This window comes from Aquarana catesbeiana, linkage group LG11 (assembly GCF_042186555.1).
Source record: "Aquarana catesbeiana isolate 2022-GZ linkage group LG11, ASM4218655v1, whole genome shotgun sequence".
Classification (NCBI taxonomy): domain Eukaryota; kingdom Metazoa; phylum Chordata; class Amphibia; order Anura; family Ranidae; genus Aquarana; species Aquarana catesbeiana.
Window position 1 is genome coordinate 251,222,061 of NC_133334.1, and position 116,849 is coordinate 251,338,909.

At 42.4% G+C, this 116,849-nt stretch overlaps 1 protein-coding gene and 1 pseudogene across 2 annotated transcripts; both read left to right on the forward strand.

The window, feature by feature from the left end:
• Window positions 1-9,990: 9,990 nt before the first annotated feature.
• On the forward strand, window positions 9,991-103,678 carry CDH5 (cadherin 5). 2 transcript variants are annotated; one of them, XM_073605565.1, is made up of 12 exons: window positions 9,991-10,237; window positions 68,400-68,603; window positions 71,660-71,942; window positions 75,500-75,619; window positions 81,474-81,641; window positions 83,994-84,181; window positions 85,872-86,125; window positions 88,273-88,397; window positions 89,467-89,591; window positions 91,628-91,736; window positions 94,089-94,337; window positions 96,698-103,678. In XM_073605565.1, the coding sequence occupies exons 2-12, from the start codon at window positions 68,418-68,420 to the stop codon at window positions 97,186-97,188; spliced, it is 2,298 nt and encodes a 765-aa protein (XP_073461666.1). In that variant the 5' UTR covers window positions 9,991-10,237; window positions 68,400-68,417; the 3' UTR covers window positions 97,189-103,678. The 2 variants fall into 2 exon arrangements, with proteins under 2 accessions (XP_073461666.1, XP_073461665.1); XM_073605564.1 differs by having other exon boundaries at window positions 9,996-10,237; window positions 96,695-103,678.
• Window positions 103,679-108,459: 4,781 nt separating this feature from the next.
• Window positions 108,460-111,417, forward strand: LOC141112608 (protransforming growth factor alpha-like; annotated as a pseudogene).
• Window positions 111,418-116,849: the final 5,432 nt, after the last annotated feature.

Below are 116,849 nucleotides of genomic sequence, written 5' to 3' on the forward strand. Positions count from 1 at the left end.
ATGGGAAAGGCTAGTTCGCTATAATCAGCTGGTGCACTCTCAGTGTTCTAATGAGAAAAGCCGCAGGGTCTGTATCCCTTTCAAAGTTATTAATCCTTGGGGAGTAGCTCACTAAAAATTAAATTTCTATTGCAGGTGGTGCCTAAAATCTGTCTTGTATGTTAGTGCAAATTTCTGGGAAAATTAGTGAGCCAATCACACAAACCAGAAATGACATCTTTGGAGGCATTTTGTATACCAACTGTTTACTTCTTTATGTTAGTAGAACGGAAAGTGACCTTTTGGAGTTTAAATTATGGCATATATTTAAAAAAAAAGGAACATTTTAATTCAGTTATGGATTCCTTAGAAACATCATTATGTTTATTTTACATACAGGTAATATGTCAAATCCCAGATAGATTAAACTTGTTCGTACAAAGAGGCAATTGCCCACAGGACTTTAATGAGGCATAAACAAAGGTATAAAATATATAAACAATTTTATTACAATAAACAAATATTCCAAACATTTAAAATCATTATGTCATGCATATTTACCAATATATATATGGGCTTCCTCCAGTTGGGTCTGGATCAGCATTTAGCCTGGAGCAAACTCAAGGACCAAATATCAGCCTTTGCTATCCTTTTCCAATGATCATTGGCCTTTCATTCCTTGATGAAAGTCTTTATGCTAAGGGTCTTTCCTATAGTTCCCGCTAGATGCTCCTCAGTGATGCCGTGGGATCTCAACCTGGTTATATTGGCCCTTCAGGAGTCACTCTCTGAACCCACACTATATTACCAAAAGTATTGGGACGTCTGCCTTTACACGCACATAACCTTTAATTGCATCCCAGTCTTAGTCCGTAGGGTTCAATATTAAGTTTGTCCACCCTTTGCGGCTATAACAGCTTCAACTCTTCTGGGAAGTCTGTCCACAAGGTTTAGGAGTGTGTCTATGGGAATGTTTCACCATTCTTCCAGAAGTCAGGCACTGATGTGGAAGAGAAGGCCTGGCACGCAGTCTCTGCTCTAATTCATCCCAAAGGTGTTCTATCGGGTTGAGGTCAGGACTGTCGGGTTGTGCATGCCAGTCAAGTTCCTCCAGCCCAAACTCACTCATCCTTGTCTTTATGGACCTTGTTTGTGCACTGGTGTGCAGTCATGTTGGAACAGGAAGGGGCCATCCCCAAACTGTTCCCACAAAGTTGGAAGCATGAAATTGTCCAAAATGTCTTGATATGCTGACACCTTAAGAGTTTCCTTCACTGGAACTAAGAGGCCAAGCCCAATCCCTGAAAAATAACCCCACACCATAATCTCCCTTCCACCAAATTATTTGGACCAGTGCACAAAGCAAGGTGTTTTAGTGTTTTCACAGGCATAAAGCTGTTCTAAGGCCTCCTTTTTCTTTAGGTGTTCTCTTTGTTCTACCTTATCCAGGACACTGTCTTCCTGCCCTTTTGTCCGGCTCCTTATGTGCCAAGGGGGTGCGCTCCACTGTTTGAATGTAGTCTGTACTGTGCAGTTGTACCAAGTTTACAAAGTCTAGCTGTAGGGCCATTTAAAAGATGAGAAAAGTGCCAACTATAGCAGTATATGAATACTGAAGGAAAATTTCGAGACTTTCATCAAATTGCTCATATCTCCTGTAGGTAATTCAAAGTAGATGCAAGCCTAATTATTCAAATCCAAAAACTTTAATCTGTTGTCCATCATTTCAAATTTCATTTTTATTGTTTTCAAATTGACAGCTTTCTTTAAAATAACACCTGGTGAGCCTGCCATGAAGGCCCTTGTTCAGGAACTTTTGTTAGAGGGTGACAACCCTCCCCCAGCTGTGCTCCTATGTGCTCACTCTATTCCTTGGGTTTTAGAGACTATATTTGGCTTTTTTAACACACAATATGCAGGCATAATCTCTTGTTGTCACCATCAGGAAACCTGTCCTGAGAAATACCATGCAGCCATCGCTAGTGGGCAAGAAAATAGGAAATTATTGCAAAGGGGCTGCAGGAGATCAATAGTCCAGGTAATGTTGAGGCGCTAGATCCATATTTTCATAGGTTTTTAAAACACGGACAAAGTCATTACCTGAGCCTAATAGCTTGGGTTAGACAGCTCACCAAAGAACAGGGATCCCATAGGAGAGGGGGTTCAAATGCATGCCAATTTTGCTGTGAAAACTGTCACTGATTGTTCTCACTAATATCACTAATCCCCTGCCTGCAGACCAGTCAGCATATGAGCACTTTCAAGTCCATATAATATTCTTCTGTTCCTTCTAGCCCTGATGAATGGGGGATTTTGTCTCCCCCCCAGAGCGTGTTGGATTTACTTTGTTTTTCTTGACGTCACAGTTAAAGATTTTATACTTTTAAGATTTTCATTTTTTGACCTACTACCGCAGGGAATCAGTAGTACTGAGATGCACCAAAGGATGAACAAAAGTGAAAAGTATTTTATTTAAAAAGGCAATTGTTCATGATTTATATTGCTCTAGTAAGTTAGATGTAATTTACGTTTGCTTTAAATGTGACATTTTCATATTAGGCTGAAGTGTACCTGTTCTCAAAAAGTAATGATGCAGTGATATTACTAAAACTGAAGTGAACATGGCTTTGGTGAAGCTGGCTCACCGCCAGTCAATGGTTTTATACAATTTTCCGAGCACTATAAAACACTGATGCGTTGACTACAAAATGCATTTTAAGGATAATGAATGAAGAATTTGGATAGAGAGCCGCATGGGGCACAGTCTGGAGGATTTCTGAGGCTATAATCAATTACTTTCAGATTTAAATTCTCCGGTCACCCTGCTGTAATTCAATGTACAAAGCCAACACAGAGACAATGACTTCACTGATCTGGGTCACATCCTATGGTGAGGGTAGTCAGTGGGATAGAGACATATAAGTGATTAAGATGTATCTAGGACAACATGTACTAAAAAAGGCCAAGGCAGAAACTTACAAGCAATAACTCCAGACAGCACCAGACACAGGTTTTGTGATACCACTACTAACAGCCAATCAGGAGTTAAGATACTTCTGAACAACTAGTCAAGCCATTCTCAACCAGGGTTCTGTGGAACTCTGGGGTTCCTCCAGACGTTGCTAGGGGTTCCTTGAGCTGTGGGTGATTGTCATCAAAGGGTTCCTGCATAGCTGCATGTCCATGTGACTTGGCAGAGCCAGTGGGATGACACCAGTGGGCTATCACTAAGGATGACATTGTGACCACCACTATAATGGGTCATACAGTACTTCCCATTGACCACCAATGCAAGGGACAGCATTGCTACTGTTCCTTGTTGCATTGATTTTCGCAGGGGTTCCCATTGGTTTAAAACGAAATTAGTTTCGTTTTTGTTAAAATGAATTTCATTCAAAGCATTTGTTAACCAAAAAAAGAAAATTAAAGATCCTGTTCCCTTAAAGTATGTTATACAGCACAGTGATTGTGCTGTGTCATTTGGACCCCTGTATCACCTGAAATACCTGGCTGATCCTGTCTAGCTATGAGCTCCCCTCTTCAAACAGATCACGATAATCATGGCTGCTGAGCCCCTGACACCGTGGTCTGGTTGCGTGATTCCGTAAGCCGCAGCCTGCTATCTGTCTCCTGTGTCCTTCTCCCCCCTCCTCCCCCCCCCCCTCTGTCTGTCTCTGCTCTACCAGTGCCCCCCCCCCCCCCCCCCCGCTCCTTCTGCTCTCATTTCAGATATTACATGCTGCCATCCTCTCTGCAGCATTATACTAATTGTCCCTGTGACTGTGTAATGTAAAAAAACTGCAGGATTGTCCCGCCGTTCAGCTGATTGTCGGCGGCTCAGAGCTCTGTATCTCCGCTCTCCTCCTCTCTCCCCCTCCTCCCCAGCTGACATCAGAGGGAGGGCTCATCCCCCCACAGTTAGAAACGCCTGCTAGGGAACATATTTAACGCCTTGATCGCCCCCTAGTGTTAACCCCCTCCCTGCTAGTGTCATTTATACAGTAACCAGTGCATTTTTATAGCACTGATAGCTGTATAAATGTCACTGGTGCCAAAAGTTTTCCGATCTGTCCGCCGCAATCTCGCAGTCCCACTAAAAATCGCTGATCACCACCATTACTAGTAAAAAATAAATAAATAAATAATAATGCCATAAATCTATCTCCTATTTTGTAGACACCATAACTTTTGTGCAAACCAATAAATATACGCTTATTGCGGTTTTTTTTAATCAAAAATATTACATATTGGGCCAAACTGATGAAGAAATTAGTTTTTTCACATTTTTTTGGGATATTTATTATAGCAAAAAGTAAAAAATGTTGTTTTTTCAAAATTGTCTGTCTTTTTTTGTTTATAGAGCAAAAAATAAAAACCGCAGAGGAAATCAAATACCAAAAAAAGAACTCTATTTGTGGGGAAAAAAGGACATACATTTTGTTTGGGTACAACGTCGCACAACCACGCAATTGTCAGTTAAAGCGTCGCAGTGCCGTATCGCAAAAAATTGCCTAGTCATTGAGGGGGTAAATCCTTCCAGTCCTTAAGTGGTTAAAATACACCTATGATAAAAATTATAGACCCTTCATTTCTTTGTAAGTGGGCAAACTTACAAAATCTGCAGGGGATCAAATAATTATTATCCCCACTGTACAAGGGATTACAATAAGCTGAAATCAAGTCAGTTTATTGTACCCTAAAAGAGAAGCTCCGCTTTATGCCTTCCTCCCCTGCTCTTCTTCTTCTTCTTTTAGAACTTTTTTTGGGGGAGGGAGGCGCAGGTACCTGGTTTTGACTCCCACTTATGGTCAGATCGCCTAGGAAATTTGGTCCTTTTTATTTGTAGCGCAAAAAATAAAAACCCCAGTGTTGATCAAATACCACCAAAAGAAAGCTCTATTTGTGGGGAAAAAAATGATAAAAATTTTGTTTGGGTACAGTGTAGAAGGACCGCGCAATTGTCATTCAATATGTAATAGCGCTGAAAGCTGAAAATTGGTCTGGGCAGGAAGGTGCATAAGTGCCCTGTACTGAAGTGGTTAAATTCTACTAGTGTATACCCAGCTTTGCAGTTTTTGTATTTAAATGTATTGATTTCTTTTAACCACTTTCAGCCCAGTCCCCAGCATCCCTTTACCTGGAGGAATCATGCCCAAGGGGTGAAAAGGTCTGCCTGATCACATGGCCAGTGTGATTGGCTGTCACAGTGGTCACATGATCGGGAACCAGTCCTGCTGGCTCCTGACCAATATTAGAGACCAAGAGCTCTCTTTGGCAGCTCAGTCTCTTTGCTGGGAGAGCGCAATGAACACGCCCTTTGGACACAAATATGCATTATTTGGGCAGCAAGACAGTAATAAATATGCATAAACTGTGTAAATCGTGGACAAAAGTCTCAAAAGAATAATGTAATTGTCATGTAATTACACATTTATTTAAATAAAAATATATAAAAAAATAAAAATAAAATGTGATAGGTCACACACCATCACACACAAACTAGATTAAGGTTTCTGGTGCCTCTATTAAAACTTACTAGTCCGAGAAGAGGATATCGATATTGTGTCTTCATTTCCATAGGGCATTCGTGCACAATATGCATGTAGTATGTCTGGGCGCTGGTTGTCAGAAGTAATTACGGAAAGGACATTCATGTGATCTATCAGCCTTTGTAAAAAATGAAGCCCTCTGTCAGGTTGTTTATCAATGTCAACACAGCATGCCATGTTAACGTGGAATTTTTTAACAAGGCATTTTGGACAGGCTGAAACACTCAATAAGAAGTTGTCTGAGTTGATATTTACATTTTTTTTTTCTGGGGTTGTGTTTGGTTTAATGTGATTTTGTTTGAATAACCTGTTTGTATTGTTTTAATGTTTGCATATAAAAATAAAAAAAAAAGATCTGATTTAAAAAAAAAACAGTGTTGAGCTTTAAACAGAGTCCTGTGGTGGGCAAGATGCCCTTTTTTTTAAAAAAAAAAAAGCAGCAAAAATACAGAAAACCAAAAAAAATACAGCAACTAAAATTAACGCCTTCTTTTATTTTAAAAAAAAATGTGTTTTCAAAATCTACAAAAGAGACCATACTTACATTCAACGTGAAGTGTCCCATGGACAAGGGTGGATAAAGGGTGGGCATAGTCAGCACTCTTGATGAGTCCAGTGACAGATCCAGCCGAATATATTTACCCCCAAAGCACCAGAAAAATAGGGCTGCAGGGGTTAATTCGATAGGCTGGACCTGTCATAGGCACTCATCAAGAGTTCCGACCATGTCCACCCTTTCCACACCCCTCTTCCATTCATAAAAACTGTACTAAAGGTTCCATGAATGAAAAGCAATCTATGAATGAAAGAGGTGGACCTTTCATTCATCCACCCGTCCACTATCAACTGCAGTCTGCTCACATAATTTGTAAAAAAACATCTTTGCCATTCTGAAGCTTCCCTCCAACCACTTTGCATACTATTTTATATATACTGTGATTCTGTACTTGCCAAATATGCTGCAGAAATCTCCCTCCACTAAGTCCGGCTGCATCCATTTTAACTGTGGGCAGCTGAAGCTGCTGCCTGTTCACTTCCTGGATTTACACAGACACGCAGAGGCACACCTCCAGCTCTGCAGCCCTGCAGCTCTCATTGGCCCTGGTATGACTCATCCCCCCTCCCTTCATGGCAAACTCTCACCTCACGAGAGTGAGAGAGAGAGCTGTGTATGATGTCATAAGCCTAGGCTTTTTACTAGACAAGAAACAGGAAGTGGGCTGTAGAAGGTATTTACTGGCAGAAAAAGAATGTTTAATAGAATGTTTTAATAGATGGGAAAGTTGAAAAAATGACTGAAGGTTTGCTTTATGGAAGCTATAGTACAGCTTATATGAATGGAGGAGGCAACGGAATGGGTGGGCATAACTAATCGTCTACAATCATCAACAGATTGTAGAACTGGCTGCCGCCAACCCCTTTAAAGTGTTTGTAAAGTCTAATTTTTTTTTTTTTTTAAATAACTAACATGTTATACACACCTCCTATGTGCGGTGTATTTGCACAGAGAAGCCCAGATCTTTCTCTTCTCTGGCCCATCTTTGCTGCTCCTGGCCCCTCCCTCCTGTCAAGTGCCTCCACAGCATGCAGCTTGCTACGGGGGCACCCGAGCCGAGCTGCAGCTCCGTGTGTCAATATAGACACAGAGCTGCTGTTCGGCCCCGCCCCCTCTCTCTCCTGATTGGCTAACTGACTTTGTTTGACAGGCTCGGGAGCCAATGCATTATGGGGTATGCATTGGGGGGTGCTGGGGAGGCTGCTACACACTGACGGCTTTTTATCTCAATGCATAGGCTTCTGCCTTTACAACTCCTTTAAGCTGATCACCAGAACATCACTCTACAGCTGAATGCTGGCCATAAACACTAAGGCTGGCCATACTATACAATTTTCTTGTACAATTTTTCCTTTAGATTTACCAAAACCACATAATATGAAGTCAAACCTAAACACTTTCAATTTGGAAGGCCCTTGCATTACCTAGTTGAAGGTAAATCTAAAGAAAATTGAATAAGAAAATTGTATAATGCATTGCCAGCTTTAGGAGTGTGGTAGGCTAACATTTCCATATCATGGTCAGGTTTTTGAAGTATAGTGGTGTGAAATATAAGCTGGATGTCAGTCACTTTAATATTTTTTACTTTTGTTGCTGTACTCAATTCTAGGAGAGAGGACAGGTAGGGCAGGTATTTTTAGACAGTGGTTGGTCCTTTAGGAACAGATAGATAAGATACAGTAGATAATTGCTGGTGCTGTGAGAGCAAATAAAACAGACTTATGGCTTTAGAAAGCAATTACAGTCTTTCTTGGGTTGCAGAGAATCTCTCTCTAATAAAGTTGGCCGTAGACAGTTCAAATCTGAGCCGGTTCAGCAGGAACCAACTGAGATTCGAACCATGAATGGACAGGCTGAATGTACTCAAGTTGATCGAACGATCAGCTTGGGTGCAAACAGCCTGTCGGATTTTACATGCGATAATTGCTAGCGGCTGTTATAGGCGCTAGCAATAATCACTGTGTTTAGTCCCCTTCCCCCCGCCACCACCGAGAGAACACAAAATGTCAGGGAATCCCTGTGTGACGTCTTGTACGCAGATATGTGCATGCCCATGCCATGGTATTTCCTACACAACGGTTACTAGCAGCACGCATGCACGCAAGAATTTGCATGCATACACATGCACCATTCCTGCTGACGCCGGATGGGTTATTTAAAGGATTCTCATGCCCATGTTCTATGCTGACTGATCTTCAGCTGTTCCCTGTGTCCTGCGTTTATCCTTTATGATTCCCTAATTGCTGACCCGGCTTTCTCCTTTCTTGGATTCTGCTTCTGATCTGTCATTTATTCCTGACCCGGCTCTGTTCCTGACTTTGGCTTTTCTTATGATTTGCCCGCCTGTTGATGACCCTGGCTATTCCTGTGACCACGCTTCTGTCTCTGATCCTGGCTTCCTGTCCTGTTCAAGTGCCGGTTTGGCTGTCCGCTGTACCAGCTCTATGCACTGCTGAGTGTTCCTGCCTCAAGTGTGCGGAGAGCTCTGACAAGCCCCATGTCCTGAACCAACAGTGTAAGCAGAGTGCCCCTTTAACCTGGGCTAGAATTCTGAACATTACTACTGTTCCTGATCCATTGGTTTGCCAGCCTCCTCTTGACCACAACTCCTGCTGCAAGTTCTCTCATCAACATTTGCAGACACTCATGTTCCTCCTTCCCCTCAGTACCCTCTATTCCACCTTCAGGCCAGGCTGGAGATACAAGAGAGGCCGACATCATCATTTTAGTCTCCTATCAGGTACATGACACAACTCTGCTCCGTGGGAGGGATTCCCTCATCAACACAGTCAGATTGATGGGTGATGAACTCTTCCCACAATATAACTAGAGGCTTCTAGCCAACTTCTTTGCAACGCTCTTCAGCAAAAAGGTTCTTTGCAAGCCCAACTACCTCCAATAAGTAGCTTAAGTTCTAGGCTTTTAGTATATGCCCTCAGACTGAGGTAAGGCCCAAGAGGAGAAACTAAACATAGATTCTCTGCAGACAGAAGCCCAAGAGGAACACTCTGGAAAGATCCTGCAAATATTTATCATCTTCCAAACCATACCTCTGAACAAAGACCTCAGGGATTGGTTGGGTCAGATACATAGTTATAACACAGTGATTATCCTAATGGTCTTTATTCCCATTAGTGAGATTTTTTTATCACTTCCTGTCCAGCTGACCCCATCTTTGGGAAAATAACCGAAGGGAAATCTCCTTAATTGGCAAAAAGTCAGCAACATAAAACAGAGGCTCTATTGAAAAATATATTGGCTAGACTTAGGCTACCTCAGTTATTGTCCTAATTGTCTCTATTCCCATAGGAGAGATTTTGTATCACTTCCTGCCCAACCGACCCCTGTTTTGGGGACAAGAATTGAAGGGGAAACTCCTTATTGGGGAAAGAGTAAGAAACATGAAATAGAGGCTCAAATGAAAAAAGTATTGGGTAGAATTAGGCGAACTCAATGATTGTCCTAATTGTCTCTATCCCCATTGGAGAGATTTTTTTATCACTTCCTGTCCAGCTGATCCCCTGTCTTTGGGACAATAATTGAAGGGAAGCCTCCTTAATAGGAAAAGAGTCAGCAACATGAAACAAAGGCTCTAATGAAAAAAATATTGGCTAGACTTAGGCTTTAACAGGGATATAACCCTTCAACTTGAAGATGAAGGACCAAGAAGACATGATTTTGATATGGGGTCCAGTTATGTATTTTTACATCCACGACAGAAACATTGCTGTCCTGTCAAAAATAGAAACGTTGGCTCTATGTGGCTTTTTTAGGCAGAACCTATTCAGTCTTGTAGCCTGTTTCGCCCCTACTAAAATTACTAGCTAAAGACAGCACAAACCTGCAGTCATTTACTTCTGCTTTCATTATAAGCTTGTGTTTCTAGAAATAAGCAGCACACAGAAAAAAATCTGAACCGAGTTTATCTAGTTTCCTCCATGAAGTGAGCTGGTTTGAAGCCTCCATAACGGGAAAAACAATCGCAGGAAGGAAGTCTGCTGGGTGGGAGTCCAGCTCATTCCCAAACTGGAGAACAGTGGACATTCTGGAAAGCCATAACTCCTCTTTTCTGTTCTTCGGTGAGACAGCGGCTGGTGGATTATTGACTTCTACTTTAGTTGGTGTTGGAACATTTTGTGCTTCTTTAACACAGGTAAGTGGTTACTCTATGCTGTACCCTTGTTTGGAGTGCTGTTTTGACCTATGTAGAACAACTGTCAGTTGCATGTATCCGAAGCCTAGCGTGAGCACACTTTTTTAGACTCATTGGAACAGACAGCAACAGTAATATCATTCCTCCCAGGGTTTTATTAGGCTAAACTAGTGTTCATTGTTCCAATTATTTTGAAAGTGTTCTTTCCTGTCTTAGGCTGGATTGGGAATTGAACATTTTACTAAATGATTTATATTTTAATTGGGAGTGATTACCATATTCAGTTACAACGTACTTATTTGTATTTGTTTTATTTAACTTGCTTTACTGTTTGAAATGCATTTTAGACAACCCTAAAACAATATTTAAAATACATTTTTTAATTTTGTATAGAGGATTACAATTTATCCAATTTGTATTTTTACCTGTGCTCCCATACGGATGACTTCCCTTGACTTCTTGTCCTAGAGACACAAGAGAATGTGAGTGGAAATATCCCCAGAGGGAAGGGAAAATCTCACCTCTGCCAGCTGCCACAGTACAAAGTGTCCCCATTGGAAGATATGTCCTCTCTACTGGTGACAACACTCTATTTTCAATCTTCATCTCATTGAAAATGGTCACCATCACAAATAGTGAGGGTAAATCTTTTCAATATGGACCCAGACAGCAACACAATCTTCCCCATTCTATCCAAATCTAGTTATAAATATTTTACTGTAGTTCTTTTTAATTAGGTATTAAAAAATATATATAGTCTGGTGCCCTCGGTTTTCCTTCTTGTACTCTTCTTTCTCTGTTTTTCTTTACATTCTCTTTTGTTTGATGTATAATGCATTTGGAGAACATTATTGCTACTCAAACCAGAAACTGTCCTTCAAATCATTATGCCTTGATGATACCTTTGTTATTTTAGAACTGTTTGTATTTTTGTAACTATCATTGATAAAGCTATAGTTCATTTCTGCTATCAACATATAGCACCAATTTGGGTTTCCTTTTCATTTTTTAAATATATCTAAATCAAAATTGTTTTTATTTTTGTTTTTTTGTTTTATTTTTCAACATGGATTGAGTAGGGTAGTTGTTAGAACCTCAGGTTCCTACACAAGGCACTCCAGAACACCATAACACATACACTATAGGGTTGACTTACTAAATTTAGAGAGTGCTAAATTTGGTGCGGCTGTGCATGGTAAACAATCAGCTTCTACCTTAAAATAAACTGGAAGCTGATTGGCTTCTGTGCAGAGCTACACCAGAATTTGCACTCTCTGGTTTTAGTAGATCAACTCCTATGTGTTGTGGTGTGCAATGTTGTTAAAAAATGGGTCATGCTCGGTTTTTCATCTGTTATGGTGTGTTGGTAGCCAATTCATAATGAATAGACTGCCTTAACACAACATGTATTAAAGCATGTACATTACCACTTGAGTGTTAATGGGCTCTCTCTGTGACCCTTGTCTTTGGTATGAAAAAATAAAATTTAAAATTTTGAATTGTCATTGCATCAGTATTGGAATACAGGAGAAATCTTTTAATGGGGACACTTGTTCTGGTTACAGCTGTCTAAAGCCTCATACACACGGTACGATTGTTGGCCAACCGAGCATCTGATTTTTGTCAAAAGGGCGTGTGCCAGGATCTTGTCTTGCATACTAACGATACACAATTGTCGTGCAACAAACACGAACGTAGTGACGTACTATGAGGAATTTCAGCTCTTAAGCGACACCCTTTGGGCCCCTTCTGCTAATTTCTTGTTTGGTGAGCATTGATTCCGAGCATGCGTGTTTGTACTTTCAACTTTTGTGTGACGGATTTGTGTACTGACCATACGAAAATCTGATGTCAAACAGTTGTCCGCAGAAAATTTACTAGCCTGTTATCCAACATTTGTTGGTGGAAAATTGGACAACAATTGTCAAAAGGAGCCTACTAACAGTAAGATTTTAGGACAACAGTCTGTCAACAGGCAATCCCCTGCCAACAGTTGTACCTATGGTTGCCACCTCATCCCTTTAAACCCAAAAACATATTAATTACACAGGTTCTGTGGCTGATTAAGGTGGTAATTAAACTCACTTGGTGCCTTATCTGCATTTAATTAGCCTCGGAACCTGTGTAATTCAAAGGTGTTCGGGTTTAAAGGGATGAGGTGGCAACTCTAATTGTACCATCTGTACGAGGCTTAAAGAGGAAGTAAACCCTGATGGGTTTACTTCCTCTTGTTTCCCTGCAAAGGTAAAGCATAATGGGCTACTATGCATCACAAAGTAGCCCATTATGTGTCACTTACCTGACACAGGAGCCTGCGATGTCACCGCTGTCCCTTCTCCTCCATCTTCTTTCCGGGTATCGTGATTGGCCGGAGCCGCGATGACATCACTCCCGCTCATTCGCACGGGAGCCGCCACTAACGGCATATCGCCGTTAGCAGCGGCATGCTCAGTGCGCCTGCACGCCGCTGTCTACGGTGCATGCGCCGTAGACAGTGGTGCCTGTCTTTTTGCAAATATCTCCTAAACCGTGTAGGTTTAAGAGATATTTCTTGGACCTACAGGTAAGCCTTAATCTAAGCTTACCTGTAGGTCAAAGTGGTTTGTAAGGGTTTACAACCACTTTAAGAGAGTATTTCCCCTTACTTTGGAGAAATCTTATTTCCCATTGTATCCAAAGATAGGACATGAAGGGGGAAATCTCACTTAAGCCTCGTACACACAATCGGACTGTTGGCCAACAGAGCGTCAGACTTTAGTCCGAAGGGCGTGTGCCAGAAACTTGTCTTGCATACTAACGGCACACAATTGTCGGCCAACAAACACAAACGTAGTGACGTACTACATGGAGTTTCAGCTCTTGAGCGACACCCTTTGGGCACCTTCTGCTAATGTCGTGTTTGGTGAGCATTGATTTGGAGCATGCGTGTTTGTACTTTGGACTTTTGTGTGACGGACTTGTGTACAGACGATATGAAAATCTGACAACAGACCATCGTCCAACGAAAATTTACTAGCCTGCCATCCAACATTTGTTGGCCGAAAGTTGGACAACAAGTGTCTGAAGGAGTGTACTAATGGTCGGATTTTAGGCCAACAGTCTGTCATCACACAATCCCCTACCAACAATCGGATCGTGTGTACGAGGCTTAACAGAGCATAGACAAAGGAAAATTTGCCACGGATTTAATCATGCCCTACTCTATCCAAAACTAAAAGCAAAAAGTTTTGGCTTTAAATATAACTTTATTAATAGCATAGAAATAATGTGATTTGTTACTACAGGAAACACACGTATATTCTTTTTCTGTCACTTTTAAGTGAGGCTTGATATAGTAGTAAAAAAATACTTAGCAGGTTTTATTAAATCATGATAGAAACCCCTATATACAGTATATTAAGTATAGATAGATAATTATATATTTATACTGTATGTATGTGTGCATATGTATGTACACTGCAACTTTTCATTTTTAAACTGAGGATTTAATACATCAATATTTTGCTCATTTAACATGTGCAATGGACCTTTTTCTTATAAATGTGTCTCATAACAACTGCAAGTAACACCCCACAGGAACCAATCAGTTTTATACCTATGCTGGTAAATTAGAGCTGTAAAATGAGTGCATGAATTGCAAAATCTGGTGCAGCTGTACATGGTAGCCAATCAGCTTCTAACTTCAGGCTGTTCAATTAAAGCGGAGTTCCACCGAAAAATGTATTTTTAAAAGTCAGCAGCTACAAATACTGCAGCTGCAGACCTTTAAAATATGGACCCTTACCTGTCCAGGGTGCCCGCGATGTCCTCACCCGAAGCCGATCTGTCCCTTGGCTTCTGGGTGGAGGCACCGTCATCTTTGGTAAGGGAATCAGGAAGTGTAGCCTTGTGGCTTCACAGTCTGGTTCCCTACTGCGCATGCGTGAGTCGCGCTGCGCGTCCTCACTGGTCCCTGCTGTCTTCTGGGACCTGTGTGTCTCCCAGAAGACAGCGGTGGGGCGGAGGAGGGCCCGGACATGGCATAGATCACCGCGGAGCCTGCAGCAATCTATGCCCGGAAGTGGGAGTAAATACCTGGATTATACAGGTATCTGCTCCCCCCTCCCCCCTGAAAGGTGCCAAATGTGACACCGGAGGGGGGGAGGAATCAGATCAGCGGAAGTTCCATTTTTGGGTGGGACTCTGCTTTAAGCTTTGACAAAAAAACCCCCCAAAAAACAGGAATTGGTTTCTATGCACAGCTGTGCCAGATTTTGCACCCTACAACTTTAGTAAATCAACCCCACTGGGCTCAGTAGTCGATTGATGTTGAAATGCTTCAGTTTTGTGTTGCTACTAACCTCCGTTTTTTTTCTCTTGTTTCTATCGCCTAACATTACCCCTACCCAAATTGGTTTATGTAAAGCAGTTTTAATGGAAAATATGTAAAAATATCTAAAAGCTCCAGGAAATGATCAGAAGTGGATATTTTTAAATAAAGGTGGAAACCATGGAGTGATATTTTCCAACACATTCCTCACTTCCTGTCCTAAGACTCTGTTGCCTTACAATGGCGCCTAATACACAACACCTTCATATATCTCAGGTTCGGGGAGATGGTGAATGGGATTAGAAACTTACAAAAACTAACTTTTTTGTTTTCGGTCTGTTGGCCCTTTATTTTGAGTAATAACATACGTAACCACCTAATGAAAAGGGAATTTGGACACTGCCATGATTTATAAGATGTTAGCCAAGTCCTGAAACACATCCTGCTTTTGTTTGAAAAGAAAAGGAAATGAAGTATTCAGTATAAAGGAATAAGGTCAGACCTTATTGTGCATGATAACAGTTTATTAGATTTATAAAAACAGCGGAATTTACCGTACTTTATTCAACCCATTGTATTTTTAACTGTTATTTTTTTTTTTTTATATGGGCATAAATTATGGAAGGTGTTTCTGTTTTGCCTATAGAAACCAAAATATAATGGCCTCATTGCACAATTTAAACCTCTGTACATAGAATAATGCAGCACAGTGGCTTGTGGTTAGCACCTCTGCCTTGTAGCATTGGGGTCCTCAGTTCAATTCCCAGACAGGATACTATATGCATGGAGTTTGCATGTTCTCCCTGCACTTTTGTTGGCTTCCTCCTATGTGCCAAAGACATGCTGGTAGGATAATTGGCTGCTGTCTAAATTTGCCCTAGTATATGCATGTGAGATAGGGACCTTAGATTACAAGCTGCTGGAGGGCAGGGACTGATGTGAATGTTCAATATGTAAAGTGCTGTGTAAGTTGTCTGTGTTATACAAAGGCCTGTATTAAATGATACATGCAACTTTAAGTTACCTATTGATGGAAAGGTCATATAAATCACTCAGCTTGAGTGTGCCCCCTTTGTTATAGCCCCATACCAACCAATCAGATGGCAGCAATAAAAAAACAGTAGCAACAGAGGTGACAGTTTCTACAGCGCTGGTCCACAAAGCGGTGAGGATTCAGCTGACGGAAGTGGAGATGAATGTTGATAACCTCCACAAACTGCTCCCAAGCTCAGCCAGTGACTGCAGCAGCGGGTACAACCTCTGGGCTCCGTCTAGGGTTGTCATCTGTCCGGGATTCACCCAGACAGTTCGGGTTTGGAATCATGCGTCCGGGTTTCAGACTGTCTGAAACCCGGACACATTATTTACACTGGACTATGACTTCCCAGCAGGGTTGCCGGCTGCAGTTTTCTAAGCCGGAATTGTCTGTTACACTCTCTCTCACACTGCCCAGAACTAACGACCCCCCCCCCACATACAGATGGGAGAGGAGAGAGGGATCGATCTGCACTTCTTCCTCCCACCCCTACCCCTCTGTGTCTGCCCACACTCCAATCCCTGGGGCTGTGCCTCAGAAAAGGAAAGTGGGGGCCGGAAATTTGAAGCCCAGCAGCCACAGATACATGGATTCTGATGTAAAGGGGGACTCTGTGGACTCTGATGTAAAGGGGGACTCTGTGGACTCTGATGTAATGGGGGACTCTTGTGATTAATTTCATATGATTAGAAATGTTATTTAATCACAAAAGTATATCTATAGTTTATACTATTAAAAAAATTGCTGTGCGCTGCTAAAGTGTTCGGGTTTGACTTGAAGAAAAGGTGGCAACCCTAGCTCCGTCTTCACCCGCAAGAGCATACACAATCCAAAAAAGGGGTTGTACACTGCAATGTCTGCAACACAACTGTTATTGTTCCAAATAAGCCATCGAGGACACTCCCTGATTTATCTGATGCATTTCGCCCCTCCTATGGGAGCTTAAGGGGCCCATAGAGCACTGGAGAGGAGGTGGGAATGGTAGCAAGAGGTGCAATTTTTACAACAGCTGGGCATTTTTGAACTATTCAGCAGAATTAAAGTATAACTGTATTAGATTTTTATTGCTGTCTGTATCCCTGTTAGTAGGATTTGCCCTCTCTATTTGTCCTGTCTACTGTTATAATTAAAAGTGAAAGGAAAGGAAAATCCCAATTTTTTTAGTTGTCCTCAAAAAAGTAATACAGTGGAACCTCAGATTGCGAGTAACGCGGTTTCGCAATACAAGCTTTTTTTTTTTTTTTAAATCTGACTCGCTTTGCCAACGTTGCCTTGCAAGACGAGCAGGATTCAAGCCACTGGGGTGTGCAGTACCGCATTTGGCCAGAGGTGCGGGGGCGACGGTGATGCTCGGAGACACTCGATGACACTCCGTTCTCCGAGCGTCTCTGATTGGTCTCCGAGTTTCATGCGGTACTGCAAAGACCAGCAGTGGCTGTGGAATGGATTATCTGAGTTTCCATTATTTCCTATGGGGAAACTCGCTTTGATATACGAGTGCTTTGGATTACAAGCATTCTTCTGGAATGAATTATCCTCGTAATCCAAGGTCTTACTGTACAGGAAAAATCTTCCAATGGGGACACTAGTTCTGGTGACCTGGGGGTCCCCAAGGGATTCCCTTAATAAACAGGGGTTTCCTCGAACTTCTTCCTTACCAAATTTTTTTTTTTTTTAAGTTTTGCCTATAGTTCCATTTTAATTGTGATAAGCTGAATTTCAGAATGAGCGATTTTATTGAATTGGGTTATAAAATTGAAAATCGGGCATTCCAATTTTGTACACGTCTGCCACAAAATATGACCACAAAAACATGACTATTTTAAGGGTAAAAAAAAATTGAACTCTTCAGAAACGGTTGCATAGTGATTGGCCACACTGTTATGTATGGGGCTGACCAGATCTGTCCATGAATTTGATATATCATATACTTTAATCCAACCACAATACCAGAAGCCAAAAAGATGCTGCAATTCACATCCACAGACATGCCAAGTCCTCCAAGGTCATAAATGTTTCCTGTCTGCTGGTGGTAAGCAGAAACATGAACACACTACCATAGTACCAATCAGCTTATCAGGAGATGTAAGTATTACGGGCAGATACTGCCGTTCCATGCCCGCGGTAGTGAAGGAAAGGAAGAAATCTCTGTTGTGGTTTGGACTGTTCCTAAGCTGTAAAAACAAAACATATGCAAGTAAATCAATGCAATACATGCACATTCCACCATGTTTTATCACTTTATCATAAAAACCTGCAAGTACAGAAAATACCCATTGATCTACCAGAATTGCAATCCACTCCTGAAGCTAGACATCTGCAATTCGTTTCGTTCCAAATTCGTTTTTCGACGAGATTCAACATATTCGTTAATTCGGAAATGTTTGAATTAACGAAAACCCGTTTAACAAATTTTTCCAAAAAAAAAAAATGTAAAAATTCGAAAATCCGAAAATAAGAATGAAAACTTGAAAATTCTAAAGAACGAAAATCCTAAAATTAGAAAATCCAAAATAATAACTAACCAACTGACAATAATAACTATTACTAACTATTAAATTATAGGTATTGGAATATCCTTTCAAATTTGGCTGTTGGAACATAATGAATTAATAATAATAAATAATAATAATAAAAACGTTTTATTATTATTATTTATTGTTATTAATTGATTACGTTCCATTTGTTTAGATGCGGCATTTATTATTTTGGATAATTCGTAACTTCGGATAAATTCATGTTCGCTTCATTCACTAACAGCCAAATTTGAAAGGAAATTCCAATACCTATAATTTTTGTAAAAACAAAACATGTGAAAGTACATCAATGCAATACATGCACATTCCACCATGTTTTATAACTTTATCACAAAAACCTGCAAGTACAGAAAATACCTGTCGATCTACCAGAATTGCAATCCACTCCTGAATCTAGACATCTGCAATTCGTTTCGTTCCAAATTAGTTTTTCAACAAGATTCGACATATTCATTAATTTGGAAACATTTGAATTAACGATAACCCGTTTAACAAATTTTTCCAAAAAAAAAAATTTAAAAATTTGAAAATTCAAAAATTCGAAAATCAGAAAATAAGAATGAAAATCCAAAAATTCTACAGAAACGAAAATCCGAAAATAAGAACAAAAATTAGATAATCCAAAATAATAACTAATCAACTGGTAATAATAACTATTACTAACTATTAAATTATGGGTATTGGAATTTCCTTTCAAATTTAGCTGTTAGTGAACATAAGGATTACAAATTTATCCGAAGTAATGAATGATCCAAAATAACGAATGCCGCATTTAAACGTAATGAACGTAATGAATTAATAATAATAAATAATAATAATAAAAAAAAAATTATTATTATTATTATTTATTGTTATTAATTCATTACATTCCATTTGTTTAGATGCTGCATTTATTATTTCAGATAATTCATAACTTCGGATAAATTCTTATTTGTTACTTTCACTAACAGCCAAATTTGAAAGGAAATTCCAATACCTATAATTTAATAGTCAGTTATTATTAGTTAGTTAATTATTTTGGATTTTTGAATTCTCTGATTTTTGGATTTTCATTCTTATTTTCGGATTTTCTAATTTGCGAAATTAGGCTTTTGGAATTTCCGAATTTCGAAATTTCTGAATTTCCGTATTTTCGAATTTCGATCATAACGAATGAGCCGAAAAGGAAAAAAAAACACACAAAAAACTAAAACAAACACATTTTTTCAGCAGTGCACATGTCTACCTGCATCCCATTTGGGGGTAACAACACACATCATTTATGTGGACTGAAAGGTGTCAGCCCTACCCAGTATATTTTTGCTAAACTGTTCATCTACTCCCATTCTCAGATCTCTAAATAAAAGCTAACAATTGTGCAGTCCAAGATAACAACTAGGAGGGCTTAATACAATAATGCAGTAATGCTGGCCTAACACTCGTAAAATTTGTTCAAAGATTTTTGCTTTGCTTTTTTCCTTTGATTTTAATATAAAATCTGAAAATATTGACTTTCAATAATACTAGACATGTGCACATAAGAAATTTACGTTTTGTTTAAGATGCATTCGTTCATTGAAGAATTTCCTCTCGTCATATTCGTTATGTTGAACCGATTCATTTTCAAAATTCGTTTCGTATCTTCGCCATTTATTTTGTATATTCACTAGTCCGGGTGAATTCGAAAAATGTTGCAGTTTTCCTGGAAGATTGCTATATATTCGATATTATATCGAATCAGACGGATTTGAATTAGAGGGATTCAATATTTTCGGACGCTAATCCAACCCACCAAAAGAAATGCCATGAGCTGATTGGACAATACCAACTGGCATCATGTGCATCTGAATTAACGAATGGAATTAAATTAGGATTCATTCGATATCCGAAATATCGAATGAGTTCAAAAGTTGAAAGCATTTCCCCGAGCTACTATGATATCATGTGATGTCATCCGAAAGAAACGAATGAAACGAATACATTTGTTAAGTTTTTTTGGATTTGTTGCCATTTGTCACTATGTCTATTCGGAGACTTGTATACATTCAAAACTCCAAAAATGAAACTAACATCTGAAAAACGAATCATGATGAAACGAAATGCACGTGTCTAAGTAATACATGCCGGTACATTATATGGGGCTGGCACGGCCTACTCCTACCACAAATAAACACACTGCAGTTTGAAAGGAGTTGCATAGCCAAGAATCCTTTGACAGAAGTCTATGGTTCCATTCCTTCTTCTTTGATGTATCCCTAGTCAGATTCACACTGCCATGCAGATACTGCTGACTTTGATATATCAGGATATTAAGTAATCCCCTTGAAACACAATTTAAAAGACTTTCATGGTACCACCACATGCAAAACCCGTGTCCTCTTGAGGAGATTTCCCTTCACTTTTTTTCCTGGAGACTAGTAATGAGATTGGATTCTCTCCAAGCCCATGTTCACCTGAACCTGGAAGGAAGCTGTGAGTGTTGGCCCAATCGGCTGCAGCCAGAGAAGAGAGAGGCTCCCATCATATCACATAGAGCATGGTGGTCCCATCCCCATTAGTAGAAACGAAAATAGCAACCCCCTCATTTGGGACTTTAAACAGACCACCCACTCAAAAAAATATAAAAAGTATTCTTTAATGATATAGAATAAAAAACATATAAAATCCACATATGACAAAGATGCACAACATGTGTTACATGAAAAATCAACCAATTACTGTACATATAATTAGCATACAATGAAAATGCCCAAATGCCCGACGCGCTTCCGGTATGAGGTGTTCCAATACCTTCCTCAGGGGCCGAGGGTTCAAAAAGTTTTTTAAAGCGGGGTTCCACCCAAATTTTGAACAATATCTGTATGTATTCTCTTCCTTGCCTAGATGCTGACATGCCGTTTAAAAAAATTTAAATTGCCGTAATTACCTTTTATTTTTCTATTCTTCTTTGCACTTCCTGGTTCTCCTCCCGTGGGAGTAGGCATGTTTCTAGCCTCTCCCAGACTCCGCACAATCTCCTGGGAGCTAGTCTCAGGCTTCCCAGGATGCCACTGAGCATGTGCGGGAACGAGCGGTGAATGCTGGGAGCACAGCATTCACCACATCCAGGAAATAAATGCTTGTGGGCTTCAAATGCCCACAATGAAGATGGACACCGCCTGCAGTGAATAATATAAGTTATTCTTTCTGACGAAATCTGACACAGGCGGACATATTACACACAATATGTGAGTATGTAATGATAAGAAGAAAAGTTTTTGAATGAACTCAAAAAAAAAAAAAAACGATAGATAGGTGGACCCCCGCTTTAACATTCAAATAAATTCCAGTATGATGATTCCATGTCTAAATAGGCACTGAGGACAAATGAGTCCATATTGGCATTACACAAATCGCCACCTGTAAGTATTGTGAGTATTGGGCACATTCTCAAGGTGCATAGTGCCTGCAATATCTATCAAAAGTTATATGCCCCTGTGGTTCACTTCTAGGTAGGTGGGACAAACAGCTAACTGAAAACAATGCTGTTGGCTAAATAGCCAAGGAATAAGTGTCCAAATGTTCCACCACTGATGAAACCTACAGATATAGCGATCTGGCGTGTGGCGTGTGGTAGCTGGATGAATGCCGGTGCATTCCCCAACCCACAGCCATACTACACATAGGGGTGAGGATGCTTGTGACATCATTGACCTAATTTGGCTATGTGGTCATATGCGGTGTGGGAAATGAACCAACCACAACTGATTGGACCAGCACTGACAGCTTCCTTCCAGGCCGCACGTAGCTCATTCCTGCTTGAGACCCAGTAAGAAGTGGGAGGAAATCCCTTCAAAGTGATGAAATTCCCTTTTAGTCATTTGTCATTCCCTTTTGAAGTTTTCCCTTCACCTTTGTGTAGGGTCAATTGTGTAGGCAAAAAAACACAGAATACCTGGAGCACTGCGAGTCTAGGGGCCAAGTAGAGTGCTCTGATGAGGAGTGATCAGATAAGTGGATCAGACCCGGTGCAGCCAGCACAGCATGGAAAGAGATGCGACAGTCAAGGGAAAAACACAAAATGCAGCGCTCTGAAAGAATGATCAAATAAATTCCAACGTGGTACTGCATGCATAAACAATGCTATTTATTCCATAAAGTTAAAAAATGGTTGAACAGTTGCTGGGAGGAGCCCCATGTTACTGATACGGATACCAGGATGCTTCCTCAAGACAAGTGTGGTCCCTGAACTGACCCTACTCGCCAGGAACCTCTCCCCGTGCTATGCACTTCTCCTAGCTAGAGGAGGAGTCTCTACCCCTGACCTACAACATGCTCCAGATGCGCCCAAATGATGCAGGAGACCCCATATATAAGGTTCCCAGCTAAGATGGACGCATGAGGTCTCCATAGGTTGCTGCATACAATTGGACAGTTGGCTTCTCTGAGACCCCGACAGAGTCCACAATGGGACAATTCCCCTAACAAACAGCACAGTGCCACCTATAGGATGGAGGGGGCCCTGCACCTGCCTACAAAAAGTTTGGATTTCTCATCACTTTCTATCCCAATGACAGTGTCACCAGGACAAATAGAAAGGGTAAGGCTCGGTTCACACATGGGCGGCACGACTTGCAGGTCGCCTCAGCGAGGCGACCTGCAAACGACTGCGGGGCGACTTGCGAGACGACTTCTGCATAGAAGTCTATGCAAGTCGCCCCAAGTCGCCCCCAAAGTAATACAGGAACCTTTTTCTAAGTCGGAGCGACTTGCGTCGCTCCGATTAGAACGGTTCCATAGCACAGAACGGGAGGCGACTTGTCAGGCGACTAGGTCGCCTGACAAGTCGCCCCAGTGTGAACCGAGCCTAAAGCTACTCAGCAGGGGCACAGACATCAAAAAGGTTCATTAAAAACTAAAAGTACAATTTTGGCTATACAGAATTCTGAGACTTGAAGCAGGATAAACTTTTAATTCAAAAACAGCAAACATTGCCCACATTGCCATTTAAATAAAGTGGTTTAATTAGTTGTTACCCTCTGGAAATGAAAATACATAACATGACACATATTAAAACCAAACCTCAACAAACAAACACGGATTTTATTTTGTTCCTGTCTGCAGACTCTATTTACAACGTCACTTTATGCAGCTCATTTCGGTGCCTGTCACGGTGATGGGTGTCATAGTATAGCTCATTGCTCATTGCATTGACTCAATCTGCGGAGATAATAATTAGTGGATCTGCTTTGTAAACAGACAGATGAGATTACAACTAGATATGTATCAAGCTGTAATTAATATTTTATAATACTGTCACATGATCATTGATAACGGCATGGGGTAGAAGTTTTATAGTCATGACATCCGGGAAGATGTGGATCTGTGTGGAATGTATATTACTTCTGTCCTTCGTTACAAAATCCCAACTTTAAGCTCGGGTGTTGGGGGATTTTTGGAAGCCCACTTTACTGATGGGCAGAGCTGTTTTTGAAAGGTTTCCCACCCTTAAGCTGGCCATATGCTGGTAGATTTTCAAACATTTCTGAAAAAATTCTCACTACAATATTTCAAAATTTAGTTTGCTTTTAACATTCGATTTTTGGAAAGAAAACGACTTTCCTGAACAATAACCACACACACTGTTAGAAATTAATTTGTTAGAGAAAAAATCTCTACCCTGCTCCTTCGAATTTTCTTCTCATTGCGGTCTAAAAGTTGATTGGACTCGACCAACAATTAGAAAGTCAAACAAATGTTCTTCAATATAAATATTTCAAACAGAATTTTAATTCTATATATAGCCAATGATGGAAACAAATCTCCACTGCCTGCACTGTAATGACTGTTGGGGGGGGGGGGGGGTCATGCCTAAATCGCTTGTCATCTTGTTTGTATTGAGCTACTGAGAACCTTTAAGGTATCTGTCTCTTGAATCTGCTTGATATTTTTCAATACAATGAGGCAAACCCGTATAAACCTGCCTGTTTTGCATCAAAGGGCATTAAACACAATAGTAGCTGGGTGGGCTCTCTGTCCAAACAGTCAATCGGCCAAACTCTAATGCCTCGTACACACAATTGGATTTTCCGACAACAAATGTTGGATGTGAGCTTGTTGGCTGAAAGTCCGACCGTGTGTATGCTCCATCGAACATTTGTTGTTGGACTTTCCACCAACAAATGTTGGCTAGCAGGTTCTCAAATTTTCCGCCAACAAAACTTTGTTGTCGGAATTTCCAATCGTGTGTACACAAGTCCGAAATCAAGCAGAAGGAGCCGCACTGGCTATTGAACTTCCTGTTTCTCGGCTCGTCGTACGTCTTGTACATCACCACGTTCCCACGTTCGTAATTGTTGGCCAACATTTGTGTGACCGTGTGCATGCAAGACAAGTTGGAGCCAACAACTTTCGAACAAAATTCCACGGTTTTGTTGTCAGAAAGTCCGATCGTGTGTAGAAGGCATTACACTAGCCTTATCTGTAACCCTAACCTTTACACTAGCCTTCCCTGTAACCATAAAACTAACCCTTCTTGTAACCTTAACACTAACCCTCCTTGGCTCCTACACCAACCATTTCTGTAACCCTAATCCTCAAACAAGCTTTCCCTGTAATGCTAACACTAATACTTCTTGTAACCCTAAAACTAACCCTTCCTGTTACCCCTAACACTAACCCTTCCTGTAACTCCTACACTAGCCTTCCCTGTAACCGTAACAGTAATGCCACATACAGACAATCGGACATTTCGACAACCAAACCGTGGATTTTGTTCGGACGGATGTTGGCTCAAACTTTTCTTGCATACATACAGTCACACAAACATTGTCGGAAATTCCGATTGCCAAGAACGCGGTGACATACAACATGTATGACGAGCCGAGAAAAATGAAGTTCAATAGCCAGTGTGGCTCTTCTACTTAAATCCGAGCATGCGTGGACTTGTGCGTCGGAATTGTGTACACACGATCGGAAATTCCGACAACAAGTTTTTTTGTCGAAAAATTTGAGAACCAGCTCTCAAACATTTATTGTGGGAAATTCCAACAGTAAATGTCCGATGGAGCATACACACGGTCAGAATTTCCGACAACAGGCTCACATCGAACATTTGTTGACGGAAATTCCAATCGTCTGTAACACTAACCTTGCCTGTAATCCTAAAACTAAGCTCTCTTTTTTCCTCTAACGCTAAGCCTCCCTGTAACCCTCACATTATTTAGGTTACTTTACCTAAAAACAAGAATTCTTTGCAGAACAGAAGAGCTTCAGTCACAAATATTAATTTATTAAGCCAAGGGAAACACTTAAATAAATATGCATTTTCCCCAAGTGGTGCACATTTACCTTATTTCTTGTGACTTCTCCACCTATTCATCTGAATTGGGCCTTTAAAACTAGAGCTGGTTGTAAAAGGACTTGCCCCTTGGTGGTCAACTGAGACAGCCTGACTTGTTGTATACCTATAGGAACTATATTTTTGGTTATGATTTTGATCAATTCAAATACACGGCAGACACATACAGAGCTCAGGTGGCCTGTTAAGTTGCCAGAAGGGGTGGGCTCTTTTGGATGGTCATGAAATTTCAGGGTCCTCTTACAGCAGCCTGTCTTTAAGAAGCACAATGCATTTTTGTTAAAAAAAAAAACACTGGTGACAGGTTCTCTTTAAGGCAAATGAGCCAGGTTGGATCCTGAAAAGCTCCTTCGGAAACAGGAGTGAATGACTGACAGAAGTACAGACAATGTACTTTTATTGAAGCTAGAGACTGCCACTATATTTTTCCAAGCATCAGAGGTAAGTATTATACATTTGTTGACAACAATCGCTGGCATTATGCCTTACAGACACTGAAGACTGATATTATCCCAGCAACCCAAAATGCAAAAAACATCGCTCTGATCTGATATTCTAGTTATAGATGATAGGCTGTACCACCCACTGATTTCCTAAATCTCACTCATCTTGCTGAAGCTGGAGGAATCTTGTTTTTCTCCAGGTCACCTATATACATTGTAAAGGAGCTTAGCAAAACTCATTGCAGATCCTTATCTTCTACTGATCTGCGGACACTGAAAGAGGCCCTACAAAGAGGATCTGTACCCCTGGGCTCCCCCTAGATGTGTAACACACTTTGTGAAGAGAAAAGATTACTGGTTGGGATAAGCACAGGCATGTTCAGATCCTAGTCCAAAACCCACCTGAGCTATCCTGCCAGGAAACTGTCACTGCAGACTGCCAATCATAAGCAGTCATGAGCAGTCAAGGCAATCCTAGCCTGGCAGCTGCACATATTCAAGGGGTGTGTGTACATGGGGCTGTTGAGCAGGTAATGCCTCAACCGCTTATGATTGGCCATCTGCATCAGGCAGGACTAGGATCTGAACACGTCTGAGCTCATCCCTGATCCTAAGAAAATTTATGAGGATGCCAGGATTTTGACCTTACAACCCAACTCCAGGCTGCTGTTGAATATACCCATGCGGTGGAGTCACCCCACAACACTACATGGGTTAAATGCTCAATTAGCTAGGGGAAGAAAGAATGAGTGCAAATACTTAAATGATTTCTCGCTCCCCGGACAGCTGGCACTCTCCTCTGCTGTCTGACGCTCTGTTCTCCTGGCCAGTAAAGGACTGCTGGTCCACCATTGTATGCGGTGACATCAGAGACGTCTACATCTGGGTGGGCAATGAAGTGATGTGGCTTCAGATGACTGATCACATGGAGAGGAAGAAGCCTGCTAGAGTGGGGATTAATGTAAACATTTGACCTTACTCCTGTCCACCCTAGCCAACGAATAACCTATGTAGGGCGGGGGGAGCACCATTGTAAGTGAAGACCAACAGGGAGCTGTGACTGGACGGGCAGTGAAGTGACAAGGCTTCAGATGACTAGTAATAAAAAGGGAGGAATCCTGTGGAAGTGAGGAATAAGATCAATATTTCACCTTATTTCTTATCCGCCTATAGGTGCGGCCAACTCGCCCTGTAGGTGGAAACCCCTCCTGTGAAAGTGCTCACTAGTGCCCAGGAACAGGCTAGAACCGCGGTCATGCGAAGATCAGAATTAGGGCAGCACCCTGTACTTAAATGTGAGCAGTTCACCTTGCACAGTAACACAATAAACCTGAGGCTCTTTGTTGTGAGACTCTTCACCCATGACAATGTACAACTTACCTTCCGAATGCAGAACTTTGAGGGGGACACTGCGGAGCCTGTGTCTCACTCCACCAGCCAAGCTATTCTGACACCTCACTCTCAGTGGCAGAAAAGAGATCTCTCTGTGCCCTGAGCGCAGCTCTTTACACAATTTAACGCAATTTAACTAGATCCGTGGGGTCTCCGTGATGTGTTTTCGGTCCTAAATGCTGTGGGGCCCATGCCCGGTACTACCTTCCCGCTGGCTGGCTGCTATAGCATTTCCACCAGTCCTAGTTACCCATAGCAACCGCATGTTAGTCATTGGGTGTGTTCCCCAACTCCTCTGCATGGTTAACCCTTCCTTAGTGGTACTCTTAAGCCCCATACACACGATCAGATTTTTTGCTGATTTTTTCCTTCAGATTTACCAAAACCATATAATATGACGTCAAACCTTAGGAGTTTCAATTTGTATGCAATCAGGCAGGCCCTTGCACTACATGGTTTTATTAAATCTGAAGACAAAAATCAGCAGAAAATCTGATAGTGTGTATGGGGCTTCACTTCTCTTGATCCCCATGTGTGTGTTCAGGCCCTATTCCTTTAAATACGCCACGTACCTTAATGAACCCCTCTCAATGTCTTCAGACCAGGCATGAAACAGTTAACAGTGACTTTACTGAAGACTTGCGGCAGTAAAGTACTTAATGCATAGTCTCTCAGAAACACAGGCACAGTCCTAATCTCAGTAGGATTCAGAGCTTACAATCTAACAGGGAAGGTCAAGTGATACAAGGGGTAATAACTGTTGGCGATGTGCTGCTTGAGAAGATAAATGTACAGTTGTTAGGTGGGGGCCAGACAGGCTTCTCTGGAGAGATGAGTTTTTAGGGATTGTCTGAAAGTGGATAAAGTAGGAGAAAATCTGACAGATTGGGGTAAAGCATTCCAGAGGATGGGAGAGGCTCTGGAGAAGTCCTGAAGGCGAGCATGCGATGAGGTGACAAGGGAATTTGAGAGCAGGAGGTCTAGGGAGGAGCGAAGAGAACAATTAGGTTGGTATTTTGAGATTAGGTTAGTGATGTAGCTGGGGGCTAATTTGTGGATGGCTCTGTAAGTTATAGTCAGTATCTTGAATTTAATTCGTTGGCTGAGTGGCAGCCAATAGAGGGATTGGCAAAGGGATATAACAGACGCTGAGCGGTTTGTGAGGTGGATGAGTTTGTCAGCAGCGTTCATGATGGACTGAAGTGGGGATAGCCTATTTAGAGGTAAGCCAATGAGGAGGGAGTTGCAGTAGTCGAGGTGAGAGATAACCATGGAGTGGATTAGAAGCTTTGTAGTGACATTGGTTAGAAAGGGGCGTACCTTGGAGATGTTGCGGAGGTTGAGGCAGCAAATTTTGGATAACGATAGGATGTGGGGCTGATTTAGCAACAGTCCATTACTGGTGGTCTCCTGGCTCCAGGTGAGCTCATGCCGGTGACCCAGTTGCGAGGAACCCGCTACTCCGACCGGACTGCATGGCTCAGCATTGTAAGAGATGACATCGGAGAGCTGCAACTGAATGGGCAGTGAAGTGACATGGCTTTGGCTGACTGGTCACATGAAGAGGAAGACGTTTTTGGGAGTGAGGAATAAGGGCAGTCCTTGCACTAGGCAGCACAGTAGCTGAGTGGTTAGCTCTTCTGCTTTGAATCACTGGGGTCTTTGGAAATATGGCCAGGACACTATATGCGTTGACTTTGCATTCAGTGCCTGTGCTTGTGTTGGTTTATGCCCACATTCCAAAAACATACTGATAGGATAATTAGCCCTAGTATGTGTAAGCATGTGTGATAGGGACCTTAGATTGTATGCTTCTGAGCGCAGGGACTGATGTGAAAGTACAGTATGTAAAATGTTGGAACTATACATGCCTTTAATAACAGTAACCCTGAGGGGGGTTCTAAATCCCAACCCCAGTCAAAACTCTTTTTTAGATTTATTCAGAGTAGGAAAGGGTAAGAATCTGGATTTTTTTTGGCTGTTCCGTGTCTCCACAGGGCAGATTTCCCCTAACTTCCTGTCCCGATGACTTGGTGTAGAAAATTATCGTTTTGCTTGTTTTTATGGATAGGACTGCAGAAAATGTGGTGAAATAATCCAGGAATCTTTGGGAAGCTATATTATAGAGATACAATGCTATTGTGTGTATATAATGAAGCTAAACAGACAACAAAGGGGCAGGATGTGATGGAAGGTAAAGGCTGGATCAGTATATCCTGTTTTTGTTCAAGAAAGGAAAATGAAAACAGGATGCAGAGAATGATCTGTAACGGCTAGAGCTGACAGTGACCTTATACCAGCACCTGGCGGGGGGCATATGAGATGGCAACAAAGGGCCAACTAACAAAAAAAAATAAAATAATTTTACTTTGTAGGCATGTGAAAAACCTGGGATATAAAAAGCGATCCACAATGCCATACATAATTCATATTATCTCAAAACAGAACATCATTATGTCAGTAGATGCTTCATAAAGATGATACTACCTGGACATTAAAATAATAAGTCTAATATAGGAACGGAAACATTTTTTTTTCTTCTTAATTTAGTATCTAGGTAATATCATCTTTATGCAGCACCCACGATTTTTATGATGTTCCATTTTGTAAAAATATAAACTACGCATGCTATTGTGGGTTACTCTTTATATGTCTGGTTTTTCATATGTCTATTTTCTGTGATGTGTTCATGCCAGGTTTTCCCTTTTGCATTTTTAATTCGCCTGTGATGGTTAATCATGTGACCTTTGTATATACTATTTAAGTGTTACTTATTTTGTATTTTATCAGCCATGACTAAGGACTGACGTCCGAAACGCGTAGGCTGTTTTACAGCTTTGTACATGTACTTAATACAGAAATACCATTTTGGATGTCATCCTGAGTGCCGACCATCCCTTTCCATTCTCTGATTGGTGGGGTGGAAATGTCACAGTCTCCACTTTGTCCAATCAGAGAACACTTTGATTGAGAAAATGGAAAGTGTTCTCTGAGTGGCTCCTGTGCCAAGTGGGCAACCTCCTGTGTTTGCTAACAGTAAGGCAGCTGCTTGGCATAGAACCAGGAAGCTATTGGAGATCACTCCAGCAACTTTACCTATAACAATGATTTCCAGCATCTTTGGGGATCCCACAGGTATGGCACATATATACTAACATTGTTTTATTGGTCCATCTGGACCAATTTCCCTATGTAAAAATTGATACACCAAAATGTCAGCTTTAAAAATATGTGTAAACCTGATCAGTAAAACTTGCACTTATCATATACAGTATATACATATATTTATGTATATATACTGTATATATGTATTTTTTAAATTTATTTCAGGTACTTATGTGGCATTGTCAATTCACGCAGTGCTTTACATATACAGTATATTCCACATTCACAATCAGTCAGGAGTTAAATCTAAGGTCCATAACTCACATTCAGTTATACACATACTAGGGCCAATTTAGACAGGAGACAATTAACCCACCAGGTAATTGGAGTGTTGGAGAAAACCGGAGTACCCAGAGGAAACCCACGCAGGAACAGGCAGAACATGCAAACTCCAGTCAGGTAGTGCCATGGTTGGGATTCAAACCAGAGACCCTGGTGCTGCCATATATACTGTAAAAAAAAAAAAAATATATATATATATATATATATATATATATATATATATATATATATATACTGTATATAGTATATAATATATCCGCTCCCTCTCTCTTTCTTTATCTCTCTCTCGCCTACCTTTACATGGATGTGAACTTTAATGGCTTCCCAGTCTTAGACCGTAGGGTTCAATATTGAGTTGGCCCACCCTTTGCAGCTTTAACAGCTTCAACTCTTCTGGGAAGTCTGTCCACAAGGTTTAGGAGTGTGTCTATGGGAATGTTTGACCATTCTTCCAGAAGCGCATTTGTGAGGTCATATAATTTAAAATATACTTATATTATACTTAAATAATAATAAACATGTATGAACACTCCAATGCTCAAGAAAGAGGTCCTTTGTGACGAAACGTGGGAATGGAGGAGTATAGCAGTGAGATCATCACGCTAACTGGAGGGAACAGAGTATTTCTGTGTTTTGCTGTATGACTCTTAATGTTTGTGAGTACCAATTTCTTTTTTAACCATAAATGGTTGTTTGTAATACTACACTATGAAGCTCTGTTCTGTGTTCCTTCCTGAGTACTATTGAGCTTGGAAAACCATAAATGGTGCTTGAAAGGGGGAATATTTTGATCCAGCTACCCATCCGGGATACATGTTAAGCGCTGTGAAACATCTTTGGGTCTGTTGCTTTGGTAGGCAGGTTGGTGTGCAGGTGGAGGAGCACTGGATGGACTGGACAGAGAGTTCTCATATCTTGAAGCATGATGTTTTTTACACATTGATGGACTTGTTTGATGTTTGATCACCAATTTTGTCAGTGATGAATATTGAGCACTATGATTCACACCGCTAAGAAATGGCTATGTACTTGGTATTGTAAAAAGGTTATTGTATACATTTTGAATTTATGATCATACAATTTCTGAATTTAAAATTGTTTCATACATTTTTTAAAGGGACAGTGCAACACGGTTTCTCCCAATGATGTCATGGGTCCTGCCTCTTCCCCTGGGCTGTTCTTCCTCCTGCACTGAATGGTGCTCACATAATGATGTTTAAGTGCCATTTAGTGCAGTGATACTTTGAGTCCAGGCTGTGTGATGATAGCACCACAGAGGACAGGTCCATGACAGCCTAAGGAAGTGGGTTGAAGGATGGTGGCCATTATTCAACCTAAAGACTGAGGACAGCTAGTGGTGGAAAATAATTGCAACACAGGACAGCTCTGGACTGAAAGTCAATATTGCAGTAAAAGCTCTTTTTATTTTTACTCCTTCAGGGCTATTAATATATTTCCCAACTTTGTAAAGTGGGAAAGAGACACGTTATAGCACAAACTATGTAAACAAAGGACCGCTCTGCCATCCCTCTAGTAACATGGATCATGAGGTTTAATGCACAAAAGACAGTTTATCCCCAAATGTCTATTTTTCAATCACTTCTTTTCCTTGATTTTGGCATTTCAAAATAACAAATAGAATAATTTAAAGATCTAATAAAAGGTTTAGTATAATTCTTTTGATAGTTAAATAATACATTTTTATAGAGGTCTATACATCAGGGGCAACTGAGGAGGAAAGAGGGACAGAGGGTTTTGGTTACAAAAGAGGGCCATTCCCTCATATTGAGGGACGGTTGTAAACAATGTCTTTATTACGTTAATGTCATTAGAAAAGTCATTTTAAATCTTAAATTTGCATTTTCAAATAAAATAACACCTGGTGATCTTGCCATGGAGGTCTTTATGCAAATGCCTTATGTTAAAGGTTGACAAAACTCTATCCCTGTCTCCAAACTGTGCTTCGGACATGGCAGCCAGTAGCAGGCCAGTGGAACTTTTGCAGTGATCTTGTGGCAAATGTTCACACAGGATGTAAAATCCAACTGGAAGTTTTAACTCACCTGAACCTAACAAACACTTAGCTATGAGTGGACGGACCCTCTAATATATTGTAACACAGTACAATAGATTAAAATAGTATTAGTAGAATGGCTTGCTCTGATTAGAGAAGGGAGTAGTCAGTGTTGGGTGCAGCTGATGTGAAATGTTATGTGCCCTATTCTCACATCATCTCCAGAAATAACCTGGCTTAGTACTTCCTGACCCTGTCCAGCTCTCCTCTTCCTTCTTATCTCCTGCCATTGGCTTCCCTTGAGTCATATCCTATGACTGGAATTTCTGTGAGGTCAGCTTTCAAGTACTTGTATCTTACTTGCAGGAAATGTTTCAGAACCCCCTGTGATGATATCTAATGCAAACCTCCCCCTCTATTTATTATAAAATGCCATTCTGGTGATTGTCCACTTTCCATTTTAAAGAACGAATAAATAAAACCTAAAATGAAAGGGTCGGTCCACCCAAACACTTTAAACATTTTAGTTTTTTGCCGGTCCTCTATAATCAAACCACCATACAGTTTCCTATATATCTCTGGGAATCTATTGGTGAGATATTTGGGCTGAGTTCCTAGGACTGTACACTTGCTGTGGCTATGACTGAGGTATTGCTGATCTTCAGGCTGCCATGACCTTACCAAACTTTCCCTAGAATTACTCGTGGCCTACGGAATCGGCTGAATCAACCACCAAGTTCCATATCATGGCCCCCAGCCGCAATTACACCGCCTCTGGGAAAATTAGTCACCAAATTACCACCCGATACAGCCTGAATTCTGAAATTCCATTACTGATGTCACTTAGTAGGGAAGGTACACTCATACCAGAAATGGGCCCAGCCCATCATTCTCAAAATACTTTTTAGACCATGCCCACCTTTAAAACCCTGAGACCCCAGGCTGCTGCTATGACTCAACTGGACCCCACTCGCGTAGAGCTTGCAAAAGAAACATGCACCCCAAAACTCATCAAACACCGTCAAGGAAAAAGAAAAAAGAGGAGGGTAAACCAACCAAACCGTAACGATGAGGGAAGGCCCTTCAAGCAACACCCTCTCCTATCAGACCACTAGTGCCACACCCTGCTCTCATCCAATAATGTAAGCCTGCTTCTTCTTTTAAAACCAAATCATTTAACCTGCCTAACTACAGCCTAGACTAGAAACTCAGTCACGTAGGCCCTTCTCTAATGCTAGGCATATAGGTCCAAGCCTATTACTTTGTGAGGAGCTTCCACTTTGCCAGTTTGACAACAGACAAAGCATTGCAATATTACCTACTGCAATTGGAATCTCAGTGTCCTGTGATTTCAGCTCAGTTCTACCACATTTAGTAGAGGAGGCGATGACACATGGTTTGTGTTAATATAGACTCTAAATAGAGAGTCTTTCTCCATATCCCCTACAACAGCAGTGTGTAAGAAATGACATGGCACTGGTGTTCAGTCACCGTGACATAGCATACCAACAATGCATGCAGTATAATATTCTAATTTAGCCAGCATAACCTTCCAGCCTTTGTAATACTGCAAGCTTTTCTGTCCTACTGGAACTTATTTATGTTATTTACACAACTTATTTGTTAATGACCAACCGATTGTGGACCCCTAAATATCATAAATATGAACTTCTTGGTGAGCTTGTTGGATATCCCATTCAAACACTGTGGCCAATAATATAGATTTATCCCACCACCACCACTGTTGCAGCTATAATAGCCTCCACCTTTCTAGGAGGGCTTTCCATAAGATTTTGGAGTGTGTCTATTGGCATTTGTCCCCACCCAGTCAAAAGGGCATTTGTAAGATCAGATATTAATGTTGAATGAGAAGACCTGGCCCACAATTTCAGCTGAACTCCAAACTCATCAAATCATGTCTGAATGAAGTTGGCTTTGGGCACAGAGGCACAGTCACGGTGGAACAGAAAAGAATCTCTTGCATGGATGCACAAGGTTGGATGCGCAATTGTTTAAAATGTATTTGTAAGCTAAAACACCCAAATTCAATTATTTTGAGGGGTGTCCACATACATCTGAACACATAGTTAATGTGATGGTTAGGTGTCCACAAACCCTAGACTCTACAGTGTATATTGATAGCAAGTCCAGATTCTGCATAGTTTACAAGTTCCTAAACCATAGACATCAGTTCCAGCCCTGGAAGGTGCTCTCAGACCCCACCACACTATTGTTTGTGAGATTTTTCAACTCAGGTACTGATACCCGACCTCCGTAAAGCTGGCCATAGATGGATCACAATTTAGCCAGTTCAGCAGGAGCTGACCAAACTTAGATTCATCTGTGGCCATTCTCGTTTGAGAGAAGTCAATCTAATGATCAACACCTCTCAAACAGGACTGCTGATAAATCTTCATTTAATCAGCACATGCAGCTAATTTGCTGCAGCGCTCATCAGTGTATTCTGACAGCAGAGGAGTCAGAATACAAAAGCTCAGTGGGGAGGATTCATAAGAGGATGTATATTCTTGTGGTTTAATGTTGCCCGTTAAAATAACGTCTGAAGGTCATGACTACTAGGGTAGATCAGAGGTCACCACCCAAAACTCCTAAACTACCATCCAAAACTCCACCACCCACTTAACCCCAATATTAAACTTGGAATGAAGCAGAGTTAAATGGCCGTTAGGCCTTTTATTAAACCAGCATAACAATAAATAACAAAATAAATAACAAATTCAACATTACAGCTAAATATATATGTAGCAAAATCCCGGGGCCCCTGAAGCCCAAGGGTGACATCCAGAGTTAAGAACAGCTGACATCCTTCAGTGTAGAGTGGTTTACAAGTTATGGTGGGTGTAATGCAAGATGAACAGGTGGGCGCCAGACACTTTTTGAATGCAAAAAGATTTATTGTCTCTTAAACAGAACTGTGGGAGATAGGATTAGGGTCAGTACACCCTTAGGTAGATACAATGTTAATTGGCAAACTCAGAGACTTCTATAGGTAGACAGCTATACAGGTGAAGGCCTCCAGCCGGACACCACTTCTGTATAGGCAGGATCATTGTCTCCTATGGCAACAATCTTGTAGCTGTTACTAACGGTAAAGGTATTCAACTTTCTGCAACATGAACAGTTCTCTTTACCCCACACTCACTCACTGTGGGTCTTCACTCAACGAGCTCCCAGTCTCTCTCACTAGACTTCAGATCCACTAGCCACTGGATCCCCTGAGCTCTTTTACTTTAGCACTCGGTATCTTCCTCAAGCATCCCCCCCGCTTCACTGCTGGGTCCTCACAGATACTCCTCAAGCTTCACCCCTGCTGACACGTTAGGTCCCTGGCTTGGCACTCCACAAGCTTCACCTCTGCTATCCCGCTGGGTCCCTGACTTTGCACTTGCTGATGTTTTCCCCCTTCTTCAACTTCCCTGGTTGGCGAGAAGTCTGCTCTGGTACTGGCCTCAGCTTACTCACAGTGGTCTCCGGTAGCAAGGTGGATGGTGCCTTTGTGGCGACAGCTTCCCTTCTACCTCCGACAATGACTGGTTCCCCGGCCAGGGGAACCGTTACTTCTGGTTGGACTACAAGCCCGCAGTCACAACCTGGTACTACTTCTGCATAGACCCTCATAGGCCCTAGCAGCCAGATGTCCCCGGGATAGGCCTTAGGTTTCTGGCCTAGTAGCCTGGGGCAATACGACATACGTCCACCCAGACAGCCATCCAGGTGGCACAGAACAGCGATCACCTGACTCCACCCAAATAAATAAGTTCTCCCAGCAGGCCAAGGGACCCAAGAAAATCCCTACACATTGGCTGAGACACCCCATCCATTCCAAACCTGTCCTTGGAATGCCCTTGTCTTATCTAATGTCACCAGATACCCAGCCATCTAGTGACAGAAGAGAAAAGTGCAGCAATTCCAGAATTAGGGTGAGATCAATTGACCTCCTATCAAGTGGCCAGGGCAACTATCACTTGGCAAATAAATATAATAGCAACCCTGCCTAAACACCAGGGTGCTACATATATATATATATATATATATATATATATATATATATATATATATATATATATATATATATATATATACATATATATGCCCTCAGCCGCATGACACCACCTCTGAGACATTACCACTTGCCCACAGACCTTACTGGTCTACCACTACCTGGCCCCATTATTGGACCACACCCAACCAGAGGACACCATGTCAGCAGACGGGTCTCCATTTGTATCCCACAACAGATTTTAACCCCATGCAAGGGGTCCCAACCACCGACCCGATCACCGTAAGATCTATCCAACTCCTGCCTATATAGAAATTACCAGGGAGGAATGTACATTCGATGGCTTTCAGACTCCGACTGTTACAATCCAACGCCTCCCTGCAGTCTAATCCCCTATGCTCATATATTTATACCTCCTACATCTTCCTTTAAAAAAGGTTAACTCTATGTTGTCAGGTTCCCATTCCACCCTGTCATACAGGCCCTCTGCTCTATTCATTCCTTAAAGCCCTGGATCTTCCTTTTTCCAGGAACTTCATGCCACAAGTTGTGGAAGCACAAATCATACGTTTCGATAAGCTGTCAACTTTAAAAAATACCAAGGGTACTTGCAAAGGAGAAAAACAAGCTCAGCAATTTTGTTCATAAAGCAGCCATCTTATTTGCCATCTCACTCTATAGACACTCAAGAACACTTGTAGAGTTATTTTGGTGGAAGCCAATAAAGCTACCAGTATGTTTAGCCTTTGAGATAACTGAAACGCCTGATAAAAACCCACGCAGACAACACACATGCTCACAGCACATAGAGTCTCTCTGGTGGTAGTTAGACATGTGCACAACAAGAAATTTTGTTTCGTTTAGTTTCTTTATGTTTCCATTAATTTATAACGATTCGTAATTTCGTAAAAGGCGAGTTTTCATTTTCAGACTTGTTTGAATTTTCGTAACAGTTATATTTTCGGCGATACAAAATGATTCGTAATTCCGCTAGTCTAGTGATTCGTAATTTTGTAAGACGCGAGGTTTCATATTCTGACTCGTTCGTATTTTCGTAACAGTTATATTTTCGTTGATACGGAATGATTCGTAATTCCGTTTCTTTGATTCGAAATTCGTAATTTTGTTAGATAATAATTTTGGTTTATTCGGTACACTACTTGTAATTTAGTGATTGTTACTTTTGTGAGATTGCCTTTTTCGTTGATTCGTACTTTCGTAGGAAATAAAGAATAATAATCCTATACTTGCTTTTCTAAAAAGATTCAGGAATGCAGTGTGACTCAGACACAAAAGGGATAAGCTGATTGGCTAAAGATATTAAGTAAGATACATCACTCACTAATACACTGCCCATTCGAAAGAACGATTCGAGAACACGAAATTACGAACATACATATTAAGATACACTTACACTGTCCATTCAAAAGAATGATTCGAGGACACAAACAAACAAAATTACGAACACACGAATTAAAATACGAACATACGAAATTACGAACAGACAAAGGATTGAAAATACGAAATGCTAATCACTTGTTATAGATGTCATATTCTTTATTTTACTGTTTTCGGAGTTTCGTATTTTCGCAAGTTTGTCCGTTCGTAATTTCATATTTTCGCATGTTCGTTATTTTGCTTATTTGGAATTTCATAATTTTCGTATTTTGATTCTTTTAGCTATTTGGATGTTCGAATTAATTTGAATGTACGAATACTAACAAATTCGTAAGAAAATCTATTCGTTACGAACCGAATCGCACATGTCTAGTGGTAATAAAACCTGACTCCACAGTGCTGCAAGGCAAGAAGGAATATATAGCACAGTTGCAACTGGAGCCTCTCAATGGAAACAAATGCTGTATCCTCACCCAATCAGGCTCGATATAAACTACATCTGCTGTTTATTAAGCATTTAACTCACACCTTGTCAGTATAAAGCAAAACAGGCAGCTGTGTTCATAAGCATTGACAGTTCGGCTACAAATACACCTTTTCTTTGCACTGAATCATGAAGCGGTCCTGCCAGACTGCTAAGAGTGTGCAGGATCCAGCACCTGTTACCGAATACACTGTGCATACAAAGTACTATGGGATATCATCCGATTTGACCTCATTATGCAGCGGCCCTCTAATAACCGTGTATGAACATCTGTCTCCCGAGACAGATGGAAACCCTTGGAGGCCATAAAATTAGCGCTGCAACTTACCAGCCGTACCGTACCAAAGCCCCCTCATATAAAATACAGATAGGTGCGTGCTTTTATTGGAAACCGCTGCAGCTAATTGATTCACGGACCCAGAGAAATTAGCCGTGTTGTGCTTATCCAAGTGATTTAGAATGCTTGTCAAGCTTATTTCCCCAATACACTCATGCAAATAATAATAATCATAATAATAATGTAGCAGCGCTATCACTTACAGCAGCTTGCCCCTTTGAAACTGCTTTGCGGTTGCATTAAGCATTTGCTTTCGTATAAGATTAGGTTCTCATCTTTCTCTGCCAGTATAGAATAACTAGTTATTGGTGATATATTGCTGCTGTGTAGTAGGAAACCCACACCAAAAAAAAAGGTACAGCCAGTTTTACTGAGAGAAAAAAGGGGCATTGCCTGAGAAGCATTTAGGCTCAATTTACATCTATGCATGTTGCGTTTGAGGGTCTCTGCCGTGCTTTCTGCATTTTTGTAACCACGTTTTAACCACGATTTACGTTTTGCGATTTGTGTCTTTTATTTTATTTATTTTTTACATTCGCTGTATATAGCTGGTTGCTAAGGAGCGGGTAAGGGAAGCCGGCCTTAGCAATGAATGAGTCATTAGCTTCCCCGTTGACAGCTGAAAGTAAAAAAAAAGAATTGCCGGATTTAAAAATTCATGAAAAAAACGGCATAGAGGACCCCCCCCACCCAGTCCATACCAGGCCCTGATATGGATTTGGAGGGGACACCCCCATGCCAAAATTTTTTTTTAAATGGCGTGGGGTCCCCCCCAAAATCCATACCAGACCCTTATCCGAGCATGCAACCCAACAGGTCAGGAAAGGGAGGGGACGAGTCTTCTAAACCATACCAGACTGGAATGCTCTCAACATGGGGGGTGGGTGCTTTGGGGCAGGGGGGCTCTGCGCCCCCCACCCCAAAGCACCTTGCCCCCATGTTGATGGGGACAAGGGCCTCTTCCCAACAACCCTGACCAGTGGTTGTTGGGGTCTGTGGGCGGGGGCCTACCGGAATCTGGAAGCCCTCTTCAACAAGGGGGCCCCCCGATCCCGGCCCCCCCTATGTGAATGGGTAGCGGGTACATCGTACCCCTACCAATTCACCAAAAAAGCAGTGAAATGTAAAAAAAAAACAAGAGCCAGTTTTTGACAAGTCCTATATTAAAAAAAATAGCTATGTCTTCTCTCCAAACCATCTTCTCCCGCCGCCGTCTTCTCCCGCGCTGCTGTCTTCTTCCTCGCCGCTGTTGTTTTCTCCTCGCCGCCAGTTATCCGCTAAAAACAAAAAAGTCCACTCTTGTCCTGATGCTGTCTTCCTCTGTTGTGACGTCCCTTGCTGTCTAACATCTCTTATGTAGCCATGGAGCATGGTCATCCGATGACGTCACCCAGAGAGCCCACTCCCTTGTGATGTCACAAGGGGGCGGGCTCTCCGGGTGACGTCATCAGATTGCCAAAAACGCAGCGGCACAAAAATGCATTGATGTGAAAGTGTTCCATAGGAACCCATGTTCAAAAAAATTCCCTGTATTTCTGCAAAATGCAAAAAGCATCAAAAAACGCATTAGCGTGAATCAAGCCTTATGCCCCGTACACACGATCGGATTTTCCGATGGAAAATGTCCGATCGGAGCGTGTTGTCGGAAATTCGTGTGTGGGCTCCATCGGACATTTTCCATCGGATTTTCCGACACACAAAGTTGGACAGCAGGAGATAAAATTTTCCGACAACAAAATCCGTTGTCGGAAATTCCGATCGTGTGTACACAAATCCGACGGACAAAGTGCCACGCATGCTCAGAATAAATAAAGAGATGAAAGCTATTGGCCACTGCCCTGTTTAAAGTCCCGACGTACGTGTTTTACGTCACCGCATTTAGAACGATCGGATTTTCCGACAACTTTGTGCGACCGTGTGTAGACAAAACAAGTTTGAGCCAACATCCGTCGGAAAAAATCCTAGGATTTTGTTGTCGGAATGTCCGAACAAAGTCCGACCGTGTGTACGCCCTATTAGACTAAACTTTCTCAACCAGGATGCTACATCCCATATTTTTGCACATGCATGGGTCGTGTGCCTCCATGGTGCTAAGGAATCTGGTATGAAAGTGGGGGCTGAGGACTCTGATGTGAATTGGGGGAAACTGAGGACACCGATGTGAAGGAAAGGGGGACTGAGGACTCTGCTGTGAAAGGGAGGGAATGAGGGCTCTGATGTGAAAGGGAGGGGTGGTTGAGGACTTTGATGTGAAAGGGAGGGAATGAGGGCGCTGATGTGAAAGGGAGGGTTTGAGGACTTTGATGTGAAAGGGAGGGAATGAGGACTTTGATGTGAAAGGGAGGGAATGAGGGCTCTGATGTGAAAGGGAGGGATTGAGGACTTTGATGTGAAAGGGAGGGAATGAGGACTTTGATGTGAAAGGGAGGGAATGAGGGCTCTAATATGAAAGGGAGGAATTGAATACTTTCATGTGAAAGGGAGGGAAGACTGAGGACTCTGAGGTAAAGGGAGAGGGGACTGAGGACTCTGATGTGTAAGGGAGGGATAGAGGACTCTGCTGTGAAAGGAAGTAAAGACTGAGGACTTTGATGTGAATGGGAGACTCTGATGTAGAAGGGGGTGGGCTTCTGATGTGACAGTGGGAACCCCATTTTATTCTGGGGTGCCTTGAGATTTTGCATACTTTTAAAGGGTGCCATGACTAAAGAGAGGTTTGGAAACACTGACCTAGACCTCTGGAACACCCAACCTGTGGCCCAAAGGTCATGTGCGGCCATTTGGTGGATGTTGTGTGCTCCTTGGATCCCAGCAATCAGTAGTTTGAATGGGAATGGCAGTGGACCCTAGCAGGAGGTATCTCCTATGCCCAGACCATCTAATTGTCCATAACTTGGCTTTCTATATTACCTCCTGAAGGTCACCCTGTGGCCCCAGCACACGTCCACCTATGAGAAAAATGGGGCTGTGAACCACAAATCAATACTGAAAACTATTTAGGCAAAGAAGGTGTCCTAGCTAGCAATAGTAGGTAATGGCGTCTTCTTTGAATGTCTCCAGTACAAGCGAACACATTTTTATGTCATTCCAAACGGATAATTACTGAATCAGGCGCCACTACACTGAAGCCATTTAAATCGGATGCAAATGAAAGACAATAAGAAATGATATTATGCATTTTAAAATATGCACTCCCAGTCCAAATATGAAAATTGGATGCATCTTAATCAAAGCACAAGACCCCCCCTGATTGCCCTTTTAATTACCAGGGCTTTATTTTAATTAATCTGCATGTTCCACACCTCTCATTTGCATCTTATTAGGAAGCAGGCCGCGGGATGATACACCGCAGACGTAAGAGATGAAACCCGATAGCAAGTCATTTGGCGAGGATAATTACAAGGCAGGGTATCTTAGGATATTAATACTCGTTTTATTCACTGAGAGATGATCAGACATTTATCAAATGATTTCTGGAGATATGATTAATTACGTTTTGCCAGACGTGTTCAGAGGAAAGGAGCCCTCATGATCGCAAGTCTGTAATAAGGGCTGTATTTTCCTTTTTTTTCTTTTTCTTTTTTTTTAGAAAACAAGAGTCAGAATCTGATTGGTTACTGGGGTTTAATGAAGACAGTGCTTCTTTAACCACTTAAGGGCCGGGCCTATTTTTCAAACTTGTTGTTTACTAGTTAAAATCTGTTTGTTTTTTTCTAGAAAATTTCTTAGAACCCTCAAACATTATATATTTTTTTCCTAACACCCTAGAGTTGTTGCAATACTTTTTGTCACACCGTATTTGCGCAGCGGTCTTACAAGCGCACTTTTCTTGGAAAAAATACACTTTTTTGATTAAAAAATTAGACACCAGTAAAGTTAGCCCAATTTTTTTTTATATTGTGAAAGATGATGTTACACCAAGTAAATTGATACACAACATGTCACGCTTCAAAATTGCGCCCACTCGTGGAATGGCGACAAACTTTTACCCTTAAAAATCTCCATAGGCGATGTTTAAAAAATTCTTTAGGTTGCATGTTTTGAGTTGCAGAGGAGGCCTAGGGCTAGAATTATTGCTCTCGCTCTGCTGATCGCGGCGATACCTCACATGTGTGGTTTGAACACTGTCTCCATATGCGAGAGCTACTCATATATGCGTTTGCTTCTTTTACACTGGTCTTTAAAAAAAATGGTGTCACTTTTATTCCTATTACAAGGAATGTAAACATCCCCTGTAATCAGGGCCGTCTTTAGCGCAAGGCAAATGGGGCACTTGCCCTGGGCCAAATCTTTGTTGGGGGGCCCGCGCTCCGATGATGGCTTTGCAGAGTGCACAGAAGACACAGGAGGCTGTATTCCTGCTCTAGCCAGCGGAGAGGGACGGGGTCGGAAGCTCCACTGATGTTCTGACCCCGCCCCCGTGCAGCCTGCATGCTCGGAACAGAGTGGCTGTAGTGAGAGGCAGTGATTGGAGTGGGAGCGTCAGTGGAGCTCCCGGCCCCGCCCCCTCTATACTGGCTGGGGGATACACAGATCCGGGGGCGGGGCTGGGAGCTCCACTGACCCTCCCACTCCGATCACTGGCTCTCACTACAGCCACTCTGTTCCGAGCATACAGGCTGCACGGGGGCGGGGTCAGAGCATCAGTGGAGCTCCCGGCCCCCGCCCCCTCTTAGCTGGCTAGCGCGGGAATACAGCCTCCCATGTCCTCTATGCACTCTGCAAAGCCATCCTCGGGGCCCCAATTCATGGTGACGCGGCCCCTCAACAAAGCGTCAGTGGAGCTCCTGGCTGTTGTAGTGAGAGCAGAGAGTGGAAGCCCCGCCCACGGACCTCTGAATGTATGTAGTGAGTTTGGCTGGCCAGGTATGTCCTTACACCCATAAAATGCCTGACTGCTTAAACCCTGAGCTGTGTTATTCAACTGTAAAGCTGTGCATTGCTGAAAGTTCTCTGACTATCACCTGTATAATGTCTGTAGTCTTTAATTGTCTCCTGTAGTATGTCCGTAGTCTTTAATTGTCTCCTGTAGTATGTCCGCAGTCTCTGGTAATCACCTGCAGTATGTCCGCAGTCTCTGGTAATCTCCTGCAGTATGTCCGCAGTCTCTGATTGTCTCCTGCAGTATGTCCGCAGTCTCTGGTAATCTCCTGCAGTATGTCCACAGTCTCTGGTAATCTCCTGCAGTATGTCTGCAGTCTCTGGTAATCTCCTGCAGTATGTCCGCAGTCTCTGATTGTCTCCTGCAGTATGTCCGCAGTCTCTGGTAATCTCCTGCAGTATGTCCGCAGTCTCTGGTAATCTCCTGCAGTATGTCCGCAGTCTCTGAACCTCTCACGCAGTATGTCCGCAGTCTCTGAACCTCTCCTGTAGTATGTTTGCGCTCTCTGACACTCTCCTGTAGTATGTGCATAATGTATCAATGTGCCCCTTTACTTGCTCAATTATTTGGGATTGCTCCACTGCTCAGTGAGAGGTAATGATGTGCATTAACCTCTAGCAACCAATCAGCGAACAGTAGTGATCTGCTTTAATCTCTAGCAACCAATCAGTAAATGGCAATGATGTGCTGTAACCCCTAGCAACCAATCAGTGAGCGTTAATAATGTGCATGAACCTCTAGCAACCTATCGGCAAGCAGAAATTATGTGTTGTAACCTCTAGCAACCAGCCAGTGAGCAGTAAGGATAGGCTGTAACCTCTGGCAAACAATTGCAATCGCTGCGTGATCTGCTGCAGTAAACTGATTTTGAGTCTACCTGCTTTTTTTTGTATGTCTCAGAATGGAGGGGGGGGGGGGGGGCAAGAAAATGTTTTCCCAGGGCGCAATCAAAATTAAAGACGGCCCTGCTTGTAATAGAAAAAAAGCATGACAGGACCTCTAACGATCGCGGCGATACCTCACATGTGTGGTTTGAACACTGTCTCCATATGCGAGAGCTACTCATATATGCGTTTGCTTCTTTTACACTGGTCTTTAAAAAAAATGGTGTCACTTTTATTCCTATTACAAGGAATGTAAACATCCCCTGTAATCAGGGCCGTCTTTAGCGCAAGGCAAATGGGGCACTTGCCCTGGGCCAAATCTTTGTTGGGGGGCCCGCGCTCCGATGATGGCTTTGCAGAGTGCACAGAAGACACAGGAGGCTGTATTCCTGCTCTAGCCAGCGGAGAGGGACGGGGTCGGAAGCTCCACTGATGTTCTGACCCCGCCCCCGTGCAGCCTGCATGCTCGGAACAGAGTGGCTGTAGTGAGAGGCAGTGATTGGAGTGGGAGCGTCAGTGGAGCTCCCGGCCCCGCCCCCTCTATACTGGCTGGGGGATACACAGATCCGGGGGCGGGGCTGGGAGCTCCACTGACCCTCCCACTCCGATCACTGGCTCTCACTACAGCCACTCTGTTCCGAGCATACAGGCTGCACGGGGGCGGGGTCAGAGCATCAGTGGAGCTCCCGGCCCCCGTCCCCTCTTAGCTGGCTAGCGCGGGAATACAGCCTCCCATGTCCTCTATGCACTCTGCAAAGCCATCCTCGGGGCCCCAATTCATGGTGACGCGGCCCCTCAACAAAGCGTCAGTGGAGCTCCTGGCTGTTGTAGTGAGAGCAGAGAGTGGAAGCCCCGCCCACGGACCTCTGAATGTATGTAGTGAGTTTGGCTGGCCAGGTATGTCCTTACACCCATAAAATGCCTGACTGCTTAAACCCTGAGCTGTGTTATTCAACTGTAAAGCTGTGCATTGCTGAAAGTTCTCTGACTATCACCTGTATAATGTCTGTAGTCTTTAATTGTCTCCTGTAGTATGTCCGTAGTCTTTAATTGTCTCCTGTAGTATGTCCGCAGTCTCTGGTAATCACCTGCAGTATGTCCGCAGTCTCTGGTAATCTCCTGCAGTATGTCCGCAGTCTCTGATTGTCTCCTGCAGTATGTCCGCAGTCTCTGGTAATCTCCTGCAGTATGTCCACAGTCTCTGGTAATCTCCTGCAGTATGTCTGCAGTCTCTGGTAATCTCCTGCAGTATGTCCGCAGTCTCTGATTGTCTCCTGCAGTATGTCCGCAGTCTCTGGTAATCTCCTGCAGTATGTCCGCAGTCTCTGGTAATCTCCTGCAGTATGTCCGCAGTCTCTGAACCTCTCACGCAGTATGTCCGCAGTCTCTGAACCTCTCCTGTAGTATGTTTGCGCTCTCTGACACTCTCCTGTAGTATGTGCATAATGTATCAATGTGCCCCTTTACTTGCTCAATTATTTGGGATTGCTCCACTGCTCAGTGAGAGGTAATGATGTGCATTAACCTCTAGCAACCAATCAGCGAACAGTAGTGATCTGCTTTAATCTCTAGCAACCAATCAGTAAATGGCAATGATGTGCTGTAACCCCTAGCAACCAATCAGTGAGCGTTAATAATGTGCATGAACCTCTAGCAACCTATCGGCAAGCAGAAATTATGTGTTGTAACCTCTAGCAACCAGCCAGTGAGCAGTAAGGATAGGCTGTAACCTCTGGCAAACAATTGCAATCGCTGCGTGATCTGCTGCAGTAAACTGATTTTGAGTCTACCTGCTTTTTTTTGTATGTCTCAGAATGGAGGGGGGGGGGGGGCAAGAAAATGTTTTCCCAGGGCGCAATCAAAATTAAAGACGGCCCTGCTTGTAATAGAAAAAAAGCATGACAGGACCTCTAACGATCGCGGTGATGCCTCACATGTGTGATTTGAACACCCTTTTCAACACTGTTTTTGTATGCGTTCGCTTCTGCACATGAGCTCGGCGGGACGGGGCGCGTTAAAAATGTTTGGTTTTTTTTCTTATTTTATTTTTTATTTTTACACATTTTACAAAAAAATGGTGTCACTTTTATTCCTATTACAAGGAGTGTAAACATCCCTTATAATAGAAAAAAAGCATGACAGGACCTCCGCCACAGAGACCACTTTTATCTGAAAGTGGACCGCCCGCTGAAGAAGAGGATACTGGGGTTATGGCAGCTAGTTGCTGCCATAAAAATGATATTCCTCTTCAAAATGCCGCCGTATAATGACGGCGGGCTGTCTGGAAGTGGTTAACCACTTATGGACCGGAAGAATTTGCCCCTTAATGACCAGGCCATTTTTTTGCGATACAGCACTGCGTCCCTCTAATTGACAATTGCGCAGTCGTGCGACATTGTACCCAAACAAAATTTATGTTCTTTTTTCCCATAAATAGAGCTTTTTTTTTGGTGGTATTTGATCACCTCTGCGTTTTTATTTTTTCGCTATAAACAGAAAAAAAACTATTTTGAAAAAAAAAAGAATATTTTTTTACTCTTTGATGTAATAAATATCCCCCCAAAAAAATAAAAAATAAAAATTTCTTCAGTTTAGGCCGATCTGTATTCTTCCACATATTTTTGGTAAAAAAAGTGGCAATAAGTGTATATTGATTGGTTTGCGCAAAAGTTATAGTGTCTACAAGATAGGGTTTATGGCAATTTTATTATATTTTTTTTTTTGTTACTAGTAATGGCGGTGATCAGCGATTTTTAGCGGGACTGCGACATTGCGGCGGACAGATCGGACACTTTTGACACTTTTTTGGGACCATTGACATTTATACAGCGATCAGAGCTAAAAATAGCCACTGATTACTGTATAAATGTCGTTGGCAGGGAAGGGGTTAACACTAGGGGCCGATCAAGGGGTTAAATGTGTGTCCTAGGGAGTGTTTCTAACGGTGGGGGGATTGGACTGCCTGAAGGAGGAGAACGATCGCTGTTCATAATCAGTATGAACAGCAGATCTGTCACCTCTCTCCTGACAGAACGGAGACCTGTCTGTTTACATTGACAGATCACTGTTCTGTCTCTCTCAGGAGCGATCGCGGGTGCTCGGAGGACAACGTGGCCGCTGGGAACGTGCATTGGCTCCGTCGTCGCCCCTAGAGCTCCTAAAGCAGCCAATGTACAGCTACGGTGGTTCGCAGAGGGGAGCCAACCTGCCACAGTGTAAGCTGGTCCTTAACTGGTTAAAGCTGATGTTTTGGTATGGCTTTTTTGCATAGCTATATTGGTCCAGCTTGGCGCAATGTAAGTATGTATGTGCCTGTTTTATCACGGACATGTGAAAGTTTATGTTTTTTAGGTTTTATTCGAGATGTGCAAAGAGAGATCACACAAACACTTGTGGGTATAACATTTAATTAAAGGGTAACTCCACTTAAAAAAAGAAATTGCAAATAAAAAAAAAAGAAAAATATAATAGCATATACAATTGCGACTCAAGTCATATTGTGATTGAATGTTATTAAAAATTACCTTTTCTTTTCAATCTGCAGCTCTGTAATTTTCTGTAAAATGCAATAGGGTTACCTGGGGGTGTTCTATACACAGAATGTGTGCAGAACGCCCCCCAGAAACATCATTTCCTGCTTGTGTGATTGACTCACCGATTTTCCCCAATAGTCTACACTAAAATACAAGTCAGATTTTTGGCATCCCCTGCAACAAAAATGTCATTTTTGGTGGGATACTTCCAATAGAAAATCACGTCTAAAGGGATGCAGACCCTGCAGTTTTCCTCATTAGAGCCCTACAGCTGCAGCAGCTGGTTGATAATTATGAAACTGCTCCCATTAGACTCACTCAGAACAGGGGCACAGAAGAACAAACAGGAATTTCTTCAGAACACCAAAAGGTAGGAATCTGCAACAAAGTTTGTTAAAATCCCTGTAATGTACTTAGATCACCCAGAGGGGAATGTTTTTTTCTCAACAAAAGTGGAGTTACGCTTTAGGTAACAACAGATACACATAACAAATGTAATAATATTAGAAAATGTAATGTGAATATTTTTTCGCTATAGATGCTTTTTCGCCATGAAGTCTTTGCGGCGTGGCACGATGATCAAACCAGATGCATGCATAATGCAGCTCTGGAGATGAGACTCCCTATTACAAATTTTGTCTGTGGTATATACAGAACTAGTGGGTGTCTTTTGACCAATAGTAAACTCTGAATAGCAGTATCACCTTTAAGGAGATAGCATACATTCCTGAAAAGGCTTGACATTCCTATAGTGTGAAATCATCTAGGTAACCAGGCTTAGAATTCATTCTAATGCCATGTACACACGGGCGGACTTTTCGCCATCAAAGGTCCGATGGTCTTTCCGACAGACTTTCGACAGAGTTACGACTAGCTTTCTAACGGACGGACTTGGACACACACGATCACACCAAAGTCCGACGGATTCGTACGTGATGACGTACGAACGGACTAAAATAAGGAAGTAGATAGCCAGTAGCCAATAGCTACCCTAGCGTCGTTTTTTGTCCGTCGGACTAGCATACAGACAAACGGATTTTTAGACCAGACTCGAGTCCGTTATTGAGAAACTGCAAAGCATTTTCTAGATGGTGCCTGTTTCTGCTCATGGGACCTGAAAGCTAGCACCAATCCTTGTAGTAAAAATATATACTGGTTTCCACAAGGATCCCACAGGTATGGGAGGGCCCAGTATGGGGGTTGAAGCGGGGGGGGGGGGTCTTTTTGGGAAGTTAAATCCCCCTGTGGTTCTGCAGCACCCAAAGCCAGCGAGAGGGGAGAAGAGGAGAAGTCTGGAGCTGCAGGGGAGCCACAGGGGATCAGATCTCCGGGGTGGGGGGCACATAAGAACAGAAGGGGCATATTAGAGGACAGGGGATTGGCAGCAGCTTCTCCATGGGTGCAATGTGTGAGGACACGGTGGGCCCCACCCCCATCAGGGCCACACATTGCACCCATTGATGATATACCACTGGCACATACATACTTACATTGGTCCAAACTGGGCCAGTGTAACCATGCAAAAATATCCATACCTAAACTTTAGCATTAGCATATACCTAAAACTAAAACCTTGTCTTTGAGAAGGCAAGGGTTAAAGCCTTGTGAGGATTTTTTGGGAGGGTTGTTTTTGTTTTGTTTTTGTCACTTAGTCTCCATTTGGAATATTTCTTTTTATTATCTGTCCAAAAAGGAAGCAAGAGGAAATCTTTCCAAAAGTGAAGGAAATCCTCTCTTAGACCTTGTCACTGCAACATGTGCTCTCATTGGAAAATGTCCCCCTATGTTGCTATAGTCGGACCAATCCCGTAAGGCAACTGTCACTCCTGCCCACTGCTGCCCAATCAACTGCGACCAGGACAACTGCAACCAGAGGATGTTCTTGCCATTGGTGACCTAATATGGCCACATTATTGACCCATGCTCATCCCTACTGGTGACAACTTAAAATGTTGGATTTACCCTTACCTTTTTAAGTTAAGAATACATAGTTGAATAGATTTTTTTTTTAAACCAGAATTTTGTGTCACTTTAATGTCCTACTCAGGCAGGTCACAGCGTTGGCCCTCTGCTCCCTCTCCCCCAGGTACCCTTCAGACAGGTGCGGTCCTTGTTCCCATCCCATTGCAACACACAGATATAGATAATTACAAGTAGGCTCCAGTCAAAAAAGCAAAAGTTGCTGACTTGGGAAAAAAAAAAAAACGTTGATTGACTCTAGTTTGCTTAATTTACATCCTAGTACTTGGTAGCTGCCTTGCTAGCTGCATGTCTATAGTTGCCAATGTACTTAGCTTGTGATTGGCCTACAACCTGGATTTTTGAACATGTCTGCAGAGTGTTCCAATCTCCTTGAACTCATGGTATCTTCACTTACATGCATCTGAGCGCATGTATGAGATTGCACAGCACAAGTTCAAGTGACATGGAGCTGCAGTCCCACACAGAAGCAATGTAAGGGTCCTCATGCATCTGCTCAATTATGGAAAACTCAAACTAGGTAAACCAAACCCCAATAACCTTTCCCCCAATCTAGCTAACCCAAATTTGGTTGTTATGGGTCACCGCTCCTATTTGCAATCATCAGTGCCCTTTGCGATAGTTCATATACTAAGTCTGAAGGTCTTGCTGTATAGATGGAGGTCAAAACCACTTGGCAGTTTTCTCATTTGATTGATAGCCCCCCATTATGTTTAACATTTCAGGTGCAGAGCAGTAATTAAAAGGTGAATTCTATTAAGCAGAGACTGTATAATAGCGGGAAGAGATTAATTTCTTTGGAGAATTATCACCACTGTAGAAATTAGCAGGGACATAGCAGGAAATTGGCCAGGATTACCTAATGCTCACAAGAAAGTTTCACTTAGCGTAATTATAGAGAGCTGAATGTCTGCCAGCTCTCCGCCTACTCGCTCCATAGTTAATGGCGACCACCTGGGGCACTCCATATGGATATTGTAAAAAATAAACTGCTTTAAGGAGAAGAGCGTTGATCTAGCCAAAGCATTTCTAAAATTGAGTATGGAAGGGTTAGAATCTCTATTAGGTTATTATTACTCCTTGTGTCCTTGATAGGAGGAACTACTGTACTTTCTGCCCCAATGGCATAGTGTTATCTGGGTTGGAAGAGATAGAAGATGTCACACCAATAAGGACATACTATTGTGCAGCTGCACAAAAGCCCCAAAGATACCAAATGTGGGCCAGGTGGTTGCTGGGTTGTGGATTGGGTTCACTGTCTGACCCCAGTTGTATATTAGACCAAGGAGGAGCTCAGGGCATCTAAAAGACTAATTTTACCTACATGCATTCATTCACCTATCTAATTACCTATCCATACAATGTGAATAAGGGGCCATAGTTGAATGGGGGTCTTGAAATTCTTCTTGCACATTGGCCCTTTAATGACTAAATGTTAGAACCTCTGTCAGGTTGCATTGCATTATCTGTCTTGTCCTCAAGATATCCCATTACCCTCATTTCTTGTCTTGGTGGCTCAGGGTAATATAGAAGGGAGGGAATATTTCAAATATCTTGTTAACAACTATTCAGCTCATTACTTGGGGGAAAACATTCAGTTTCATAGAAGGTTTTGATATGATTTGTGACCTTTTATTAGAGTACATACCTCTACGATTTCTGCTTTATCTAATTAAAGCAACCTTTACCTGTAAAGGTTGTACGTCAGGAAAGAAGGACATAAGTGGAAAGTATAAAAAATTGTTTCCTCTTTTGAAAAAAAAAAAAGGAATAGAACAAGATTTTGTCAGGGGACTGGACTGCTGAAATACATTTCCAAATCAAAACAGAATAATCCCAATAATTCTTAAAGGAGGCTTCTAGTTGTTTCAAGAATCCTGCATTTTTAAGGGCCTTTGGCCAAATTTTATCATTGCATCTTTTGTATTGTTTTTATTTTAGAAACAACAGGGGTGTATTTGCAAAAAGAAAATGCATGGCAGTTCGCTCAGTGAAAATGCATGTACATTTGTTGTGTGTGAATGGGGCAAAAAACAAATATTATTAGGCTATTTCCTGTGCTGGTTGAAAGTTTTTCAGTGATTTAAAATGGAAAATACTACATTTGGCCACCAGATGGTGCTAAGTATCAATTGCTATAATAGCTCCATCTAGTGGCCAAATGTAGTATTTCTTACTTTAATAATCAATAAGAAACATTTCATCAGAACAGGAAATAGCCTAACAACATATTTTTGTTTTTTGCCCCATTCCCACAGAACACATGTGCATGCACTTCCACTGGTCAAATTACTATGAAAATGTTTCATAAATTCACTCCCAAGTGTATAATGCATACTGGGTATTGCAATAGGGAAATAAGGAATTGCTGGCATGCTTGCTGGCAGCCTGTGCATAACTGACTAAGCCAGATGCCCCTATCGCTACTGATGGGGGAGGAGTTGCCTCTCTTCGGGGTAAACAGCTTCAAGGGGGTTTATTGTTTGTCCAGGTAGCTAAATTGAATCAAACTGAGACAGAAATGCAGTAAAAATCACACCTTTTAATGTAATTGTAAAAATATTGCAGAACAGTAAACGTAGTAAAAACATAAGCCAGGGATCAGAAGTCAAATCTGGTAGTCCGACAAGCCAGTAATCAGGAAACCAGAGATCAGCGTAGTTGGAGTCAGAAGAACAGGATTAGGAACCAGAAGGGACGTCAGTCGGACAAAGTCTTTCACAGGAACACAGCAGAGACACTCCAGATATGTTTGACCAGGTGAAGGCAGGAAAGGAATGAACAAAGCAGTTTAAATAGTCAGAAGGGGCTGGCTGTAGGCAGGACTGTCGAGTAGATAATAATAACCAGGTGAGCCACCGAGGAATCAATGAGTGCTGAAAATCATCTGACAGCTGAGCAGCCTGAGCACAGAGAAGTGAGCTGCTAAGACCCCAGCCCTGACATTATTTTAATATGTTTTTCTATTTGAATAAACTGTTTGTTTTAGAAATAAACATTTAATGCAGGGTGCCCCAATGACTAAAGATTACAAAGCACTAAGGGTTTTCTAACAAAAACAGCAGAAGATGTTTGCTTTTAGTCTCTCTCTCTCTTTCTGTTATTGAATCACTACAAAACAAAATTTTGTAAATAAGTAATTTTTCTCCTCCACTGATGTGCACTGATGAGACTGCCCTGACAGGCACTGATAGACTGCAATGATGAAGTGGCACTGATGGGCACTGATGGGTACTGATGAGAAGGCACTAATATGCAGCACTGATGGGTACTGATAGGCGGAACTGATGAGCGCTGAAAGGCAGCACTGATATGCAGCACTGATGGGCTCTGATAGGCGGCTCTGATAGGCGGCACTGATGGGCGCTGATGGGCGGCACTGATGGGCACTGATTCACATCACTAGTGGGCGCTGGTGGGCATCACTGGTGGGCACTGACAGGCATTACCGATGGGGAAGATCTCCCCTTTGAGGAAAGCCACTTATCGGCTCTCCTCTCCTCACGTGCTGTCAGTGTGAGGAGAGGAAAGCCGATAACTGACACTTCCTATTTACACTGTGATCAGCTGTGATTGGATTCCCTTGATAAAGTCACCTGACCAGGGACGCAACACGTCAGGAGGAGCTGGTGATGTCATTTTCAGTGGCTCATACACTCGGAAACACGGTGAGGAGGTGAGTTCTCCAAAGGTTTTTAATGTTTCAAAAGTGCTATTTGTAAATGGGCACTTTTTATATTTAATAAAAACGCATTTATATCAGCAATTCTGCGCTATGAATTTCTCACAGTGTATTAATATTTGTTTTTTTGCACGATTTTTTTCACAAAATGTGTATAACTCTTTGCTTTAATATAATTGTATGAGTATTAGCATTCCTTAGGTGTACTATTTGAAGTCCAGCCAGAACAGTAAAGCCTTCTGCTATAGGCCAGGAAGGTGGTAAAGTGTATATAAACCCTAAAAATAAACTCCTGATTCGCTTCCATTTGGTCTGTTAAATAAACCGTTAAAAGCATTTTATTTTATCTGTTCATCAAGCCAAAAATCCTGTGAGCTAATAACATCCTGTGTTCTCTTCCCCTGGACTGTCATTAGTTAGCATTGTTCCCTGCTATCTCCGTGGCCTACAAAACACTTCCCCCTGTTATAGAGGGGAGAGGGAGGTGGTATTTGGTCCTAACTTATTTACTATTATTTACCTAATTTACTAAAGTGCTGTGCATGGTAGCCAATCAGCTTCTAACGTTGGCTTGTTCAGTTAAAGTGATTGTAAAAGTTCTTTTAAAAAAATTTTTAAAAAATAACAAACATGCCTAGACTTACCTGCTCTGTGTGTTTTGCACAGAGCGGCCCCGATCCTCCTTTTCTGGGGTCCCCCGGTGGTGCTCCTGGCTCCTCCTCTTCATTGAGTGCCCCCCACGGAGGCACCAGGGGGGCACCCGTGTCGGCACGCTCCCGAGTCCTACTGCTGCATCCATTATCACAGACAGCAGGACTCGGCCCCGCCCCCGGCCCCCATTTTTACAGGATTTGATTGACAGCAGCGGGAGCCAATGGCTCCCGCTGCTATCAATTTATCCAATGAGGACCCGAGACAGCAGCTGGGGCTGCTGAGCTCGTGCTCATCGCTGGAACGATCGGGTTCAGGTAAGAAAAAGGGGGGGCTCTGGGGGGCAGCTGCAGCACAGAAGGTTTTTCACCTTAATGCATAGAATGTATTAAGGTGAAAGACCACAAGACTTTACAACTCCTTTAAGCTTTGACCAAAAAACCTGAAGCAGAGCTGCACCAGATTTGCACTCTCCAGTTTTAGTAACTTACTCCTCTTTGCCCTGGGGTGCCGACATTGCTCGGTACTTTTGTCACCTCAGGACAGGAAGTGTGTTAATTGCAGAGTTACCGGGTTCAATTTAACTGCTTACCGACCAGCCGCCACAGTTTTACTGCGGCAGGATGGCGCGGCTGGGCGAAACAACGTCACCTTACGTCGCTTCACCTTTTGGCCACTAGGGGCAAGTGCGCCACTGGAGGCGAACGCGCACATGCCCGCAACGTGTGCCCGGAGCCGATGCGAGTGCCCGGCTGGCGTGATGACCAGCCGGGCTCCCACGATCCCTCGTGACAGAGCGAGAACCGGGATCTGCGTGTGTAAACACATAAATCCCGGTTCTTTCAGGGAAGTAGAGACGGATTGTGTATTCATACTAAGTATAAACACTGATCTCTCTCTCCTCCTAGACAGTCCCATCCCCCCTACAGTTAGAACACACCCAGGGAACACAGTTAACCCTTTGATTTCCCCGTAGTGTTAACCCCTTCCCTGCCAGTGACATTTATAGAGTAATCAGTGCATTTTTATAGCACTGATCGCTGTATAATTGTCAATGGTCCCAAAAATGCGTCAAAAGTGTCCAATTTGTCCGCCGCAATATCGCAGTCCCAATAACTATCGCAAATCGCCACCATTACTAGTAAAAAAAAAAATAATAAAAATGCCATAAATGTATCCCCTATTTTGTAGACGCTATAACTTTTGCGCAAACCAATCAATATACGCTTATTGTGATTTTTTTTAACAAAAATATGTAAAAGAATACATATAGGCCTAAACTGAGGAAAAAACGTGTTTTTTTTTTTTTTTTAAACGTGGGAAATTTATTCTAGCAAAAAGTGAAAGATTTTGTGCTTTTTTCAAAATTGTCGCTCTTCTTTTGTTCATAGCGCCAAAAATAAAAACTGCAGAGGTGATCAAATACCACCAAAAGAAAGCTCTATTTGTGGGAAAAAAGAGGACATCAATTTTGTTTGGGTATAGCATTGCATGACTGTGCAATTGTCAGTGAAATTGACGCAGTGCAATATCGCAAAAAATGGCCTGGTCATTGAGCAGCCAAATATTCCGGGGGTGAAGTGGTTAAAATAAAGGGAAAAAAATGTGAAGAAGAAAACGAATGCAGCCACCACATAGCCAGTAAACTGAAACACTGTCAGTTTTTGTTTTGGGTTTAGATATGCTTTAAGCGCCACCTGCTGGCTAAGTATAAGAATACAAACGTTCATATTATTTTTATTTTTACCTGGCCAAAAAAGATATACATAACCCCCATATATCCTGCTTAATCTTTTATCATATAAAACAAAGACATATCTGACATATATCACTACTACAACAAAAAGCATCTTCTGCCTGAGAAAATTGCCTAAACGAAAATTCAGTTTAAAAAAAAAAAATTCTAATAAAAATGTAAAAAAAAAAAAAAAACCCAGCCCATCCAGAATAACACTTGCTACTGCAGCAGATACAATGTATCATTTCCCTACGCAGCAGTGTTCTTTGATAAGATGGGAACTCTGTATCGTTGATGGCTTGCTGTTTCTCTTGGCTGGTGGGAACAGTTAAAACTTTTTTTTTTTTACTTAGTAGATTAAAAGCTCACAATAAAGCACCTCCAATATCATTCCTCCCAGATCAAAGCAATTTGGATTCTTCAATCTGTAACTGTCACAGGTCTGCTGACTCATGAAGCACACCATTAATTACAGCAACACAAAGCTGACAAACCATTTGTTTATAAGGAGCAAAATCAGATTCGAGGCTGCAGTGAACCTGGATATAGCAAGCTTGTAAAGATTCTGTTCAATCTGAGGGTATGCTTATTTAGAAACTGGGTTATTTAGCTTTAAAAAAAAAAAAAACAATATATATTGTAGCAGGGTGACCCCGTGCCAACTGGGCAAAATGGTGGATTGCGGCAGATTTTGTAGGAAGCGAGCACACTAATGGCACAGGTGTGTGCTGGGTTCATATGAGAGCCAGAGTTATAGCTCAGAGTCCCATCCACCTGAGGAGGTCAGTGTGTGAAGGGAGCCGTGATAGGGGCTGGTATGCACCATACTGTCCGGGTTAGGACAGACCAAGGCCGAGCCTGAGAGAGAGTTCAGGAGCAATAGAGCAGCTAGGGGGCTGTGAAAGAAAGATGCGGAGCTGAGGTACAGCACCTGTGCATGAATACTGGGGCCTGTCTGATGGTCAGGAGGACCACTGTGGTACTAATCTGAGCTGTAAAGCTGTGGCAAGAGAGCCAGGAGCCTGAATGTTATGTTTATTAAATTGATAGTGAGAACCCTCTCCGTGAGAAAACCTGTATGAACTTTTGACGTTTCTTAAAAAAAAAGTGAGCAGAAAAGCCCTGAAAATACTTCTGGTGGGGAGTTTTGGCACTACCATTGAGCTACAAATCCCCAATCCCAAACATGTCACTATATATATATATGTGTGTAAAAATATAAAAATTGTAAGAAATCCAAATACAATTATTTTAGCTGCTGTTCACTCCCCTTAATCTAGGGCAGTCTTTCTAAACCTTTTCAACACAGAGGAAACCTTGAAATAACTTTATGGTCTCAGGGAACCCTTGATAAAAAACGGAAAATTGAATACTTACCTTTCCGTAATTTTCCTTTCCTGGTGCCTGCCCATGGCAGCATACCCATGGTTGGTTGCTCCGCCCTCTACCAACCCACAGGACCATTTTAACTCTATAAAAAAAGAGTTCCTCCCCTTAGTCAGTATTCTTGTAACTAGATCTCATAACGCTAAGGATCATTGAAGGGAGGGTGTATGCTGCCATGGGCAGGCACCAGGAAAGGAAAATTACAGAAAGGTAAGTATTCAATTTTCCATTTTCCTGGTGCCTCCCATGTCAGCATACCCATGGTAAATAACTCGCTTACAGGGAGGGTACTGCAATAAAGCAATTTAATTAAACAAAAAAGCTACAGTACAGATGACTGCAAAGTCCTTTCCCCAAACTCTCGGGAAGTAAGGACTGCTGGGTCCACACTATAGTGGGACATGAACGTGCTGAAGGACGACCAGCTGGCCGCTCGACAAATTGTCTCAGGGGAGACCCGCACCAAAGCTGCCCAGGAGGAGGCTATTCCACGCGTTGAGTGCGCATTGACCGCATCTGGAACTGGGAGACCACTAGCCCGATATGCTCTTTGGATTAACCTTACAATCCAGCTTGCCAAGGTCGTCTTAGATGCTGCCATTCCCTTTCTGGCACCCTTGGGGATGACAAATAGCCATTGATCTTTCCTGAACTGCTGCGTCAAATTTAGGTAGTGACTTAGGGATCTGGCTATATCCAACTCATGCAGTTTTGAGGAGGCTGGATCCTCCCCGAATGCTGGAAGAACCCACTCTTGGTTCAGATGGAAGACTGAAGGTACTTTAGGGATGAACTGATGAATAGGTTGCAACACCACCCTGTCTGGGAAGAAGGTAATGTAGGGTTCTTGTGACCCTAATGCTTGGATCTCTGATACCCTGCGACCCGAAGTGATGGCGACTAGAAAGACTGCCTTCAGAGAAATATCCTCCAAGGTGCTTTCTTCTGTGGGAGCAAACGGAGGTTTTGAAAGGATATTAAGCACGATAGTCAAATCCCATTTGGGGTATAGCGTCTTTCTAGGCGGTCTCAATCTTAGAACTGCTTTCAAGAAACGTTCCACCAGAGGATCTAGCGCCCACCGGGTGTCTGTTAGAGCTGAAAAGGCTGAAACCTGGACCTTAAGCGTATTCAGGCCCAAACCTAAGTCCAATCCACTCTGTAAAAAGAGGAGTGTGTTCTGGATTCCGGGGTTTAGAGGATCGAAATGGTTCGTTTCTGCCAATTCCGTAAACTTTCTCCAAACTCTATAGTATGTGGAATTCGTAGATGCTTTTCTGGTCTGTAGTAGTGTTTGAATGACATTATGCAAACATCCTAACTCGCCCAACCTTTTCCACTCAACTTCCAAACCCTCAAGTCTAGGATCTCCGGGTGCGGGTGACAGAACTTGCCTTGAGACAGAAGGTTGTCTATGCGTGGAAGGTGAAGCGGTTTGCACAAGGTCATCTTGATTAGCAACGTGAACCACGGTCTCTTGGGCCAGTATGGAATCACTGCTAAAACTGTGATTGCTTCTGTGGTTAGACGTTGGAGAAACCTCAGTATCAGTGGAGTTGGTGGGTATGCGTATGCCATCTGAAAGTTCCATGGCTGGGTTAGGGCATCCACCCCTGCTGATTTCGGAGATGGGAACCTTGAAAAGAAAAGCGGTGTCTTCGAATTGAGCGAAGAGGCAAATAGGTCTATTTGGGGAGTGCCCCATTGTTGGCATATCCAGGAGAAGACCCTCGGATTCAGAGACCACTCGTTGTTGTGGCTGAAAGATCTTGAAAGCTGATCGGCTAACTGGTTCTCTGGTCCTGGGATATATGAGGCTCGTAGGTTGACTAAATTCCTCTCGGCCCATGTCAGAATGGGTGTCACTTCGTTCAGAAGGGACCTGCTGTGCGTTCCTCCTTGATTCTGAACATAAGCTACTGCCGCTTTGTTGTCCATCTGGAGAAATATGGATTTTCCCCTGAGGAAGGTGGGCAGAGACAGGATTGCTAACCAAGCCGCCCTTAGCTCCAAGGTGTTTGATTCTACCTCTGTCGCATTTAATTGCCATCTGCCCTGTACCAACTGGTCTTGGTAATGTGCCCCCCATCCTAACTGACTTGCGTCTGTCGTCAGAACAGTCCATGGGATGGGGCCAAGGGGACAGTGAAGCAGAAGGTTGGATGGTCTTGTCCACCACCAAAGGCTGGATTTCATTGTAGGTGTAATCAATATCCTCTGCTCTAGGCGATCTTTCTTCCACTGTGATAAGAAGCCCACCTGGAAAGTCCGTAGATGCCATATGGCCCATTTCACCATAGGTATGCATGAAGAGAGGGAACCTAGCAGGCTTAGACAGTCTAATGCTGCCATAGAATGGCTCGCTAGCGCTCTTTTCACTTTCCCTATCAATGAAGGGATTTTTTCTGCCGGGAGTGAAACTGCTCTTCCTGGAGTGTTGAAGAATGCCCCTAGGTAAAGTATCTCCTGTGTGGGCGTAAGTTGACTTTTGGCGTAGTTGATTAGCCAACCAAACTTTATCAGTGTGTCTAGGACCAACTGTACATGTATCACCAAGGTCTGCCTGTGCTGAGAAAGAACTAGAATATCGTCCAAATAGTGTAGTACTCGAATCCCCTTCTCTCGAAGAGGAGCCAAGATCGCTACTAGCACTTTGGTGAAAGTTCTGGGCGCTGTTGAAATCCCGAAGAGAAGGCATTGGAATTGAAGATGTAAGTCGCCTATTCTGAACTGAAGAAAAGGTTGAAACTGAGGGCGGATAGGTATGTGCAGATACGCATCATGAAGGTCTATGGACGCCATCCAATCTCCTGGCTGAACAGATAGAATGACTGTCTTTAAGGACTCCATCTTGAAATGTTCCACCCGGATATACCTGTTCAGCCTCTTCAGGTCTAGCACCGGCCTCCAACCCCCCGATTTTTTGGGGACCAAGAAGACTGGGGAATAAAAGCCTAAGTGCTTCTCCAAGTCTGGAACTGGTACTACTGCCTGCTGGAGAACAAGCATTTTGACATATTGAAGAAGGGCCTCCTTCTTCTTTCTGGAGGTTGGAATCTTGGTGGCCTGAAAGGAATAGAGGGGAGGCTGCCTTTTGAATCCCCGGAAATGACCTTGACAGACCGTGGACACTGCCCACTGGTCTACGCAACCTTCCACCCAAACCCGGGCAAACGCCTTTAGATGGGCTCCTACCGGATCGGTTTGGGTGGAGAGGGCGTCAAAAGGACTTCTGGCCATCAACTGTGGATGTAGAGGCTTTTGGTTTAGCCAACCTCAGAAAGGTAGCTTGTGAACCTTTCCAGCCCCTTCTATACTCACTTCCCGGACGGTAGGATCTGGAGTCCTTCCCTCTTAACTGGCCCGCTGGGCGGTTTGCAAATCTCTTGCTCCTGCTTCTGTCCTGGGGAATTAGCCCACTTTTCCCCCCTGTGACTCTGGTAATTGCCGTATCCATTTTTTCGCCAAACAGGGCTTTCCCATCGTATGGAATACGACACCATGATTGCTTAGACGTTGGGTCGGCCGACCACGGTTTTAGCCACAACGCTCTTCTGGCCGTTATGGAATACAGCATGGCCCTGGAAGAGCATTTTAGGACGTCAATAGCCGCTTCTGCTATGAAATCTGAGGCCAGCTTTAATTCATCCAGTGCCTTAATGATTTCTTCTGAACCTACCCCTTGTCTGAGGGCTGTTTCCACGTTGTCTGACCATACTCTGGTGGCCCTTGAGATCGAAGTCAGAGCTACCGCCGGCTTGCATGCTCCCTCAGCCGCCTGATATGTTTTTTTCAGGTCTGAGTCAATCCTTCGGTCAAGGACATCTTTAAAGGAGACTGCGTCTTCTAGTGGCAAGGTCGAGTTTCTAGCCAACCTCCTAACTGAGGCGTCCACAGTTGGTACAGCATCAAAAAGTTGAGCATCTGTTTCTGCCAGTGGATATAACTTAAGAAAACGATTATACGCCATAGGTCTTCTGTCTACCTTCTGCCATTCATCTGTTACCACCTCCTTGATTTCTTCCATCAAGGGAAAATTTGATACCTTCTTTTTCAGATGTGGGAAATATTTCTTTGTTTTAGAAGGTGGCTCCGGATTTTCCTCCCACTGGATTGCATCCTTGACCGCGGTTATGAAAGGCTCAACTAGAGCGAAGTCAAAAGCTGAAATATTGCTATCCACCCCTTCTGCCTCGTCTTCAGAATCCACCACTGCATCCGAATGAGGAGTGGACGCGCTTACTGCTGCTTCAGGCGAGGGTGGGTTAATTTGGTCTTGGGAGAGGGCCAACTCCCTGATTGAATCCTTGATCAAGCTCTTAGTTGATTCCAGAGACTGCTGCTTATCTTTCTCTTTATCCCCTGTAGCCTCTAGTAGACACTTCTTGCATACCAATTATTCCGGCAGCGCTTGTCTTCCACATACCCAACAGGTCTTCTCTTTTGGATACACCGGTCTGTGGGATTCGTGTCTGCTAGGGGTATGTCGGGGTGACCTCTGGCCACTGCGGGAGGCATGAGCTGAGGATGAGTGAGTGTCCTGAGCTCCTATGACCTTTGGATCTCCTATCTGAGGAGCTACGGTGAGATGATCTGCGGGATGATCCCCGGTGCGGGCTGTAGAAACCAAAAATATGTTCTAATTAGCCCGTAGTGCTCTTTTTTATTTTCCTTTAAAACTTACCTGATTGTTGCAGCCCTTACCTAGCGGTATGATGAGGATCTTTTTGTTGCGGTATCACATTACTAGGGGCAGCTGGGCAAGGGAAAAACCAAAAAAGGCTAGATTTCTTTCTGCTTTCCTTTTTAACCATATACATACATACATACATACATATATATATATATATATATATATATATATATATATATATATATATATATATATATATATATATATACACACACATATACACATATATATATATATATATATATATACATACATATACACACATAGATACACATATCTACACAATACATATACATAACATTAAACAAAAGTACCCATTTGCAAGCCCCTAAATACCTTGGCCAGGCTCCATTGCAAAAAATAGGGAAGACACTTAAGGGAGATGTCTTCACCTTGATAGCTGGCCCTGTAATGAATCCCAGGCTCTCCATTTATGCTGAGAGCACTTTGGGAGTACCAAGATGGCCGCCGACAGCTTCAGTTTGCTACTGGGCATGCACCGTACTGTCACATGTGCAAGTAACAGCCTGCTCACATACGGATAGGAGACATACCATCAGGGAAGAGCATAGAGGAGAGGCTAAGCTCCTGTTAATCTTCCAATATGGCCCAAAAAAAGATCCACAGGAAAAAACGGCCTCCCATACTTATTTTGCGCCTTTAGCAGCCCAAGCGATGGGACTCCATACTGCAGGAGAGCATGAACCTGCAACGGTTACACCATAAAGCGGTGAGGTAAGGCTGATAATGATCCTGCAGGCATGAGGACAAAGTAAAGAATACTGACTAAGGGGAGGAACTCTTTTTTTATAGAGTTAAAATGGTCCTGTGGGTTGGTAGAGGGCGGAGCAACCAACCATGGGTATGCTGACATGGGAGGCACCAGGAAAATACTATATCTACTATATATACATTAGTGTGATGGTCAGTGGGAGGAACACATGTGGTCATTGGGAAGAATGACTCCCTAAAGCCCCTTTCACATGGATGTTCTGATCAGGTCCACCTGTGCATTTTTCAGGCGGACCCTATCTGAATCTCCATTTTTCTCTATGGAGTGGCAGGTGTAAATGGACATGTGGCAGTTTACACTTGCCTACACCCAATCCAATCAGCCAAAAAAGAGACGGATGGGGATCCTTCTGTCCAGCGGATCTAATTAGATGGCAGTCCGGTGTAAATTAACACATGTCCATTTACACCCACCGCTCCATAGAGAGGAATGGAGGTTCTGATCGAGGCAAATAGAGGAGAGCGATCTGTGTCTGTCATCCGCCTTCTCAACGGGGATCAGCTGACAGATTCCCTGCTGAGCAAGCGGGTGGCAGCCGCAGTCTGCCCTGTGTGAAAGAGATCTTACAGATAGCTAAAAAGATCAATAGTGCCAATAGGACCTTATCCAAGAGTCAGAACTTGCTCATTGTAAAAGGAACCCCTAGCAACTTCTGGAACCTTATGAACCCTGGTTGAGAAACCCTGATCTAGGGGGTAACTCATCTGCCAATATACTATGCATATAAAAGTCCCCACCCCAAAAAAAAGAACAAAGCAACATGAAGCAAGTACATCGCTACACTAAGCCATATAAAAAAAATAATATTTATTACTTATATTAAGCAGGTAAAAACTTCTTTCATCTCAAGATTGTTGAGATCCTAGCATCCATAGAAGGGACGTCACCACCTTGGCCTTCACTTCTCCTGATTCTTTCCAGAGCTTCTAAGTGAGGAAGTAAGGGAGGAGCTGCCTGTGACGCTCAGAATGAGCATTGCTGGAGTTCAGGGCAAATTTTAGGGCATGTGCACTGGAGAAGGTTAATGGATAGCATGACTCCATGGCCGCCAGGGCCACCCCCTATTCATGTGTCTGGCCCCTTTCAGGACGCCGGGCGCATGAAGTACAGTGTTGGGAGTGTTTTTTTTATTAGAGCCATAGGCCTTAATAGGCTTCTAGGCTTAAGGCTCTAATAGGCTTCAAATAAGGGTGGACTTGGAGCCCAGAGCATTGCGCTCGGAGCCCAACCAGGTGTGTTAGAAAAGCAAATGAATATTTGCTTTTCTAACACTGAATCGCCACTATGCCAATCAGGAAGTGCAGGTCTGATACCTGTTTCCCGATTGGCTGAAAGGTCAGGCGATCCTATTGGACGCCTAGGAGGAGGAGGGCGATGCGAGGCGCTGTTATCCACATCACAGGAGGATGAAGAAAGCCCGCCTGCTTCCTAGATGGGATAAGTGAGGGGCTTTATTGTCCCGGCTGTCCTCCCAGATTGTCTGTATGTCCTCCCCCCCCCCAAAAAAAGAAAAAACACCAGCCGCCACTGATCTGCAGTCTCCTCTTCTCTACATTCATTCAAAGTCCAGAGTTTATAAAGCTTGTCTGAGCTGTCAGAAAAAAAGGGGGCGGAGAGCTGAAATGACACACTGCAGAGCTCAGTGAGTGCTGATTGGAGGGAGGGGACGGGACACCCCCCCTCCCCCTTTCACACAGCACACAGCAACAGAGCCGAGGTTGTCAATCAGCTGGAGTTCCCTCCCCTGTCACCTTTTTTCTCTTTGTGTCAGCAAAACTTGTCAGAAGTGATTCATGCTGATAGCAGAGGAACAAAGCATCGGACAGAAATGGCACTTAGTGCTCTTAATTATGACAAGTACTCGCTATAGAGGGATATGCTATTGTTCATATGTCTGAGGTTCACAACCACTTTAGAAAACCCGAAGAATATGCAGTAAATAAGTAGCTGTGGCGGAATTTAAAAAAAAGCCAATGTAACCATCAAAATCTAAAAAAGATAAAAAAATAAATTCTAGGATCTCCCCTCTGCAATTTTGTTGCTCTGCTTGTGACATTAATAATGGTAATTTTCTCGCTCTTTTAATGTTAGGTTTTAAGCTCCCGAGGAATTACGGGAACATTTTTCTCAGCTCCGTTGCTCAGAAAAGAAATAATAAACCACATCACTACAATGAGAAGGCGCACAGTATAGATACACTCCAAGCGGGGGGAGCAAAAAATAAATAAATTGGCACGCGTTTCATAAATACCACAAATATTATCTTTATTTTCTCGAAAGTACCTCTGGGGAAATTGGAGGGATACAATGAAAAAAAGCCCACAGACCAAGAAAAATCTCCCGGCGCGAGGAACAGTTTTGTGTCGGCTGCCTTGTGTGCGTTTATGAATGGGATATCCCGGAGTTCACTTGTGGAAATGGCACATTTATTAATTGCCTGGTTTCCCTTAGCTTGTGCTAATATGACTAATAAAATCGTGACTGTCTGCAGCCAACGAATCCTCCCATTCACTGCAATTGCCAGTCGATACCAGAGTATGTTTAACCTTCCATTAACCTTGCATTGAAAAATCTAGAAGCCAATACTTTTGGCGTTATGAAGATGGGTTTAGTATGAACGAGACAGGCCTGTGCGGTTTAATAGCTTCTGTGGGGAGTTGTAAATTAAACGTCTCTCCTCGGAAATTTCATGGCTGTCTCGCACATTCGTTTTCGTAAGTACGTGGAAGGCACCTCGCAAAAGGTAAATCGATGTTCTCTGCTTTGTCGCAGCACATTCGGCACGGCCATGTGTGTTTTCTTGCCTATTAAGTCTGGCTTTTTCAAGAGCCCCCTTATACAGAAGTTTATTCTGCAGGATGCTTTGGTTATAGGTAAAAGAGGCAGCTGCCTAAAGACCACTGGTCTAGGAGGCTCACAATCTCCAAGGCTGATTGTAGCCCTGGATCAGCTGCCATTAGCCCAAGACACCTGGTTCAGTAGGTCATAAAAAGTATTTGAGCCTGTAGCCCAGTGGTCTCCAAACTACAGCCCTGGGGCCAGATGCAGCCCTTTACTTGCCTTTATCTTGCACTTGGGGTACTTTTCCGCCCAATGATATCAGGCACTGTTCCTCCCACTAATACCAATTATGGGGCTCCATTTCTCCCACTGACAACAATGATTGGACACTATTCCTCCCACTGACACCAATGATGGGACATTATTCTTCACACTGACACCAATGATGAGGCACTATTCCTCCCAGTGATACCAATGATGAGGCACTATTCCTCCCAGTGACACCAATGATGAGGCACTATTCCTCCCAGTGACACCAATGATGAGGCACTATTCCTCCCAGTGACACCAATGATGAGGCACTATTCCTCCCAGTGATACCAATGATGAGGCACTATTCCTCCCAGTGATACCAATGATGAGGCACTATTCCTCCCAGTGATACCAATGATGAGGCACTATTCCTCCCAGTGATACCAATGATGAGGCACTATTCCTCCCAGTGACACCAATGATGAGGCACCATTCCTCCCAGTGATACCAATGATGAGGCACCATTCCTCCCAGTGACACCAATGATGAGGCACCATTCCTCCCAGTGATACCAATGATGAGGCACTATTCCTCCCAGTGATACCAATGATGAGGCACTATTCCTCCTAGTGACACCAATCATGGGGAAAGAAAAAGATCCTGGACGGCCGCACACCATAGCAGCGCCATGATGGGGCGTGAAACATGTTAGCTATTTTTCCTGTTCCTCCCTGTACATGAGGTGACTGCATTTGGATTTTATTTCTTCATATCAATAAAGATGCCTTCTATGGTGTGCGGCCATTCAGGATCTTTTTCTTTCCTCAAGCTTGGGCAGAGCCAGCACCTGTGAGTTCTATTAGGGCGGGTGTCTTAATACAGATTTGAGAGATTGAAGCGGCAATCTTTTGCTTATGACACCAATCATGGGGCACTATTTCTCCCACTGATACCAATGATGGGGAAATATTCCTTCCACTAACACCAATGATGGGGCTATATTCATCCCACTGACACCAACAATGGGACACTATTCCTCCCACTGACACCAATGATGGGGAAATATTCCTCCCACTGGCAAAAATAATAGAGCAAAATTCCTCCAACTGACACCAATGATGGGGCTATATTCTTCCCAATGACACCAACAATGGGACACTTTTACCCCCACTAACACCAATGATGGGGCTATATTCCTCCCATTGACACCAACAACAGGGCACTATTCCTCCCACTTACTCCAATGATGGGGCACTATTCCTCTCACTGGCACCAACAATGGGGCACTATTACCCACACTGACACCAATGATGGGGCATTGTTTACTCCCATTAACGCCAGGGCATACTCACACTGGCCCCAATCCAGTCCCTTAAAGTCTGAAGGACAGTAAACTGGCTCTTTGTTTAGAACGTTTGGAGACCCCTATCCAAGTTCTCCAAAAATAAATCAACAAAAACAACACCCCTAGACTGGTCATTGGAGAAATGTGTGAGTGAGTGTGTACTTGGCTGTAGGATGAAGCTTTGGGGGAAGACCTGGACAGTATTCCTGTGGCTCCTATGGGAATAGCACTAAACTATTTAGATTGTAACATTTGTATTTATACAAGCATTTGTGCGTCTATGAAACAGGATTCCCAGAGTACTTTGGGTTTTCCAAACTACTTTGCAAATTGGCCTCTAAGTACAAACCCCTCTGAAAATTGGGCGGCAAAGAGGAGGTCACCCCTCTATCTCTATGTACTTGTGTGTACATTTTGAATTGAGCTACTGAGCTTTGTAAACAACCGATCCTTTCAACAGAGGAACTAAAAATGTCCTAGAACACATTGCTTTTTTTCGATATTGCATTTGTCATTTTACTTTCTCTCCTCGTCTCTGCAATTTTTTTTATGTTTGTTTTTTGTTTTTTGGTTGTTCTTTTTCTTTTGTAATTTTGATAAACCTCAATAAAATATATATAAAAAAAAGAACCAAAAACTCCACCTTGATGGATAAGTATTCCATATGTTTAAATATACTTTATTTATGAAAATATTATGGAAAAATGTTTTCCTTGTTCAGATTGTAGTGTTAAAACAACTCATACAAAATTATACCATAAAATAATTTGGCCATGTGTAAAAAGGAACTTTATATTAATATGTCATTTTTCTTGATCTGTTACAGATTGCTGGTGCACCAGCAATGATGAAGTTGCTGTGGCTTCATCTGCTGGTGTGCATTTATGCCCCTCTGGCATTGTGTACCAAGGAAAACCCAAGGCTGGAGAGGCATCAAGTGATGCACCACAAACGTGTAAAAAGGGGCTGGATATGGAAGGAAATGTCAACTCCGGAGGGGCAAACTCGATTTCCCTACCGCATCGGAACGGTGAGATATAAAAAAAATGAAATATTTAAAGACATTTTAAAGTGCCAGTTTATATTTTTTATATTTTCTACCTCTAATACTGTGGTTCTGAACCTGGGGTAAACTAGGGTACCTTGATATGTCAGAGGGTGCCTCAGTGGCAAAAGTGGACACTCTCCAGCTTTGGCCCAGAGGTTCCAGCTAATCAATTTCCTCCGGGCTGTAGGAAGTTCCCTTCAGCTAAGCTTCTGATCGGCTGATACTACTCTGATCACTGAGCAGGCACAGAGGGATCTAACTGAAAGAAGCAGGGAGTGACTGTGGGGAAGGAGGTCTGAACAAGGCAGATGAAGGGGTTAGATATCAGGGGATGTTGGCAAACACTAGAGAAGGACAGTAGTGTAGCACCCTCCAAGTGTAGAGTAAGGTAAATTTAGTTTGGCTCCCCTGTAATCAGTGGAGTAGGGGTTGATTATGTAGGGCCACTCAGTGTTTCACAGGCTGCTGCTGTTGCCAGTGCCATCTTAAGAGCATTATAGGCCCCTGGGCAATACAGTGCACTGGGGCCCTGTCTACACAATCACGCACGATTGACCATCAAATGCAGCTTTACTGTGCCCGTGAATGCAGCCTCACTGTGCCCACCATTGCAGCCTCACTGTGCCCATGAATGCAGCCTCACTGTGCCCACCATTGCAGCCTCACTGTGCCCGTGAATGCAGCCTCACTGTGCCCACCATTGCAGCTTCACTGTGCCCACCATTGCAGCCTTACTGTAACAAGGTCCCGCACCCCTAGACCGGCTCGTGTGATAGGCGGAACACTGATTCAATCTACTAATACACGAGCCGGTCTAGGGGGACGGGACCTTGTTACAGCATGGCCGCTGAACACAGACCCAGCCAGCTCCGTGATGGACAGGAGGAAGGGGAGAGAGGGAAAGAGCGGATCGCTGTAGCCGCAACTCAAAGCGGCCCCAGGGCAGGCAGCCTACCGGGAAACTTCCCGGTATCCCAGTAGGCCAGTCCGGTCCTGGCTGGGGTCCCTGGGCAGGTGGGGCCCCCCAGGCAAGTGGGGCCCCCGGGCAACTGCCCAGCATGCCCATGCGAAAAGACGACCCTGGCTGTTGCTTTCCCAAATTTTCTGCAGGATTCTAGAATCATAGTAGGAGGAAGAACAGGACTTGTAGGCTGAATTTTTATGGAACTCTAGCCAATCCTTGGGTAGGTATGCCCAATAGGTGGCTGGGGAGACCATAAATAGCCTGAGGTCTGGGCGGGCAGCAGGGTGCAGTGTTCCTGGGTCCAGTCCTGCAGACCCCTTGGTGCAGGATCCTGGAGAAAGTCTTCAGAAAGACATAGAGGTCTCAACTAGGCTTAGCTGGGGGGCCTATTTGCAAATCCATGTTGGTTCTGGAGACGCTCACTGGAGAGAGCTAGGAGGAAGTTGGTGGGGAAGAGTACGGCTGTCCTATGATGGTGTCTACATCTCCTTCACTAGGAAGAGCCTGGTGGATATCAGCAGGAGGCAACTGATCCTGTGGCTATGGGAGTAGATGACCCAGTGCTGAAGAATAGTGACTGGGTTTAGCTTTTAAACTCTGGAAAGAGTACAGATCACCAACAGCATAAGTGATCCTATGGGACAGTCAGTTTGTGCAGTGCAGCCAGCAATTTGAGGAGTCCTGAAGTTGTTAAGTTCTGCAGTTTATTGCGGTATCCCAGGTTCCCTACCCCTATCCAAGTTCATAGTTTCCAATAAAAGGAAAAAAGATACCCCTAGGCTGTCCTTTGGAGCCAGTGCAAGAGTGCCGAAAATGCAGTGTGCCTGGCTGTATGTGCTTTAAGGGGGAATGAGAACCAAATTTGCCCGCAGCTTCTACATGGTGCACTTTAGGGTTGTAAATAAACAATGCAGGGGGTTAGTCGGGCAGAAACAGAAGCTAAGTAAGAAAAATAAAGATCTGGACACAAATACTGCTGGAAGGAGAAACATCCTCCAAATAAATAGAGATGACTTTAGGGGGGAGATTTACTAAGACTGGTGCACACAGAAGCTGGCGTAGCTCTGCATAGTAACCAATTAGTTTCCAGGTTTCATTGTCAAAGCTTGATTTAACAAGCCGCAGTTAGAAGCTGATTGGCTACCATTCACAGCTGCACCAGATTCTGTGTGCTCCAGTTTTAGTAAATCTCCCCCTAGGTGAGATCATATTGGGATTTGGGAGAACAAAGATGCCAGCATGAGAAAAAGGATTTGGGCACAAATGTGGATGCTTAGAGAAAGAGTTAGAAAAGTGCACTGCAATGAAACCCTTTAATTTTTGGATTTTTCACTTTATTTATTTTTTGCATGAAAAAAATGAATACAGTATAGCTCAGTAAAACAATAAAGCTGCAATGTTTGCCTTCATTCTGGCAAACTCATCTCCGCCACTAGATGGAGCTCCCCTTCCAAGTTTAATGACAGCCAGCAACATCAAACCTGCTTCCTGTGTCCCTTGGCTGTCATGAACAACCACCTATGCTTCATCACGGCAACCTTGGCTCACATATCATTACTCAAAACAATAACCAAAAATCATTACTAAACCCTGTTCACATATTATCACTAAAAACAACACTGTACTGAAAAAATACAGAGGCTGCCTTTGCTTATGTCTGCACTGAAAAATGTATCTTCCTACCTGTCATGTTGATCCAAAAACTTCAGTACTTTAAGACCTACAGTATGTATAAATATTTTCTGTAGAAATGTGTCAATCATCACTCGCACAGGCATAACAAATTTATACAAACATTTTCTTTATATGTTGTTTGCCTAAGATCTTTAGCACCATCTAGTGGTTATGATGCAATATTTTTTTCTGATTGAGGTGTGTCAGGAAAAAGTCCACATGATAGCCACTAGATGGTGCTAACGATCCTAGAAAATAAGTGTATTAATACATTTACGGTGAAGAAATGTTACACCCGTGCAAAAAGATTTTTATACATAATTGCTACATGACAAATAATACCTATGCCTAGCATTTATAGTAAAATCATTTTTTCAAACTTTTTTTTTATGTTTTACAGCTGAGATCTGATAGGCCCAATGGCAAGTATGTCCTTCAGGGAGAATATGCCAACACCATCTTTAAGGTTGACGAGGTCTCAGGGGACATCCATGGATGGGAAACACTGGATCGTGAGAAGAAGGCAACATATAATCTAACAGCTCTGCTAGTAGACAAAAGTACCATGAAAACCCTGGAGCCTCCGGAGGTGTTTGTTATTAGAGTCCTCGATATTAATGACAATGCTCCTGTTTTCAAGCAAGAGTCATACAATGCATCAGTCCCAGAAATGTCCAAACATGGTATGTATTAACTTAGAAAGTTTAAGGGCCCATTCGCACTTAAGCATTCTGTTGCAGTGAGATAACTGTTGTCAGAGTATTGAAGTAATGTGCTGAAAGCTTATTGTTTGCAGCAATAGCTTTGCTTTTATAGAGGATTACAATGCATGACTTTACAGCATGAGAAATATGAAACAGGAACAAGAAGGATACAACTATATACACTGAGAGAGATAACACTTCCTCTGATTACATTACCATATAGACACACTACAGTGCCACCTCCTGGATAGATAGGTATAATGCATACAGTATATAGTTCACAGTATAGAAAGCTATCAGCTGTTGTTCTCCCAACAATAACAAGCGTTATGGCATGGGTTAACATGCATTGCATTAAGGCAGCCCATTCATTATCAAAGGGGTGCCAAAGCACCAAAATGGGCAAAGAAACATATATGACCCTTTTTTAAAATTTATTGAAAAAACATTCCCCTAGGGGTGGGACTTTTAAGGCACTAAACACAAGTAGTAATTAAATAGATAAAAGATATGATTTTATTTAAACGCATAGATTAAAAATGTTTACATGGAATGTACATGGCCAAAGCGACTATGAGTACACAAATTGGTGGATGAAAGATGACACAAAGTGATATTCTCCATCCGACGCGTTTCAGAGTTGTTTACACTGCACGCTCCCTCTACATACAAGTTGTATAGTATACCTTTATGTAGGCTACTACATACAAGTTGAATAGTATACCTTTTGAACATCAGTCACCACAGGGTTTTCTTTCCTGGCCAATGGATGTATAAGCGTAGGCACTTACATTTACAGTATTTCGCCTTTCAAGCCTCAGTAGTTTCTGGTTCCCTCTGTTGAGTAGAGCATGTGGCGATGCTCTCTTAAAACTATGGCTTCTTCATTTACTACATAATTTGTGACAGAACGAGTAGGAGCTCTTGAGACTGTGTTTTTCTTTTATTGCAACATGTAATGATTATATGTACACCTTTAAAGTGGCTACATTTGATATCTCCCTTAGCCCTGATGAAGGAGGTGTAATTTACTCCGAAATGTGTTGGGTGGAGAATATCACTTTGTGTCATCTTTCATCTACCAGTTTGTGTACTCATAGTCGCTTTGGCCATGTACATTCCGTGTAAACATTTTTAATCTAAGTGTGTTTAAATAAAATCATATCTTTTACCTATTTAATTACTACTTGTGTTTAATGCCTTAAAAGTCCCACCCCTAGGGAAATGTCTGTTTTTTCAATGTTGTATTTAGGGATGTGGCACCCTATGGAAAGCACCGATACCTCCCTGAACTTTTTTTAAATGCAGGGCACCACAACACATGGTTTATACACTGGGTACGTTGCAGAGCATTGGGTTCTACTGTACAATATGTTGGAGTTCCATTCACAATAAATGGCACCACACATAGAGCAGGTGTGTTTCCATGCTAAAGTGCATGTCTTGGCACAACATATAACATGAATAGGCCCCAAACATACAAAATAATTGAAAGATAATCCTTGAATACCTATAATAGTTCCTGTCTGCACCCATGCAGAGCAAGGGGACATTGTGTTGGAAAAGGTATCACCTGACCACCTTGTACCTACCTTGTTGGCGTTCCATGGCAGGTCCTTGCTTCTCCATAGCTGGCAATGAGATTGGCTGTGTCAGCGATCCTGGTGAGCAGTGACCTCACTTCCCAGGTCATGTAACAGTGCTTGACCGAGCACTGTCACAGGGGAGCAGGTCACATGTTCCTCCATACCCACAAGTGCCAGGTAATGTTGCTGGCTGCTATGGAAGAAGGAGCTGTGAAGAAGCACAGGTAAGGTGAGCATAATGGAGTCAGGGATGCCCTTCCCAAGAACACTGTCACCTTGTCCTGCAGGTTTTTTGTCCCTTTATTTTTAAATGGTTATCCTTCCAGCAGCATACCTTGGGATACAAACATTCACTCAAGTTATTATATCTACGTAGGGGCAACTTTGTCCCCATAGGGCACTAAAGGGTCTATTGACATAATATTTATTGAACGAAAGTCAGAAACATTCCTGCAATTTGAACTAATTGTCACTGCAGGGAAGGCTGTCCACAAGGTTTAGGAGTGTGTCTATAGGAGTGTTTTACCATTCTTCCATAAGCACATTTGTGAGGTCAGGCACTGATGTGCCTTGCTTTGTGCACTGGTGCTCAGACATGCTGGAACAGGAAGGGGCCATCTCCAAACTGAAATTTTCCAAAATGTCTTGGTATGCTGACGCCTTAAGAGTTCCCTTCACTTGAACTAAGAGGCCAAGCCCAACCCCTGAAAAACAACCCCACACTATAATCCCCCATCCACCAAATGATTTTGACCAGTGCACAAAGCAAGGTCCATAAAGACATGGATGAGCGAGTTAGGGATGGAGGAACTTAACTGGCTGTACAGAGTACTGACCTCAACCCGGAAGAACACCTTTGGGATGAATTAAAGCGGAGACTGCGAGCCAGGCTTTCTTATCCAACATCAGTGCCTGACCTCACAAATGCGCTTCTGGAAGAATGGTCAAACATTCCCATAGACACACTCCTAAACCTTGTGGACAGCCTTCCCAGAAGAGTTAAAGCTGTCATAGCTACAAAGGTTCAATATTTAACCCTACAGACTAAGACTGGGATGCCATTATGAGGAAATAAACTCAGGATTTTTGTGTTTTTTTTTAAAATATTATCCAATAATTAATTATTCGCACACCTCGCATATTTATAAGTGGTTAAAAAGAGCTTTGCAATTACCTTTTTCTTGTTTTGTAAATTATATGCACTTCCCGGAATCGGCAGCACCATCTTTGCTCTTTTTTCCTGCCTGTCGTGGATGTAATTTCCGCCCTTCCTTTGGTCTCCAGCTGAAATCTCGCGCATGCGCAATCGCATGCTATCCAAGCATCTATCTCGAGATGCTTGTTTGTGTGGATGTCTCTGAGATGCCCTGGTTTACTCCCCCATGTGTGACGTCTCACAGTCAGAAGGGGAGAACCAGGAAGCAGATGGGGGAAACCAGAGTATCGCGAGGCTCCCGTGCTGTGCCGTTAACAGGGGAAATAATGCTGTTGACAGGGATACGGCACACACAGTGTGCTGTGAATCGAACAACGGAATGCGCATGCGTTGGTAACGTCATAAATGATTGCAGAAAGGATTGTGGGAAGATTTTACAAGTGAGGTTTCACAGGCACCGATCAGCAGCATTATCAGTGCAGATTACAATGACCTAAAGTTGAAGTAGAGAGTTTACAACCACTTTAAAGTTCATATGCGTGTAAAGGCAGGTGTCCCGATACTTTTGACAATATAGTGTGGGCTCACAAACAAAACTAGATATCTTACCAACAAAATTCAAGTTCACAAAGGGTTAAATTGTCAGTTGGTTTAGCCCTACAGCTTCAACCATAAAGTGTAATATCAGTTTGGAGTGGACTGATCCTTTAAGATTCTAGCACATTGCTGTCATTACTATATATCATTAAGCTGCCAGCATAGACACCTTTGCTAAATCTGATTACTTGTTTTAGGTACTCTTGTGACAGTGGTCACTGCAGAGGATGCTGATGACCCAACCATGTCTGGAAATGCCATTGTACAATACACAATAATTCAAGGACAAGACAAATTCTCGATTGATAAAGATAGTGGTGAGTAGACATAGAATTGTGATTGTAAGATTAAGTGTACTGAGTTATACAAATGACTGCACGTACTGTACAGCCTTGTGTATATTGTTCAAGGTCAGGAATGATATATACTGCACATGGAGTATATTCGGAGACTTATATAATAGGTACAAAGAGCAATCATGTGTGGATTACTATAGTACCAAATCAGAGATTAACTTTTGTTAATTAACAGCAGACAGAGCAATGAAATATGTTTTTGGATTGGTTGCTCTAGGATGCCAAATGATACATATTAACAAAGTGAATCTATTGATGAAAGTTTTTTGTTCTTAATTTTGGATAAAATTGAGAATTGGTAAAATCTCTGTTGGGTTTTTCTTTCTTTCTGAGTCCCATTGGGGAGACTTTGTATGTCCCATATGTCACACCATAGAAACAACAGGAAATAAGGGGAAATTTCTCCAACATGTGGGGAAATACCCACTTGGATAGTAGTCACTAGGGATGGGCGAACGGTTCAGCCCGAGCATAAGTTCGGGCTGAACTTTGGTTGTTCAGACGTTCGGCGAACAACGAACATTATGTTCTCTGCTGAGCCGGCGGATGACAGGTCCCTCTCTGCTCACTGAGCGGGGAGGGGCTTGTCAGGCGCCGCTGCTTCCTATGGAGGGATCGGATGAAAACGGACAGCATGTCCGTTTTCGTCAGATCTCACCCGATCTGATAGCGACGGATCCGGACGTAGGGCCATCCGTCTGCTTTTAGCGGATCGGACGGGGTCGGATGTCAGCGGACATGTCTCCGCTCCATAGGCTAACATGGAGCGCCCGTTCAGGTGCGCCGTCAAAACTGACAGGCGGACCTGAACGGTCCGATCGCGTGAAAGGGGCCTAAAAGATTTAGGGATTTTCATGAGCAGTGTAGATCAGATGTCCTCAACCTTCTTATGTCTGCCCAACCATTAGCACTGACCCCCACCCCTTATCATTACTTAAATTAAAGAGACCAGACTTGAAATGGAGTAAAAATGGCCATAGCAGCCTTTTATTAACAAAAAACACTTAATAAATTAACATTCTTTTCACATCAACATCTGAAAACTAACAGTCCTCCTCGGGCCTGTTGGTCTTTGACGGCAACCCCAAATTCCAAAACATGTTCCACTGCTACACTGCAGGACCGTTTCCATGATAGGCCTCCAGCCGTAACACACCAGATCGGAGACAACCCCACTCGTCGCAGTGCAACCATTACCCTATTCCAACTAAACCATGTTAACTGGAATCCACCAGAGGGGCACATACCACCGATGAGTCCCCTACACTTCCATCATGTAAGTATTTTTCTTACACCATCAAAGACCAAACTACCACCACCCGATCAGCTGCCATGACGTCACCTGCTCATACTGCACCTGCAAATAAAGAAAAAACAGACAAACAACACAGGGAGGGGGGGTGGCAAACTGCCTGCTTTTTCTCTCTTCTGACCCTCCACTGATCCCAATAGACCCGCCTCCCCCTTAAGAAAATTAAAAAACCCTTCCTATCTTGCTTCTCCAAGCCAATCCCATCTTTTCCCTGCTTTTCCAACTTTACCTCCTTAACCCCTTGGTTGCCTCCACTTATAACCCTGTCATGCCGACCCTACACTATTTTCCATTGCATTTCTATTGCTCCGGGCCTCACTTTACTTGCTGTCTCACTGAAAAGGGTCACCAGGACAAATTTGGAGGGTAGATCTAAGTGGGGGGAGGGGGGAAGAAATAGCAATAGAAACCTCCGAGATGCTAAACCTTCCTACTCTTTCCAAAAACAAAAATATTTAACGCTGAATTACAGGTGCTGCAATTTTTACATAGTTACGTTGGTCCATTTTGAACCAATGTAAGTATGTATGCACATCCCTTACTTGTGGGATTCCCATGGAAGGTGAAAATCACTGTAGTGGGCATTGATTGCCGCTGGCTTCCAGATGTTGTGCTACCCTGCTGCTTACTGAAAACAGGCTCCACTTTGAATGCAAAGTGTTCTCCGACTGGACAAGGTGGAAATTGTAAAGTCACCACCACAGCCAGATTGTGATGTCAACACCACAGCTCTCCACCTTGCCCAATCGGAGAATTCTTTGCATTCATTGAGAAGATGCAAAGTTCTCCCTGAATGGCACCTGTGCCCACAGGTGACCTCCAGTGTTTATTAAGCAGCAGATCACCTGCTCGGCAAAGGACCCACAAGCCACTGGAGTAATGGTGCCTACCAAAGAAAATTCTCCTGCACTTGAGTGTGGGGCTTAAGGGCTTGATGGACTCTCCATATAACTGGCTAGGGATGAGCTTCGAGTTCGAGTCGAACTCATGTTCGACTCGAACATTGGCTGTTCGCAAGTTCGCCGAACAGCGAACAATTTGGGGTGTTCGCGGCAAATTCGAATGCCACAGAACACCCTTTAAAAGTCTATGGGAGAAATCAAAAGTGCTCATTTTAAAGGCTTATATGCAAGTTATTGTCATAAAAAGTGTTTGGGGACCCGGGTCCTGCCCCAGGGGACATGGATCAATGCAAAAAAAAAGTTTTAAAAACGGACCTTTTTTCAGGAGCAGTGATTTTAATAATGCTTAAAGTCAAACAATAAAAGTGTAATATCCCTTTAAATTTCGTAGCTAGGGGGTGTCTATAGTATGCTTGTAAAGGGGCGCATGTTTCCCGTGTTTAGAACAGTCTGACAGCAAAATGACATTTCGAAGGAAAAAACCCATTTAAAACTACCCGCGGCTATTGCATTGCCGACAATACACATAGAAGTTCATTGATAAAAACGGCATGGGAATTCCCCACAGGGGAACCCCGAACCAAAATTTAAAAAAAAAATGACGTGGGAGTCCCCCTAAATTCCATACCAGGCCCTTCAGATCTGGTATGGATATTAAGGGGAACCCCGGCCAAAATTTAAAAAAAAAATGACGTGGGGTTCCCCCTAAATTCCATACCAGACCCTTCAGGTCTGGTGTGGATTTTAAGGGGAACCCTGCGCCAAAAAAAAAAAAAAACGGCGTGGGGTCCCCCCCAAAAATCCATACCAGACCCTTATCCGAGCACGCAACCTGGCAGGCCGCAGGAAAAGAGGGGGGGACGAGAGTGCGGCCCCCCCTCCTGAACCGTACCAGGCCACATGCCCTCAACATTGGGAGGGTGCTTTGGGGTAGCCCCCCAAAACACCTTGTCCCCATGTTGATGAGGACAAGGGCCTCATCCCCACAACCCTGGCAGGTGGTTGTGGGGGTCTGCGGGCGGGGGGCTTATCGGAATCTGGAAGCCCCCTTTAACAAGGGGACCCCCAGATCCCGGCCCCCCCTGTGTGAAATGGTAAGGGGGTACTTACCCCTACCATTTCACTAAAAAACTGTCAAAAATGTTAAAAATGACAAGAGACCGTTTTTGACAATTCCTTTATTTAAATGCTTCTTCTTTCTTCTATCTTCCTTCATCTTCTTCTTCTTCTGGTTCTTCTGGTTCTTCCTCCGGCGTTCTCGTCCAGCATCTCCTCCGCTGCGTCTTCTATCTTCTTCTCCTCGGGCCGCTCCGCACCCATGGCATGGGGGGAGGCTCCCGCTCATCTCTTCATCTTCTTCTTCATCTTCTTCTCTTCTTCCTTCTTCTCTTCTTCTCTTCTTCTCTTCTTCTCTTCTTCCTTTTCTTCTCCGGGCCGCTCCGCATCCATGCTGGCATGGAGGGAGGCTCCCGCTGTGTGACGGCATCTCCTCATCTGACGGTTCTTAAATAACGGGGGGCGGGCCACCCGGTGACCCTGCCCCCCTCTGACGCACGGGACATGACGGGACTTCCATGTGGCATTCCCTGTGACGTCACAGGGAAGTCCCGTCAAGTCACCGTGCGTTAGAGGGGGCGGGGTCACCGGGTGGCCCCGCCCCCTGTTATTTAAGAACCGTCAGACGAGGAGACGCCGTCACACAGCGGGAGCCTCCCTCCATGCCAGCATGGGTGCGGAGCGGCCTGGAGAAGACAATGAAGAAGAGAAGAAAAGAAGAAGAGAAGAAGATGAAGAAGATGAAGAGAAGAGCGGGAGCCTCCCCCCATGCCATGGGTGCGGAGAGGCCCGAGGAGAAGAAGATAGAAGACGCCGCGGAGGAGATGCTGGACGAGAACGCCGGAGGAAGAACCAGAAGAGCCAGAAGAACCAGAAGAAGAAGATGAAGGAAGATAGAAGAAAGAAGAAGCATTTAAATAAAGGAATTGTCAAAAACTGTCTCTTGTCATTTTTAACATTTTTGACAGTTTTTTAGTGAAATGGTAGGGGTAAGTACCCCCTTACCATTTCACACAGGGGGGACCGGGATCTGGGGGTCCCCTTGTTAAAGGGGGCTTCCAGATTCCGATAAGCCCCCCGCCCACAGACCCCCACAACCACCGGCCAGGGTTGTGGGAATGAGGCCCTTGTCCTCATCAACATGGGGACAAGGTGTTTTGGGGGCTACCCCAAAGCACCTTCCCAATGTTGAGGGCATGTGGCCTGGTACGGTTCAGGGGGGGGCCGCACTCTTGTCCCCCCCTCTTTTCCTGCGGCCTGCCAGGTTGCGTGCTCGGATAAGGGTCTGGTAAGGATTTTTGGGGGGACCCCACGCCATTTTTATTTTTTTTTTGGCTCGGGGTTTCCCTTAAAATCCATACCAGACCTGAAGGGTCTGGTATGGAATTTAGGGGGAACCCCACGCCATTTTTTTTTTAAATTTTGGTTCGGGGTTCCCCTGTGGGGAATTCCCATGCCGTTTTTATCAATGAACTTCTATGTGTATTGTCGGCAATGCAATAGCCGCGAGTAGTTTTAAATGGGTTTTTTCCTTCGAAATGTCATTTTGCTGTCAGACTGTTCTAAACACGGGAAACATGCACCCCTTTACAGGCATACTATAGACACCCCCCAGCTACGAAATTTAAAGGGATATTACACTTTTATTGTTTGACTTTAAGCATTATTAAAATCACTGCTCCTGAAAAAACGGCCGTTTTTAAAACTTTTTTTTGCATTGATCCATGTCCTCTGGGGCAGGACCCAGGTCCCCAAACACTTTTTATGACAATAACTTGCATATAAGCCTTTAAAATTAGCATGTTCGCATGTTCTGGTGCGAACCGAACAGGGGGGTGTTCGGCTCATGGCTTATGAATATAATGCAAAACGTCTTGCTGCCCCCTCAGGACTGTGGGTATTCTTTCATGTACTAGAAAAAAAACAACAAAAGAGAAAGGGCGCACCTACCTAGTGCATTACCATGATAACATATAACAGCTTTTTTGCTCTTTGCTTCCAAATGGGATTCCTGCAGTCTGGCCCATGTGATATGTGACCCTGTCCCCCTCCATGGGTAGCTTCATGGTCAGTGGAAGCTAAGTATAAGTTGAGGTTCTGTCATCCATACATTTAGCCCTGAGGAAGAGGGCCCGACACTTCAAAACTCATAAGCCATCAAGGACACTTTGAGGTCTTCCCATGCTATTAGCTGCATACTGTGGACCAGGAGGTGGTCTCATTTGCATGTTTGATACTTGTGCTTGTAATGTGTTTGTAAATATAATACTTGTTTTAGTCATTCAATAAATGTATTATGGTTAAGCTCTAGGTATGTGCACCCTCTCTCTTTTGTTGCTGTTTTCCAGTAATGGTGCCTACTACAGTGTTTTCTGGCTTCCACTGGTATGGCACATACACACTTACATAGGTCAAAGCTGGGCTAATGTAACTATGTAAAAATAGCCATCATGCACAAAAGCTGCTTGTGAATATCATGGCCTGTGACACCATCCTCATGGGAGGATTCAGGTAACGTCATATTGCATTTTTCCCTCATCTGTAGGGCAAATTTATACAGCGGTCTCTAATCTGGACAGAGAGGAGCAAGCAACCTATGAAATCATAGTGCAGGCCAGAGACAGTCCTGGCCAAATTGGTGGTTTATCAAGTACAGCCATGGTAACCATTCATTTGAAGGACATCAATGACAACTTTCCAACGTTCACACAAGGTATGCATATTTATATATATATATATACAGTGGGTAAATTAAGTATTGAACATGTTACCCTTTTTCTAGGTAAATATATTTCTAAAGGTGTTATTGACATGAAGTTTCCACAAGATGTCGGTAACAACCCATGCAATCCATACATACAATGAAACCAAAACAAATAAGTTAAGAAATTAAGTTATGTGTAATAAAAGTGGAACGACATAGGGAAAAAGTATTAAACACATGAAGAAAGAGGTGCAGAAAGGCATGAAAAGCCAAGACACCAGCTGAAATCTATCAGTAATTAGAAAGCAATCCTGCCCCTTGTCAGTGCAAATTAATATCAGCTGGTTCAGTCTCAATTGATGGCCTATAAAAAGGTGTTTCATTACCAAGCTGTCACACAAGAAACATCTCATGATGGGTAAAAGCAAAGAGCTCCCTCAAGACCTTCGCAAACCTTATTGTTGCAAAACATACTGATGGCATTGGTTACAGAAGGATTTCTAAACTTCTGAATGTTCCAGTGAGCACTGTTGGGGCCTTAATCCGGAAGTGGAAAGAACATAATTTCACCATAAACCGGCCACAACCAGGTTCCTTGCAGGATTTCTGACAGAGGAGTGAAAAGAATTATCAGAAGAGTTAGAACTACTTGTGGAGAGCTTCAGAAAGACCATGAATTAGCAGGTTCAATTGTTTTGTAGAAAACAAAATAATGCACTCAACTGCCATGACTTGTATGCACGCTCATCATGCTCAAGACTCCATTGCTAAAGAAAAAATATGTTGAAGCTCGTTTAAAGTTTGCAGCACAACATGTAGACAGGCCTGTGAAATACTGGAAGAATATAGTCTGGTCAGATGAGACCAAAATTGAACTTTTTGTATGCCATAATACACACCATGTTTGGAGGTCAGCTGGCACTGCACATCACCCCAAAAACACCATACCAACAGTGACGTTTGGAGGTGGGAACATCCTGGTGTGGGGCTGTTTTTCAGCATATGGTGCTGGCAAACTTCATATCATTGAAGGAAGGATAAATGGAAAACTGTACCAAGAAATTTTTGATAAAAATCTGCTGCCATCTACCAGGATGATGAAGATTAAACAAGGGTGGACATTTTAGCAAGACAATGATCCCAAACACAAAGCCATGGAAACTCTCAATGAACCTTGTGTAGGTTAGGAGTCAAAGCAGTGGAAGACCTACCAAAGGCCACAGAAAAAAATATATTGCTTTTCTGAAGGAAGACACCGCTGCTGAATTTCGTAACATGTCGGGAATGTATTAATGTAGACAGGTACTGAAAATCCCACATTAACCCGACATAAGCAGTCAATGGTGAACAGAAGAAACTACACTCATACGGTAGCAACAATGCTTAACAAAGTCACAGGGTTGGAGGCCCACATGGCCTGGCAGTTTGAATTGATTGCAACTCTTGTTATCATTACAGTACTACTGCTGGTTCTAAATGATACTGCCCAATTTTACATGTGTAGCAGCCGTTAAAGCAACATACACCAACTCTGTCCAACTAATAACGTGTTACATTTGGAAACAGAGCAATCTAAGATGACAGTAAACAGGGTCAAAGGTGGGCTGCTGGTGTCCATAACTGGTCAGTAAATGTAACAGTCCATATAAGTATACATAGGTGGAATGTTGGATCAATGCGAAAATGCAATACACCATGGGAGGCATCATCCCTAAATCGAACATCAAATATTGCAAATAGTTATTTGGGACTTATTTATGCCTCCAGTAGTGACACATAACAAATATCTCAATAGTTTCTTAAAACTTTCTCAATTTTATTGCGCAATCTTATATTAAAACTGCCAATAGACTGATAAAAATACAGAGCAATGCTTCCAAAATGACATAAATATTCACACTGAGGACTGTAGTCTAAATGTTTTACAGGGTCTCCCGCTTCTTCAGGACTCCTCTGGCCTCATAAAAATAATAGAAATTTTTGCTAGTAAATACTCCACCAATGCGCACACGTTCCAGGAAAGGGAGGGCTACCGTCGGCCTGGGAAAGTGTGGGGGGGTACCCAGACAGCATCATAAACCAGAGCTTGAGTATATGAAAATCTCAGTGGTTAAACTTAGTTGTAGTTCACAACCCCTGGATTAAATGTTAACCCATTGATAAGCAGTCAATTCATAGCTCTGCCCCCCCACATGTAAGGTCCATACGGCAAAATAGTGAGCCTTGAAGGCATAATTAAAGTCCCAAAGAACTCTTTGGTGCAATATTTGGTGTCAGTAAAGGTAATATCCTCTAATTGCTCACATGAAAATTAAAGCCTTTACTTTGCATAATGTGGAGTCAACAATTTTTTCTCCACAGATAAGTTTACTTTCGATGTTCCTGAAGATCGGAGAGTGGGAGATGTAATTGGAAAACTTTCAGTAATAGACATTGATGAACCTCAAAACAGAAACACAAAGTACAGTTTCTTGAAACAAATGTTTGAAGCGTGGTTTCAAATAAAGCCCAACCCACAGACCAACGAAGGACTACTCACTCTAAAAAAGGTACGAAAATTTTAAAAATTTGTTTTGGAATTTACCATGCTTTAAAAAGTTAGTGGGTTTTCGCAATGACATGTGAATTATGAATAAGTTTCATTGTGTCTGTATATCTTATGACTAATAAATCATCTTGAAGGTTGACTTGAACACAAAAAGTGAAGATTTGTTGTGTTATATGGAATATTTAATAATGTTACCATTGACATGCATTACCTAGGCACTCTTGTACCCTGAGCCCTATAGCTTTATATATATTTATATCGTACCTTTATATGAGGGACATCTATTAGCAAAAGTATGGAGGGATAAGACACACACCCTGCCACGCCCCTTAAAGGAGAATTATTTTCGAAAAAAAGATTAGTTAAATGCTCGCATGCTTTTTTTTTTACCACTACTGTTTCTTTATACTGGCTTTACAAATGCAGCAATTTAGAAATTGGATGAAAGGTTTAGCACTGGGAAACACCTTTTGAAAGATACATAGTGCATTTTCTATACAACTATATAGATCAGACCAAAATGAGGGACAAATGAAGAGGACAGAGGGACTTTATGCAAAAATATAGACACGCGACTCACACTATGTGGTATCACATCCAAATGCTTACAAAAAGAAGGGGGGGGGTTAAAAGGACTTTTTAAAGGTACCACTATGATCCCAAGTTGAAAAAAGAAGTGCTTACAATTATATAAAAATTCACATTTTATTTAGACAAGTATATAAAAAAAATGTATAAAGTTGTGCATGCTAACAAGATATGTATCCCTCCCATATGTATGTAGAAAACATGGATAAGTTATACAGTAAAACCTGTGCAAATTGGCCCACAAATCAATCACTAGTCAAGTGAAGCATATATATAGTGATCTTGCATATATAAAGGGCCAACCGCGGAGTCGCTGTATTACGCCAATGGATCACTACGCGTTTCGCCAACAGCTTCTTCAGGGGATCCTATTGGCACACGGTCAGAACAGGAGGCATGGAGTACTTAATCCACCACATGGGAGGGGAGAGAGGGACGTGCAGCCAGCTGAGAAAAGAGACTTGGTGCAATGTAGCCAAATAAAAGGGGCCCATCTAGGATCAAATTTGTGAATATGAGTGCCGCAAAAAGCCTCAATATTATCAGGCCTGTCTCTACCTAGATGGATGCCTCCATACACAGACAGTGTAAAACAAGGCATCATATGTCAATAATGGGGAAAGTATCAGCTAAAAAGAGCCTATAGGCAGTGCTGATGACTAGTCACCTGTTTGCCTTTTTGGGCACAGATTTCACAGCTCATTTAGAACAAAGGAAAGTTCTACTAAATACAAGGCATGACCAATGGCAATCTGAATGTGCAATTGGCAAGAATCTACTTATACTTACATCAATTTATTCATTTATCTTTTTTAAGTTTACTAATCTTAGTAGACTTGTCAGGCAACAAACTAAGAAGTCCTGCTCAGGTTTTTCTCCACAGTCACACTCTTAATGGGTTCCAAAGTCTTTCCAGGCAGGTTTGGCATGTCCTGTTTGTATAATGCTAACTTTATGATTTAAGTAACAAAAGACACCCATGGTTGAATTTAAGAGCAGATAATTTTTCACCTCTCCTGAAGTTTTTTATCTCAGCTTTACAGCAATGCCTACAGATGATGTGCAAATTTTTGTAAATCTTATACGGCATTCTTTCGTTTCAGCCTTTGAATTTTGAAGGTGATCATAAAGTATTCAAAATGACAGTTGATGCTACAGACTACTCAATTGACGTAGGAGCGGCACGACCGGACAAGCGCAAAAGTCTCACCGAAGTTGTTGTTAATGTCTTGGATGTGGACGAGCCCCCTGAATTTACAAAACCATTCTACCTGTTTCAAGTTAAGGAGAACAACAAAGACATCTTGGCTGGCACTGTCACTGCAAGGGACCCTGACGTAGCCCAAAGAAGTGTGAAGTAAGAACTTGTAAACTGATGTATGGCCTAAAAGGAGAAATTTAAAAAAAAACAAAAAAAAACAAACATACATACTCACCTCCATGCTGCAGCATTGTTCTCGTTCCTCCTGGACCAGAAATGGTGACTGTCAGCCACCGTTCCCTGCTCTGCCCCTCCAGCAATTACTGGAGCACCGGGGAGATGGGACGGGAGCAGCTGGCTCAGACTTTCAGACACTGAAATGCTGGGCCAGCTGACAATTGGGGATCCATGTGGATCCTGACCATAAGTTTGGGATCTGTCCAGAGCCTGGAGCAGCTAAGTGATGTCAGCCAACAGCTAGCTTTAGCCTGCTGTCAGCTGAATCTGGGTCACAGGACAGCGGGATTATGTGCACTCATGTGGCCCACAGGAGAAGTATGACCAGAAAAGCTTTGACCCTACTTCTCTTTTAATAAGGCATATAGAAGTATGTGAGACTGAACCAGTAAATAACAGCATACCCCCAAACAAAAACAAATGTTTTGGGTACAATACAGGCATACCCCACTTTTAAGTACACAATGGTGTCTATTTGCTAAAGCTGGAAAGTGCAAAATCAAGCTCACTTCTGCTTAGAAACCAATAAGCTTCTAACCTCGGCTTGTTCAATTAAGCTTTGTTAATAGAACATGGAAGCTCATTGGTTTCTATGCAGAAGTGAGCCTGATTTTGCACTTTCCAGCTTTAGTAAATAAACCCCATTGTGTACTTAAAAGTGGGGTATGCCTGTAAAAGGTTCACCCTAGAAGTTTATCCTCTTTGGCATTAGCCATAAGTGTTTTCACATTTTGAAGTATTTGTGGCCTGGTGTAAGCTCATGTGGGCTCTTCAGCCCCATCCAGTGTTAAGAACACAGCAGAACTTACTGCAGCCTTTGCTTCTTATAGACATGACCTTGGTATTCCACAGAGGGGCCAAAATGGTGGCAGAATACAAACTATTATGGCACGGTGTCATGCAAATGTAGCCCAAAACAATAAATGCTTGGTTGGATCAGCATGTGAATAGACTGGTGCAAGACAGACAGGATAGGCTTGTCAGGCTCTAGTAGTTTTGAACAAAATGGCATCCATCTGCACACAGATACCTACTCTCTGTTGCATGAATGTGAATAAAATGTGTAAAGATGGCTTCAGCTCCTGTTCTCCACCTGTAGAGAACTCTCCAGATGCATTTCACCCTTTTCGTGGCTTAATCATGAGGAGTTTTTACAGGTAGAACACAGGAACTGAAGCATCTTTTACTCATTATATACACATTCATGCAACAGGGTGTTGGTGTCTGAATGGTGTCTTTCAAGACATAATCTGGTGTTGATGTATTAGGAATCAGGTGACTCATGTGACAGCAGGGAATGTCTGCCAATAGACTCTCTCCTACTAGGAGGCATAAGGAGCTTGTGGAAATGGAGCGTCCCTCAGGAGTTTAATTGTGTTTAATTGTGTTTTGAGGCAATACCAGGTGGAGTACAGTGAATTCTTTCAGAGCCATCAAGATGTTATACTACTGTGACGTATGGCTTAAGCACAGTTATTGACATTTGGATAATGATGCAAAACACTGGCAAATGAGGCTACCAAGTTTTGGGAGTAATGACTGAGAAAATACAAGAGAATGCTGCTGTGGTAGGTGACATACAAAGAGAGGACTTTGGTGCTATATTGCCCCTGAAGAGTGTTTGATACACGAAACGCGTCGGGCTAACGACAAGCACCATACTTATTATAGACTTTCTTAGGTTTATATATCCACAAGTCTTTAATGTTTACCTTGTGATCTCATGTTACTGCTATGAATCAATTTTCCTCATTTGTTTTATCCTGTACCATTTGGGGGCTGCTCATTATGTTCCCCACTCAACAGGCAAGATGGGACTGTTCATATGATTGGATATTATAACCTTTTTTGTAATTTATTTGTGTCTTAATGTATCAATAAATGTTTTACGTGATTGTGATTGTCCCTCTGGTCTCATTTGCCCACCTCATTTAAAGTCCCAACCTCCTATTTTTGTATACGCACAGGGATGGAGACTTAGTGTCTCATCTAAAGTCCCAATCTTTATTATTTTTATCTTATTTATCCAAAAACTAACATACTGTCATCCTTATTAATACCCATAGATACTTTCTCAAACCAGAGAGAGATGACATCATCATAACAAAAAGTGGAAGCATTCTTATCAAGAAGCCCTTTGACAGAGAAGCAAGTGAATGGCACAATATAACTGTGACTGCTGAGGAAATTGGTAAGCAAAAACAAGGCAATAAGCAGTGCGTTACTAAGGTCAGTGTACTAGAAATGGATCATTTTGGTAATTGACAGAGAAATAAACCACCTGAATATGTCTCACCGGCAGGGTTGTATTTACCATAATGGCCCCTGTGAGCCAGAGTTTAGGGCAACAGAGTTAAAAGGGACAGCATCATACCTCAACATTTACAAATTATGATAACCTTTTCCTTATTTTATGTTCCTCTTCTGACCAACTCTAGATATTTGTGGCCAAATTCAGCAGGGGATGTTGAGAGGAATCATAGGACTCACTAAGACTCATGAAAGTTCCTGTTCCTTTCTCTTGTTTAGTGGTCCAGTTTTACTGAAATAATCTCAACACAAGGCCTATACAAAAGTCTTTCATCATTTAGGTTTGCTTACTGCAGCATAGTGTCGACCCTACTCTCAAAACTCTGTTGGTGTGATCGTAGGGATGAGTTCCTGGGTGTGCACGCCTGTTGTGACCATTATGAGGAGCACTCAACCTACTTCTTGAAGCTTTTGTTCATTTAATAGTAATTACAACCCAATAGGAGAAACTATACCAGGAGGAACAGCTAGGGGAGAACACCTAGGTGGACAGAATATGTTAGGTAGCTTTCTCTGATGGAGTTTCCATGATATATATGAAGCCAGTTATAACTAGACTGGCCATAATGGATAATAATTAAATGGTTGATGCCTCCACTTGCCATGCAAGTACATTGGTATGTAGCACTTTCTCAAGAATGTATCCCTTTTGTCATCTGGGCTTGGGGATTTTGGCAATTCATTTTCAGACAGAAGACCCTGATTCTTGAAGGAAGAAACAACGGCATACAGGCTTATTACCCAGAAATTCAAAGACTTATGTATTTCCTAAAGGTCCGTACAGAGTGTGTGCCCAGAGTACAGGGATCCATCTTTAAAGACTGAGAGGCATTGGATCCTAGACCCTAAGGATAGGTCTTCCTGCCTAGGTGCCCAAAATGTTATGAGAAGACTTGAATATTTATATGATACCACCTTAAATAACATAATCTATTTCTTTTTTTTTATAGACTCTCCAACAAAAAAGTCATCATCAGTCATGGTTTACATACAAGTTCTTGATTTGAATGATAATGCACCAGAGCTTTCCTACCCATTCACTCCCACTGTGTGTGAAAATGTAGTACACGAACAAGTGAGTGAGCCTGGGGTTGGGTTTGGTGATGCTGCTTTACGTACATTTACTATATCTATATTACTCAGATCCCACTGTGCACCTTCTCCAGGGGTTGAGAAGTGATGGGCAACGTGCTAAATTCAAGGCTTCTTTAGTAACCATTTGGAGGTTCACACGGATGACAGCTATAGGTTGACACGCCCTTTATTAGTAGAGTATGGCCTTCTTAAAACAAGTATTTTTATGTCTACTCGCCCATCACAAATCCTGGTGCAAACTGTCATTTTATACCTCATTGACCGAACCCTTGTCCAGTATTGCAAAAAGCACTCATAGAAGCTGAAACTGAGCTAAAAAAAACATTTTCTCAGACACCAAAGTGACCTTATATAAATCTGTTACTCCTTAATCACTCCAATAATAAATGTAAGGTATCATGCACACTGGGTGTTTAGCTGGATGGTGTACCTAGAGGGGTTCTAACGTTTAGGGCAGTATGCGCCCAGAGATGAATGCTCGAGAACACAGATTTCTTGCATTCCAAGCATCCAATCCTATGTGTATACTGCCCTAAACGCTTGTACCGCTAGGGGAACAGTCCAGCCCTAGCAGCTGTCAGCCTCTCATAGAGTTAGCCGGCAGCAAGGCTGGGTGCAGCACCTGTGTCCTCTGCCTGCAGCTAAATGCCACAGCCTTGTGCACCAGGGCTAAAGGCCCAGTGTGTGGGAAGGTGCAGCATGGTGCAATGGGCAGAAAACACTCAAAGTCTAGGTGCAAAAACAGGAATGTATTGTAAAAGAAGCTCAGTGATACACAACAGGCCCGGCAGGAAGGCAACCCGATCGGGAACACTCACAAGATTTATTTATTTGGTATAGGCACTTTAGGCACTTCAGAGTGCTGTCAATTTACGCAGCACTTTACACATGTATATTGTACATTTACATCAGTCCCTTTACCTCAAGAAGCTCACAATCTAAGATCCCTAACTCACATTCATACATATGGCCAATTTAGACAGGAGCCTACCAGCATGTACCGATGTATCAGGGATGTGACAGAATGTGGCAGTCTCAGGGAAGCCAACAGCATCTGTCTTGAGGCCAGCCTGTACCCAAATGGGGAGGTTTCCTGGAAAAATGGTGTGTCCCTGCACTTTCCCTACTCTTCCAGAACCTTTCCCTGATGCTAAGCACTGTTCCTTAAAGATGGATGACCTGTTCCTACTCAATCCACGCGTGAAATGCGAGTCAGAGTCTTAATTTGACTCTGCTTGACCCAAGATGGCCACCAAACTAACATGGGGGGCCAGTATCCAATTGGATGCTGCCTCTCTGTGACCGAGGAGACTATAGAGGAACTAGTTTCCTCTCATCTTCCTCCTCCACTTGAACTGCCGCTGCAAACAAGTTCCATCTGCAGTGGAGAAAATAGACCGCACCTGTCTACAAGTGTGCATGGGGCCTTATTGCAACAAGATAAAAATGAAGAATGGAATGAAAAACTTTAGCATGCACTTTACCTCCACAAAGAAAACCAAACCTCAAAAATATAACCAAAAACTTCAATGACTTTATGCAATGTGTCAGTGGAAGCATTGCAAATTCTTATACTATCCTATGTTTTCCCATACCTATTAAAGAGTCCTGGTCACCAGATCATTTATAGCAATGACATTCTTTCCATAAGATAATATGAGCATTTAAGGTATTTTAGGGATGTTATTTACATGTCAAAGTATCCCTTGTGTAGAAACCATAAAGCCCCATGATTGCTGTTCGGTGCTCGGGTGTTTTCATTCCCCTTAGCTTCTTCCCTGGCAGCTACATAAATAATTTATGGAAAGGAAAGACAATGCAAGTAAGCATTTAAAATATTCATTTTTTGTGCTTTTACCTGATATTTTTAGGTTGGTAACAGGGTTTCTTATAATACGTCCATTGTTTTTTGTATTTACTTTTTTTTACTTTTTTTTTTGTTTTTACTTTTACTTATTGTAGGTACCCAAATGAAGTACGTCTTTAACATTGCAACTTTAATGCTTCTTATCCTAGGTCATATTAAATATCTCAGCCATAGACAAGGATGCACCCTTCCCTGGAATGAAGTTTACGTTCTCTTCAGTAGGACACGAAAACAACTTTACAGTGAAAGACAATCATGGTACTCTACGCTTTTTACTACCTCAGCAATGAAGTTTTAGAATGTGTTTTTCTAAAACACATTTTGAAATCTGTTTTCTGGCTTTGTGTTTTGCTGTATCATATAGTCAATATAATCTCAATGGGGAGGCTGGGAAGCTGCTGACTTCTGTCCCAGCGTGATACAGCAGGCATTTCTCACTGTTACACATAACACCATCCAAGAAAAAGTATAGTTTAACTTTCAAAAGGCATAGCAACCGTCATATGTGTGTACATATAGCTAAGATTCTATCTCCACAGAAAATCAGTTCAACAGAATAAATATTGCCAGTGCACCCTTTAGGGTTCAAGTAAGAGGGGGGGGAGTTGAGTTGACTCTTTCACCTTGGCCATTTAGGGCAAAGTGACAGGGTCTTGTTAAAAGTAAACACTCTGACGTTCCAATACTAACCTTCACAGTGCTCCCCAACTTTTTCTTCTTCCATCTTCAAACCACCCAGCAGGTAAAAAGGGGATCATGTGACCTTCTTCCATGATGAAGTGATTGTGCTTAACCACTTCAGCCCCCCGAAAATTTCCCCCCTTAATGACCAGGCCATTTTTTTTCCAATACGGCACTGCGTCGCTTTAATTGACAACTGTGCAGTCGTGCGAAGCTTCAGCCTGGAAAGATTTTCCCCCTTAATGACCAGGCCACTTTTTTTCCGCTACGGCACTGCGTCGCTTTAAATGACAATTGCGCGGTCGTGTGAAGCTTCAGCCCCGGAAGATTTTCCCCCTTAATGACCAGACCATTTTTTGCAATACGGCACTGCATTGCTTTAACTGAAAATTGCGTGGTCGTGCAACGCTGTACCCAAACAAAATTTCTTTTGGTGGTATTAGATCACCTCTGTGTTTTTTGTTTTTTTTGGCGCTATAAACAAAAAAAGACCGTCAATTTGGAAAAAAAGCAATATTTTTTACTTTTTGCTATAATAAATATCCCCCAAAATTTATAAAAAAAACTATTTCTTCATCAGTTTAGGGCAATATGTATTCTTCTACATATTTTTGGTAAAAAAATCGCAATAAGCGTATATTGATTGGTTTGTGCAAAAGTTATAGCGTCTACAAAATAGGGGATAGATTTATGGCATTTTTTATTATGTGACCCCCTCTCCGGATTATTGCGTTGATGTGTTTCCAGTGAAGGGTACTGTTAAAGTGTTTTTTAGGCCACTTGTATAAAAAGCTCCTATCCCCTCTGTATTAGAACAATAAGTTCCCCTGTGTCTGTGTTATATCACAAATATGCTGTACTGATAACACACCGTCTTCCTGCGATCAGTTGCCTCCTCTCTCCTCTGCCCAGCTGACAGTTCCAGGGGGCGGGGCCGAGCATGACAGTTCCGAGCGCGGGCTGGGGAGGAGAGGAGAGACAGAGCCGAGGAGTCACATGATCGCAGGAAGACGGTGTGTTATCAGTACAGATAAGCATATTTATGATATAACACAGACACAGGGGAACTTATTTTTCTAATACAGAGGGGATGGGAGCTTTTAATGTAGAGTATGAGAGCAGCAGGAGCGGGCGCTGAAGCGAGCAGACAGTCAGAGAGGAGAGGGGGGAGATGATGGGGAGAGGACACAGGAGACAGAGAGCAGGGCTGCGGCTGATGGAGGCACGTAGGCTGACAACGGTAGTCAGAGCTCAGCAGCCCTGATATTTTGTGGTCAACGTACAGTGGAAGGGCTTAGCCAGGCCGGATCAGACAGGTATTACAGGTGATACAGGGGGCCAAATGATACAGCATAAGCACTGTATAACATGATTTAAGGGAACAGGATTTTTTTTTTTTGAGGGGTTAACAAACGCTTTCATGTTACAGCATATAAAGCCATTTAGGACTATTGTGCACATTCAACCTTGTGGTTTAGAGAAGGTCCTTTTCTATTTTGGCATGACTCCTCCCCTGTGCACAAAATCAGCTCCATGAAGACATGGTTTGACCATTTTGGTATGGAGGAACTTGAGTGGCCTGCACATATTCCTGACCTCAACCTTACTCAACATCTTGGGAACAAATTAGAATGCCAGTTGAAAGCCAAACGTTTCAGGACTGTTCTATCCCAGAAGTGTGGGATGGGGCAATCCATATTAATGCCTATGGTTTTGGAATGGGAAGGCCAACAAGTTCATAAAGATGTGATAGTCAAGAGTCCACAAAATTTGGCCATATAGTGTATTAAACAGTAAGAGGTACATAAAAAATGCTATAAAAACAATAGTAATGATAAGTGTGGCCATAATAAAGAGCCTGTTACCATACAAATTGTAAAATCAGTTACAGCACTCTATTCCTAATAGTCTCTGTGACTCTCTTTGCAGATAATACAGCCAGTATCAAAGTGAAGAATGGAGTATTTAATCGCAATGAGGCCAAGTTTTATTACCTTCCTATTATAATTGCTGACAATGGCATCCCATCACAGACCAGCACCAACACCTTGACTATCACTGTCTGTAAGTGTAATGAGAAAGGAGAATTCACCTACTGCGAGGAAGCTGGAAAACTTGCCGCTGTGTCCGTCTCCACCATCATCATTGTTCTGGTTGCCATATTGCTAATACTTCTGGGTAAGTGCCTTCAGTTCTGGTGGCTTAAAGTGTTCTTCGCTGTAACATTATTTATGTTTAAGAGATTGCATAGAGTCCATGTACAAAGAGAGAATTTTGCCTTTCTGCCTTTACTCTTTGGATGCTGGTTATGGTGTTCCACATACAGTATGTACAGTATCTCACAAAAGTGAGTACACCCCTCACATTTTTGTAAATATTTTATTGTATCTTTTCATGTGACAACACTGAAGAAATGACACTTTGCTACAATGTAAAGTAATGAGTGTACAGCTTGTGCAACAGTGTAAATTTGCTTTTCCCTCAGAGATAACTGAACACACAGACATTCATTTCTAAACCGCTGGCTACAAAAGTGAGTACACCTCTAAGTGAAAATGTCCAAATTGGGCCCAATTAGCCATTTTCCCTTCACCGGTGTCATGTAACTCATTAGTGTTACAAGGTCTCAGCTGTGAATGGGGAGCAGTTGTATTAAATTTGGTGTTATCGCTCTCACTCTCTCATACTGGTCACTGGAAGTTCAACATGGCACCTCATGGCAAAGAACTCTCTGAGGATCTGAAAAAAAGAATTGTTGCTCTACATAAAGATGGCCTAGACTATAAGAAGATTGCCAAGACCCTGCAACTGAGCTGCAGCACGGTGGCCAAGACTATACAGCGGTTTAATAGGACAGGTTCCACTCAGAACAGGCCTTGCCATGGTCGACCAAAGAAGTTGAGTGCACATGTTCAGCGTCATATCCAGAGGTTGTCTTTGGGAAATAGATGGATGACTGCTGCCCGCATTGCTGCAAAGGTTGAAGGAGTGGGGTGTCAGCCTGTCAGTGCTCAGACTATATGCAGCGCACTGCATCAAATTGGTATGCAAGGAAGTCTCTTCTAAAGATGATGCACAAGAAAGCCTGCAAACAGTTTGCTGAAAACAAGGAGACTAAGGACATGGATTACTGGAACCATGTCCTGTGGTCTGATTAGACCAAGATAAACTTTTTTTGGTTCAGATGGTGTCAAGCATTTGTAGCGGCAACCAGGTGAGGAGTGTAAAAACAAGTGTGTCTTGCCTACAGTCAAGCATGGTGGTGGGAGTGTCATGGTCTGGGGCTGCATGAGTGCTACTGGCACTGGGAAGCTACAGTTCATTGAGGGAACCATGAACATGCCAACGTGTTCTGTGACATACTGAAGCAGAGCATGATCCCCTCCCTTTGGAGACTGGGCCGCAGGGCAGTATTCCAACATAATAACGACCCCAAACACACCTCCAAGATGGCCACTGCCTTGCTAAAGAAGCCGAGGGTAAATGTGATGGACTGGCCAAGCATATCTCCAGACCTAAACCCTATTGAGCATCTGTGGGGCATCCTCAAACGGAAGGTCTCAGGAGCGCAAGGTCTCTAACATCCACCAGCTCCATGATGTCATCATGGAGGAGTGGAAGAGGACTCCAGTGGCAACCTGTGAAGCTCTGGTGAACTCCATGCCCAAGAGGGTTAAGGCAGTGCTGGAAAATAATGGTGGTAACACAAAATATTGACACTTTGGGCCCAATTTGGACATTTTCACTTAGAGGTGTACTCACTTTTGTTGCCAGCAGTTTAGGCATTAATGGCTGTGTGTTGAATTATTTTGAGGGGACAGCAAATATACACTGTTATACAAGCTGTACACTCACTACTTTACATTGTAGCAAAGTGTAATTTCTTCAGTGTTCTCACATGAAAAGATATAATAAACATTTACAAAAATGTGAGGGGTGTACTCACTTTTGTGAGATACTGTATATGCCCTATTGCCATGATACCAGCAGTAAGCACATCAGCAGACCTTGCATAAAAATACCACTTACAGCCTCCCTCTTAATAAAAATGGAAACTGAAAGCAATAAAACAGGGAAAGATTGGATGAACATGTAAACAATACTCAGCTGCCAACCACTTCTAGTAGGCATTGGTAATGTCAATGGACCTCACTGTAGCATCCTGGGAAAGCTGAGGATCCCAAATCTCATGAAAAGGTGTAGGGTGAGTTTTTGAGTGTTTTTGAGTGTTTTTTTTTTTAATTTTGTATTTCAGTTTTTTGTGACACCTTTCACTGAGCATTTTAATTAGGGAGTGGGGTGCTCCCAGAAAAGGGGTGCTTTTTAATGTAAGGTCCACTTTAATCTGCATCAGAAATCTGCAGTGCCAATATTTAGGTACCTTGCAAGGGGTTGTGTTTTGTTAAACAACAATAAAATACTTTTCAGCGTAAATGCAACTGTTCCAAAATGCACAACTGTATCTCTAGAGCCAAATTATTTATGAGTTCCAAAGAAAAGTTTACATCTTTACTGTTGTCTTATTCTTCATCTAGCAGTGATCCTGGCAGTGCTATTTGTAAGAAGAATGCAGAGCAAGAGCCCCCTTATTTTGGGAAAGAACCCTGCAGAGATACACGAGCAGTTGGTCACCTACGATGAGGAAGGCGGTGGAGAGATGGACACCAACAGCTACGATGTCTCTGTACTCAACTCAGTACGAAGAAATGTGGCGATGCCTAGGTATGAAATAGACACTGGTCCAGCCCTATATGCTCATGTCCAGAAACCAACCAGAACTGGCGATATGTTCTCAATGGTCGAAGCAAAAAAGGATGAAGCAGACAATGATGGCGAAGGGCTACCATATGACACTCTCCATATATTTGGCTACGAAGGGTCGGAATCCATTGTAGAGTCTCTCAGCTCTCTAGAGTCTGGATCTTCAGATTCTGAAATTGACTATGACGTATTAAATGAATGGGGTCCCAGATTTAAGATGCTGGCTGATCTGTATGGGCTGGAACACCTTGAAGAGTTTCCTTATTAACAAAACTTACTTTGGAACCCTATTGGCTTATTGAATGCATCAAAGAGCCAGTACCCAAATCAGAATCTATTCTTGTTAGATCTGACTGCAATAAACTGAGATCTGATTGGTCCCTGTGGGTTTGCACACATAACCTAGCTCTTCACAGTCCCCTATTAAATAAGCCAATAATAGAAATGAATAATTTTCAGAATTTCTGCATTTACCTGATACCGTGTAATAGTCCTTGTTTTCTAAAGATTTTTTAAACATTCTTAGAGACCATATTACGATGTGCTGTGTAGCATAAATTAATTGACAGCTCTAGACCTAAATTACCTCAATTACATCTACACCCAAACACTAAATTATCACGTAAGCTTTAACATTTTAAAGTAATTTCAAAAGCCATCTTCAATCTTTTTAAATCTGCAGCTTTCAATAAAATAATACATGGATCTGCAGCTTTCAATAAAATAATACATGGTGATTCTGCCATGAAGGTCTTTTTTAGGCACTTCCTGTTATATGGTGACAGCTGTCTCACAATTGGGCTTCTCTGTTGATACCCTGTCCCATGCCCTGTGGTGGAGACTGCGTAGGTGTACCAGTAGCACACATTGTGCAGATTGTCCACAGTAGTCACTATCAGGAAGCAAGTCCAGAGCAATGATGTCCAGCTGATGCTGGAGTACATGTAGATAGGAACTGACTAAAAGAGGCTGGAGGAGATCAGCAGCAATGAGATCATGCAACGAGGATGAAAAAAGATGGATAAATACTGAATAAAAGCGTTATTTAGTTGGCATTTCACACTTTTACATGCTTGCCCCACCATAGTTGTAGTTTAGCCCCTACAAGCAGATAATCTGACCACTCTAAATTTCCCTAACACCTACTTAGATAAGATATCAGCTACACAAGTATTGTACTGTTTTAAATGAGTTGGCAAAGTTTTCCTGTATTGTTAGAAAAAACAGTAAAGTACAACCATTGTGCAGCAATGAAAAGCAATAAGTAGATTATAGGAATAAACAAATATGTCTGCCTCCTTGTACATCTATAATTATAATTTATATATAGAAACAAGATTTTTAAAACAGTAAGATTTTTAAAGTTTAACATGTTTATATAATAATCATTGAAACGGCTATATGTCTCCGTTAAAATTTCCAGTTTGAAAAATGTAAGCAATTTATTTGCTTGAACCCTGCCTATAAACAAAGCAACCCACCCAAAAACCACAACCATCTAACAAAATTCTATCTTTTAGAAAGGTTGAAAATCTGAGAATGTTTCTAAACGAGTAAGGTTGTGTGTGATCTGGGCTAATTTTAGCTTTGTTAAACACAATGCAGCCTAAAAAACAATATGCGTCTATGCAAGCCTAAACAATTGACCAAACTGGAAGCTTCCAAAATCTGGAAAAGAGTTCCTAAAAACCAAGATCTTTCCCAACGCTGACTTTCTTCCACTTATACTGAAGTCAGCCCCTACTCAGCCTGAAATGACTGCTTAAAGGAACCATTATAATGTAAATACAATGCCCACTATCTATGTTCAAACAAGAGAACTTTTAGAGTTTTATTTTTGAACTTCACTAATAGTTGTATCTTGGAACAAAGACTGTGAAATAGCCAGTGAGGAAAGGGGCTGGTGTTTAAATGCTCAACCAGATTTTTTGCCTAAATTGAAAACTCTATGTAATATAATATAATCCTACCTGTATAATCATCTATATATACAGATTGTGCACTATTTATACATAATCTATGAGAAAAAATAAACTCAACACAATGACGTTGTATGCACCAAACACCTCAACTAAAAGAAAAATGCTGAGAAGATATTTCAATTTCCATATTTCATAACAGCGAAAGATCAACTTTTGTCAACTGTCTCAGACACCCAACCAACCACAAAATGGCTTGGTGAGAAAATTACCCTTAGCTATGTGGAATTTCTTATTAAACTTCAGTAAAGTTCACAATAAAAAAAAGAAGAACATGTTAGCCTAATATTACGTAAATTAAATTATATTTTCATCCTAGACTGTCGTTTCCTGTAAGTCCTCAAATATTTTTTTGTTTAGGAACACCTAAATATAATGTCTTCAAATCTAAAAAGTACCTTTCGCCCATGCGTAGCAGAGAGAACCCTTTTGGGCATAGAACTCTTATGCCGTGTACACACGAGCGCAATGTCCGAAAGAAAAAGTCAGACGGGAGCTTTTAATCGTATATTCCGATCATGTGTATGCCCCATCGGACTTTTTATGTCGAAAATTTTAACAGACCTCAAAAGAGAACATGTTCTAAATTTTTCCAACTGAACCAATTCCTATCGGGAAAACCGTTCGTCTGTATGCTGTTCCGACGTACCAAAAACGACGCACGCTCTGAAGCAAGTACGAGACGGAAGCTATTGGCTACTGGCTATTGAACTTCCATTTTCTACTCCCGTCGTACATGTTGTATGTCACTGCGTTCTGGACGGTCGGAATTTGGTGTGACCGTGTGTATGCAGGACATCTTGAGCGGAATTCTGTCGGAACTCCGTCGGAAAAACCTTCAGAGTTTATTCCAACGGGAAAACCGGTCGTGTGTACAGGGCATTAGACTTGGTTAGAAGCTCATGACATCACTGTGATGTCAAAAGTTTAAAGTGAAATTCAACTGCGTTGCTTGCTTTATCGATCCAGGACACAAAATGGTCTCCAATACTATGGATGAACAATAGGTACACTTTAATGATCTGTAGCATGTGCTTTGTCTAGATTTTTTCGCCCCTCCGGCTGTTGTCTTCTACTGTTATCACTCTTGGTCCAATTTAGTAACACAACAATGGGTAGTGATGTTCTGTAAGCTGTACTGGCTACACAAGCCATGCAACAAACCTGATCACTATTTTCAATGTGTCTGGCAGCGTAGGGGTAACCTAGCAAGGTTGAATTGATTTTTAGATTCTCCAGCGTGTTGGAAATATCCTCCAACCACTGAGAAATGTTACCTTTTTTCCTCTGATCTTTCTTCTATAGAATTAGGGGTCACTAATGGCCCGTACAAACGATATGAAAATCGGACGACAGATCGTCTGTTTTTTTTTGCATGCTACTCGCATATCAAAAATTGAGAGTTTACTAAAGTTACGAAAATTCTCGTACGACAGAATAAAAAATTGGAAGTGATGTCATGTGTTGTAACGTATTTGTATTGTGTTTTCGGTTGACAACTGTACTGTTTAAACGAAAATCATACGATCTGGTATCATACAAGAAACTATTTTGTGCTTGTGCCATCGGATTATATCGGATGAACTGTCGTGATCGGTTCTCAAAAGCTCTGTACTAACGATCCAATTATCATATGATCGCGTCGAAAGCGGTATTTTTTTCGTCCGATTTTTGGATCATGTGTAGGGGCCATAAGGCTAGCCATAGACAGGTAGAGGTTTCCTAGAATACAGCAGGAAAGAAATCCACAGAAGAACAGCTGATTATTTATCTGATGCACAAAAGCAGCACATACATAAGGTTGATTTACTAAAACTGGAGAATGCAAAATCTGGTGCAGCTCTGCATAGAAACCAATCAGCTTCCATGTTTTTGTCAAAGCTTAATTAAACAAACTGAAGTTAGAAGCTGATTGGATACCATAAACAGCTGCACCAGATTTTGCTCTCTCTAGTTTTAGTAAATCAACCCCATGGTTTTAATATAGAACATATTATAATTTTAACGTACAATTTCCCTTTTAATGTAAAGTGACCTTGTTACCACAGGGTTCTTTTTACTCAATAGTCCACCTGTAAAATAAGAGGTAACATCATAGACGTGCGCAGGGGGTGTGCCAGGTTTGCTGGGCACACCCTAATTACTCTGCGCTGTGCTGATTTCCCCTATTGCACGGGCTCCCCCCCCCCGTGTTGCCCCTCTGCTGTGCTGCGGATTTCCCTCCTCTTCTCTCCTTTCCCCTTGGCTGCTGCAGGGGATGTTTCAGGATGGAGAGCATTGGAAAGGGCTAGTCAATATGTCATTTAGCGGCCCCTTCCTTTTCTAAAAGAACACAGTGAACACACTCACTCACTGTGTTCATTCATAACCGAAGCACAGTAAACTGTGTTTACTATGCTTCAGTTTGTGGATGAACAGGAAGCTGCTTAGCACAGAGCGCTCCCCTGTCTAGTGCAGCTGAGGCTGCAGAGAAAGGCATGTGTGTTTCAGCTTTGGGGTGCACACCCTAATGCAGGGGGTCTCAAACTGGTGGCCCTCCAGCTGTTACAAAACTACAAGTCCCATGAGGCATTGCAAGGCTGACAGTTACAAGCATGACTCCTGCAGGCAGAGGCATGATGGGACTTGTAGTTTTGCAACAGCTGGAGGGCCACCAGTTTGAGACCCCTGCCCTAATGCAATAACTGCACACACCTATGGGTAATATACTTACCTTTCCAGAGGCCCATGTGTCAAAAAGCTTCCAGTTCTCTGTTCCACAGCTTCTGCAAGTATAGTAAAACCCTGGATTGCAAGCATAATTCCTTCCGGAAATGTGTTTGTAATCCAAAGCACTCGTATATCAAAGAAAATTTCCCCATAGGAGTCAATGGAAAGTCAGATGATTTGTTCTACAACCATTTATTCATATAAAAATTAATACAGCAATACAAAATACAGTATTAAGTGTACTGTAGAAATAAAACAAATTAACCTGCACTTCAGAAGCTATGGAGTATAAAAGAGAGTTGTGACGTGACGCTACTTGTATTGCAAGACCTTGCTTGTTTATCAAGTTAAAGTTTATAAAAAAAAATTCTTGTCTTATAAAACACTGGCAGACTAAGTTACTCACAATCCAAGGTTTTACTGTATTGGACTGATGGTTTCAGTTGAATAATGATCCCCAGTTTCAAACCGTGACTCCTCCCACAGACTTATACATTCATTTGTGAGGGAGAAATTATTCTACACAACCGCAACTGCAAAATACATGGAGCTTAGGGAGTAGAGTAATAGTGTCCTATGTGTATGAGCATGTCACCTACATCATAGATAAAGAAAGTAAAGCAGCAACCTATATTTTCGAACATATTTTGTATAGGTGCTTTCATAAATTAATGGGTCATTAAAGGCTCTGTTTACCCAAAATTGGTATTTCAGTGTTTGATAGTCATTGGAAAATGAAAACCATCAGACAATTTCTTACATCACTCAAAGACACTTTTGTTGAGATCTCTGTGTTTGAGGTCCAGGCTCTGTATACTTGCCGTGGCCAATATGAGGGGTTCCCACTCTGATGCTATAATTTGTATCCATTTTATATTAGAAAGAACATAAGGTGGTGCCAGAACAAAGACAGGTAGGCAGGAACACCCAAAACGTCCAGGTGAACAGGAACAGATTTATAGCAACTAGATCTAGATGTTGGAGTATCCAATGCATGTAAACCATTGCTCTTCAGGCTCTGCACACCTGGTGTGGCCATAATGAGGGGTTTCCATTCTCCCTGCTAGAATTTTTATTTATTTTGTATTACAGAAAATTTAAAGAGGAGCCAAAACACAGAGAGGTGGGCAGGAACACCTAAAACTCCCAAGTGGAATGGGACGAATTCTAAATTATGTCAGATGGACAGTAGACTAAGATGAACCCAACCCATTTCATACCTCACAGGCCAGCCTGTATCCTCCTCAATTAACTGCAAATAACCGGGTGTGAAGACCCTGGTATCTACTCTTGCTCCATTGTAACCCGCCATCCAAATAGCGGGCTCCACACCAAAGTCATTCAACTCCAGCTAAGGTTTATTGCAATGAAAGCACACCCTTCACTCCACCCAAAGCCATACACCCAACATTTTTCAACAACAGATCTTAATTATGGTGATCCTAACCCTAATCATGGGACTGTTGGGGGGGCATTGCTTTGGGTGGAAATGATCGGTGTGCTGTCATTGCAATAAACCTTGGTTGGAGTTAAACATCTACGGTGAGCAGCCTGTTATTTGGATGGAGGTAGACCTAGATGTTGGAGTATCCAAGACTTGCCCTTTGCTCTTTTAATAAAAACAACATACTGTATATACTAACCTTTTTTCCTCAGGGACACTTACATGAATACTTGAATATAGCTACTGATTAATCAGATTCCGCCGGCCCTCCTGACAGTTGCAAGAATATTGACAATCGTCTGCTATTTCAGTCTGTCAGTATAGAAAGACGTTATCTTGCACTATCCTGAAAACAGCATTTTTCTCTTTATTATTGATATTCTTTCCAACCACAAATTAGCCAGCAGGATTTTATCACCATATATTATTTACTTACACTTGTGGTAGACTAACAACAATTATGTTTTTTTTTCTTAATTATAATTTTATTTCTATTGTCAGTATTTTTTGTATGTGTTTTGTATTACAACATTTTCTAAAAGTACTATATATTAGTACAGGAAGATAATGTCCGTTTTGTCATTTTGATGTTTTTGTATTAAAATAATAAAATACTTTACACCGACTGAATTGAGGATCTTTATGAACATTTCGATTGTTTCCTTCTGCCTTCAAAGAACTTGGACCTGCCAAAGTCCAGCTTCAGCTACTCACTGTTTTCCAATGATGGCTGTTTTGCAGTCCTTGGCCCCTTGCAAATACATTGCAGCCCAGCAAAGTTCCTCTACGCTCCATGGATGTTATCCCAATTTCATCTTGAGATCTTAGCAAGGCATTTATGTGGAATTAGCATGCAGTAGGTGAAGTCTTGAACACACAAACCACCCCAGTCTTGCATAGTTGTTGAAGGTCCAAGTTCCATGGGAAAGTGTGCTCTTTGCATGAGAAAAGTTCACCACCTGGATGTGTTTTATTGTTTTTAGACTTAATAAAAGCTAACTATATACGCGAGATATGTTATGAGGGCCCTGGAGCTTGGTGTTATTGATTGCTGTATTTAGGTAGTGGTGCAGCCAGGATTAGTAGTACAGAACTAATTGCCCCTCGTTGCCCCATTCAGATGAAGCCCTATGTAACTCCAAGTGGCTGTGGTCGGAGCTTACACATGTCTAAGGACTCTATCCCAACTCTCACAGGACAGTGACCTGGCAAATGACCAATTGGACCCTCAATATTGATTCATTAAAGTGTTAGTAGTGCAGTTAGATTGGCAAAGGACAGTTAGACGGACAGGTGAGGATAAGCTGCAATGAAAGGGTAAGTGACCCTTTGCTCTGCACTGCATGAGCAAAGCACAGGTTCACTTTAAGGGCTGTTATCCTGAGCGTGACATCACAGCTACTTTGTTTCTGACCTTGAGCAAGAACACAGAATAAGAGTTTAGACTTTTCGTGATTCACTGGCTGCATGATGGTTCTAGGTTGATAACTCACTTGTATTATGAAATCTGATGTAAATTGTTCTGTAAAGATGTGAGCTTCCTGATCCTGGCTTCACTAAGGCCAGCCATACACGGTTTGAATCTCAGCCGATTCAGCAGGAACCAGACGGGATTCAAACCCGTCAATGAACAGTCTGAATGTACCAAGTTGATTGATCAAATTGGGTACAACCAGCCTGCCGGTATTTTCTTGTGATTATTGCGAGTGGCTGCAATAGCTGCTAGCAATAATCACTGTCTTCTCCCCCCCCCCCCCCCCCCCGGGAGCAGACACTGGCAGGGCAGGAGGGATTCCTCTGTCAGCACTGTCTGTGTTAATGGGGGAATCATGCAAATTTCTTTGCACAGGTTGTAAGTCTTTTTTTTCACATTTCAAATTATAGTTTATTCAAACACCAATAAGGGTACAGCTCCATCAGAATAATAACAAGGCAAGCATATATATTACTCGGTGAGGTCGCAGCCTCCAATAGTTCAATCACTTACTTATTAAAATAACAATGACATCCATACAATTCAGAACAGTCAAAACTACGTACCACATAAGCCTTATCTGATTTGAAATAAGAGTGAATGGGGCTAACCCCTCCATTTTCCATTTTCATTAATGAAAAAAGGAGAATAAAGAAGAGCAAAGAGATAGTAAAATAAAGAGGAAAAAGTAAGAAGGAGTGCAAGGGGGAAAGTAGGGAATAAGGAAGGAAGGGAGGGGAAGACAGGGATTGGGTGGGAAAGGACTGTGACTAGGGGGGGATCATGAAGGAGGACCAGGCACATAAAGGCAGCTAGAGTATAAGACAGCCACATCATATCATCAAGGAGTTCTGATAAACAATCCCCAACAGACTTAATCTATAAAAGGTCTATACTAGACTTACATGTTCTTACCCAGAAGTGACTGGCCTTCCTCTGAGTATATAAACATGTTCCATCTTGTCCAAGTTCTGGAGAATAGCTCATTTTGATGTCTAGCTGTCAGGATCAAATCCTCCATTTTTTTAATATCCTCTACCTTCCTGACCCACGCTCCCACCGAAGGGGGCTGTGTCGATTTCCACATCAAAGGAATACACGCCTTGGCTGCATCCAGCAAGTGACGTATCAGTGATTTTTTATACACTTTGCTCGATGAGTGGGCCGCGTGGAGCAGGAAGAAGGCCGGATCATTTGATATTTGACGATCAGTGAACTTCTGAAGGATATTCTGAACAGTCTTCCAGAACTGCTCCAACAGGGGGCAGGTCCAGAAGATGTGGAGAATAGTACCCCGTTCGCTCTGACATCTCCAACATCTATCCGAGGAAGATGGAAATATCCTATGTATTTTTGCAGGAGTATTGTACCACCTAGTAAGTAGTTTGTAGTTGGTTTCCTGCATTTTCGTGCAAATCGAGGATCTATATGTAAAGTGTATGATGTTCTGCTTTTGACGGGTCGTTAATGTGCATTGCAACTCTCGCTCCCACTCATCTATGTAATGTGGTCTGAAATCATCCGGTGGTGTAATTAGTAATTGATAAGTAGCAGACAAGACATGAGGCATAGTGCCTTCTTCCGAGCAGTAAGTTTCGTATGTAGTCAGATTTTGGTCAAAACTCCTGGGGGACGGTAGTGTTTTAAGGAAGTGGTTGAGCTGTGCAGCTCTCCAGAAGTCTAAGTGGAATGGGCCTGTTGGGCTCATCAGCTCGGATAAGGTAGGCCATTTACCATCTAGGATAAAGTGAGAAGCCTGAAAGTATTTCAAGTCCCTCAGGGATTGGAATACCGGATCTGTGTGCCCTGGGGTAAATTCTGGTGTTCCTAAGATCAGGCGAAGTGGAGACATTAGGGATATGAGACGAAATCATGTAAACAACGCTGCACATGTGCGTATGGTCACTCCAATCAGGGGATGGGTTTTTACAGTACTTGGAAGTCTATCATAACACCATGGTGCTCTGTTCAAGGGAATGTCACTTTGAGTTTGTTCCAGTCTAGTCCATAATTTAGTAGTCTGATGACGGTTCCAGTCTATAAGTCTGGTCTAGTGGGTAGCGTAGTAGTATTTGCGAAGATCCGGTATTGCCAGCCCTCCATACAGCTTGGGTAGGGTAAGCAACCTCCTCGCGAGTCTAGGTCTCTTATGGGCCCACACAAAATCAAAAAAATAGTGCATTAATCTGATCAAAGTAGGAAGATGGGATTTGAATCGGCAAGGCCTGCAACAAATATAAGAATTTGGGCAGAATACACATCTTTAGGATGTTGCATCTCCCGAACCATGAGTATAAACCTGTATGCCAGTTTGTTAGTAGGGTCCTAACCGATGTCAGGAGTGGGGGAAAGTTTAATGCGAATATCTTTGATAATTTGGGGGAATGTGAGTTCCCAGGTACTTCAGGGCCGTGGAGGTCCATTTAAAATGGAAGTTATGTTTGAGGGAGGCAAGAAGACGTGGCTGTATACCTATACCCATAGCTTCGGACTTGGATAGATTAATTTTCAGGTTGGATAAATTACCATAGGTTTTGAATTCTTGGGCTGTAAGTCTTTTATAATGTGCTAGTATGCAATGCATATTAGCACTTTATGCCTTTACCTTACAGAAAGAGGTTTGCTTTTTCTCTCAATGTTTACTACTACTTATAGAAAAAGAAAAAAGTTAGCAAGGGCAGTTCCTGTGTCTGTAGCTTGACATAGTTACATTGTTACATAAGAGAGAGTAATATCCGGGCTTGGTAAGAACAGCAACAAAAAGCAGCTAAGCACTATAACCCAGATATTAGGCACAAAAATAAATACGTAATAAAAAGTGCAGCGCTATAAATAATGAATCACATAATATAAATATGTGTACAGTGGAACTTTGGTTAACGAGTAACGCGGTTAACGAGCGCTTTGAAAGACGAGCAACTTTTTTTTTTTAATTCTGACTCGGTTTGCGAGTGTTGTCTCGCAATACGAGCAGAATTCAAGCTAATGGGGTGTGCAGTACTGCATTTGGTCAGAGGTGCGGGGGCGCCGGTGACACTCGGAACGGTTCAGAGCCATTCAGAAATACTCGGAATCACTCAGAAATACTCAGAAACACTGGGAAATACTCAGTTCCCAAGTATTTCTGAGCCTTTCCGAGGCTTTCCAAGTTCAGCCGAGCTGTCCCCAAGTATTTCTGATACTCTCTGGCACCCCCTCCCCCACTTCTGGCCACATGAGGTTATGCATGCAACAGAAGTCAATGCGGAACAAATTATCTTCGTTTCCATTGACTTCTATGGAGAAACTCATTTTGATATGTGAGTGCTTTGGATTACAAGCATTCTCCTGGAACGGATTATGCTCGTAATCCAAGGTTCCACTGTAAACTGAAAATAAAGTGCAAATGTGCACATGTAAACCGTAACTATTGTGCAATATTCATGTAAATATAACACAGTGCAAAGAGAGATCCTCATAAGACATGGATCCAATAAGTGAAGTCATGTGAAACGTGAAGATATACTTGACTGCGCGATCGCTTTCACATGTTGATGTGATTTTATTTTCGTTTGGAATTCAATTCTTCATCAATTTTTAACGGTTGACTTGTCTGTGACTCGTCTGTGGGTCTCTTCGTTTATATGCAGCAAAATCCTTATTCACCACATCTACAGGCCTTCCTTTATCCAGATGGCAGCTCACTTCCTCTTAGAACGATAACAGAGGTCTGGCAAGAATGATCCTTCATGGATCTGTGCTGATTACTACTAATGATAATGATTTTATTACTAAAATCTTGTATATAGTACCTTATCATCCCCTCCAATAGCTTTACAGACTATTGATGTTAGGCTGACTGGCCTGTAGTTTCAAGGGATATATCTCGGGCCTTTAGTGGGATATTCCCATTAAAGCTCACTTCCAGATATGAAGACAACATTGATGAACATCAATGCCATTCATCAATGATCAACAGTATTCAATTAAAAATATAAGAGTTATTTTTTAATGTAAGTAGCTGAAGTTGACTTTGCTTTAAAGCGGTAGTAAAGATGCTGTAAAAAAAAAAAAAAGCAGCGTTTGCTACCACTTTATCTTCTAGTAATTCCCAGTACAGTGTAATAACTTAGAATGAGAATGGGAGGAGCATCACTATAAGCCAATCAAGTGTGCTGAATGTAAATATACTGATAAAGAACATAGTGATAAAAGGAGAGAGCAGTCTGCTAAGCTTATCAATCCGTTGCTGATCATTTACTGTCCAATCACAGGTTGGAGGCAAAGAATGTGACCAAGCTGTATGGCTCAGCAGCAGCTGAAAAAAGTTAGGTCAGGGCTGTGCAAATCTGAGGACTGGATGGACAAAATACAAATTATTTAACAGGTAAAACAAAATCTTGTATATATGTATTTCACTGTGGGTTTAGCTACTCTCCTAGAGTTCAGCTTTAAAGCAAAACCTTTTTTAGCTTTGGATAAAGTGGGGAAGTGTTAGACCCTTTGTCAAGTTGTTGCTGTTGTCTGGGGAGATTGACCCTCCTTTTTGTACTGGTGACCAATGTCTCCGAGAAAGAAATTATGGGAAATTCAGTGCGCCAAAGAGAGAAGAGCAGGTAAGGTACCATTCTACAAGTTGTATGTTTTTTTCAGGAGCCAGCCAAAGAAAAATATCAGCCATGTTTTGTGTACTCCTTCTTCTCGTTGCAGTCAGTTTGGCTCCCAACTCCAGCACTGGGTTAGACAACTCTTCCTACTATGAGGCAGCAACACAGACCAGATTTGTTCAATGTCCTGACAACTACTCTGACTTCTGCTACCAAGGCACATGGCACATACAGATTCCTTCTGTCTGAGTGGGAGGCCTCTTGTGTAAGTTTCAAAGGCTTTCTTGGAATTCGCTGTGAGCATGTGGATCTGTTGCAGGTGAAGGCTGCTGATCATCCTTTCCTGCGAGAGGTGGCACTATCAGTAATCTTTCTGGCTATAGTAACCCTAAGTAGCACATGCCTTGTGATATACTTCTGAAAAATAAGAAGAGGAGAAAGAAATAGGCTAACCCTCTTGAAGAATATACAACTTAATGATCTACGGCAAGCTAGACCTGTCGTGGTTGATTTGCAAATCTCTACAGTTAAAACAATACAATATAAAACAAGCCTGTAAAAATGAGTCCCAAAAGAAGAGATTTAAGACATCTGAAAATATTTTCATAATTTTCATACAGCAAAAAAAAAAAAAAAAAAAGAAAGAAATTATGGGAAATTCAAAATTTTAGAGTTGTCCACAGAACAAAAGTTATGGGGAAATCTTTCAATGGGGACACTTCTTCCTGGGACAACTTCCTAAGAGGGGAATTCCCCTCACTTTAGGACATTTCCTCTTACTATCTGTTGTGTCTCTTTGACAGGAAGTGAAATTTTCCCGGTGGTACATAGATAGCATCCAATAAACCCTTCTTGTTTTATCCAAAACTAAAAAAAAAAAAAAAAAAAAAGGTTTTGGATATGCGTACACTTTAAAGCCCATCTCCAAGAATTAGACATATTCTACCCTTGCAGTGGGCCAGATCCAGATGTTAACTGTTTGTTCAGATTAGGGGTGCAGGAATAAGGAGTATTACTTACTGTTCCTTGCACTGGGGGGTCTTGCAGAGTGACCAGTCCCACAAAGCCTTCTCTCAAAGACGTTCCAGGCCATGGTTGCCCTCCTTCTTCCTCCATGAACATCAAAAACAAAGAAAAGAGGGCGCACCAGCCTAGTGCATTATCCTTTAGTACATTTATTTAAAAATACATAAATAAAAACTACTCACAAAGGTAGAAAGAAAATTGCGCTTATAACAGTCTTTGGCAAATAGCAGTCTGTCAACTGATGGCAGTCTCCAAGTCCTAGAGGGGAGGACATGCGAACTGCTGCTGGCTAAAGCATTTCTAAGGTTAAACCTTCTTCCGCAGGGTTCACTTGGGCGTGAGAAACTCGCCGTGAGAACAAGCACATGGCTGTGTCACCTGCTGCTTTTTTGTACAGTGTGTAGGTAGGTGCAGTCTACTTTCTCCACTGCAGGTGCCGCTCAACCATAGTAGTATTGCAGAGGGAGAGGAAGTCAAGAGGAACATGGTCACTCTATGGTTTCCAGGGTCACTAGGGAAGCTATTTGGTTGGATGCTGCCACCCCATGTGACTCGGGTGGCCAACTTGGGTCAGGCGGTGTCTATTTAAGACCCTGGGTCCTTGGCTTGGCATGCATTTTGCTTGTGGGTAGTGTAGGGACAGGTCACCAGCTCTCAGGGACACTACATAGAGGTAGGGAGAGGTAACAGACGATTAGGGAAAGAATAGGAACATGCCATCCTTCCTGGAAGCTTCCCCATTTGGGTTTGGACCAGCCAGGCCACATTCCGCCCCTCAAGACAGTTGCTGTCGGCACATATGAGCCCTGCACTGTTACACATCATTGTTATATCCTGTAAGTATTCCTGGTCTAGTGCCTTTTCGTCAGGCTTGTGTGAACTTTAACGCTAGAACTTTAATACGTTCTATTTTAATAAGTTCTATTTCTATAACTGGACTTTTTACTGCCACCACACCATGCTGCACCTTTCTACATGCACCTCTTGGGCTAGGCCTTTTGGCTGAGGTCTAGGCAATGTTTGTTACCAGGCCGCAAGGCTTAGCCAATGCACTTGCAATGGCACTTATTTAAATTATTTTTGTTCTCCAGGATTTTGTCACTATGCACTTTTGTTTGTATTTCTTTTCACTTGGATGGAGGGTGTGGGTCCTCAGGCCTACCCTGAAGTCTAGGGGGAGAAAGTGTGGCCATTAGGCTCCTTCCTCACCTGAACCGGGGGGCTCTCATTTTGGGAGAGCCCTTCACCTAGTATGCGGTGGTCAACCATGAGGAGGGGGGTCCATTAGGCCTTTTTGGCTAGGTGGACCATGAGTGAGCCTTGCCCCTGTCAGGAGCCTTGTGCCCGGGGGGGGGGGGGGTCAGGGTGGAGGGGGCTTACTGCAGGGGTAGATTTTGTATAATTCCTGGAATTTGGCTTTAGGATCCATATTTTATTGAAAGAGTTGTGATGAAAAACCTAATTGAAGCAACCAAAGTTCATATTCCCACACCTTTCTTGAGCTAAATATATTTGGTTGGCTGCTCTAAGCCTCTTTGCCTAGCTGTTTGCACAACTTTAAGGTCTAATCAGAAAATTTACCTATTTATCAGTTTCAGCTTCAACATTTTTTTTAGCTTGCCTTTGTTAGATATAAAACAGAAATTTTTTATTTTTTTTTCTATTCCATAATACAGACAGGGCATTCACACAAGATAAAGCAATTAACATATGCTGCACTTTCACACATCTAATTCAAAGCTGACTTACCCCTCCCTGTGTGCGCAAAATGCAGCCCACATTTCTGGGTCTGTCGCTTTATAATGTCATGCCCATAAATCAGCACTGGGTGGCAGTGTGCTCACTTCTTCCTGTGACATTGATATTCCCAGTTTAATTGTAAGTTAATTGAAATACATAACACTTGCTTGACATGACAAAATAAGGATGGAAAAAAATTAATATTGAAGGTTTTGAATATATTGTTTACTAAATATATAAATAAATGCGCAAACAAAATAATAACTGTGCTCAAAATGGAAGGGATGCAATGGTACAGTCAATAATAGTACAGTAAAACCTTGGCCTGAGAGTAACTTGGTTTGAGAGTGTTTTGCAAGACAAGCAAAATTTTTAAATAAATTTTGACTTGATAAACAAGCGATGTCACAACTGAGTATAAAAGAGAAGAGAGGCGCCTCTAAGTGTAGCAATATGGTTACATTTAATGAAGGTACAACATTTAGCAACTCACATGGTTGATGATTAAAAGAGGCACATCTAAGTATGCAGGAATCCAGGGTAAAGTTGTCCACATAGACCATCTTCCACACCGCCATCAACATCATCCCTTCCATGCTGCGCTCCACGAGCGCTTCAAGCCTCGCTTTCAAATCGCTGTACCGTAGGGTAGTCTTCCCGGTCATGATTGCAGACTGACATCAGTGAGAGCCGGCGGTGCGGAGGACAGTCTATGTGGACAGCTTTACCCCGGATGCCTGCATACTTAAATGTGCCTGTTTTAATCATCAGTCATGTGAGTTCCTAAATGTACCTTCATAAAATGTAACCATATTGCTACACTTAGAGGCGCCTCTCTTCTCTTTTATACTCTGTAGCTCCGGCTGGATTTTACTTCTAATCCCCTTGTGGAGGCTTCCATTTGTGGATGGACATTTTATGGTTACACAACCTGGTCTTTTTATATGGCCTATAAACAAAAAGACTTAAAAATAAATGATTCTGGAACGAATCATTTGAGTTTCCATTATTTCTTATGGGGAAATTCGCTTTGATATACAAGTGCTTTGGGATACAAGCGCTTTGGATTACAAGCATGTTTCCGGAACGAATTATGCTCACAATCCAAGGTTTTACTGTATTCAGAATTCACTATAAAATATCTCGGTCAAAGAAGCCGAATACAAATTGGGATCCACAACCTTGCAGCTCTCTCCAAACTGGGAAATCCTTTGTTTGTGCTGTGTAAGGTCTTATGTAAGGTCCTCAAAAATACTTGAATGTTTTCTTGTATTGTATTCACAAATAAATTTGGTATAAAATGCATGTCACAAATCATCCAAAAAATCCAAAACATCTCCAACCAACAGTGCCCGCCCCGATCGCTGGCTTCTTGGTGCCCCCGCTGGGCTGTCCACCACGGCCCCCGGTAGGGAATGTCGCCTGTTGTTCTTGGCACCATGTCAGTGTACTGGTAACCGTTGGACCTCAACTGGTAGGTACGCACTTTGATGCTGATTGGGGCTCTACTCTACCCCATCATTATTGACAGCTTCTTTGTTTTTCCTTTATTATCTCCACCATAGATTACACGCATGCTCCTGACGAGTGGCGGAGTTGCCACGAAACGCGTAGAGCTAATTGATGCGTTTTTTATTCTAATACTATATGTACCCCAATGCTTACCTATTTTATTGATATTAACATTATATGTATGGTTACCAACTATGTACACAAAATAAAGTTCCCTTGTTCAGCTAACTATCCATGTGCTACCAAGTGCTTCATTTAAAGTCCCACTTTCCCCAATTCCTTTGTTTTTGACTTGTCAGGGATGGAAATATATGACCTTACCAGGCCATGATTTCATTTAAAGTCCCGTAGGGATGGAAATACGTGACCTCACCAGGTCTGGGCTTCCTCAAAGTCCCTTAAGCTCTTTTCCCCCTCTTTTTTTGAATAATTGCCAACATAAGCGCTGACTCAGTAATGCATCCTGGCTTATGAGTTTTAGGGAGGGGGGAAACCTTTTCATCAGAGCTCTGATGGATGATTTGTGATATTGAGGATAGATAATTGGTGACATGAGTATATACCAAGTTCTTTTCTGAGTACAATTCAATAATAAATTAAAGTGTTATTGAGGATCTAACACAATGCCAGCGTTCTCTCTTTTTATTTCACAGTGCATTTAACCGCTTCAGCCCTGGACCAAAGACCAGAGCACTTTTTGCGATTTGGCACTGCGTCGCTTTAACTGACAATTGCGCGGTCGTGCGACGTGGCTCCCAAACAAAATTGATGTCCTTTTTTCCCCACAAATAGAGCTTTCTTTTGGTGGTATTTGATCAGCTCTGTGGTTTTTATTTTTTGTGCTATAAACAAAAAAAGAGCAGCAATTTTGAAAAAAACGCATTATGTTTATTTTTTACTATGATAAATATCCCCAAAAAATATATAAAAAAAAAATTTTTTTCCTCAGTTTAGGCCGATACGTATTCTACATATTTTTGCAATAATCGCAATAAGCGTATATTGATTTGTTTGCGCAAAATTGATCGCGTCTACAAAATAGGGGATAGTTTTATGGCATTTTTATTAATATTTTTTTTTTTTACTAGTAATGGCGGCGATTAGCGATTTTCATTGTGACTGCAACATTATGGTGGACACGTCAGACAATTTTGACACATTTTTGGGACCATTGGCATTAGTACAGCGATCACTGCGATTAAAAATGCATTGATTACTGTAAAAATGTCACTGGAAGTGAAGGAGTTAACACTGGGGGCAGTGAAGGGGTTAATGTGTGTCCTAGGGAGTGTTCTAATTGAAGGGGGGAGGGGACTGTGCAGGGAAACTAACAGATCCTCTGTTCATACTCTGTATGAACAGAGGATCTGTCAGTCCTCCCTTCAGAGAACCCGAAACTGTGTGTCACAGGCCACAGGGCGAAGCGACGTTACATAACGTCGTTTCGCCCAGCCGTGCCATTCTGCCGCAGTACAACTGCAGCAGCTGGTCGGTATGTGGTTAAATAACCCTGTTTTTAGTATCATGCTTTAACTGCTTGCCGACCGCCAGCACTAAATGTGCTCCCCCCAGGCGCTGGTTTAGAGGCACAGATGCGTGCACCCCCTGCTAACTTGTGCCATCAGTGTCAGCTAGCCAGTTAGTGTCCCTCCCAGCCAGTGTCAGTTAGTGCCAGATTGCATGCACACTATCACAGTTACACTATAAGTCACTGATCACCACCATTACTAGTATAGTGTCTGTACGGATCAATATCTTGATCATGATCAGAACTATACTAGTGTACCCAATAGTATAGTGTCCCCATAAGCACAATTTTTTTTTTGTTTACCAAAGACGTGTAGCAGAATACATTTTGGCCTAAATTTATGAAGAAGTTTGATTTTATTGGATATGTTTTATAATAGAAAGTAGAAAATATTCTTTTTTTTTTCAAAATTTTCAGTCTTTTTTCATTTATATAATAAAAAATAAAAAACCTATTGGTGAATAAATACCACCAAAGGAAAGCTCTATTTGTGTGAAAAAAATGATATAAATTTCATTTGGGTACAATACTGCATGGCCGAGCAATTACCAGTTAAAATAAAGCAATCCTGAACAGCAAAAAATGCCCTGGTCATGAAGGGGATAAAACCTTCCGGAGGTTAAGTGGTTAAAAACACTCACCCACCCATGTATAGTGCATTCCTAGCTGCAAATATTATTATAGTAAATATTTTATTCTATCTTTTCATGTGACAACACTGAAGAAATGACACTTGTCTACAATGTAAAGTAGTGAGTGTACAGCTTGTATAACAGTGTAAATTTGCTGTCCCCTCAAAATAACTCAACACACAGCCATTAATGTTTAAACCATTGGGAACAAAAGTGAGTACACCCCTAAGTGAAAATGTCCAAATTGAGCGCAATTAGCCATTTTCCCTCCCCGGTGTCATGTGACTCGTTAGTGTTACAAGGTCTCAGGTGTGAATGGGGAGCAGGTGTGTTAAATTTGGTGTTATCACTCTCACTCTCTCATACTGGTCACTGGAAGTTCAACATGGCACCTCATGGTAAAGAACTCTCTGAGGATCTGAAAAAAAGAATTGTTGCTCTACATAAGGATGGCCTAGGCTATAAGTAGATTAACAAGACCCTGAATCTGAGCTGCAGCACGGTGGCCAAGACCATACAGCGGTTTAACAGAACAGGTTCCACTCAGAACAGGCCTCGCCATGGTCGACCAAAGAAGTTGAGTGCACATGTTCAGCGTCATATCCAGAGGTTGTCTTTGGGAAATAGACATATGAGTGCTACCAGCATTGCTGAAGAGGTTGAAGGGATGGGGGTGGTCAGCCTGTCAGTGCTCAGACCATACACTGCACACTACATCAAATTGGTCTGCATGGCATGACCACTGCCTTGCTAAAGAAGCTGAGGGTAAAGGTGATGGATTGGCCAAGCATATCTTCAGGCCTAAACCCTATTGAGCATCTGTGGGGCATCTTCAAATGGAAGGTGGAGGAGCGCAAGGTCTCTAACATCCACCAGCTCCGTGATGTCGTCATGGAGGAGTGGAAGAGGACTACAGTGGCAACCTGTGAAGCTCTGGGGAACTCCATGCCCAAGAGGGTTAAGGCAGTGCTGTAAAATAATGATGGCCACCAGTGGCGGTGCATCCATAGAGGGCGCAGGAGCGACGCCCCCTCTCTCCTGCACCCATCAATCTCCAATAGATAGATTCATGCATTGCATGAATCTATCTATTGTTGGCGCTGCCGCCCCCTATTCAGGTGTCTGGCACCTTGTCGGACACCGAGCATCTGAATTACAGCGGCGGGGGTGTTTTGGAAGTGCCTGATTAGAGCCGTCGGCTCTAATAGGCTTCCAAATTGGTAAACAGCGGGCGCACTGCTGTGCGTTCGCTACTTACTTAGTGCTGTGTTAGGGAATCAAATAAATCGCTTCCCTAAC

Coding starts and splice junctions, on each gene's coding strand:
- CDH5 (XM_073605564.1), top strand. CDS start 68,418: ATGATGAAGTTGCTGTGGCTTCATCTGCTGGTGTGCATTTATGCCCCT. Junction 68,604..71,659: donor TTCCCTACCGCATCGGAACG/GTGAGATATAAA, acceptor TATGTTTTACAG/CTGAGATCTGATAGGCCCAA. Junction 84,182..85,871: donor GACTACTCACTCTAAAAAAG/GTACGAAAATTT, acceptor CTTTCGTTTCAG/CCTTTGAATTTTGAAGGTGA.